We start from the raw sequence: 144,179 nt of genomic DNA, 5'->3' as shown, positions 1-144,179 counted from the left end.
GCGCGGGGAGAGTCCCTATCGGAAAGGTAAGCCGCTATAAGGGGGGGTGGGAGCAATAGAGCGCTTCCCAACTGGGACCTTGTTACATGCCACCAGATACGTATGCAAATGTACCTGCCAATGATTTGGGGTTCTGGGGTGGCTGGTAAAGTAACCCTCATTAGTCCAAGCATTGAGCTGAGTTGAGAGCACAGCATTTGAGTTTGTGCAATTTGTGGTCGAAACTAATGAGAGAAATGAGCAAGGTCAATGGACCCGAAGAAGAGCTCTGTATAAGCTCCAAGTTTCACTCTCTCACCAACAGAAGTTGGTCAATAAAATATATTCCCTCACCCACCTTGCTTCTCCAAGATCAAGGAACATAGTTGCTCTCTAGGCTACATGACCAGCTAATATGACTTTTACCGTATCGCTTATGTTTGTATCATGCAATTCTATGGCAAAGATAATGACCACCATGTAGAATGGTGCAACTGAAATACATGTGTTTTTTGGGGGTGGCTTTGGTAGTTTTTTCTAATAAAACATTGAAAAGAAAATGTAAATTTACAGGCACAGAAAAGAATGGGCTGACATCGAACCAGTACCTCAAAATGATGGGCCAAATCCTGTGGTTCAGATCATCTATAGTGAAAAATGTATGTTTTGTTTGTTTGTTTGTTTGTTTTAAGATGTTAAGTATAATTAAACCTTGGTAAGGTGAGAACATCTGTGTAATATGTCAGTGGCACCACTGAAGCTAGACTTTAGTTTTCAATAATATATTTTTGTGCTGGATGTCACTGCTAGTAACTATAAAAACATGAGTTGTCTTTACGGTTCCTGTAGTCATCTAGAAGTGAATTTTAAATGTTGGGAATTTAATATTAAAAATGGTAAATACACATTTGTTTTTTGAGAATTTATTTGTTGTAAACCAACTTGAGCCTAGAACAAAGCTTAGGTATTTCACTTTGTCATAATTACTGGGTATTGTTGAAACTGAAAAAACTGAAGTGTGGAAATGGCCTTAATCCTGTCCCTGTTTTTTAAAGGAACATTTCCATAAACTTGCATTTTTCTAGAGACTGGAGAATCTTGAGTTTCTCAAAGCTCCAAAGATAATGTTTGCCTGCTTTACAACCTTCCCATCCTGGAGTGCCCACACTTTTAAAAACAAAAACAAAACCCTCCTGTGTCTTTTCAAATTTTCAGAAATGATCTTTTAAAAATTACAGAATGAAGTTTAAAAAGAATAAAGCAAGTATTAAAACTACTTGGTAGGCAGCCACGTTCCAGGTAATGCAATCAATTAGGATGGTGCGGCTAGGCCTAGAGGAAAATGCAATAATGGATCTCAAGAATGTAGAGAAATAGCATGACTCCTAGTGCCCTCATGAGTATTTTGGACAGATCTAGATGATCTGTTGAAAGATGTTTTAGGAGGTTTCTAATCTGAGCGCTGTAAAGCATCCCACCAGAATGATTCTAGTGAATTGTGCTGTTGGATCAGTATGCAGACTGTTAGGACCAAACACCTTTAGGGAATAGTATTTGACACACACAAAGTTGCATCAATGGGTTGCCAGTCGTAAATCCTCTATTCAGGATTTCTTCTAGTTGTTTTGGGTAATCTGCTCTCCTCTATCCAGTCAGAGATGTCTATGATTACTTTCGGGCTGTTCTGCAGCGGGATGAAAGGAGTGAAAGAGCTTTTCAGCTAACGGGGGATGCCATCGAACTGAATGCTGCAAATTACACTGTGTGGTAAGTAATAGTCGTTACCATTATCTGATTAGATTACCGGATTTCTCTTTCAACTGTCCTGGCAGTGTATCATTCAAAGTCTGCCTGGCCTTGCCTTGCTTTCTGGGAGGCTGAGGATTATTGGAAGCTGCAGCAAGCTCTTAAAGTAAGATTTTGATGCAGTATCGCTAATTTCTGGGAAATGCTATCTGATAGTCTAAACTTTCAAACAAGATGAGAACTAGCCATTAAAAACCGCCACTGATTAAGGTGACATGACAAATCCTATTGAAAGTTTCTCTCTGATGACACCTATTCCTAGTGAAAAGATTGGAACCATTTCCTGCTTGTTTCAAAGGAAGTTCTTATCATATCTAAATATATTAGCTGCTAGTTTTTTTTGTAGTAAATATTACTGAAGTAATTCTATAATCCCCTTTGTAATACCTGCCAGTTTAATTTTCAAGTAAATACTAAACTTGTAAGGACTTCTGAATTCACAGAACTAGATTTCTAAACCAATAGGTACTGTCATAGAATATCAGGGTTGGAAGGGACCTCAGGAGGTCATCTAGTCCAACCCCCTGCTCAAAGCAGGGCCAATTCCCAACTAAATCATCCCAGCCAGTGATTTGTCAAGCCTGACCTTAAAAACCTCTAAGGATAGAGATTCCACCACCTCCCTAGGTAACCCATTCCAGTGCTTCACCACCCTCCTAGTGAAAAAGTTTTTCCTAATATGTCAAATACTTCTCTGTGTATTTTTCCTACTAATATGATTGCATTGATTTATACCAGTTATTTTCATATCAGGTAGACGATGTTCAGTGACATTGCAACAGGTGTGGGGTAGACAAGTCTTCAGTAGAAACTTAAAGTTGACAAGATCTTGGATATCAATATGTTTGTTTGTAACCTTACCTATTTTGGTTAATACCAGCTACCCAATAATAAATACATCTTCAGAATTAGTTGTGTTCTTAAAAATTGCTTTAATTCTTAAGGTACTTTTAACTGAATTTACTCCAGCTTTTTAAAAAAAAAAAAAAAAACCTCCTAAATGGTGTGTTTTATTTTTCTTTAGGCATTTCCGGAGAGTCCTCCTGCATTCATTGAAAAAGGACCTTAATGAGGAAATTAACTATATTACAGCTATCATTGAAGATCAGCCAAAGAATTACCAAGTCTGGTAAAATCTTTTTGATTTCTAGAGACAAACTGTCTTACCTTTTACCATCTCAGAAATGGACATGGCTGCCAGTTCTAAAAGTGTGGAGGTGAGGGTTCTCCCTTCCTCCTTGGATGGAGCCCATTTCAGAGGGGGTTAAACAGGACTGCCCCCAGGCAGAGGTCTCCATAACTCTCTACTCCAGTGCTATGAGTATTAAGTAATGTAAGTAGGCGTGTGAAAAGCTATAAAACTACCAAACTTATTCTGACACAACAAAAATTAAGCAATTACAAATGAAGAATTTTAGCTTTCAGCAGCTCTTGGGTGTTGCCTTTTTGTTGTAAAAATCCTCCCAAATGAAATACGTAAAGAGGGATGACTGTGGTGTAGTGTTTTTTTGTTTGTTTGTTTTGTTTTGTTTTGTTTTTTTGGTTTGAGAAATTATCAGTTTATAGGCCATTTTTCTCTGGGAAAGGCCATGGCTATGAATTCTAACAGGGAGTGGATGTATCTAGTAGTAGTGTATACAGAAATATGTCTGTCAAAGATACAGGTGGGTGATGTGATTGGAATAACAGAGACTTGGTGGGATAACTCACATGACTGGAGTACTGTCATGGATGGATATAAACTGTTCAGGAAGGACAGGCAGGGCAGAAAAGGTGGGGGAGTTGCATTGTATGTAAGAGAGGAGTATGACTGGTCAGAGCTCCGGTATGAAACTGCAAAAAAAACCTGAGTCTCTGGATTAAGTTTAGAAGTGTGAGCAACAAGGGTGATATCGTGGTGGGAGTCTGCTATAGACCACCAGACCAGGGGGATAAGGTGGACGAGGCTTTCTTCTGGCAACTAGATCGCAGGCCCTGGTTCTCATGGGAAACTTTAATCACCCTGATATCTGCTGGGAGAGCCATACAGCGGTGCACAGACAATCCAGGAAGTTTTTGGGAAGTGTAGGGGACAATTTCCTGGTGCAAGTGCTGGAGGAACCAACTAGGAGCAGAGCTCTTCTAGACCTGCTGCTCACAAACTGGGAAGAATTAGTAGGGGAAGCAAAAGTGGATGGGAACCTGGGAGGCAGTGACCATGAGATGGTCGAGTTCAGGATCCTGACACAAGGAAGAAAGGAGAGCAGCAGAATATGGACCCCGGACTTCAGAAAAGCAGACTTTGACTCCCTCCGGGAACTGATGGGCAGGATTGCCTGGGAGAAAAACATGAGGGGGAAAGGAGTCCAGGAGAGCTGGCTGTATTTTAAAGAATCCTTATTGAGGTTGCAGGAAAAAAACATCCCGATGTGTAGAAAGAACAGTAAATATGGCAGGCGACCAGCTTGGCTTAACAGTGAAATCCTTGCTGATCTTAAAACGCAAAAAAGAAGCTTACAAGAAGTGGAAGATTGGACAAATGACCAAGGAGGAGTATAAAAATATTGCTCAGGCATGCAGGAGTGAAATCAAGAAGGCCAAATAACACTTGGAGTTGCAGCTAGCAAGAGATGTTAAGAGTAACAAGAAGGGTTTCTTCAGGTATGTTAGCAACAAGAAGAAAGTCAAGGAAAGTGTGGGCCCCTTACTGAATGAGGGAGGCAACCTAGTGACAGAGGATGTGGAAAAAGCTAATATACTCAATGATTTTTTTGCCTCTGTCTTCACAAACAAGGTCAGCTCCCAGACTGCTGCACTGGGCGGCACAGTATGGGAAGAAGGTGACCAGCCCTCTGTGGAGAAAGAAGTGGTTCGGGACTATTTAGAAAAACTGGACGAGCACAAGTCCATGGGGCCGGATGCGCTGCATCCGAGGGTGCTAAAGGAGTTGGCGGATGTGATTGCAGAGCCATTGGCCATTATCTTTGAAAACTCATGGCGATCGGGGGAGGTCCCCGATGACTGGAAAAAGGCTAATGTAGTGCCCATCTTTAAAAAAGGGAAGGAGGAGGATCCGGGGAACTACAGTCCAGTCAGCCTCACCTCCGTCCCTGGAAAAATCATTGAGCAGGTCCTCAAGGAATCAATTCTGAAGCACTTAGAGGAGAGGAAAATGATCAGGAACAGTCAGCATGGATTCACCAAGGGCAAGTCATGCCTGACTAACCTAATTGCCTTCTATGAGGAGATAACTGGCTCTGTGGATGTGGGGAAAGCAGTGGATGTTATTCCTTGACTTTAGCAAAGCTTTAGATACGGTCTCCCACAGTATTCTTGCCAGCAAGTTAAAGAAGTATGGGCTGGATGAATGGACTATATAGGGGATAGAAAGCTGGCTAGATCGTCGGGCTCAACAGGTAGCGATCAACGGCTCCATGTCTAGTTGGCAGCCAGTTTCAAGCGGAGTGCCCCAAGGGTCGGTCCTGGGGCCGGTTTTGTTCAATATCTTCATTAATGATCTGGAGGATGGCGTATTTGCAGATGACACTAAACTGGGAGGAAGTGGTAGATATGCTGGAGGGAAGGGATAGGATACAGAGGTACCTAGACAAATTAGAGGATTGGGCCAAAAGAAACCTGATGAGGTTCAACAAGGACAAGTGCAGAGTCCTGCACTTAGGACGGAAGAATCCCATTCACTGTTACAGACTAGGGACCGAATGGCTAGGAAGCAGTTCTGCAGAAAATGACGTAGGGGTTACAGTGGACGAGAAGCTGCATATGAGTCAACAGTGTGCCCTTGTTGCCAAGAAGGCTAATGGCATTTTGGGCTGTATAAGTAGGGGCCTTGCCAGCAGATCGAGGGACGTGATCATTCCCCTCTATTCGACATTGGTGAGGCCTCATCTGGAGTACTGTGTCCAGTTTTGGGCCCCATGCTACAAGAAGGATGTGGAAAAATTGGAAAGAGTCCAGCGGAGGGCAACAAAAATTATTAGGGGGCTGGAGCACATGACTTACGAGGAGAGGCTGAGGGAACTGGGATTGTTTAGTCTGCAGCAGAGAAGAATGAGGGGGGATTTGATAGCTGCTTTCAACTATCTGAAAGGGGGTTCCAAAGAGGATGGATCTAGACTGTTCTCAGTGGTAGCAGATGACAGAACAAGGAGTAATGGTCTCAAGTTGCAGTGGGGGAGGTTCAGGTTGGATATTAGGAAAAACTTTTTTACTAGGAGGGTTGTGAAGCACTGGAATGGGTTACAGAGGGAGATGGTGGAATCTCCTTCCTTAGAGGTTTTTAAGGTCAGGCTTGACAAAGCCCTGGCTGGGATGATTTAGTTGGGAATTGGTCCTGCTTTGAACAGGGGGTTGGACTAGATGACCTCCTGAGGTCCCTTCCAACCCTGATATTCTATGATTCTAAAGTCTAAAGTTCAGGCAAATCTTGGAAGGGAAGCTTTTTAAATTCTTGTACTTTGTCTTTAGGCACCATAGACGGGTGTTGATCGAGTGGCTGAAGGATCCATCTCAAGAGCTTGAGTTTATAGCTGAAATTCTTAACCAGGATGCCAAGAATTACCACGCTTGGCAGCACAGACAGTGGGTTATTCAGGTATTGTATCCAGGTCTGCTGCTTTCTCTGGAGGGAGAATCCTCCCCAAATTGTAGAGGCTTGTTTCTTAAATTGAACTTTACCCGCTGACTTGTGTAGATGGAGTGAAAACAATTACGTGGGTGTCAACTCAGAATTCAGCTGTAAACTAACCTTTCAGCTGACCAGTTCAAAAATTTGCTGCTGGCTACTTGCCTTTGTGCCTTTTGTTACAGGAAGCACTAGTACAGGGGTCGGCAACCTACAGCACCTTTGGCACGCGAGCCAATTTTTTGATGGCACACAGCGCCGGCTGAGCCGCTCAGCCTGCCACCGCTCTGGGATTCCCACTGCCAGCTCCTGCCAGCAGGGGTTCCACCGTTGGTGCAACTCAGCACCTGCTGCTGGCCTGGGGGAAGGAACTCCAGGCTGGCAGCGGGCTGAGACCCCCGGCTGGCAGGAGCCAGCAACCGAAACCCTGCTGGTCCCACTCAGCACCTGCTGCTGGCCTGGGGGAAGGAACCCCAGGCTGGCAGTGGGCTGAGACCCTGGCTGGCAGGAGCCGGCAGCGGAAACCCCAGATCTGGGGTGGGCTGAGCCGCTCAGCCCGCTGCGGCTCTGGGGTTCCCGCTGCTGGCCTCTTGCCAGCCAGGGTCCAGCCGCCAGTGCAACTCAGCACCTGCTGCCGGCCTGGGGGAAGGAACCCCAGGCTGGCAGCTGGCTGAAATCCCCGGCTGGCAGGAGCCGGCGGCCGAAACCCCAGAGCAGCGGTGGGCTGAGCTGCTCAGTCGCTGCTGTGGGGTTCTGGCTGCTGGCCCTTGCCATCCAGCATCCCCATCTCCGCAGCCCCACTCGCCTTGCTTCCCGTTGGAGTTTCAGCGCAGGCCCCCTGCCAGACAGGGTCCAGGGCCTCCGGCCCTGCTCAGCCCTACCAGCCGCCAGCTCCACCCACCTCAGCTGCTGATCTGGGGTTCCAGCCGCTGACCTGCTGCCAGCCGGGGTCTGGATCTCCAGCCTGGCTCAGCCTGCTTTCCGGCCTGACCCTAACCCTAACAGTAGTTTGGTTCTATATTATAGACTTAGAGACCTTCTAAAAAACGTTACAATGTATGACCGGCATGCGAAGCCTTAAATTAGAGTGTATAGATGAAGACTTGGCACACCGCTTCTGAAAGGTTGCCGACCCCTCCACTAGTAGCACCCTCTATATCCGCGTTTCTCAAAGGCGGCTACTAGCTGCTTTTCTTGTGGCCACAGCCTCCTGGGCTGTGATAAGGGGGAGGAGGGGCCAAGCAGCGGCCCCTCCCACTCCATGTTGCTCCTGGATGCATCGCCTTGGTGTTGTCTGCTGGGGCTGCAAGCAGGGGTGGGGCCCTGCCCCTCTCTGGACAGAGCTAGGGAACGAAGCTGGAGGAGCAGCCAGTGAGTTTCCCAGCTTCCCTGGGGTGGTGGGGCAGCAGGCTGCGGTCACACAGCTTCAGACGCCATCCCCGTCTCCTGGCCATGAGGCTTTGGGCTCTGGCTACGGGGCTTTAGGCTCTGACCCCCCATTGTCTCCCCCCCGGACTGCCCCCAAATCTATTGCCCCTGGCCCCTACTGCCTATCCTGACCCCCCGCCCCCACCTCCTATCCAGAGCTTAATTTGTCCCCAGGCTTGCCGGGGCTGATAGTCTTTTGTGAAAAGTGATACTTTTATGTTTAATATCACTTTTCACAAAAGACTTAGTATCTAGCAATAAATAAATTACACTGATTTGGACATGTATATGTGCATATTTATTTGTTTTTCCTAAAGCTAACTAAATATTTTAGGAAAAAATGTGAGAGCAGCCACCAGCAAGAGTTCATGGCCGCACTCTGAGGCCACAGAAAAATTTGTCCTGAGAACCCCTGCTCTGTATAATGAGGGTTGCCTAACACTTCCCATTATACCTCCTGTTTTTCCCCAAAAATTTACTAATTTCACAATTTGCTACATTGATTTCTTCAACTAGGTCTAATCAGGATGTGAAAAGTTAGGTTGGAATTCTTCAAAAGAAGAAGGAAGTAACTAGAATTTGTTAAAACGTTTAAATGCGCGGGTTTTTATTTTGTTTTTCTCTTCTCACCATTGTAGGAGTTCAAGTTGTGGGATAATGAACTGGAGTATGTAGACCAGCTTCTGAAAGAGGATGTGAGAAACAACTCTGTCTGGAACCAAAGATACTTTGTAATTTCCAACACCACTGGCTACAACGATCCTGCTGTTCTAGAGAGAGAAGTCCAGTTAGTAATACTGTGCACAATTACATTTGGTGCCCTCCATTTCTCATGTTCTTGAATGCTTCAGCTCCCCTTGACCTTTCCCTGTTAGGGTACAGAATAAAAGCTACAGTGCTGGCATTGGTAGAAGATTTAGAACAATAATCAGGAGCTCAAGCATCCATGCTCATGTTAGATCTATCAGATGCCTTTGATACCGTTGATAATGAGGTGATGACTTGTCTGCAAGCTACGTTTGGGTTGGAGAAGCTGATCTTGAGTGGCTCTCTTACTTGCTGAGCATTCTGAAAGGTTGATAGTGGGTAACTTCTTTTCTGCCCCCCGAGCACTCATGAAGGGTTCTATCTTGTGTCCCCGCTTGTTGAATGTATATCTAGGTCCATTGGGACGGTTAGTGTAGAGAAATGGATTGCGGTATCCTAAGTATGTGGATGACACTCCGCTTTGCCTCCATTTCCTCTGACCAGAGTAAAGCAGTCAATGGACGCACCTAGTGCTTGGTTGAGATCAGGGCATGAATGAGAACTAGGTGGCCAAGACTCAGGCGAGGTGATGTTGGTCATGAGAAGAAAGCAGAAAAATGTATGGTGATATCTGTCCTTCTGTGTCTTGTTTGTTCACGTTTGCAACCTAGGGGACTAGTTAGATTCTCAGCTGCCACTGGCTGATCAGAGACCAGCAATTTGTTTTTAAAAAATAAACCAATCAGTTTTTTGTTTTTTAAAACATCCAGGTTTTATCCCAAATATTTCCTTATTGCAGTGTGCTTAGTTTAGGCAGAAACAACATTTTTTTTTATAATTGTTAGCCCAGTCTTCTCCCTTGGGATCTGAAAGTCAAGCTGGTGCTTTCCTTCTTGCACCATCTTCAGTAATAGACACTTCTGAAAACCAAAGCAGGACCTCAGTTACACCAGTGCTATTTCTGAAGAGATTCCAAAGTTGAGGGGCCCTCATATCCAGAAACTCACTGCTTTATACTGGGGGCTCCAGCCCAAGCATCCGTGCTGATCATACTCATGGCAGTACTGCATGGGGAGAGATGGGCTTTCTCAAGGAGATGGGGCCCTAGGTAATAATGCGCTTTATAGGTTAGTACCAATACCTTAAATTCTACCCAGAAATCAATAAGCAGCCAGCACAGATCATGGAGCACTGCCATAATATGCTCACAGCACAGGATATTTAGCTTAAACTAGCAGGCTGCCAAATATTGCACCAACTTCTGTTTCCAGATGGGTTCAATACATAGTTCCATATAAACTGCACAGCAGTAATGTAACCTGGAGGTGACAAAGGCATGGAAAGCAGTAGTAAGGTCTGCATCAAGAAACAGGTGCTACCCATTAGACCCCCACAAAAGCAATATTTGAAATTGACATCCTACGTTAAGGGCTAGATTTAGTATAATCTCTTAAATTCAATTACATCAATTAAACAAAAAATTCAAGTAGAATATGTTTGCTGTTGAAGTTTTAAACAAAGTCAGACCACTGAACTGAGAGAAGTTGCTGACTGAGCACCTGGCACCAGCGTTTGAGTCCTAAAGCAGCCTTTGGTAGAAATAGCTACTTCTGCAAGAGCACGGAGAATGTTTTCTTTTCAGTTTGTTCAGCTAGTTCAGCTCAATGACTAGCTCATTTGGAAAAGTGACTGGGCGTTGAAAAAACAGGAAAGCTCTTCCAATCTATGAATAAAAACTAGGGGTGGGAGGAGGAGATGTACTAGTTCTAAAATCTTGAAGGACACAGTGACTAGAAACAATCAGTTTGATTGACCAACTACAGATAATACTTCCTTTGGTTAATAAATCAGTTCATTTTTAAATGCAAAACAAGTTTTGATAAACTTACTTTTTTATTATGTGTCCAGCACATTTAAGGTAATTACCCTATATATATTCGATCATACGCTGCTTCGTGTTTAAGCCGACCCTCCCCCCCCAAGACGGATAAGTAAAAATGGAAAATTTTTATAACCTGTTCATAAGCCAACCCTATAATTCAGGGGTCAGCAAACTTTTGCTCCCGGGCCATCAGGATAAGCCACTGGAGGGCCGAGATGGTTTGTTTACCTCGAGCGTCTGCCGGCACGGAAGTAAACCTAAGTAAACAAAGTGTCTTGGTGCATCAGCTGCTCACCCTGACGGGCCTGGACAGCAACTGGTGGGGAAATTTTGGTGGGGGGGAGAAGCTGGGAGTCAGGGGAGTAACCCCTGTGACCACCCCTAGCCCTTCTCCCCATCTATCCTTTCCCACCTTATCTGGGGAGGGCCAGGGGAGGATGTCTCTGGCCTTGCTGGAGCTGCTCCGGCAGGCTGGGCAGCGCGGCCACAGTTTGCTCCAGCGGGCCAGGCTGGGCGGCACCACCGCAGCCAGTTCCAGTGGGCTGGGCTGGGCGGCTCGGCCACAGCGTGCTCCAGCGGGCCCGGCGGCTCGGCCACAGCCTGCTCTGGGGGGCGGGGCCAAGCGGCACGGCTGCAGCTGCTTCGGAGGCTGGGGGGGGAGAGCAGCGTGGCTAAAGCGGGGAGACTCTGGCCTTGCCTCTTCCCTTCTCCTCTGCTGGCTGTGCTGCCTCTCCTTGCTCCCTCCGTTGGGGGGAGAGGCTGTGTCCCACCTCCCCCTCTCTATACCTGTTCATAAGCCGACCCTCTTCTCTGGTGCTTCCCTTTTTTACTAAAAAAATTCAGCTTAAGAACGAGTATATACAGTATATTTAATTAGTGGGAAAACCATTTTAAAAGAATTCCTGTTGCCATCCAAATACAGCTTGACACACATCATGAGTAAAAAAATTAGTTTAGTAAATAAGAAGTTAGTCGTTCACCGTTTTCTAACATAAAAAAATAAAAATTTACCATATGAGTAAATGTATGTTAAGTTATACAATAGTGTAGCCTCCTGGTTAGCAAAAATAAATACCAAATTTAGTGCAAAGACTATAGTTAGTTGCAAATCCAATATTTTGTAATGGTTACCAACCAATGAGAATCAAGCCCTCTTTAGGAAAATAAGTAAAAAAGTATAAATGCAAAACAAGATTAAAATTAAGGTTTCCTTCTTTCTGATTTAATTCATAATTAACATTGGTGATTGAAATCAAAATGATTTCTATCCGTGCACTCTGTGTGGAACGACCCAATGCCTCTTCAGAGCACAGCGTAAGCCCTTGAGGCAGTCCAATTAGGTGGTCATCAAGAGGGTTGAAAGACTTTAAATGAAAGCAATAAGAAAACCCCATTCATTTTTGTTTCCTCCCAGTATATAGTTCGTTCTTGAATGTTACGGAATCTGTACCACTTCTATGACTTGTGAGACTAGGCATTTCCAGATTAATTCTCCAGAGCTAGGGATTGGACACCTTCCTAGATCTATTTGTGAAGAATGACCCTGTGTTCAGAACTCAAATTGAGATAGGTTTAACCTGACTCCTACTCCAGTACCAGATTTGAAGGGTTAATCTTTCTAGATTTCAGCATAGACCTTAGCCTACCTGCTGTTGCCAAGACCTCTAATGGCAGCAGTAAGCTCTGTTCCTCTGCTAGTGACTGTAAAAAGGCTGCTCCAGAAGGGCAAGTCGGCTCAAATATTTTGAGATTGAAAATTGGCTGCAAACTGCTCGCTGCTATCACCCGTTTCTGGACATGAGTCACTGCTTGGGGATGTAGTGGAGAGAGAGGAATGTGAAGGCTTTTTGGTAGAGCTAGAAACATGACATTTTCTTTAATACTCTGCTTGGTGGGTGACCCTCCTGACTGTGCGCTTGGAGAAGCTGCCTCTGTGCTCCTTCTCTTCACTTTAACTCTGCCACTAGTCTGAGCTAGGAAGGAACAGCCCATGTCCTCATTGGCACCAGTGCTATATGCCTCCAGTGAATTTGCACAGGTGCAACTGATTGGCCTTGTAAGTGGAGTTTTGCAAACAGGGCTGTGGATGCACACAAAGAAATGGAATCCAGCGTCTGTGGATTCTGCAGTCCTAGCATGTGCACGTGCCAAAACTGAGTAACTCCGTGCTCTTAGTGCTGGAACTTTTTCCTTCCTTCTGCCTTCAGAGCCCATCGTTAGAGCATTTGGAGAGTAAATGTAGCTCCTCTTCCACGTACCATCAAATTGTGTATTATGTTATAGGCTTCTTATGTCGTACTGTGTGGGAGTTAACCTCTCCTGAAATAAACTCCTACAAAATACTTGTAGGAATTCATATATTGTAAATTGAAGGCAAGCGCCTCCGGGCGCATAACCGCTATCCTGCAGTGGCTTGCCGTGTCATAACAACTGCAGTTAAGTTGCATGGCAGTTGTGTTTTATGCCACCACCTCAGGTGAGCAGAAAAATGTCTGCTGTAGTCTGTACACCTCTACCCCGATATAACACGAATTCGAATATAACACGGTAAAGCAGTGCTCCGGGGGGGCGGGGCTGCGCACTCCGGCAGATCAAAGCAAGTTCAATATAACGCGGTTTCACCTATAACGCGGTAAGATTTTTTTGGCTCCCGAGGACAGCGTTCTATCCGGGCAGAGGTGTATTTTAAAAAGCCTGTGCAGAGGAGGGTTGAGAACAGTGAGATGGGGAGGAGGCTGCAAAGGAGATCTGAGTCTAGGTAAAGAAAACATGTTTCTCTTTTTGGCTCCTTGACCTCTGACAGAAGTGTAACCCGTGTTTTCCCTCGCAGGTACACTCTAGAAATGATCAAGACAGTGCCACATAATGAGAGTGCATGGAACTATCTAAAAGGGTAAGTCTTGTATTTCATCTCTGTGGGGTGAGGGCTTCTGATAAGGGGGCTTGTTGCAGATTGGTGTCACTTGCAGGCCATTTCACTTTGCATGTTTCATGCCTAGACGTGTGAACAGCTCTGGGGGAACAACTGGAAAGCGGTGATCTAAATGAGCCTGAGGTTATACCCACATAAAGGGCTAATATAGTAACCTAATCTCCTGGCCCACTTTCCGCATAATTACTGATTGGGTAGCTTCGTCAGGGGGATCGTCAATACTTTTCACATTTGAAAGTGTGCAGCAGGTTGTTTCTATTTACTAGCTCCAAAAATAAGTCTTAAGTCCTTAAAATACCATATAAATGCCTTTATTCATGGAGTGTCGACAGTGTGCTAGCCCCTCTGCAGAAGATGGTGCTTTGTAAAGAAATGAAAAATCTTGGAAAGAGAAATGATAGCTCGTAGTTAGTTGGTTGACTGGAGTCAAGCGTGTCTCTTTTTGGGCCTCCTCTGAATGAGGTGGGTGGCATAGTCAGCTTTCTGATTCTTTTTATTAGAGCATACTGACAGTGTCTCCAGAATCCCTGTTAAAGATGCTGCAAAGAGAAGCTGACTTTCCCCTGACCTTGAAGGGTTAGAGTTCCACATTACATAGTGCCACCCTGCTCCTATCATCACACACCTACTTTCCACTTCTCCTTCCTAGCTGTGCTGACACTGAATTCAGTTTCTCAGATGGGGCTGGCGATAGGAAGGAGATGGGACTTCAGAGTCCCAACAACTTAAAATATGTACATAGTAGGAGAGGAAAGCAGTTTATAACCTTTTTGCTTTATCCTGCTCATCTCTCTGTGAGCCCCACTCAATAATGGAAGGATATGTGGCATAAAACCACCAAAAGTTGACTTTAAAAAGGGGGAGGAAGGGGGCAAAATAATAGTATTGGGCTACACCAGCTATGCGCTAGGAGGTTGTTGGTTAAAGGCACCCTGCCTCTTGTCTCCCTGTGCACTTGAGATGTTCATCATAGCTTACCTCAGCAGTGGTTTTCAACCTGTGGGCCCTGGGGGTCTGCAGACTAAGATTTCCAAAGGGGTCCGCACCTCCATTTGAAATATTTTAGGGGTCCGCAAACGGAAAAAGGTTGAAAACCACTTCTACAGCAATGCTGACTTGGTGCTATATTGAACTACATCTATTACCCTCTGCCTCTTTTCTATTTATAGCTCCTATTAGATTAAAATCTTCAGATACATCTATCAAAGCCAAAACTTGCTTAATTCTTTGTCAAAGGTGCCAGCAGTACTTACTAATCTCTGCTTTAGGATTCTGCAGGATCATGGTCTTTCCAAATATCAAAATCTGTTAGAGCAACTGCTGGATTTACAGCCAAGCCACAGTTCTCCCTATCTGATTGCCTTCCTTGTGGATATATATGAAGACATGCTAGAAAACCAATGTGACAACAAGGAAGAAACACTAAACAAAGCATTAGAGGTGAGTTGTGAGAGCTCACGTTTTCTACCTCAGGGAGTTTGTCTAGCTGAACCTATTGCCACACAAAGCAAAGACTGGGTTATTTTAATGGAAAAGCTCTCTTGTAAAATAGAGTTGTACATTAATTGCCCAGTTATTAGGAGATGATGACGGCATTAAGTAGTTGTTTCCATTACTGTTACTGTGCACCGTGGTTAATAAATTGTTACTGTGCAGTATCCATCTACTACTTCTCATTATACTGAAGAGAAATCCTCTTAGCCACTCAAAAGTTCAGGGATGTTGGTGAGTTGTTTTTTCCCTGCACTCAGAAGGCATTTGACTTCCATTAGCAGTGTCCTGTTCTTAATAATCATACAGTATATGAATCCTCGGCCTCTGACTGTCAACCAGTCTGCATGCAAGAATTTTCATAGTAGCTTGCCAGCAACAGAGGCCACCTGTGCTTCACCGACAGAAGTGAAAAGCAGAAAGATCCCAAACATTACATGCAAGAAAAGGAGGAAATGCCAATAAGTAAAGAAAATAAATGAGCTTTCAAATTGCTGAAAGAGCAGGGTTTTTTTTGTTTTTGTTTTTTAAAAACCTTTGTGTAAGTTCCTAACATGCTCTTACTTCCCTCTACCTAGTTTAGCAGAGGGCTCTTAGCCTCAAAATAACTGATATATGTATAGGGAGAATCCCTTAGCTTCCTGGTCCACAAGACTGGCAGAGCAGAACTCAACATGGCTCTTAAAGAGCTTTTTTTTAAACCTCTGAGGGTAACAGTAATGGAGTTTAGCCTGAGGTAGATTGATGGACCTGTCCTGCACGGTTCTTTTTTGAACCGTTATAGTCTCGGCCTTCACAACATCCTCTGGCTAAGAGTTCCATGGGTTGACTGTGCATTGTGTGAAGAAATACTTCCTTTTGTTTTTAAACTTGCTGCCTATTTTCATTTGGTGACCCCTTGTTCTTGTGTTATGAGAAGGAGTAAATAACACTTCCTTATTTACTTTCCCCACACCTGTCATGATTTTATAGACCTCTATCATATCCCCCCTTAGTCGTCTCTTTTCCAAGCTGAAAAGTCCCAGTCTTATTAATTTCTTCTCATATGGAAGCCGTTCCATACCACTAATAATTTTTGTTGCCTTTTTCTAACCCTTTTCCAATTCTAATGTATCTTTTTTGAGATGGGGCAACCAGATCTGCACGTAGTATTCAAGATGTGGGCATACCATGGATTTATACCATTCATCCTTCACAGTCCACCAGCACCACAATTTGCCTTGATGCCTTAAAATGTCATCCCTCTTAAGTGTCAGCACTGTTCTGCTCAGCATTGGCTCTTTAATATGTTGGGGGCCTAAAGTTGGTGGTACCGAGCTCTGGCTCACCAAATAAGGCACAGTGTTCTGCTTAACAAAAGGAACTGAATGGAACATTTGAAGGGCAATATTTATACCCAGGGGATGGAGCAAAATATCCAGATGTCCTGTAAGGTGGTGAGGGGAAGATAGCAGGGTGCAAAGAAAGCTATTTAGAGTTAGCCTAGAACTGGAGAGTCACAGGAGACAAACTTCTAGGCAAGCAGCATTCAGGGAATCTCTTTGTGCTGCCCCCAGCGCCAGCTCCGCAGCTCCCATTGGCTGGGAGCTGCAGGGGCAGCACCTACAGGCATGTGCAATGTGCACTGCGCAGAGCGGCCTGGCCCCTCTGCCTAGGTGCTGGACATGCCGGCCACCTTGGGGAGCAGAGCACAGAGCCAGGGCAGGCAGGGATCCTGCCTTAGCTCCGCTGCGCTGCTGACCAGGAGCTGTCCGAGATAAGCGCCTCTGGGCTGGAGCCTGCACCCTACCCCAGCCTGGAGCCCCCTCCTGCACCCAAACTCCCTCCCAGACCCTGCATCCCCTGTCCCAGCCCAGAGCCCCCTCCTGCACCCAAACTCCCTCCTAGACCCTGCACCCCCTGTCCCAGCCCAGAGCCCCCTCCTGCACCCAAACTCCCACCCAGAGCCTGCACCCCGAACCTCCTGCCGCACCCCAACCTCCTGTCCCACCCCCAGCTAGAGCTGCACCCCAATCCCCTTCCCCAGCCCTGAGCCCCCTCCCATACTCCAACCCCCCAAGCGCCCCACAAAATCTAATAGCCCCGGGCCCACAGGAGAGTTAATCTGGCCCTGTTGGCATCAACTATAGGGATAATTGATTTCCTTTTAGGAAGATGCATTTATCAGAAGTCTCTGGATACTAGTGCAAAACTTGTGGCTGAAAAGCCATGCTTTGCTCGCTGAAGAGAAGGCCGTGCTTAATGTGTGTTTGTTTAAGGGTTGTTAAGCTTTTGATTTAATATATTACAACTTTGTAACTTTTCCTTCTTAGTTATGTGACATTCTGGCTAACGAAAAAGACACAATCCGAAAGGAATATTGGAAGTATATTGGAAGGTCCCTTCAGAACAAGCATAGCACAGGCACTGAACCAGACTTGCCGACAGATCAGCAGCAATAACTGCAAGTGGCAGAAGATGGTGTCCAGCTCTAAGATACTTCTAAAGGAACTCCAAGTAGGGGGGACAAGCCAGTATAAACGTAGATGTACTGTTCCCCTCTGCCTGAGTGTGATGTAACTATATGTGCACTGCACGGGTGTTGCTTTTAACAGGAACTGAGTGCGAAGTGTTCAGTATAACACAATCCCCTTTGGTTACCGCTGCTACTGACAATAGCTATAGGTAGATCAAGTAATTAAGTCTTAAATTCATTTTAGAAGTATGCCAAATAAAGGACTTATTTCTTAATAGGAAATACATAATGCTCGGTTTGCTATTTTTAAGGCACTGAATAAATTTCTCACACTCTAGCCTAATCCACTCCACGCCCTCCCCCCTTCCTAATGCAGAACTTATAAGATTCATTGCAGATAACTTGTATGTAATGGTTATAAAGCAACTTAATTTTAGTTGCTTTAAGCGGGGAATGCAATTGTTGCCATAGGCCAGAACAGCTCTGCAGCAGCAACACAATTGTGCTATTATTGTACCCAACTAATGCCAACAACCTGGTTTTGTAATAAAAGTGTAGAGATATTTCAAGTACTCGTATGTGTTTTTAGAACGTTTCTCTCTTCTATACACAATGTCTTGTAGCACCAAGCTATTGCTTCCCGTCGTTAACCATCTCTTACCATAAATTAAAAGACAGGCCTAGGAGGTGTACACACTCCAGCACACGCATGCTTTTTAGGTGTCAGTCCCTGGGTTAGGCGTTTTCAACTCCCATGTTGCTTTAATGTATCTTGTGCCTTGGAATATTCTGATCAGGACAGAACCGGGGAGCTTTCATCATACTTGACGTAAAAAGCAGCCTTGAGTTATTTGTATGGGATGGCGACAGTGGTGAGTACCTTGAACTTCTCAGAGAGCCAACCAAACCCTCTCAGTAGAACATTCAGACCCGTCTTTATTTCAAAATCAAAATGTCTGGGGGGTTTTTCCCCTCCAGCTTCACCCAACCTCAGCTTTGTGGCAAACGGAGGAGCAATTTTGCATCACATAGATCAAAACAAATGTAATCAACAGTGTAGCTCTTACCTTAACTAAATCTGGATGGGCTGAAGAAATGTTCTTGTTGGTGGCCTTCCTGCAGAAAAATAGCCAGACCTGTTCCTCCTTTACCCTTCCTTCACACTTACATTTCACCCCTTTAAAACAACCATTCCCCTACCAGCTGAAAAAATACAGTGCAACTAGAGTGCAGAACAGCTAAAGATTTGTGTATTTGTTTAGAGGGATCTAAAATCTGTCTTACTTTTCACTAATTGTCTGTTTGCAATAGTAAAACAATGAGTTAACACCAGATGTATATCCGATGGAGGCCTTGTGTGGCATGAAATCAGTGAAACACATACTTACTGTACCTCACAGATAGGCACAAGTATCCAAATAACGATTGCTATTTCTCCTGTAACTTAAACATGTTACATGCTAAAAATTGTTTACTTTATCTATATTATAGGTGTGTTGGAGTTGCTGCCAGAGTTAGACTGCATTGAAATTTACATTTGTGAGACAAAATTTGTTCTATGATTTTATTAAATTTATAGTCTCCAAATTTGAGAGTTCTTTAGGGGGCAATAAACTTACTTTTAAATTTTATTTTAAGAAATGCTTTTTAATGTATTTTTCAACAGAGGGGAAAATAATTTTCATAGGAATCTGATAGGGTCCCTGAAATCAAATTATGAAAAATGATATCATCAGAGAGACTTTTATATGCAAGTATTTCCATCAAGCTTGATGTTCCATCAGAGATTTAAAACTTTTACCTTCTCCTGGCAGTTAAACCATTTCCAACGATAACTAAACTACAGCCTAAATGTGGAAAGTTACCTGGACATGAGTAAGTCCAGGGTCTTCAGGGCAAGTAGTATATTTGTCTTTATGAATTCAGGAAAACAAATATTTGCATACACATACATGAGCTATTGTCTAATGCAATCCTTGGCTGTATGAACAGCTGCATAGCACGTATGAGCACAGAAGTGATATTATTTCTCTATGGTACTGATGAGCACTCTCCTGGACTATTGTGTCCAGTTTTGATCACACTTCAAAGAGTGTTTTGAACAATTGGGGGGAGCTCAGAAAAAGGTACAAGAATGATTAAAGGTCTGGAAAACCTGCCTTAAAGTAAATAGACTGAAGTGCCTATCAAGGAGGAGGTAAGAGGTGACTGGATCAGCCAAGAACACTATCTATACAGAGTGTTCCCATTTGGCCTGTTGACACAGACACACCCAGTGTTCATGAAGGTGCTCTCAGTGATGGCATCCTACCTGAGACAGCGGGGAGTCAGTCAGTCTTTCCCTTCCTCGATGACTGGCTCCTTTGAATTTCATAAGGTAGACCGCAATAAACAAAGCTCTGCACTTGTTCAAGGGACTGAGACTAACGCATCTTGAACTCCAGTTACTTCTTTTAAACTGGGTAAAACAATGTATTTTTCCCCTAATCTTGTTCTCATAAACAGCTTAACAATTTTAACTGAAACTTAAAAAATCAGCCTGAAACAGATACCTGCCCTAGGTACACCTCTACCCCGATATAATGCTGTCCTCGGGAGCAAAAAATCGTACCGCGTTATATTGAACTTGCCTTGATCTGCCGGAGTGCGCAGCCCCCCCCCCCCCCCCCCCCCCCCCGAGCACTGCTTTACCGTGTTATATCAGGGTAGAGGTATAATTTCAACCCCAACAATTAGTTTGACGAAGTGATAAGCAACTAAAATAGGATCTTATCATGTGTGGGGTAACCTTTGCTATATATATTGCTACCCCCTCTGCCTATAATCAAATGAAACAGGAAACTGATCAGCCACTCAGGGCTTTTCTACAGCAAGAAGTTTACCAGGAGCCTAATTATACTGGTATAACTTCCCATATGGTCACTCTTAGGCCTTGTCTATACTTGCAAGTTAGAGCGCATTAAGTCAGCCCTGGGCACCCTAACTCCTGAGGTGTCCACACTGGCAAGGCATGTAGAGCACCCAGACTCCGTGGCTGGAGCGCCCCTGGTAATCCACCTCCATGAGAGGCATAACGCTTGGTGCACCCTGGCTGGAGCACAGTGGTGCCAGTGTGGACGCCCTGGTCTATTAATGCGCTCTGATCAGCCTCCAGAAATGTCCCACAATGCCTGTTCTAGCCACTCTGGTCATCACTTTGAACTCTTCTGCCCGGCCCTCAAGTGACCAACTGTCAGACCCGCCCTTTAAATTCTCTGGGAATTTTGAAATTCCCCTTCCTGTTTGCTCAGCCAGGCGTGGAGTGCTCTCAGCGCATCTTTCCAGGTGACCATGCCTCCACGCGCCTGGTGATCCCCAGTATGGAGCAATGGCGAGGTGCTGGACCTCATCAGTGTTTGGGGGAGGAAGCTGTCCAGTCCCAGCTGCGCTGCAGCCGTAGGAATTACGATACCTTCGGGCAGGTATCAAGGGCCATGATGGAAAGGGGCCATGACCGGGATGCACAGCAGTGCAGGATTAAAGTGAAGGAGCTGCGGAATGCCTACCGCAAAGCACGGGAGGCAAACCTCCGCTCCGGTTTCTACAAAGAGCTGGATACAATACTTGGGGGTGACCCCACCTCCACTCCGAAGAGCACCATGGACACTTCAGAGGCAGTGGCAGCCCAGAGTGCAACAAGGCAGGAGGAGGAAAGTGGGAGCAAGGGTGCTGAGGAGGAGGGGGGGCCCAGAGCCAGAGGACGGCCTGCCATCCCTAGACACATACAGCCAGAAGCTGTTTTCAAGCCAGGAGGAAGGTAGCCAGTTGCAGCGGATGGTGCTTTGGGAAGAACAAACAGCAGAGGAGGTGCCCGGTAAGTGGCTTTTATTTTGGGCAGGTAGTTGTTCAGTGCGGGCTGTTGGAACGAGGAAGATTGCAGAAAGAAAGGTTAGGGCTGCATGCATGCCTAGATGTGGAATAGGGCGTTGATGTGCTCTCTCACATCGCGGTAATCGGCCTCAGTGATCTCATTGAAGGTCTCATGCAGAAGCTGGGCAATGCACTTGCGCAGGTTCCTTGGGAGAGCCACTGTGCTCCTTGTCCCAGTCAGGCTAACGTGTCCGCGCCACTGTGCCGCGAGGGGTGGGGGGACCATTGCTGCACACAGGCAAGCGGCATATGGGCCAGGGCGGAAGCTGCATTGTAGTAGAAGACCCTCCCTTGCTTCCCAGGTCACCCTCAGCTGCAAGATATCTTCCAGGACGAACTCATCCTGTGGAAAATGTGGGGACAGTATTCAGAATAGGGGCCCCCTGCAGCTGTTGCTCTTCCCAAGGCACAGAACCCCAGAGGTCAGTACGGCTGGGAAACAATCAGTCCTCCTTGCCCCTGTGTTTACTCACCATTTTGGGGCTCCGGTGGGTTATGTGCACTCGTTTTGGGACCGGCACCTTCTGCTATTGTGTAGACTGTGCTTGTCTTTTAGTACAGCTGAATCATTGCTCTGTCTGGTGTGAACAATGCTGCCTCTGTTAAGTGTTGCATTTTGGCTTTACAGATGCAACCTTGAAATCCCAGCCGTCCTTGTTATCAACGGCCAAAAGGCTGCAAAGAATCGGGAAGCGTCCGCGAAGAACCAAAGAGGACCTCCTGCATGAAGTCATACAGCAGTCCCTTACTGAAAATCAAAAAGTACAGGAGTGGCGGGAGACTGAAAGGAGGCCAAAGCACGGAGCAGCTCATAAGCATTATGGAGCGCCAAGCAGACCCGATACAGGCGCTCATAGCACTGCAGATGGAGCAGATGGTCTCTGGCTATTCAAATTCAGTCTCCAGGTTTTGAACCTTTGTGGTCCAGGCCTGAGTGAAGCGTTCACCCTTCCATTCACAAATGTTATGGAGGGTACAGCACGTGGCTATAACCATGGGGATGTTGTCATCGGCCAGGTCCAGCTTCCCATACACACAGCGCCAGCAACCCTTTAAACGGCCAAAAGCACACTCAACTGTCATTCTGCACCAACTCAGCCTGTTGTTGAACCACTCCTTGCTGCTGTCAAGGCTCCCTGTGTAGGGTTTCATGAGCCACGGCATTAAAGGGTAAGCTGGGTCTCCAAGGATCACAATGGACATTTCAACTTCCCCTCCGGGATCTTCTGGTCTGGGAAGAAAGTCCCAGCTTGCAGCTTCCTGAACAGGCCAGTGTTCCGAAAGATGCGTGTGTCATGCACCTTTCCAGGCCAGCCTGCGATATTGTCAATGAAACGCCCACGGTGATCCACAAGCACCTGAAGAACCATAGAGAAATACCCCTTCCGATTTATGTATTCGGAGGCTAGATGGTCTGTTGCCAGAATTGGAATATGCATCCCATCTATCGCCCCTCCGCAGTTAGGGAAACCCATTTGTGCAAAGCCAGCCACAATGTCACGTACATTACCCAGAGTCACGGTTCTTCTGAGCAGGATGCGATTAATGGCCCTGTAGACTTGCATTGACACGAGTCCAACAGTTGACTTTCCCACTCCAAACTGGTTAGCGACCTGATTGTCAGCTTCCAGATTGCAATAGTCACCCGCTTCTCCACTGGCAGGGCAGCTCTCAATCTTGTGTCCTTGCGTCGCAGGGTGGGGGCGAGCTCAGCACATAGTCCCATGAAAGTGGCTTTTCTCATCCGAAAGATCTGCAGCCACTGCTTGTCATCCCAGACTTGCATGACGATGTGATCCCACCACTCGGTGCTTGTTTCCCGAGCCCAAAAGCGGCATTCCACAGTGGTGAGCATGTCCGTGAATGCCACAAGCAATCTCGCGTCGTCTGCGTTATGTGAGTTGACATCATCGTCGGACTCATCGCTGTCACTTTTGTAGCATAAGGAATAACTCGACTGCAATTCGTGACGTGCTGGTGAGACCCATCAGCATATTCCTCAGCACTTCGGGATCCATTCCCGCAGACCGAAAGGGAAGACAGAGCACGCAGTACAAAAAACGTTGAAAGATGGCAACAAATGTGGATGGAAGCACAGGGATTGCTGGGATGTGAAGCGATACATCATGGTGCATTGGGACAGGACCCAGAATGCCTCGCACCTCCTGTCCCCTTCCCACAAGCCACAGCACCAGAATGGGAAGAGGTGCTCTGTGGGATAGCTGCCCATAATGCACCGCTCCCAATGCCGCTGCAAATCCACGCCACTGCGCTTGCAGCTGACAGTGTGAACACACGGCAGTGCTTTCCGTGCTGCATTGTCCGAGGGCTGGTTTAACTCACAGCGCTCTACATCTGCAAGTGTAGCCATGCCCTTATTCTAGAAAGAGTATCTTTTTCCAGTTTAGCTTATATTGGAATCAGTGTCTACACTGGGAATTATACCAGTATAAACTATAGAGGTATAATTATACTGGTAAAGTTCCCCTATAGACAAGCAATGAGTGTTTGAGTGGGAAAAATCAATATAACATCTTCCTTTACTAGACCTGTTTTTCCCAAGGCAGGGGAGGACGAACAGGCAGTGCAAAGGTGCAGTGGTGACTACATATAGATGAGGATGAGTGTCCAACCAAGTTAGTTGCTTTGCAGCAATGTGCAGAAAAAATGGGGTTAAAGAGATGTAGAATTTATTCTTTCTCGTGACAGTGGTGATAAAGTGGATTAGCAAATCATTTGTCCATTGTTAATGAACTGGTCAGATTCAAAATAGAGCATGGGAGCAGTCTTGTCATGCAACTGTTGTTAGTCTACATACAAAAGTCTGTTATCAGCCTGAGGTAAACCCTCAAAATCCTGGATTGCTGGCGGGGCGGGGGACAGGGGAAGAAGGGGCAGGGAACGAACTGAAACATATGCCATGGAAATGCTGCTTTTCAGCAAAGATTAATGGGAGTTCTGAGCACCCATCAACTTAAAGTCAACAGGGGCTGATGGCCACGTGTGAAAATCAGGTCACTTATTTAGGAACCTAACAAGATCTTAAGGTCTCTTGTCATATGTTTAGATTAGGGTTACCATACGTCCGGATTTTCCCAGACATGTCCGGCTTTTTGGGCCTCAAATCCCCGTCCGGGAGGAAATCCCAAAAAGCCAGACATGTCCGGGAAAATAGGGAGGGAGGGCCCGGCGGTGCGGGGCCGGGGCCAGCGGTGCTCGGGCGGGGGCCGGGGGCCGGGCCAGGGGTGCTCGGGCGGGGCCGATGGTGCGGGACCAGGGGCTGGGCTGGGGCTGGCGGTGCTCGGCCAGGAGCTAGGGGCTGGGCCGGGGGTGCTTGGGTGGGGCCGATGGTGCGGGGCCGGGGACCGGCGGTGCTCGGCCAGGGGCCGGCGCCCCAGGGCCCGAGCTGAGCCGCGCGGGAGACACCGGGGCCAGAGCCTCTTGGCTTGGGCTGGCCGCCGGAGGAAGCCGCTCAGCCGGACTGGGCCGCCCCAGCCCCAGCGTATCTGCTGCCTCCTGTTTCAGGCTTCCCGCGAATATTTGATTCGCGGGAAGCAGGGGAGGGGGAGGAACAGGGGCGGAGCGTTCAGGGGAGGGGGCAGAGTTGGGGTGGGGACTTTGGGGAAGGGGCGGGGAAGGGGCGGAGTTGGGGCAGGGCCGGGTCCCCGTGGAGTGTCCTCCTTCTTTAAAATTAAAATATGGTAACCCTAGTTTAGATGTAAGCTCTGTGGGGCAGGGACTGTCCTCTTCTTGTCTCCCTGATTGGGGCCTCCAGCTGCTACCGTAATACAAATCAAAACCATGCTGTTAAACTCCCATTCTTTAATCTTTGCCTCAGTCCCAGATTTGTAAAGGTGATTAGGTGTTACTGCACTCAGCATTGCGACACCAGACTGATTTAGGAGCCATATTGCACTTTTAAAAGGGATTTAGGAGTTTAAATTTCATCATAAATTGTAGGATTTAGACTCCCAAGTGCTTAAATCTCTTCTGACAATGAGATTAGGCTCCAAAGTTTCAACTATGACTGCAGCAGATTTTAAAATCTGGCCCATAGTGTTTAATTGCAATTTTCCTTGCTGAAAAATCTTTGGTATCATCTCTGCATTAATGAAACCAGAGTGTGTGTGTGTGGGGGGAGAGAGCGGGGATTCATTGTTTAAAGTTCCCTGCCATATATTACAAAAACACTAGATAGCAGTGTGAAAAATCATCATTCCTTAATTCATGCCTGGGCAAATCCAATATACGAAAGGCATTAGTTCATCTGGTCCCCATTCTAACCAACTGGTTTCACGCTTGCTAGCTAAATTGCAAAGAGCAGCTGCCTGTGAGTCAGTGCATACCTCAACATAACCTATATGCAAACTCCCTGGCAGGGTTTTTATGTGTAGTAATCTTAGTTAGAAATTCACAGTGTTAAGCAGAAGTGCAGTTTTTAATTAATTTATTAAAACTTTGATGCATATCCTGGCACTTCTGAAAATCCCAAAACCCCAAGCACTTCCAAAAATTCCAAAACCACAAGTCCCTGACACTTCAGAAGATCCCCAAAGCCCCGGCACTTCTGAAAATTGCAAAAGCCCCAGCATCTCCAAAAATCTGATATATCTGGCACCTCCAAAAAAAGACCTGGTTCCTCTGAAAAATTGTGAACACCTCTGAAAATCCAGAAGCATTGGCACTTCCAAAACTTCCAGTACCTCCAAAAATCCCAAAAGCCCCTGTACCTCTGAAAAAGCCAAAAGTCCCAGCACCTCCAAAAATCCTGAAACCTCAAAAGCCATGTTTCAGAGTAGCAGCCGTGTTAGTCTGTATCCGCAAAAAGAAGAACAGGAGTACTTGTGGCACCTTAGAGACTAACAAATTTATTAGAGCATAAGCTTTCGTGGACTACAGCCCACTTCTTCGGATGCATATAGAATGGAACATATATTGAGGAGATATATATACACACATACAGAGAGCATAAACAGGTGGGAGTTGTCTTACCAACTCTGAGAGGCCAATTAATTAAGAGAAAAAAAAAAAACTTTTGAAGTGATAATCAAGCTAGCCGAGTACAGACAGTTTGATAAGAAGTGTGAGAATACTTACAAGGGGAGATAGATTCAATGTTTGTAATGGCTCAGCCATTCCCAGTCCTTATTCAAACCGGAGTTGATTGTGTCTAGTTTGCATATCAATTCTAGCTCAGCAGTCTCTCGTTGGAGTCTGTTTTTGAAGTTTTTCTGTTGTAATATAGCCACCCGCAGGTCTGTCACTGAATGACCAGATAGGTTAAAGTGTTCTCCCACTGGTTTTTTAGTATTTTGATTCCTGATGTCAGATTTGTGTCCATTAATTCTTTTGCGTAGAGACTGTCCGGTTTGGCCAATGTACATGGCAGAGGGGCATTGCTGGCACATGATGGCATATATCACATTGGTAGATGTGCAGGTGAACGAGCCCCTGATGGTATGGCTGATGTGATTAGGTCCTATGATGATGTCACTTGAATAGATATGTGGACAGAGTTGGCATCGGGGTTTGTTACAAGGATAGGTTCCTGGATAGGGGTGGACATCACTGAGACCTCGTTTACACTAGAAAATTAATTTGGTTTAAATACATCTGTTAGGGGTGTGAAAAATCCACACCCTTGAGCAGAGTAGTTAAATTGACCTAAGTCCCTGCGTAGAAAACGTTAGGTGTGGTTGCAGCATTTTAAGCATACACGAGCCCTGAGTTCTGATGCAGGTGGTGAGAGGGAACTGAATGGTGGATGGGGCTTCACTTTCCTTATGCCCCTGGGTGGGGTGTGAGGACAGCTCCACTGGACACTGCTGGCCAAAAGGTTCTCTGGACCCACACACGAGGTTCCTGGGTTAGTGGTTTTGTTCAGTGATGTGTGGTTGCTGGTGAGTATTTGTTTTAGGTTGGGGGGTTGTCTGTAAGCGAGGACAGGTCTGTCTCCTCAAAAGCCATGGCACCTCTGAAAATCCTCAAACCCCCCAAAACCCCAGCACCTCCAAAAATCCCCAAACCACAAAAGCACCTGCTCCTCTGAAAATCAAAAAAGCCCTCGCTCCTCTGAAAATACCAAATTCCAAGGCGCCTCCCAAATTCCTGAAAATCCCCAAAGCCCTGGCAATTCTGAAAATCCCAAAAGCTCCAGCACCACCCAAAATCCCAAATCCTCAAAACGCACGAAACCTCTGAAAACCCCCAAAGTCCCAGCACCACTAAAAATCCCAAGTATCTCTGGAAATCCCAAAACACAAAAATCCCTGACACCGGTGAAAATTCTGAAAATCCCCACAAAACCAGCACCTTCAAAAATCCTTACAAATCCCAAAATACCCAATGTCTCTGAAAACCCCAAAATCTCCAACACATCTGAAAACCCCCAAATCCCCAGCACCTCCAAAAACACCCTAAACCCCAACACTTCAAAAAACCCCTAAAGCCCGAGCATATCCAAAAAAACTCAAAAGCCCCACACCCCCAAAAAACCCGAAAGCCCCGGAATCTGAGCAAATCCTGAAAATCCCAAAAGGCCCGGCACCTTAGGAAATCCCAAAAGCCTCATGTGATGGGGTGTTCACCCCACACAAGAGTGGAAGGGACTAATGGAGGTCTTGTGGACCTGCTACACCCCATCACAGAAAGGAGCAGTGGAGTGGAGGTGAGTCCTCCGAGCAGCCTAGTGAGTCTGTGCAGGAAGCAGCCAATTGGGGAAGAGGCTGCACGGAGCAGCCAATCAGGGCCCAGCAGGCTAATACAAAAGAAGCTGCAGGGTTAGTAGCTGTGTATTTGGTAACTTGGTGGGTAAACCTCTTAGAAAAAGACAGTCATCTCACAATCAGAAGAAGCTCAGAAATATTAGGAAAGGATAAAGGCCTTAAAATTCCAAATAAAGAATTTGTGGTGTATTATTTGGTGGTTCTTTCTAGAATTTCTGTATTTTAATAGTAGACCTATAATCGATGATACAGAATGGATAGAAAACCCTAGGATCCTGTTTCTCTAGTGCCTTTCCCACCTGGGTCGCTCACAAACAGCCTTCCAGCATGCCAGCCACACCCTGAGTGTCTGTGTGTAACTGCAGCCTGCCACCCACACACAGGTTACACTCTGGCTCTCACCAGCCTTGGTTATCAGTACAGGGTGACCCAACACACCCCCAGTCTTAGATTTTTCCATCCAGAAATGTATGTCCTGTACTGCCCAGCCCTCTCCCAGACAATACAAATTATATTGTCTGTTATTCCTTTAAGAGAATAATATGCACACAACTTGTCACCCCAAATGGAGTTACCCAGACACTTCAGTTTAAAAACACTGGATTAGATGAAACAAGCTTACTAACTACAAAGAAAGATTTTAAGTGAGTAGAAGTAATGAGGCATAAAAGTCAGAAATGGTTACAAGAAAAATAAAGATAAAACATTTACTAATACCTAACTTAACAAACTATATCAGATTCAAGCAAATTTTCTCCCCATATGTTCTCAGCAGTCTTACTGACCAAACCCTGTAGGCCAAGACCCCTTCCCCAGAGTCCAACAAATGCTTCCTTTGTCCCATCAGATGAAATGAATGCGATAGGCAGGAGATACAGAGGGGGGATCCTTGGGGTGTTTGCCCCTCCTTTTTATCGTTGCAATCCCCCTCTTGAAAACTTTTCCAGATGGGAACCTTCCTCCATGGCAGAGATTGAGCTGCCGCCGAAGACAGTGGCGGGACTTCGGCAGCAGCTCCTTCAGGACATTGCGGGGCCCTCTTAGGGGCGCGGGGCCTGATTCCGGGGAATCGGCTGAATCGCCCTAAAGCCGACCCTGGTTTTGGAACATTTACTAACACCATACAGGGGAAGTTGCCACACTGACTAACAAATTATGAGTTTTCCAATGATGCCTTAAAATACATGCCTTGTACAAAAATGAATACAATCATCTGTGGGGTGTGAACACAGGGGTCATTCTGTTACACCCTCAAAGCCCAGACACCTCCAAAAATCCAGAAACCCCAAACATCTGAGAAAATCATGAAACCTGAAATCCCCGGCACCTCTGAATTTTGAAACAACAAAAGCTTGTTGACATTTCAGCTTTGGCGTACCTCTGGGCAGAGATGGGGGGAGGGAATGTAGGGTGGTGCCCCCAAACTCTATACCAGAGGTTTCAGAGGGGTCGGGGGTAAGCGGCAACACCAGGCAGCTCGAGCCAGTCCTGCATGGAGGGGCTGCTTGGGCCGGCCAACCCCATGCAGCAGGGCTTGGGGAGGAAGCACCACCTCCATCCCCTGGCTCACTCATTGAGTGCACAGTAATTTAAGTACCACTAACCATCGGTAAATCCAGAAGTTAGACTTATACCGATGATTAATAATATTAAACTCCCCCCGCCCCCCAAATAGAGAAATCAAACTATGCCTATGTTGGAGGGAGCCCTTTGGCACAGCGCCGCTCTCCAGCCCCAACCATGGTGAGTATGGCCTGCCAGGGCCAAGTGGGGGATTTCAATCCCTATGCCATGTGCATGTGTATAGGGCAATGCAGTACTGGCACTGTTTTCCACAGGTGGTGGTGATTTTAGCTATCTCACTCCTGAGGGTTACAAAGGCATAAAGAAGTCAGTTGCTACTGGCATCCCAAAGCTGCCCCGGCCTCTAGGCCACTAGCCTATTTACTGCAATGGTTCCTGCTGAACTCGCAGCAGAGTGGTGTGGGGAAATGTCCTACCATGGAGGACAAAATAAGGCAGCCATCCCTAGAAACCTTTGGGAGAGGATTACAGAGCATCTCCATGAAAGTTTCATCGAGATCTCTCAGCCCTCTGGACATAAACTGCTTTGCATGCCCCACTTCCCACCTAACCCAACAGGGGAATGAAAAGCAGATGCCAACTCTGTCTGTGTTTGTACCTCTACCTCTTCTTGAACGAGTAAAACAATGAAAAGTTGATATCTTTGTCTTGTTAGCTTGGGGTTGGGCTGGGTGCCATCTTTACATGTAAACATTGTAAGGAAAAATGCATTTACACACTTACCAGAGTGCCTTTCCCGTTCATCAGGTTTATCCGTGCCCACCTGGCAGGACTGGCTAGACTGGCAGAGTCTCAAACAGATCCTGGTTCTCAGCATAACTGGAGTCCCCTGCCACGTCTCCCTACTCCTCCTCCTCCACTTCTCATTATTCATGGCGGGATCTCTGTCTTGGGCTCCTCCAGGATATGCACAATGGTCTGCGAGGTGCTGCCAAGTATGGCACGCGGCTTGTTATAGAAGCAGCATGTCTGCAGGACAGCCCCAGATCTATTGTGCTCCCTGGCCTTGTGGTATCCCCGGCGAAGTTCCTTCACTTTCATGTGTCACTACTGCTGATCCCTGTTGTACCACTTTGCCTATGGCCCCTGTGTAAACTGCTTATAGATGCCCTCGTTTCTACACTGTGTAACTGTGCTTACCAGTCTCTTCTCCCTCACAGGCCCAGAAGATCCAATACCTCCCATCTACTCCAGGCAGGAGCGCATCTAGTATGAGTACCTCTGTGTGCGTGGAGCCACCATGTTTTGTTGGGAAGTTGCACATAACAAGGGAGAACTGCTAGGTTTGCTCACTAATGAAAAAAAGACATTTCAAAAACACGCAGTGGGCTTAAGGGGGTGGACTTCTCTGGCCTGTGGGCAGTGTGAAATTTAAAATTGTGACCAGAGCAGTCACTGTTGCAGGGAATGCAGCATTGTAGGACAGCGTCTGGAGAACTGTTAGGGTTGACACAGGTCATGAATTGTCTACGCTCAGACTGCATTGACCTTGGTAGGTTGGCTGTAAATCTACACTGTTCGGGGAGGTGGAACCAGGCACTTACAGCGGCTGGAGACAAATTTGAGTGCAGATACACACACAGGTTGACACAAGACTCTACCTAACTTTGTAGTATAGATCAGGCCTTGGTGATTTAGGAGCACTGCAAACCCAAATTGAATAGTGTAGCCCGGTCGAAGCATTTCGGCTTTCTTGACTTGTGGATGTTCAATATAGCCAACGGTGGTGTTGGTTGCAAATATAGCACAGGTTAATTGCTGATCAGTTTTGGTTTTGTGCCGTTCTCATAGCAAGGCTGTTAATGAACCCCTGAACCTGTCTTTGGGGATCTTATGCTCCAAATGGGAAACCTCTTAGTACAGAAAGTCTCTGTGTAAAAGTTGACGTTCTACTGACAGTTAGAGCTGGCTCCCCTTTGATTTAGGAGAGGAGGTTGTAGTAGAGCATTCTGTGTGGGGCCCTCAGCTCTGGAACAGTCTTCCCCTCCTGGTTCAACATAGTTCAAGTCTATTGACGGTCAGAGCAAGATACTTTTCTATGTGATTTGCTGCTGGGGCCACTTTGTGCGGTATCAGAGGTGCAGGTCAGAAAGAAATGTGGAGTTCTGTGAGCAACTTAATTTTGTTTTCATAATTTATGGCAGGGGCCTCTAGAGCCTTGTGCGGGCGCCTCTTTATTTGTTCTTCTTCATAGATTTATACAACTAGAAAACTAAAGGGGCTGTTTTGTACTTCTTTCCTTTAGCAATTTAAGAAACTAATGAACTAGCAACATGCAAATAATCAATTTAAATAAAACTATTGTAATATAAATGAAATTGTTTCAAATAATATTTAGCACTCTGCCTAAAATAGCCAAGATACTGCCATGAGGGCAGGAAAATGTTTTAACGGTATCTAACAACACTAAACCGAACTACTGGGATTAGAGAGTTTAAATTTCAGAATCTTCACCAGGGAGTGGGGTGGACATCACTGAGACCTCGTTTACACTAGAAAATTAATTTGGTTTAAATACATCTGTTAGGGGTGTGAAAAATCCACACCCTTGAGCAGAGTAGTTAAATTGACCTAAGTCCCTGCATAGAAAACGTTAGGTGTGGTTGCAGCATTTTAAGCATAGACGAGCCCTGAGTTCTGATGCAGGTGGTGAGAGGGAACTGAATGGTGGATGGGGCTTCACTTTCCTTATGCCCCTGGGTGGGGTGTGAGGACAGCTCCACTGGACACTGCTGGCCAAAAGGTTCTCTGGACCCACACACGAGGTGGGTGTGTATGTATGTATATATGTATGTGTGTGTGTGTATATATATATATGTGTGTGTGTGTGTGTGTGTATGTATGTGTGTATATATATACACACCATGAGTGAGATCCACATGACTAGTACTCAAAGAGGCAGGAAGGATTATTAACCCCCATTTTACAGATGAGGAATTGAGGCATAGAGAGATTAAATGATTTGCCTAAGGTCACCTAGTGAACCCGTGGCAGAGTCAAGAACTGAACCCAAATCTCCTGAGACTCAATGCAATGTCTCGGCCACAAGACTATGTAAGAGATACATAGAGAGCAGCTTCTTCAGGTGGCCGATGGTTTACAAAATGTAGGACAAAACACCATTTGATGTAAAATTAACAGAAATGGGTCCTGGAATCCTGGTTTTGAAGGGACGTCCTCTTAGCCCTGAGCCATGAACTCTCATTAGTGTGTGTGTGTGTTAAGTTCTCACAATTTTCTGCAGGGTTCTGGCAAATTTTTGCCTTTGACAGGGGCCATCGTCTCCCATCATTTCAAAGAGCACTGAAGCCTGAGGCTGCCCTCAGTCAAAATGGCCACCATTTCCCTTCAGCTTCTGCATGTGACAGTGAGGCTGCCCCTAATAAAGATGGCCACCATTCTGTCCCTCTCTTCCTCCCCCAACCCCCCTTGTTTTCAGTGAGACTGAAGCTAAGCTACCTTTAGGGAGGATGGCCAGTAGGGTGACTGAGAATACAGAAGGGAGCCCAGGAGAATGAATAGGAGGAAGGGGGCGGAGGGGATAGGGCAGATTGATGGGCATTACTGGATGATGTGGGGTGTAGGGGAAAAACTGAGGGGAGTTGTAGGGATATTCAGGGCAGGAAGTAAACAGAAGGAACAGGAGAATATGAGGAGGTTGACTGGGGTGCCAGGAAATGTAGGATACAGGAGGGTGACTGACCAAAAGTACAGGGGGACAGGAGCAAAGAAGGAGACTTTGAGGGAACATTTTGGGGCAGATGGCTATAGGTGTAGTGGGGGAGAATGTAGATGGTGGGAGATAATCAGGGAAGGGCCAGAAGAGAGAGAGAGAGAGAGGACAGTGCTAAAATGGGGAGGCTTGCATTTCTGGTTGTATTTTTAAAAGTTGAATTGTATGTCAAAGTTTGAACATGAAATGATCATGCAAATTAAGGGTAAGTGCCTCCTTCTAAAAATAAAGTGATTATTATAGTTTAATTATTTGCAAGCCAATTATTTTTGGGGGTCTGAATCGTGACTTTTTAATGTTTGGGGTTGGCAATATATATTTAATTTAGAAACATTTGAGATATTCAGATTAATGCATAGTGATCCATGACCATGGAGGACAAGAAACAATTAAAAAATGGTTTTGTTTTTGGAGATGGCTGACAGAAAGATGTTGTGAGCAAAATGTGTCACAGTTCTGGCCCCCCTTTCGCCTCGCCCCCGCCCCCAACACCACTATGGCTGGCCCTGTGTCCTTGACCAAGCGTAATTAAAAATTGGTTGGAATGAGTAATACAATTAATAACTGATTTTAAAAAAATCAACGTTGAGCATGCTCAGTAGTATTTGCTTTTTTTTTTTTTAAAGCTAAGATGAATGATTCCCCATCCTCTTTGTGCCATCACCGCATATTTCACTGCTCGAGAGTCAAGAAAGAAGACTGGCAGAGTAGGCACAAGGACACAGCTACTATCAGGCTGTTGCTTTACTGAGGTGGATTGTTTTGTGTGGATCAATGAGATGCACCATTATCCAAAAATAATGCCTTACTAGCAGGGAAAGAAGGACGTCAGATGTGAAAAAAACTGTGGGTCTCACAATTTGGGGGGTTTATTTTTAACTTCTCCAGCATTCTGCAAATTCTAACTTTTTTTTTTTTATTTAAAAAACAAAACAAAACTTTTCCGTTCCCGAGATTGGAAACCACCTCAGGGTAAAGGGATGTGTTGCTGCCCTGTTTAGTTTTCTGCAAAGCTGAGTTGTCTCCAAATCTGAACCCATCCACCCTCCCCTTAACCAAAGGTCACTTTACTAAAAGTTCCAATGCCCAGTTTGACTGGTTGATGCCAGTATTAATCCCAGGCGTTTTCCTTTTCTCTGTCAAATGAAAGGCAAAAGCGCCGTTAATGTAACATGAAAGCTGCTCGGCGGCATTATTGTACAACAAAATATCACAACAGGCCCCCGTTAAGGTTGCGGCGGCAACAGCCGATGTACTGGACCATGTCCAGCTGAGACACACAACTGCTGCGAGCCCCATAGCTGAGAAACCCCCAGAGAATGGGCTTTTCCTAGGGGCAGCAGAGCCCAGGTAACAGGAGCCTCAACTCTCCCCCCGCCGCCACCTTCTGGCTTTTTAAAGGTTAACTTCACATTGCATCAGCCCCGTGGCGGGCTGGAAGACAGAGCCCAGTTCCAGGCCGGGAGCCATGTGGGTCGGGGGGCTCCACCTGCACTTCCGGGGGTGCCACGGGGCGCCTCGGCCTTCCCGCGGGCCGGGGCTCTCCCATGGCGGGGCCGAACCATAATGGAAAGTACAAGGAGACCCCCGACCCTGTCCCGACCCCTCTCGCTCGGCTTCTCCGCCAGCGCCCGGCCTCACGCTGGGCTTCGCGGGGCTTTCTTCCCAGCCCCCGCCGGGCAGGGGCGGCTCTGCAGCGGGCGGGGACCGTCTCCAGCCCGTGCCCGGCTCCCTCTGTGCCCCGGGGGGTCTCGGGCGAGGCGGCTGCACCCCGGCCGCCGGCCTGGGGCAGGGGCGGGAGCTGGAGCTGGAGCTGGCCCCGGGCGGGGAGCTCGGGCCGGGCCCCCTCCCCTCCCCGGCGGGGCGGTGCCGCGCTCCCGGCCCCCCTCGCTGCCGTGTATTTCCTCTTCCTCCCTGCATGCAGCAGCGGCGGCCGCCGGGCGGGGGGAGGGAGGGAGGGAGGGACGGGGCTGGGCGGAGGAGGCGGCGGCGGAGCTGTGGCCGGGAGCGGGAGCGGGAGGCGCCCAGACCCAGCCCCAGCCCCAGACCCAGCCCGGGGACTTCAGCGGCCGCAGCGGAAGCGGGGGCCAGGGGAAGGAGGCGGGGGGCGGCGCTAGGAGCCGGCGGGGCCCGACGAGAGTCACCGTGTCACGGCGCCCGGGAAGCTGCTGGATCCGCCCCCTGGAGAGGCCGGGGCCGCCGCCACCGACCCCCCTCCCCGCGCCCGCCGCCCCCTGCCCGCGCCGGGCTTAGCGCGCGGGGCCCCGGCCGAGCGGCGCCGAGCAGCCAGGGGAGCCCGGGACGGGCCTGGGCCGCCGCCTCTGAACTAGGATGTCCCGACATGAAGGTGAGGGCCGGGCCGGGGCCTGCCGGCGGAGGGCACCCGCCGGCCAGCGGGCTCGTCATGGCGGCGCCGTCCAGAGCGGGGGGGCCGGGGCCGGCGGCGGAGGAGGCCCCGGGGCCGGGGCGGCGGCCGGGCAGCTTTGCAGTGTCATGGGGGAGGGGGCCGTGTCCGTTACGGGCAGGCCCCGGCCCCGCGGCCGCCGGCGGCTCCTGGCCCAGCCCAGGGCAGGCGGAGGGGCCTGCCGCGGCCTAGCGCGGTCCGGCCCAGGCACGGGGCTGGGGCCGGGTCCCCCCGCCCCTAAGCGGAGCGGCCTAAGGCCTGATGGGGCGAAACCTCCTTGGCTGGGGTTTGATCCTGCCTCGCTGTGCTGGGACGGAGCGGGGCACAGGCTGGGCAGGGAGACGGGGCATTATTATGGGTGGGGGTGGCTGGCTGGGGGTGGGGAACCCGGGGGTGGGGGAGTGGGAGGGCGCAGATGGGGCTTGGGGGGGGGAGGTAGGGGGTGGAGATGTGGGGGTGGGGGGGGGGGGCGGGGGGGCCCTGGGGGGGGGGTGAATGTGGGTGCAAGGTGTGTTGGGCTGTCAGAGGAATTGTGGGACGGTGTATATGGTGTGGGGGTTTGTATGTAAAGGCAGGGGAAGGAGTCACACATGGCGTGTGGTGGGGAGGCCGAGCTGTTCATGGCTATGTCACAGGGGGAAGGGTCCAGGAGGAGGAGAGGGCATGTGCTGCATGTGGCTCAGAGGAGGGGAGCAATGTGTCAGGGCCGGGACTGTGTGGCGGCTTCTGTGAGGAGGCTGTAGGTGTGTTTTGGAGATGTTCGGAGAGTGTTTTCTTGTGAATGTGAGGGGTGGAAGATCAAGAATAGGTTCATGCATCTGTTTGGTGCAGGGAGAGGTCTTCATGTATTGTTCTGCATTGGGACCAGTGTTTGGGGGGATTGTTAGTAGTCGTGGTCTTGCTTTGGGATGAGTGGACATTTTGGCAACTTTGGAAGGTTGTGAACTTTTAATGTTTTAATCTTTAATGTAGAAAAGGAGATGAATGCAAATGTGTTAACAAATCACTGCTAACATTTTGAAAGGTTAAGAAAAGTTATGTACGTAAGTAGAGAAAATGCTTTAGATAACATACTCTTGTTGCGCTGTATTCTTTATTGCTATAAGTGAAGTAAGAGGATAGTTAAGGATTAATCAAAAGCAGCAATGAGAAGGAAGGAGACAACACAGAAGGCAAAGCAGGGAATGTATCTGGGAAGAAAAGAAAAATGTAATAGCGTGGATGTCTCTATGGAGAGGTTTTTTCTCACTTTGGCAAGTGAGAAAGTTGAGTTAGAATGTAAGATCTCCTTGTAATAAGAGATTTCATCCAGGTTATTGTTTCTTGAGGGGATAACCTCAGCACCTAACATGGCAAAAAGTTATCTCCTATCTCCCTTTGCTTAAAGAAGGATGATCTTTGTTTTCCCAGTGATATAGAAGTAATCTTTTTAAATTAGGCTGATCTCTGAAGATATACTGGAATAGAGGTGTCTACATCTAGTCTTGACAGACACAGGCAACATGGTAGGAAAGTTCACAATTTGGGAAGTAATGTTATAGGCTTCCAGCCAGAGGGTAGGTAACTTTGATGCAGGACTAGATTATGTGGGATGGAGATTGGTGTCCACACCCCTCACTATGCCTTAAGGTTTGCTAATTTAGCTGAGTAGTCTTACAGGAGTCCATTAGTACTGAAGAAGTGAGGTTCTTACCCATGAAAGCTTATGCTCCCAATACTTCTGTTAGTCTTAAAGGTGCTACAGGACCCTCTGTTACTTTTTTCATTAGTACTGAGTTTTTTTATTTTATTTTAAGAGGATGGATTGTTAAGCACTGGAACAAATTGCCTAGGGAGGTTGTGGAATCTCTGTCTTTTGAGGTTTTTAAGAACAAGTCAAACACCTGTCAGGAATGGTCTAGTTATTTTGTGGTCCTGCAGGCAGGACTAGATGACCTCTGGAGGTCCCTTCCAATCCTACACTTCCATGATTCTATTATTGTTGCTGAACTTTTAGTCTGTCACACCAGACCCTAGCTCAGTCTCCTCCTGTGATAGAATAAATTCCTCTTATATTTCTCTGGATTTGGGTGGGTTTGTATAGAAGTAATTAAGCAAACAGCAAAATGAGGGTTAATCTCAGAGTTGCTTTGTGTATTGTATTTGTTGGAGGATATCTTCTGTAAATTGGTTCTCAAACTGTGGTGCATGCACTACATGGTTGTATGCAGGTTTAAAGTATAGTATCAGGATAAGAACTCATAATTGCACTGAATAAAATTGCAAAGGTGGTATGCCAACTGCTATTGAATTTTATTTGTTACACACTAGGTCTTAAAGTGAGAAATGTTGTAAATGTTTGTAATATTTGATAAAAAGGTATTTCACTCTTGGAGTTAGTATTTTACTGGGGGTCAGGAATTTTAGAAACAGAATTTTTATAAGCATGTCTCTTGTTGCGTATATTATGAATTTCCTAAGCTGGAAAGAACATGTATGGAAGAACATGTTATTTTCAACGTGGGATTTTGGTGATGAGTATGGAGAATTATTTTAACTAAACAAGGTTAATATTTGGTTTGTACGGTTTTAAGAAAATCATAATGTTCCTTCTTTCAAGTTATACTGTGTTAGTTTTGAAAATGGAAACTCACCTTTTCCTATTAGGTTGCAGAGTGATGTGAGGTTTGGTAACTTCACATTGTGGATGTATTCTTTCCAAAGTAAAACCAACAAGGTAAAACAGGGGTTCTCAACCTTTTTCTTTCTGAGGCCCCCCCCAACATGCTATTAAAAACTTCACGGCCCACCAGTGTCACAACTGTTTTTCTGCATACAAAAGCCAGGGCCAGCATTAGGGCGTAGCAAGCCCGGCAATTGCCCAGGGTCCCATGCCACAGGGGTCCCTATACCACAGGGGTCCCCACAAAGCTAAGTTGCTCAGGCTTCGGCTTCAGCCCCAGGTGGCAGGGCTGGGAGCTCTGGGCTTCAGCCCTACACTGCAAGGCTTCAGCTTTCTTGCCCTGAGGCCCAGCAAGTCTAACACTGGCCCTGCTTTGCGGCCCCCCTGAAACCTGCTTGCGGGCCCCTAGAGGACCCTGGACTCCTGGTTGAGAACCGCTGAGATAGAAAATGCTGCTGCTGCAACTTGGTATGATACATTTTATAGGAACCTGGTTAGTCTTTTAGTCTTTCTATTGGTTGTCCCTTTATCCAGGACTTCACACAATGTATTCAAATTGTTTTATTATATGTATTATATAATATATATATTATATATATTGATAGTCCAAATTAGAAATTAGTTGTAGGATTGAAAATAGTGGATTTCTTTTTACTATATTACAGATTGAGACTTGGTTTCCATCGTAAGCCTGATGTGACAGTACCACCCCCTCCAAAAGCCTCAAAAAATGTCATTCCCATTTCAGATCTTGCATGTGTGGTCTGTGGTCAGCAAACATTTTTGGTCCAAATTTGCATTGAGTGAAAGAAGCTGTTTTTGAGTTATAAGACTCAGGATAAAACAACAACCCAGGCTTTAATCATGTTTCGAAAATTATATCTTTGCTGTTTTCTTTTCAGAATCATTTTGTACTAGAAATTTCAAATGAGATTTACTTGAGAGATCTTGGTGAAATCTAGAACACTAATTCTGAAACGGGGAAGGGCATGTTAGGGAACTAGATGCTGTAGAACATAGAATGTCAGAATGGTTCGCAGTACATTCATAAACAATGTAAATACATAAATCCCAGACACACCAACTTTGTTAAGGTTAAGGACATACCAGTAACTTAAAGGTAAACAAATACATTAAAAAAACCACACTGTATAGCTATTTTTTTTTAAAAAAAACCACACTATTAGAAATTGAAGAAGTGTTAAGATTAAACATATACACCTGTACCCCGATATAACGCGACCCGATATAACACGAATTCGGATATAACGAGGTAAAGCAGTGCTCTGGAGGGGTGGGGCTGCGCACTCCGGCGGATCAAAGCAAGTTCAATATAACACGGTTTCACCTATAACGCAGTAAGATTTTTTTGGCTCCCGAGGACAGCATTAGATCTGTTATATCTACAGCGTAAAGGTGTATTTGAAAATGTCATAAGGCGTAGGTGAATCATGACCAGAACAATCTTAACTGGTTTGGGACAACCAGAAACGTTGAGACAATTAGGTGCTCAGTTTGGTCAGTGTGGTATAAAAGCATAAATAGATTTGATCTCTTCTGTTGGAGATAACAAGAACTAGAATGGTTTCCCTTTATTTGTACAATGGCTATGCCATACACAATCCACAAAAAGACTTTACAATTCCTGACTAGACAAATAGCACATTGGAGGCAAGAAATCTCAAGACGGAGCAGAGAATGACATGTGCCATCAATTATACAAATGTCATTAAACACAGAATTAATGTACCTTTGTATGCAAATCTCTGAGACCCATATAAGGAAAATATAGCAATTTATATAAATAAGGCAAAGCTAGTGTGTTGAAGCATCAGTTTGCTAACAGAGACATGTATGCATGAAACCAATTGTAAAATCAGTACTTTGTGGTGCACATGTTCAATTCTTCACTTACCTCTTCCTCAAATATAAGATTGTTATTCCACAAGTACATCTTCCCCAAATTTGCCATATAGCCTGCAAATTTCTTAAAACCTTTTTGTAGGAAAATTTAAGAGATGAGGAGTAGTTATAAAGCTACTGTATTGGTACAGTGACTTTTCCAAATTTAATGGTAATATTTAGCTCTTAATTAGTGTTTTGATTTGTATATCTCAAAACACTTGATATTGGTGGGTTAATGTTACTCAGTGAGAACAGGTTTAGGCCTATAATCAAAGTTAAGTGCAGTATCTAAAAATGGGTCAGCATTGTAGTTCAGGTAATGAGAATTGTGGTGGGGGCAGAGATAAGGTAGTGCTAAACCTAAATAATTAAAAATATGGGAAACAAAATAAGTTGCTGTATAATAAAAATGTTTGCGTTCAGTGGGAAAACCGAATCAGCTTTGGAAATACACGTTTGACAAATGCACTTGTCAATAATATTTTCATTGGCAGGTGGGCCTTACCTTTACCCTTACAGAATTTAAGCGTTTTTTAAAAAATCTACATTTCTGGCCCTTTTGGTGGCACAGAAAACTTCTCAATGTGAACCAGTGCAGTGTGGTCTTCCTGAATCTGCAGAAAGGGACTTAAAATAACAGAGGGCTGTGAGAAGACTTTCTTTCAGATCTGGGGTGAGAAACAAAGTATTGTCATGGATCAGAAGCTGGCGAGGAGACTTTTGTACTGGTGACCCCTTTCACAGAGCAAACCTCTGAGTGCGACCCACCCTTTATAAATTAAAGCCACTTTTTAATATATTTAACGCCATTATAAATGCTGAAAGCAAAGCAGGGTTTGGGGTGGAGGCTGACAGCTTGTGACCCCCCCATATAATAACCTTGTGACCCCTGAGGGGTCCCAACCCCCAGTTTAAGAACCCCTGGATTAAATGGTCAAATTTCATGCTAGCGAAAGGTTAACAGCAGAGTGCCTCAATGTTTCCTACTAGGTCCAGTGCTGTTTAATGTACTTACGAATGATCAGGGAAGGAATGAGTAGTGAGGAAGCAAAATTTTCAGGGGAGACAACATTATTTAGATGAGTTAAGAATGGAGCTGTCCCAGAAGAACTTCAGTGAGACCTAAAGAAGCTGATTGAATGCATCGCGTTATGGCAAATGAATTCAGTACCAATACATGAAAAGTAATGCACAATGAAGGGGGAAAGTTAAGCTACTAACGCACCTTCCAAGGTTCTAAATTAGTTGTATCAACTCCGGAAAGGGACCTGGGCTTCATTGTAGATAGCTCAGGGAAGATGTTTGCTGTGTGGCTGTGGTCAAAAAAGCAAACGATGCACAATGAATGGGATGGAGAATAATATGGAAAATATTACACACAAACACACACAAATCATTACGGTAGCAAAGTCAGCACTCGGAAGTTAGGAACTGCCAGATTTCAAGTTGACTGTGCAAGCTTGTCATCTTCTTTGTGTGAATTAATTAAGATAGTCTTTAATTACATGATGACATCCTACTTTTTCCCCAGGACTCCTGCCTCATTGAATGCACTGGATAGATGGTACTCACTGAATGAGTGGCTAGCTAGTATTTTATCCTCGTTCAGTGTGTGAAACCATACTTTATTTAGTGCACACCATCCAAACCCTGCTCTGAATGCAGATTCGTTTCCTCATTGGCTTTCTCTATGGCACTCATTACTAAAGTATCTGAGTTCTTCACGAACATTAATGAATTTATTTTCACAGCACCCATATGAGACGAGGTGGTGGTATTATCCCCATTTTACAGATAGTGTCTGAGGCACAAAAGTTGTTATGTGAAGAGCAGTTGAAACGATTGGGATTGTTTACCTTAGGAGTGAGATAAATAAGAGGGGGCATGAAAAAGTATGTAAAATGAATGGAATAGAGAAGGTAAATCAGGAGCTTTTGTTTTTCCTCTCTCATAAGATAAGAACAAGGGAAACATTCAATGAAATTAAAAAGTGGCCAATTCACAACTGATAAAAGGAAATACTTTATTCACACAACATGTTCTGAAACTATGGAACTCATTGCCCCTGGAGGTCACTGATGCCAAGAATTTAGCAAGATTCAGAAAGGGATTGGGCATTCTATATGGATAACAAAAGTATCCAGAATTATTATAATTATTTTTGAAGGGATATTAAGCCTCATGTTTCAGGGCTTAAGCCAATCTCTAACTGTTAGAGACCAAGATGAGTCCTAAGGTGGCAGCAGACTATCCCACCTCTGCCTACTGTGGAGTTCTTATGCCTTCCTCTGAAACATGGGGTGCTAGTCACTCTGGGACAGGATGCTGGATTGGGTGGACCTCTGGTCTGATGCAGCAATTTCTATGCTCTTGTGTAGATGTGGAGCTTGCTTATAGTTATCTGTGCCTATGGCACCTGTGGATGGGATTACAACAGTGCCCTCCATTTGACAGTGCTATGGAAGACTGCTTAGAAATTTCAGTTGATGCAGAGCATGATGGCCTGCTCAATACTCTTATTGGCTTCAAACTTATTTTTAGGTGCAAATCAAGGTTTTGGTTTTGACCTGCTGTAGAAAGCTTTAAATCACTTGGTTTCTAGCTACTTCCTCAGTTGACTTCAGCTAGTGGTGATGTTCAGGCTGACAGCCTCCTAGTTTAAATGGCAAGGCATTATCACTGAAGTGCCTTTGAGTCCAGTAATATTTTGTATCACTTATATAGTACATCTGTAGATCTCAAAATTGCTTTTTAAGGGTGAGTACACATTATTGTCCTCAATGGATAGATGAGAAGCTGAGGCCCAGAGAATGTGTTCATTTTGTTTATGCTCAATAGTGAGCCAAAAATTCTTGGGCCTTTCAGGGCACTCTGCAAAGCTCATCTAGTTTCTCAGGCTTTCTCTGAGGGATGTAGATAGAGTTGTTCTGGGGAAGAGTTCAGGTTGGGTGTATGGAGGGGTTTATGTTGATATGTCTTCCAGTTAAATTCTTTAGTTTGTATATTTTAAAAATTAAATTGTGCCTAGACTGTATCTTGGCTAGGCATGTCGTAGAAACTCTCATTCGTCTCAATGTAGTATTTTTATGCCTTGTTCATCTCAATGTGGTGGTTTTTACTTCCTTATTCATCTTATTGGGATGGTTTTATGTGTCTGAATTGTTTCTCTCAAAACTGCTTTGTTTAGAACTTCCAGGAGACTTTGGACCTTTTCCTCTTCTCCATAAAACTGTCTCCCACTTCCTGAGCGCTGGTGGACAGCAGGGTAAATCTTTTATTATTTGCATTGTGGTGGTGCCTAGAGGTTGTAACAGATATTTGGGCCCCCGTTACGGTAATCACTGTACATATGCATAGTAAGACACATTCCCTGTCCAAAACAGCTTGCAGTGTAACCGGACAAGACAGACCAAGGATTGGAGAAAGGAAGTACTATTATTCCCACACCGTTTTATTTTTGTTTTAACAAATGGAGAATTGAGGCACAGAGAAATTAAGTCACTTGCCTGAAGTCACACAAGGGAGTTGGTGACAGAGCTAGGAATTGAACCCAGATCTCTCAAGTCCCGGTGCAGTGCATTATAATCACTAGTCCGTGCTTCCAATCTCCTTTTTCTAATTTCAGTTGTTACTTCATGCAAACTTACTTTACTATTAAGTATTTTAGATTTGGAATCTACTTTTAGTAATAACTTGGAGCTTCAAATTTTGGTCAAAATAGTGTTATGCGATTACGGTGATCAAAACTGAATGCATTCACCATCCAAAAAAACCCACCCCAATAAAGAAGAGGGCGGGGACATGTAATTTCAGTAATTTGTCAGAGTGAGTGCATCCTACCAGTAATAAAGTAGATGACAATACTTGGTCTGGGTTGTCATTCCATTTTTTTTTTCTTACCTCACGTCAGATTTGGTCCTCCCCCATTATTTTCACCATTTCCTGATGCTTGAATTGTCTTTTGGGAAGGCAACATTCCTTGTCTTGAGTGACAAGAGGTGCTGTCTCTGGTCTGATAAATTGTCATCTTTTTCTTTGATCTCTTCTCTTGCCTCTTGTTTTCCCCAAATTGCCTTTGCCACTATCCCTTTTTCCCTTCCTCTCCTTTGCTGTGCTCCCACTCCCGCTCTTTCATCCCCACAAGTTCTTCTAAGATGGGGTTTTCAAAGGAGCCTAAGGGTTTTAGGCTCCTAAGTCCCATTGAAATTCAATTGGGCCCCTTTGAATAGCTCTGCTAGAAGCACAACTAAACCTGGTGTACATTAGGAAATGTCACACAAAATGTTCCTAAGGTTCCCCTGTTTATAAAATGGTTTAAGTACTAGTATGGCCTAGAGAAAATGGTGTTAGTGTTGAAAAATGTCTTCTAGTTTGTGGGAATTATTTTGATGAAAACTATTTTCAGCAATAGATACACTTCCTAGCATAGACAAGGCTCCTGGGCCTCACCAGTGTTAGCCTAATGAGAGTAACACAAATAACATTTTTGGCTAAGCCTCTGTTGGCCAACTAGCTTAGACTTTTTGCGTTTGAAAATTGAACGGGTGAGATAAAAACTGTCTAGGCACAAAAACAGGTTTCAGAGTAGCAGCCGTGTTAGTCTGTATCCGCAAAAAGAACAGGAGTACTTGTGGCACCTTAGAGACTAACAAATTTATTAGAGCATAAGCTTTCGTGGACTACAGCCCACTTCTTCGGATGCATACAGAGTGGAATAAATATTGAGGAGATATATATACACACACATACAGAGATCATAAACAGGTGGGAGTTGTCTTACCAACTCTGAGAGGCCAATTAAGTAAGAGAAAAAAAAAAAAACTTTTGAAGTGATAATCAAGATAGCCCAGTACTGGTTGGGTGCATGGAGGGGTTTCTGGTACTGGGCTATCTTGATTATCACTTCAAAAGTTTTTTTTTTCCTCTTACTTAATTGGCCTCTCAGAGTTGGTAAGACAACTCCCACCTGTTTATGCTCTCTCTATGCGTGTATATATATCTCCTCCATATTTATTCCACTCTATATGCATCCGAAGAAGTGGGCTGTAGTCCACGAAAGCTTATGCTCTAATAAATTTGTTAGTCTCTAAGGTGCCACAAGTACTCCTGTTCTTTTTAGGCACAAAAAGTTCAGTATGCCTGAGTAGTGTCCTGAACCATTTTAGTTTTGTCCCACATCTAGACTAGTGCTCTTCTAAAGAGATTCAATTATAACCTTCTGTGGGTGCCTATCCCATATTTACCAGTACAGCTTCCAGAAGCAATGGGTTCTTGGAGATTTCAAAATCCATAGATGTATTGAGAGATAAAAGTGGGAGGATTGTTGAACTGTTTGTGCTATTATGCCAGTAACTTCTGTCTGCAGTAGCAAAGAAATGGCTCTGATAGAAACAGAATTCAGATTTGCTGGCTATTTTTGGGAAACTTAAAAAAAAAAAAAAAAAAAAAACACCTCCCACTGGTTTTAACACCTGTTCATCTGAATTGGAATTGAAACTGCTGGGAGCCCTAGTGTAGGCAAGGCATCAGTGGTTGGATCTGTTTCTGTCACCTTTCTAGTGAAATCTGCTGCAAAGCAATTCAGATTACTGCTATGGTTAACAACAGGCCTGGCTGCTTGAGCCAGTCTACACTAGGGTTTCCAGCAGTTTTACCTCCAACTCAACAAAGCTGGTGTTAGAATTGTTGAGACTCTTTAATAAACTTTCCCAGTGTAGACAAGCCAGGCTAATCCAAACCCTATTTGGCACATGTCTACATTGTTTGAAGAACTTGTAGGTGGATGCATGTGGTGTTTTACCAGCATGTTGGAGTAACAGTTGGTTTTTCAAGTGATAAATATCTCTAGTGTATGCAAGACTTTAAGGGGGGGGGGGGGGACAGACTTCCTCCTTATTGGAGGCTGGCAGAAATCAGGCCTATAATTCACCAGTAGAGTTCTTCCAGTGGTACCTGTGGTGGAATCTACTGTAAACAGGGCACAGGTGTGTTATCGTCATGATGTAAAACCCTCTCTCCCCCATCTCCCACACGCTTATAAACAGGGTCAGTGAGCATTTATGTTGTTGTTTCCTATACCCCCAGTGCCATTCCCCTCCCTAAATGTAACTATGGATTGATTAGGGTAGGTATGGGATTCAGTATGCAGAGATATATGGAAAGAAATTTTAAAGGAATTGTTAGAGGGTATAATTCAAGACCAAAAATAAACTTTAAGATGTAAATGGGTATTGATGACTTAAGGACACTGAGGCTTTATAAAAGAAAACTTGAGAGCAGTAGCTATCAACCTTTCCACACTACTGTATCTTTTGCAGGAGTCTAATTTGTCTTGTGTACCCCAAGTGTCACCTCACTTAAAACTACTTGCTTACAAATCAGACATAAAAATACAAAAATGTCAGTCACACTATTAGTGAAAAATAGCTTACTTTCTCATTTTACCATGTAATTATTAAAATTAATCGATTGGAATATAAATAGCCTACTTATAGGCCTGATCTACAGTCTGGGGGGGGGGAAGGGAAACCGATCTAAGATACGCAACTTCAGCTACGAGAATAGCGTAGCTGAAGTTGACGTATTTTAGACTTAGAATCACTTACTTCGCGTCCTTGCGGTGCGGGATCGACGGCCGCCGCTCCCCCGTCGACTTTGCTTCCGCCTCTTGCCGAGCTGGAGTTCAGCAGTCAACGGGAGAGCAATTGGGGATTGATTTATTGCGTCTATACTACACACGATAAATTGATCCCCGCTAGATCGATTGTTACCCGCCGATCTGGCGGGTAGTGTAGACGTACCCTTAGTGTATAGTGTATCTAGAGCAGTATAAACAAGTCACTGGATGAAATTTTAGTTTGTACTGACTTCGCTAGTGCTTTTTATGTAGCCTGTTGTAAAATTAGACAAATATCTAGATGAGTTGATGTACCCCCTGGAAGACCTCTGCATACCCCCAGGGGTACATGTGCCCCTGGTTGAGAACCACTGCTTTAGAGAGCCATGAAATTCTCTGTTACATCTTAAATTTTTTGAAAAGTATGGAAATGCAATTATGATACCTCAAACAATCCTAACTTGGTCCCTGTCCACTGCCATTGTGGGCATTGTCTGTGCAAGATGAAAATACCTATGCTAATTTGATATCTCAAGCACTATATATCTGGGTGATTTCAGTCACAAACTATCGCTTCTGGTATTGACTGTAACTATCTCTTCCTCTGTTTTAAGAAGTTTGTAGTTGTAAACATCTTCAGTTAGTTCCCTTGTGGATTTAAGTTGCATGATGTATGTAGTTGAATTGCAAGCTGACTGGTCCCTGGTATAGGTCACTCACCAAGGCTTTGAGTATATTTTCCAGCATCCTGCTCTAAGTTCTTTGGTATCTGCAGCTTTAGAACAATCTGAGTGAAAACGCTTCTTGGTCTGCACCAGTGGATAGAGAAAGCAGAAGAATCCGTGCTCTGGGCTGCAAAATATACTCTTCCAGGTCTCTTGAGATGCGGGTAGCAAATTACCAAATTGTTATGGCACAGTATCAATATGCCCTGTAGGATGCTGTTTCCCCCATCCTAGATGCCTTGCATGAGTAGCCGGAAAAGGCCACTCAGGACTTTGTTATATAGAGGATTGTTTGTAGCAAAGGATGCCCTTAGAGCATCTGATACTTCTGATTCCTGGGCCAGGCCAATAAGGATAGGCATTGTTATAAAACACCATTCCTGCATTCTAGACTGTCATCTGAAACTCTGTCAGAAGTAGAGGATTTGCCTTTTGAGGGACGCCTCTTTTCTTGAAGACTCAGTGAAACTGAAAGTTACCAGTGCCACTGTTTGCTCCTGGGGACTTACAGAGTCTGCTACAACACAAGAGAGTTTGCCTGTCCTGCTTTTAGGTATTATAGGTAGTTACCAAATACATCAGAGGTTCTCTTTCTATTATAGACCTCAAAACCAGCCTTGTTGTCCGTATCCCTCCAATAAGCAGGGATAATCCAAGCAGGGCCACTGGAGTTTTAGCTCAGGAGCTCATCAGTTTCTAGAGCTCAGATCTGATGGGATTATTGAGAATCCTGGGCCATGAGTCTTGTTAATATTGCACCTCTTCTACTACTGTGTCCCTTCCCTTTTCAAGTTTCATTTCTCAGCATTAAGGTGCCTGGTATCCAATTACTTAAGATCAATGAGTGTTGAATATTGTTTGCAGTGGTTACATTCAATTTCACACCAAATCTCCTTCAAAACCCACTTCTTCATCCCTCTTCATGGATCCTTCTCACAAGATAGAGATTTTGGAGAAAGCTGAATCTCTCCTTAACAAAGGAGCTATATGGGATGGTGCCACAGGACCACCAGATCGTTCCTAAAAGATTTTGAAACCTGTTGGATGCCACCTGAGTTAACCTCATGTCACTTAACACTTAGAGACTATGGCTATAAGGGAGGTGTGGACCCTCACAGCTGCCTCAGTTTCTTCCAGCAAACTCAGGAGTCTTAGGAGAATTGCCAGGACTGTGAGGAAGTGGGGAAGGTGAGTGTGAATGTGCAGAAGCAGCACCCTAGCAGGGCCAAATATATATATTCTGTGCCAAAGTAGAAGTTAAAATCATGGGAGGCTAGAAGAGCCAAGTATGAGAAATGGGGTTTGGAAACCTTTTGTTGTGCTGTGTGTAGATAGTGCTAAAAGTGCTGCACCATGACCTAGGCCACATTTGTACCCCATTTTTCTTGACCATTTAAGGCAGGATTACAACTGTTTGGGTAATCTATTGACACAGTTAGGATGCTGGTATGAGCTGCTGGGCTGTTTACTGTTGCGTTGCTCTGTGAAGAAATACTGGCAGCACAATAAGGTGACAGGCCACCCTAGCACATGCATGGAGGATCCTGGGAAGAGAAGAATTTGGCTGTACCATTTCCTGCAGATACCAACTATTTGGAATGCCTGTTGGCATATGCAGGTTGGCGGTATGAGCTGATCAAATGTAGTCACATTGCCCACCAATTGTTGTTGTTCTGTCAAAAAGGATATTTTGTCTGACAAAATCTGATCCCATACACCAGTACTGCTTATTTTATAAACGTAGCTAAATTTCTTGTCAAACCATCTGTGTGGATGTTGACTTTTTTCTTAGAAATGCAACTGTACCTGTTAATACGAGTATAATGATCCCATGCAGTATTGATGGAAGTACTTCATGATTGTTGCCCCCCCCCTTTTTTTTTCTTTAAACAAGCCAGTGTCTTGCTTGCTTTGCGCCAAGGTCAGTCCCATTATCAAGTGTTACTTAATTAAACTAACCCAACATTTTATTTTGGGCTCTCAGTCCATGTTGTCAATATATATTTCTTTGCTAATGTTATTAGGAGATCAGCGTTGGCTCTTCTCTTTTGCACTGTTTGCTTGTATGATGGGATGTACAAATCCCACACTGGACACTAAGGGATTAAGGAATTGCTCTGAGCCCAGGCAGCCCCACCCCACCACACCTGCAGCAAATGCACCAACTGAAAGAGGAGTTAAAAGGCAGGGGAGCAGGTCATTTGATGTTTGCTCAGGGAAGAGAGCAGACCTGCAACCTGCAGCGCCAGGAGCAAAGAGCTGAGGAAAGGCAGAATCCCTCCCTAAACAACTGCCTAGTGGTCCCTCCCTGAGGTGAAGGGAGGACCTGCTGCAGAGACAGCCTGAGAGGGAAGCATTCTCCTCTCCCTTTCATACGAACTCTGGACGTGGTTAATCCCCCTTTATTTTTGTTCAAACTACCTGAGCAGGGGAAAGCCCTTGGCCTAAACTGGCCCAGGAGGCTGGGCCATACCGCCAGAGGAGGCAGTTCCTCCCCGAGAGAGAAAAGAGAGCGACCTCACTACACTCAGGTGCCAGAAGGTGCCTTTTGCTGAGCAGACATCCCTCACACTGCCTGAACCCAGACAGTGACTTTCAGACAATTGCCGGGAGGTGGTAGGAAATGGCCCAGGGAGAGTGGGCAGTCCTGGCTGTCAGAGCACTGATGGCTCTCAAAGGGCCCTGGGTGAGAGCCCAGTGGAGGGGCGGAGCCCGGGCTCCCCTACAACACCGCTTGCATGTCAGGGGCCTAAGCCCCGACCACTAGGCCATGCTCCCCTAACAACTACCCTGAGTGAGGACTGTCACAGCTTGCTTGTAAGATGTATAGATATGATAGTATTTCTATATACCAGTGGTGCGCAAACTTTTCCAGTCGCCATTACCCTCTTCCCCCAAAAGGAATCTGTCTCCCCCCCCCCCCCCCCCCAATTACTGCACAGTCATGGCTTCCTCAGCAGTAGAGCTTGGGTTGAAGGCAGAGCTGGGAATGGAATTGAGGATGAGGAAGAGCTGGGGCTAGAGGCGGAGCTGGACTGTGGGGGAGAGGGAATGAGGGCAGAGCTGGGCTGGGGACTGAATGGGGTTGGGGGAAGAGCGAGGCTGGGGGTGGAGCAGGGCTGAAAGCATCGTGCTCCCTTCTCACCCCCTATGGGGGCTGGTATGGGCCCTATAGTGACCCCCTCCGACAGTGGGGCGCACCTCCTGAGGGTGTGTGGAGGAACAGTTTGGGGACCATAGCTATATATGTTCCAGAGAGCTTTGTGAGTAAATGGCTCTTTTCCCCTAATGTGAATTACAGTTAATATCTTTCTCAATAAATAAAAGAAAAAATTCAGATTAAAGGATCCCATGAGTAGAAAAAGGGGAGTCCTGTTAGAAAATGTGTTTTGAGTGTCACGCTAATTTCCGCAGCTGTTCTGTCATCTTATTCAGATTAGTAGTTTGAATGGTATTGCACAAGACTCCTTCAGGTGTGCTGCTAAAATCCTCTGCTCCTCCAAACTTGCTCATTGAACTTCCTGGATTTGCCAATGAGGGTGTGATATTTTGTCTGATAGCTTTTCTCTTCAAAATGGATGTAGTATTTTTACTTTAGTTTTTTTCAATACAGTTGAATGTGGGATTCTCAATCTGATTTGTCAGGAAATGTAGTTATGTCGGATTATAGGCCATATAACGATCCTTGATCAAATGCAGAGGTTTATTTCAGTAAAGAGAGACTCAGTACTTTTTGGCTTATTAACTGTCTAAGAAGCATTTTAGAAGCTGTAAACTTCCTGACTGAGATAATTGAATAAGGCCAAAATTATCAGAAATGTTCATTAATTTTGTGTGCCTTGTTTTTTGAGAGCCCAACTGGAGGATCTTCTGCCTGATTTTCAGCTACAGACCCACAGCTACAGTTAAGGAGCTGAACATTTTGGAATATTTGGCTGTAAATCGATAATAAAGAATCCTAGAATATCAGGGTTGGAAGGGACCTCAGAAGGTCACCTAGTCCAACCCCCTGCTCAGAGCAGGGCCAATCCCTAGACAGATTTTTGCCCCAGATCCCTAAATGGCCCCCTCAAGGATTGAACTCACAACCCTGGGTTTAGCAGGCCGATGCTCAAACCACTGAGCTATCCCTCCCCCCACAAGTGATTGTGCATCCCCTTCCTGGCACACCATAGGAAAATATAAATTAAATGTTGATAAATATTAATCAGAATTAGACTCCTGTAGTGTGTGAATGTAGAACATTCATATGAATTCACTTGGGAGTAAACAGATAAAATATTAAATACTTCTATAGGTGACAGTTAAGTAATATGGTGACATGGGTTGGTTCTTATGATAATGAGCAGCACAACATCAGCAGTTTAGCATCTAGATCTTTGGATCGGGCTCAATTAAACTGAAACGAGCCTTGGTTTTTCTTTTTTTCTTTTAAATGTCACCTGCTTTGTCACATAAAATAAGAACTGTATTTCCTGTAAATTACAAGTGGACACTGTATATCATTCAGCTGGAGTTCCTGTTGCGTAGTACCAATAAAATGCCATCTGCCTCAGCTGACAAACCATTCATAATTAGGGAGCTAGTGAAACGGTGGTGTGTTTCTAAGAACATTTAAAAAAAAAAAAAGTATTAAATCTTGGTGATTTTCATTAATGGTTGTGGAGAGGCCCAGAGTGTGCTTTAGCCTGTTTAAAAGGAGGACTTTGTGCTTGGGATGTCATGCCCCTTGCTGGTCAGTCTGACAGGTGCTATATTATGCACAGGTTCTGCGTCTTACACTGGCTAAATCCCTGAAACATGGCTGCTTTGAGATCCTTGGATGACAACTGCTGTAGAAGTGCAGAGTTACTATGTTTTTATGATTGTTTTTGTTGTTACTGGATTCTGAGTTGCTTGCTGCTCCAGAGAAGAATGGTCGGGCCAGCTATTCAACTCTTCTCACTTCTGCTGCCCCAGTAGAAAGTCTTGAGTTAGAAGAATATGTAAGATTCAAGTGAGCCGTTAAAGAGGTTCACTTGTTATGCTACATTACTCTGTCAGGTGGTTCTAGGGAGAGCAGCTACCATTGCTTTTGCCGTGTTGAGGCCTACTGCAGGAGTAAATTCGATGAGTATCTTCAGGCTGTGTTGTGGGGGGGAAAGAGAGAAAAAAGAGGAAACAGACTGAAAACAACTCAAGAAAAGAGACCCCATGATCTGCATTAGGAAAGAAAATCAGAGTTAAGCTGGGAAGATACCAAAATGAGAGGCGTCATAAGTAGGATTGGTTAAAAAGTACACAGTGAATGCATTATTGGGTTTTATTTGACAAATACTGTTTTTGTATTATTTAACCAACTCTGGAGCCAGTCATGGCTTTTGGCAAACACATTGTTGGATAAAATACATACGTAATTAATCTAATGGGTTTTAATATTTTTCTGCTGTTTGGCCAGCCCTAGTAGGTACACTGTCAGACGGCTTCCATTTAATTACACACAAAAATTCTGTTAAAAACATTAAGGTTGCAGAGCCAAGCACTCCAAAGTTAGGAAATGCCGGTATTAAGGTTGCCTGTACAAGCTTAATTTGTTTTCCTTCAGTGTCTGCATTATGCTACTGTCTTTAATTACATGATGACAGGTTTCAGAGTAGCAGCCGTGTCTGTATGTGTATATATATCTCCTCAATATATGTTCCACTCTATATGCATCCGAAGAAGTGGGCTGTAGTCCACGAAAGCTTATGCTCTAATAAATGTGTTAGTCTCTAAGGTGCCACAAGTACTCCTGTTCTTTTAATTACATGATCACAGATAATTTTTTCCAAAGGACCCAAGTTTCTTTTATTGCACAGGATGGATAGTGCTCACCTAGTGAGCAGCTATTCAATATTTTTATTTTCTCATTGTTGAGTGTGTGGCCCCAGGCCACAGCGCACTATTCAAAACCTGCTCTGAAGACAGAATTATGAATTTCCTCATGGGCTTTTCTGTGGTGCTCATCACTATAGCATTTGATTGCTTCACAACAATAATGCATTTATTTTCACAACACCCCGTGAGGTGAGGGGGATGATGATATCTTCATTTTAGAGATGGAGAACTGGGGCACAGAGATTATGGCCAAAAGTACCCACTAATTTTGGATGCTCAATTTGAGACAACCAGGAGCTGATTTTCAGAGTATTTAACATCATACAGCACTTCATTATACGTTCAAAGCACCGCTCCCATTGACTCCATTTGCAGCTGAGAGTACTCAGCACTTCTGCAAGTCAGACCCCAAGGTTGCAAGTCAGGCACCCAGAAAATGAGGAACATGAGTGACCGTTATGAAAAGTTTGGTTTTAAGTGACCTAGCAACACTGGCACTGATAAAATCCAAGAGCCTCCTTTCTCTTCCTGCAGTCCCAGGCCTCATTCCAACTTCTGCAACAAATGAAGCATGCGTTCTCCAAACACTCTCCTGTTCTCTGAAAATATCTTCTCAGTGTGCAGTGGCAGTCAAAAAAAGCTAACGATGGTAGGAACCATTAGGAAAGGGATAGATAATAAGACGGTAAATGTAATGCCACTGTGTAAATCCATGGTATTGAATACTGCATGCAGTTCTTGTTGCCCCATCTCAAAAAAGATATATTAGAATCGGAAAAGATACAGAGAAGGGCTACAACAAGGATTAGGGGTCTAGAAGAGCTTCCATATGAGGAGAGATTAAAAAGACAGGGACTTTTCTGCTTGGAAAAGAGACAACTAAGGGGGGGATATGATAGAAGTCTGTAAAATCCATGAATGATATGGAGAAAGTGAATGGGGAAATGTTATTTACCTCTTCACATCACACGAACTAGGAGTCACCCGATTTAAATTAATAGGTAGCAGGTTTGAAACAAACAAAAGGAAGTACTTCTTCACACAGCACAGTGTCAGCTCTGTGGAACTCGTTTCCAGGAGATGTTTTGAACGCCAAAAGTATAACTGGGTTCAAAAAAGAACTAGTTAAGTTCTTGGAGGATAGATTCATTAATGGCTATTCGCCAAAATAATCAAGGATGCAACCCCATGCTCTGGTTGTTCCTAAGCCTCTTTCTGTCAGCTGCTGGGACTGTATGACAGGAAATGGATCACTCAATAATTGCCCCCTGTTCCGTTTGTTCCCTCTAAACGGTCTAGCATTGGCCATTGTTGGAAGACCGTATACTGGGCTAGATGACAATACTGGGTCAGACCAATGGTCTGTCCTTATGTTCTCCTTTCTACACAGCCCTGATTCATCCTCAGAGTGGGTCCATCCTGTGCTGTGGGGAGAGTCCTGTGTAAAAAATAGTCTTTAATTACATTGTCCTATTCTATCACATATGCATAAGGGGGCCGAATTAAGGTTGCACGGACGACCTTAATTCTGTTTTCTAACTTTGGAGTGCTTGATTTTGCTAGAGCTTTTCAAAGAAAAGGTTACCAGAATTTTTTTTAACACTGTAAACCTATTTTTCTCTAGCCTAGTTCTTTGACATGGCTGAATTGCTTTGGCTACAATTAAAAAAACAAAACAAAAACCACACCCTTCAGCCTGAGGCAGACATCCAGCATGGGAAATTTCAGCCCAGTGGTTAACATTTGGTGATGTTATAAGCAAATAAAAACAGGGTCTTTTAAAGGGAAGTATCAGGGTAAATAGGTGCTACCAGCCATGCCTACAATATTCTCCAGAATGTAACATTTAAATGCAATACAGACTGGTGTTTTTTGCAGGGTTGTGGCTTTGAGGGGGCAAGCCCAGCACAGCTATTTTTTTCGAATTCTGGTTTGTAGGCTTACTCTGGGATAGTCAAAGGGGCCTGAGGGAGTTTGGTGGCCAACTCCTATTGAATTTCAAAGGGATTTGGCCAACCAACTTGCCTTTTGAAGCGCTCAGTCTTAGTTCTTAGGTTAGTAGATGTCAAGTAAACTTGTCCAGCACCACATATAACTCATGAAGTAAAGCTGGTGTAAATGACCATGTTCATTCTAAAGAAGGGAATGCTGAGAGAGAGAAAGGTGGTTCTACTCGTATGTAAAGGGATAGTAGGAGGACAAGGATTCAATTACCCTCATAAGTTGATACAGACAGAGGAAGGGATTTAAGTGGTGCTTCAGTTTTGTCCAGAAGACTAGCTCTTATAGCATTGTCAGTTATCAAACATGAAAATAGTGAGGGTACCCACAATCATCACTGCTGCAATGTGCTATTAAAATTAAGGGGCTTGCTCACCCTGGACTCTGCCAAGAAAGCAGTATGTTAGTTTTTCCATAACCAGATCTTGCCTTCATTACACCTGACAGGCAAGGAAAGCTTTCTAGCTAAGTACTTCAGCCGCAGGAGTCATGTCCATTATAAATGGTTTACAGGGATCAGTAGAAGATCTTTCCTTTGGTGGTTTTTATAAGTGGGCTCTTTGCATCCCCTAACATTGCTGAGTATCTACTGTTTAATACCAGTTGAGACCGAGAGCAAGAAGCCCTACTGCAGTGGTCCCCAAACTGTGGGGCCTGCCCCCTAGGCAAGTGTGGAGGAATGTCCACGTGGGGGGAGGGCAGGGCAGGAGCGCCACCCAGCCCTGCTCTCCCCCCAGCTCCACTCTGGCCCTCACTCCTGGCTGCAGCTTGGCTGCCAGTCCCCACTCTTGGCCCCTGGCTGCGGCTCTGCTCCCAAGTCCCAGCCTGGGGGAGCACGGACACATTCCATTACTGGTAAGGGAGGACATGAGAGGAAAAGTTTGGATATCACTGCCCTACTGAATCCATTCCATTTCCATTGTGAAGCTGTATGCGTTTTCCCCTTTATTTCACATTGTATATGATATGACAAGTAGCTCGTATGAGTTTTACAGTCCTGCCTTATTCTCATTCAGTATGATGTTTACACCATCACACTGAGAGGGATCTTTCAGAGTAGCAGCCGTGTTAGTCTGTATCCGCAAAAAGAACAGGAGTACTCGTGGCACCTTAGAGACTAACATTGATTTGAGCATAAAGCTTATGCTCAAATAAATTTGTTAGTCTCTAAGGTGCCACAAGTACTCCTGCTCCTTTTTAGGTGTGACCCCCAAACTTTGCTACTTCACCCAGATACAGAATTGCTGCATCTGGCTACTTGGAATCCTACCTAGGTTTTTAACTTTAGATAACATAATTTGCTTCATGTAAGTCTGGAAGGTGCTGTTGGAGTCCTGGTAGCTTCTTTTTGGTTTTGTTTTTTTGGGAGTCATGTCCATTGAAACATGCATGTCTTTTAATTTGGTTTTGTCGGGATGGATTACCTTGAGTATGCTATCTGCCTTCTCTTTTGAAACTGTTACTTTCCCTAATAAAATCGGTTAACTATCCCTAGTATTATAGTGTACTTGGGGCTAATTGTGGTTTACCACACTTGTGTGATTGAAAAATCTGTCTTTACTCATTTACTGAAGAAGCATTTACTTAAAGGGATTTTGTATGTATCCCTCAGATTAGACATCTCACTGCTTCATGGGATTTGAAAGTGACTTCTGGTTACTCCTATTTTGGCCAGACAAGTAGGTGAAATTCAGACTCCCTTTGTCCTGCTTTGCAGTATTTCACAAAAATAAGACACTCCTGTTTAATCTAAGAACTTGTTACCCAAATTGGCCTACAAATTTCATCTCCCATAGACTGTTGCCCTTCCAATCTTACACTTTGAGATCTCATAATTTGTTTGTTTGAGGCTTGGCTACAGAAGTTGAATGTGAAATAGGTCACATTTATCTGGGCAGGACTAAGCTTTTTCATAGATCATCCTGGTTGCTCATTGCATTTGGAGAGAACTCAAAGGGGGAGTCTGTTCCTTCAGAGACAGGCCAAGTGGCTATTTCTGTGTATCCAGAGTAGTTCTTTATTCTCAGAGAGAACTTCAGGTCATTCTACAAGATGTGTGACCGCCTCAGCAGCTTGTCTCTTTTTTTTTTTTTTTTTTTTTTTAAAAACAATCAAAACCCAAATTTGGTAGGTAGTCAGGTGGCATTTGAGCCATACTTTTATCCGGCATTTTCTTCCTCTGTTGAAATCAGTTCAGATGCGCACTTCAGTCTCATCAATTAAATACTGCTTAGCTCTCCTGTTATGAGTGTTGCTTGTGTAGGTTAATTCCTAGTAGAAAGAATTCCATAAAAGAGGAAGGAATCTTACTTATGACTCATTTGATTTGGAGGAGAGTAACCTACAGTCACAAATGTGAAAGCGGCATTTTAAAAATACTTTAAGCCTCAGCATAGTTTTTCATCTAAAATATCTATGCTAAAATATTTGTGTAGTAATTTCTTGTGTAAAGTGTTTTCATGCATCAATAAGCAAAAACTTAATGTGAAAATACCTCGTTCTTTATACTGAAGGAGAGAACAATTTTTTTTTGTCCATAGATGCTAGTATGTATGTTCTGATTTGTCTCATTAAAAAAATCTGTTTTACGTTAGTAGTATTAATAGATATCAAGAAACCTTAACCTCTTATGAACTGAGAGGATTGCTAGTGTGGTAAAATATTACCAAAAAAAAAAAAGGTTTAGGACTGCTGTTTAATCAATTAAAAGTACTATCTTAGCTTTTAGCACACTGCTGCCCTCTAGTGGAGCTATATTGTATTAAAAAAGACAGTCCTATTTTCACTGGATTGTCAAAAGGGCAGGGGTGGGAAATAAAGCAGAAAGGAGAGATGAGAGATAAGAATAGACTAGAGCAAATTCTGATTCTGAAAACAGTAACAAGAAGTTGAGACTAGAGTCTCAGAAGTTAAAAGAATCCAATTCAAAGATCCCAGCCGTAAGACTAAGAGGGTAATTGAGTTGAATTGTTTTCCTTTGCCTTTAAGCAGTGAGAATTGACTAGGAGGGTAGAGGTATGTGCTCATGAAGTGTCAGTATCGTTCCAAACTGGAATGTAACTCTCTTTGGACCTGCTCTCATTGCACGTTCATATTTTAGTAATAATTTAGTAGGACATAGTGATTTAAAAAAAACTTCATTCATTTTGCTCATCCCACCCAGTTGAAAGTGAAAAACATCTACAAATGCTCTCCTGTTAATATAAATTTATAATATGCGTTGAAAATACAGTTTTAAAATTGCTGTTTCAGCACTTTTCAGTTGCCTCACTGAAAGAGGCATACTGTAACGCTATCAGGGGAATACAGTGGAGGAGTCTGGAGGACAATTTTCTGTTCAGGTGAAGATTCCTAAATGTATATTTAAAAAACACTGACATTAATGTTAGAGGGCCTGCTTTGCATTTACATCAAGCGCCCTTTGACACTGAGGCACCTGCCAAAAGCAGCGTAATCAGAATTGCTTTCAGAGTGTCTAGATTCTTGCCATACATGGTCTAGTGGTTCTCAACCTTTCCAGAGTACTGTACTCCTTTCAGGAGTCTGATTTGTCTTGTGTACCTGCAAGTTTCACCTCACTTAAAAACTACTTGCTTACAAAATCAGAAATAAAAATACAGAAGTGTCACAGCACACTATCGCTGAAAAATAGCTGACTTGCTCATTTTTACCATATAATTATAAATCAACTCGAATATAAATATTGCACTTACATTTCAGTGCATAGTATATAGAGCAGTATAAACTAGTCACTCTATGAAATTTTAGTTTGTACTGACTTCACTAGTGCTTATTATGTAGCCTCTTGCAAAACTAGGCAAATATCTAGATGAGTTGACGAACCCCCGGGAAGACCTCTGCGTGTACCCCGGTTGAGAACCACTGGTCTACAGAATTGTCCCTCTTATCCTCTTTTATATTGGGGCCCTTCCCGATGCTCATTTTCTCTGTAAATGTCAAACTTGTATTCTGAGAATTTGGTTGCAATGTTTAAAGTAAATGGGGAAAAGGATTGGACACAGGAGATAAGCTGACAGACCTTCTGTGCTCACTCTCCTGTCACGTTATCATTAAGATTTTTTAGATAGAGTGGTCTGGATGTAGTGTTGATTTCAGTATGCAGTGTAAAAATCTGTTACTAGATTGTGGGGATTAAAAATTGAAAAAATCCAAGAAATTAAGCTGCTAGCACAACCAGGTTTTTGATCTCCAAAGGTTGACAAACTTTTCTTAAAACTTGAAAGGGAATGTGGTTGCTGTGAGGGGGATAATAGTTTGCGGGCGGATCTGAGCAATATCGGTGGGTTGGGGGGGTGAGATTTTGGGTTGCTCTGTGGTAGGCTTTGACCAAGAATGGGAATAATCATAGAAGAGCCAAATCCAGGGCAAAGAGTTTTAAAAAATGGGAGCATAAAATGAGTCTCTAATTCAATATTTTGGAGCCTAAATAACCTGCTTATCAAAAGTGCTGAGCACCTAGCAGGTTCTGCTGGTTTTAATGGGAGCTCTGGGTATTCAGCACTTATTTAGGTGATTAAATATTGGCTTAGGCTTCCAACTTTAGGTTCTCATTTGAAAAATATTGGCTCAGGGTTCTTGTATTGAACTAAGAGATATAAAAGTAGGGGGCTGGAGCACATGAGTTATGAGGAGAGGCTGAGGGAACTGGGATTGTTTAGTCTGCAGAAGAGAAGAATGAGGGGGGATTTGATAGCTGCTTTCAACTACCTGAAAGGGGGTTCCAAAGAGGATGGATCTAGACTGTTCTCAGTGGTACCAGATGACAGAACAAGGAGTAATGGTCTCAAGTTGCAGTGGGGGAGGTTTAGGTTGGATATTAGGAAAAACTTTTTCACTAGGAGGGTGGTGAAGCACTGGAATGGGTTACCTAGGGAGGTGGTGGAATCTCCTTTTTTAGAAGTTGTTAAGGTCAGGCGTGACAAAGCCCTGGGATGATTTAGTTGGGATTAGGTCCTACTTTGAGCAGGGGGTTGGACTAGATGACCTCCTGAGGTCCCTTCCAACCCTGATATTCGATGATTCTATGATAATGTTATACCATCGGTTGCAATGTGTTAGAACAGGGATCGGCAACCTTTGGCATGTGGCCCACCAGGGTAAGCACCCTGGCAGGCCGGGCTGGTTTGTTTACCTGCCATGTCCACAGCTTCGGCCGATCATGGCGCCCACTGGCTGCCGTTCACTGCTCCAGGCCAGTGGGGGCGGCGGGAAGTGGTGGCCAGCACATCCCTCAGCCCGCGCTGCTTCCCGCCGCCCCCATTGGCCTGGAGCGGCGAACCACAGCCAGTAGGAGCTGTGATCGGCTGAACCTGTGGACGCGGCAGGTAAACAAACCGGCTCGGCCTGCCAGGGTGTTTACCCTGGCGGGCCGCATGCCAAAGGTTGCCAATCCCTGTGTTAGAAAAATGAGGAGATACTGACCTGGAGTGAAGTGAAGAAATGCTGGCATGCAGAGTTGTGGAGAGACCTGTGTTTTGGATGATGTAATATTTACATAAGAATGGCCATATTGGGTCAGACCAAAGCTCCATCTAGCCTAGTATCCTGTCTACCGACAGTGACCAGTGCCAGGTGCTTCAGAGGGGATGAACTGAACAGGTGATCCATCCCCTGTCGTCCATGTTGTGTTCTGGACCTAGAATTGCAAGTAGTAGTGATGTGATAGAAGTCTTTAGAATTATTATTATTATTATTATTTAATTTTTTGCAGCTTTAGTGTATACATTTGTAGTTGTTGAAATTTATGAACGGATCATAAAAAGCTTTCGGACATGCTATTGGAAAATGTTGTGGTATATAAACATTTTTGAGTGCATACATGTGTATTTATTTAATATTTTAACAAAGCTTTAAAAAAAACAGAAGCTGTGTTTTCATTTATATTCTCAATTAAGGCTTGTGCCATTATTTTCCCAGAAAGAATACCCAGTGGGTTTTCTCTTTTTTTTTTTTTTTTTTTATTTGAACTTCTGTGTCATTCTGAAATGTTTGTGAAGAAAACAGTTTTTGACACTAGAAAGTTTATTTTCCCACTTAAATCTGTGAATGAGGACTCTAAAGAGTTAAAAAAGCTGTGATAACTTAAAGGTTCTTATTATGACCTAAGAAAGTGACAGAACTGTCTAAAAGCCTACAAGGGAAGGGTAATGGGTGGAATCATTTGGTGATTGGAGAGAGGTGCATGTCTGGTGGGTGGAATAAACTGTCATTGAATGTTGCAGAAAGAGGAGCGAATGAAATTATGAACTGTTGGAGGGACTGGGCTTAAAATTTAGAGGCATGGGCCAGAGCAATTGATGATGTGGTTCTCTCTAAAGTTGGCTATCTTCTATATTTTTCACTCTTCACTGTATTGAACTCGGAAGGTGGTGGCTTATCTTTCTAACTGTACTAAGGGCTGGTCTACACTAGGAAGGGGGAATCGATCTAAGATACGCAACTTCAGCTACGAGAATAGCGTAGTTGAAGTCGATGTATCTTAGATCGACTTACCTCTTGTCCTCGCGGCGTGGGATCGATGGTCGCGGCTCTCCCGTCGATTCCGCTTCCACCTTTCGCGCTGGTAGAGTTCTGGAGTTGACGGGGAGTGTGTTCAGGGATCGATTTATCGCGTCTAGACGAGACGCAATAAATCAATCCCCGATAGATTGATTGCTACCCGCCAATTCGTGCTACCCACCTTATTGTTAAAGGTACTGATAGTAATGCCAGAGGTTGGTTAGTGTTCAGTGATCATCAAACATCAGGATGTGAATTTATCTGACTGCATGTACCTGAAGTTGAAGGAAGTGGTAGGAAGCAAGCAATTGAGTGAACTGAAGTAATGAAAACAGATGATTCTTCACAATCATTATGTAAACATTATCAAAAGTTAAATAGCAATAGTGAAGGGATTCTTGCTTGTCTCAAAAAGTGCAGGAAATAAGTTTCTTCAGCTCCTTCAAGATCAAATGTACTACTGAATGGGATTTCCTCTATTGAAGGGGAAAATCAAAATATTCATGAGTTTGATACTGTAAGTGAGACATTGATACCATCATCTTCATTGAAATATAGATATGATGAAACGCTTAAACACTGTTCCAGGCCATGAGCAATTTAAAGAAATGATTGAAGCACTTTCCCATGGATATACTCTTCCAGGCAGATTTAAATTCACAAGTCCACTAGTAGAATGTGGCAAGTGAAGAAATGAAGGAAAGGTTAAAGGAAGAACTAAAAGAATCACTATTCATGCTATTGCACAATGTCAAACAAATGACCAGATAATGGCCACAAGTATCCATACAGGGGGAAATCCATTCCTATTCAGTCCTATTGATTCTGAGTCTAAAAAGAAAACCACAGAATGCTGTTTAAGTTGTTGAAGACATCACTTGAGAGAAAAGTCTGACAACGAGATCTTTGCCATTTGCTTAGACAATGAAAATAAAATAAGAGCTTTTGAAGTGCTGTTGCACTAAAATTCCGATGTATGGATGTTGAGTATGCTATTGAAACCTGATTGAGCATGGAGTAACACCTAACAGAGCTCTAAAACAGACTGGAAATTCAACCATTCTTCAGCAGGCACCATCATTGTTATGGATAATATGAATGGTTGTCCCAGCTTTCCCAATGACTCCTGGTAGAATTCCCGGGAAGTTGGCGTCTGCACTTGCAGCCAACTATGAAAAGCATGTACAAATTTGCACTGAGCATGAAAAGGACTTTGATCAACATATGGCACACATTTACACTAGTTCCTTTCTATAGAATCCTGTAATTTACAAAAGCAATTGAAGGAAATTTAGAGATTTGACAGATTATAAGCAGATGACACTCCTTTTGCAGTCTGTGACTTTATCTAATTAACAACAAAGAATTGAAACCATATGGACAACATCACAAAATGCTTGGGAGAAGCTATGAAACCTTTCCATGACATAGCCAGCATGACTAATCCTAAATACATAGAGCTCAGAATAAGGAAGAAACTGAAAAGTGGCTGATGAAACATAATCCTGTTTTTTTTTCCCCTTCTTTCCTAGTATTTTGAAATAGGAGATCTAGATGGCTACTGCAGATATGTTTTGTGAGGATGATTTTGTCAAACTGTTGCATCAAAAAATGAAAAATTGTGGAAGTAAAATCACAGAAGACAGAGTGATTTAATTCAGGATTTTGTCAAATTTTAAAAGACCTACATTCTGGACTAGCTACATCATCACTTGACTGTAATTTTTAGCATCTTCAGATTGTTTTAGTCAAAGCTTCATTACAGGCAGTGTTCTGAGAAAAAACAACAAATTACTAAAATTGTGTCTATTTAAAAGCACATACAAAAGATTGTACAGTATAACCTCAGTTACAAACACCTCAGGAATGGAGGTTGTTCGTAACTCTGAAATGTTCATAGCTGAACAAAACGTTATGGTGGTTCTCGCAAGTTAACAACTGAACATTGACTTAATACAGCTTTGAAACTTTACTATGCAGAAGAGAAATGCTGCTTTCCCTTTATTTTTTAGTAGTCTACGTTTAACACAGTACAGTACTATACAGTAACTCCTCACTTAACGTTGCAGTTATGTTCCTGAAAAATGCATCTTTAAGCGAAATGATGTTAAGCGAATCCAATTTCCCCGTAAGAATTAATGTAAATGAGGGAGTTAGGGTCACCAGACAAGACATTATATATATGTACTGCTCGGGGAGCAGCCCCAAGCCAGAGGGGCAGGAGCAGCACATGGCAGTGGGGGGAGGGACAGCTGAACTGCTGGCAATTGGTAGCCTGCTGGGCAGCTGCTGCACAGGGAACTTAAGGGAGCGGGGAGCTGATATGGGGGCTGCCGGTCCACCCCTGGTTCCAAGCCCCCAACAGCTAGCTGCAACGGGCTGCTCTTCCTGCAAGCAGTGGACAAAGCAGGCAGCTGCCAAGTGACGTTAGAAGGGAGCATTGCACAACTTTGAACGAGCATGTTCCCTAATTGATCAGCAACGTAACAACGTTAACCGGGACGACTTTAAGTGAGGAGTTACTGTATTTGCTTTTTTTATCTCTCTGCTACTGCCTGGTTGTGTACGAGCGGTTCCAGATAAGGTGTGTGGTTGACTGGTCAGTTCGTAACTCTGAGGTTCTACTGCTGGGGTCGGCAACCTCTGGCACGCGGCTTGCCAGGGTAAGCACTCTGGCGGCCAGGCCTGTTTGTTTACCTGCCATGTCAGCAGGTTTGGCCGATCGCAGCTCTCACTGGCTGCAGTTCGCTGTCCCAGGCCAATGGGGGCTGCGGGAAGTGGCATGTGCTGGCTGTGGCTTCCCGCCACCCCACATTGGCCTGGGACAGCGAACTGTGGCCAGTGGGAGCTGTGATCAGCTGAACCTGCCGACGTGGCAGGTAAACAAACTGGCCCGGCCCACTCGGGTGCTTATGCTGGCGAGCTGCGTGCCAGAGGTTGCCGACCCCTGTTCTACTATAATCTTAACTAGTTAGTAAACTCGTGATTTGATTGTGTTCTTGTGCTTCACTTGCAGAATTCAGGCTTTTCATTTTGGACAGTATGTGCCTTTTTATTTTGAGGAGTAAATATGCTTAGTCTTATAATACGTTTTACTTGCATAAAACCTTCCTAGTTTTGTTTTGTTTTCTTGTGTGCCTTCTTCAGGTGGAGGACAAATAGCGACAAGCCTGCTTTCCTTCAAAACAAAGTGCAGTTACCACTGTTTATGAGCAATTTTTTTTGTTTACAGGTGTCAGCTGCGATGCATGTTTAAAAGGAAATTTTCGAGGTCGCAGATACAAGTGTTTAATTTGCTACGATTACGATCTGTGCGCATCTTGTTATGAAAGTGGTGCAACGACAACAAGGCATACAACTGACCATCCAATGCAGTGCATACTAACAAGGGTAGATTTTGGTAAGTGATATCTCATTGAAATTGTGGTTTTTATTTAGAAGTATATCTAAGCATAGTATGTATTGTCATTTTCTGATTTATCAACATGGTGTTTTGAGTAGCATCATTGAAAAACGAGTCTACAGAATTTAGCTTTTTCTTTTAAAAACATTCTATCGAGGCTTGTTTTTGGTGGCAGCATGTGAAACTTATTTCTTTAGAAAGTCTTTATTTCTGCTTTCTCTTCATTTGACTCTTAGGTTATCTGATCAGATATTTGAATACATCTGTTAAGGACATCTATCAGTATAAAACAAACTTAATTTTATGACAAGTTATACTAAATGGAAAAGTTAATACTCTGCTGTAAAGTGTCACTGGCTAGAAGTAATGTAGTGACAAAGATGAGATGGGGAGGGCTGTCATATTTGGTTGTTGCTCTGAGGTTGTTAACACATAAGTGGCAATGCTAGGTTGTTGCCGAATCCTGGAAAATTAGCAGCAAGTCCTTTTGCTTGGAATACAGTTGAGTACAACCATTCTAATTAAGAACAAAACCATTAAATCTAAAGATTGTGAAACAAAGGAACAGAAGCCAATTGGGATTCCATAGCACCGTATTTGTAATGCTACAGGTATGGCTAAGGAGGTCCTTTCATGTTCTTTGGATTAACTTCTTCAGGCTTCTTCTAAACCTTCAGTGTAAACTTTGTATAATTTGATGAAATTCCACTTGGCTGTTATCCATTATCTAAACATGAAAAGTGCTTTTCAAGCTTTACATGAATTTTCAGCTGCTTTTCTTGAGCCTGGAAAACTCAAATGGATTGGAAGTAAAACTCCCGAGTAGTGTGATGTTTGAAAAATTACAATTGGATAATAAAGTTTATGCATGAGTCGAGTTGTATTGCACGTGTGCAGTACGCTACTTTCCTTATAGATGCAGTGCTCACAGAGAACAGATAGCTATGCTGTGTATACAAATATAAATTTGCTTCTTCAGGACTTGGCCAGAAGTAATGTGGTGAGGCTAGAAGTAATTCCACTCCCATCACAACATCAGTTCTCTATGTAGCTTGAAGATTCCATTACAGTGGTCCAAGAAAGTGACATCCCTTAGCAGCCGAAGTTTGAAATTAAAGTGTTTAACAATGAACATGCTCTCAAATCCAGTGGCATCTTATAACTTCCATATTTTTCTTTTTTCCCTAATTGTGTTATTATTTAGTTTCCATTTTCTAATGGAAGGGAAAATTAAATACACAACAATATGTTAATTCAATGGTATGGTTGACCTTTTATAAACATAATTTAGATATAACTAAATATTTCTATATTATATATATTACATATACTATATATATATATATTACATATAAAAACAGAATTTCAGCAGCAGCCAGTACTCTGGTACGCTTCACATATAGATTAAAATATTAATGTGAGCCTGATGTAAATTTTGGTCTGACTGTATTTGTGCAACAAGGCTGAGTTACAGTTAGCGTGGGTCCCCCAAGTTCAAATTTCATGATCATTATAGCTGAGGTTTTAGCAATTTATGCAAACTATTTTTTTGTATGAACTTTATTTTAAATAAATAAATAGATCTGGACTTTTTTTTAATGTAAGCCTTTAAAGTACATTTTGCCCCCCTAAAATTGGAATGGCTTCTTTGGAAGTCCCTCTGATAAGCATCCACATTTCTAGGTTAGTGTACTCTGTTAGTTTATTTAACCCTCTACCAGGAATCCAGGTAGGAGGAGGGCTGGAATCTGTTGTAGGCAGAAACTCTACAGTGAAGCAGAGAAAGGCACAGATCAGAGTAGCTTTAGGGATATCTCCGTTTTCTTTTTTCTTAGTTTCTTGTTCACAATTAACAAAAAGCAAGTTTCTGTGATTATTTACCATTGTCGTATGATTTGATGTCAGAAGATGACTCTTTTAGAACCAATATGAATAAGAAAAGAACATACTAATGTTCAGCCTGTGGCAAGGCTTTTGATTCGATTAAACCCACGGAACAGCCTGAATGGAAGAAGCACATCACTGGATTTTGAATCACGACAAAGCTTATTGTCAGACAATACAAGTACAGGTCATCTCGTTAATTTGTGGATTAGAGAGTGAAACAAAGTATTTAAAAGTCCTTTGCTTTCACTTAGGAGGGATTGAGGAAGAACAATGATGACATGTTTAAAATGTTTAAGCCTGACATTCCAAAAAGCAACGTTATGTGTGAAAACATGATTTTTACCGAAGTGCAGACGCTTAGAGTGTGGAAACCTTTATAAGGCTTCCTATATAACCAAGGAAAGCATATCACTTTGGTATCAGGAAAGACCCTAGGAGATCATCTAGTTTTGGGGATTTTAAACAAGGAACTTTGAGAAGAATTACAGTTCATGGAACTGGAACATGATGAACATAACTCTGGAACAGGTGATGCAGCTGGCACAACAATCTGAACTAACTAATCACCCAGCAAGAAGGTAGCGGAAGCATGGTGAAAGTAGGAAAGAAAACACTCCCATGGGGAGAAAGTTCAGCAACGTTAAAAAAAAAAAAAAAAAAAAAAAAGGCGCCTTAGGGGCACTGAGTTCTGCCACTCTTCTGTCTGCGAATGCAGCAACATCGAAAACATGAGAAGTGAATGTCTTTGTAGCCCGTGGAAGAACGTGCAGGAAATGGAAGAATAAAGGATGCTGGGGAAAATGTCTGTTGAAGTAAAGGTTACAGGGTGGTAGCCCAGCAATAGACTGATGCCTGTTTCCTGGGATCTGTGTGCAGGGATATTTGAACACAGTTGTTTTAAAAAATAAAAAAATCATCACTTATTGTGACCAGGGTCCTAGTGGGGGCCAGCTATTGTCACTCAATTAGGGTGAACTGCAAAGAATGGGGCAGACAAAAAGCTGGTAGATATTCCAATACTTCGATTTCCCAAGCCAACACAAAACAGCTTCTTTATTACCTTACTGGTTTCTCAGAAGTCCAGACAACACAGTTCCCTGAAAGTGATCCAGCTTCCGGCCTCCATCCAGGTACCTAAGTCAAATATGATGATTTCTGAAAATCTTACTTCATCATCATCCTCATATAAAAGAAAAGGTTCTACCAATCCCAGAGGATAGGACACATTACCTACTAGCATAACTGGGACCTCAGTCTTGTGACTCAAACTTCCCCTGATGAAGCCTAAGCAGATCTGAGATGACAGAATCAGGGCCCAAGGATCTTTTATACAATTCATGTCTTTTGTTAAGGTGGAGTTCAAAAGGTTATTAGGATGACTTTGAAGGAGGTCCATCACCGGTACTTAGCTATAGAATTAACATAAGGGAATTTGCTTGTTCCTCCACCATTCACAGATTATTTGCTGTACATTTCAAAGAGATAAATAAATAATAATAAATAAATAATGGAGATATCCCATCTCCTAGAACTGGAAGGGACCTTGAAAGGTCATCGAGTCCAGCCCCCTGCCTTCACTAGCAGGACCAAGTACTGATTTTGCCCAGATCCCCAAGTGGCTCCCTCAAGGATTGAACTCACAACCCTGGGTTTAGCAGGCCAATACTCAAACCACTGAGCTATCCCTCCCCCCCAATACAGCGATATCCCGTGTTTACAATTCATTTAAATGCTAGGATGTTCTTTTGACCTCTGAATTATCAGAATACAGCATAGACAGAGACTGTTGATTACATTGTCGACCCTACTCATACATATGTAAATAAACAAAAACATTATCTCCCCATGTGTCATTTCAGGGTTATTTATTTTGCAGGGTGTTTAACCCTTTCTAGCCATGCTTCACACCCCCAACATGAGACTGGTGTGGAAGGGAGAAATTAAAGCTCCTGGATTAAAGCTGCTTAAGGACCTTCCAACACTGATATGAGCTGTGTTTACATTGAATTCTTTGTAAGGCCAAATTATTAAGGCATGCTTTGGCCCCAGCCAAAAACTTAGGGTATTCACCCATGAAAGCTCATGTTCCAATACGTCTATAAGGTGCCACAGGACTCTTTGCTGCTTTTACATACTTTGTGAAACACTTTAGTGATTCCAGGGTTTGGTCTGTGTGTTAACTTAACATAGCCATTCATTTTTTTTCAAAGACCACTTACTCTGGCATTCAGCCATGAAGGCTGTGAGGTGTTGTACCTCAGTTTCCCTTTTCTCCACAGCAGTCAAGCTTGTAGTGGTTTTTCTGCTGTGTACAGTTTCAAAGTTAGATACAGGCACTAACTGTGAAATATCAGTATTGCCAGGCCTTTTAACATAAAGTGTGTTGTCCTGTAATGAAACAGTATAACCATGAAGGCTTTTACAACATAATGAGTTCTTATATCTGACTCCCAACATGTTCAAGGTTTTTTCCAAAAAAACATGCACATCGTTCATTTTTACAGTTCTTGGTATCAGCACCATAGTCACAACAGTTAACATTAGCATTAATATTGACATCACATTTTATTACAAGTGTACATTCACAATCATTTTTGTTATGCCATGCCTTTGGCTCAATACCATTGGGGGTTTTGGCATTTTAGGGTTAACCTGTGGCTTTCGTTAGGGTGATGAACTTTTTCCCTTTCTCCCTGTTCCGGAGGGTCAAAATCTGAGCTCTTTTGCTTAACAGAATTCATTGGCTGGCTGGGTATTTCCTTTTTGCAAACAGCTACAGACAAGTCCCCCCCCCCCTCTCTCCCCCCCCCCCCCCCAGTCAGTCAGGTAATTTGCATCAACGCAGACACTAACTTGTTGACTAGTTTTCAGATCCTCCAGCTTTACCAATTCCAAGGCTGGACTTTGTCTTAAAGAGATACCGTCCATTTTCACTAGCATGTTAGACACAAGGTTATTTTGTCCTTCCCTTACCAACCTCTGCTTCCACATGGAATCCAATGTCAAGTCCACTAAGACTATAAGACCTATCCAAAATATCTAGAGATGAGAGTTTGTCTGCTCTCTCCTGCATCCTTGTGGGTTCAGTCATAAGGCTGTTCTGCTCTGTGAAACCAGTAACCCGATCTTTCCTCAGTACCTGAGTCACAGACTGCTTATTTAAAGAATCAACATGGAGACATTCGTGTTCCAACAACATTGTCTCCCCAACAAGCTGGTTAAGCTTATAGCGCTGTTTAAGCTCCCGAACAAGTTTTATTTTATCTGAAATCTTTTCAAAGCTCTCCACACTGGCTCTTTCTGAAGCAAGGCCAGTGGATTCATAGACATTTTAAAGACTTTGCTCATTAGGCACCAACACACTTTCCTCAGATGAGAGACTGTTTACTGTCACCAATGGCCCATTTAAGAGTCAATGGAAACAATTCCTTTTCACAGACTTTAAAGACTTCAAGAAATTCCATTTCTTTTGCAATATTATGCACTGCAGCAGATTTTTTTTCTGAGCTTTATTCATGTCCAGAACTGGCTTTGGCACAACAGACAAATCACCAAACTCCTTCTGAGTTTCACTTACATCCAGAATCACCTCTGGCCCATCAGGAGGATTTTTACACAACCCCCTTTCAGGTAAACTGCTAGACTTCATAGTCTATAGATTAGAAGCATTTTCTTCCTTGTTACAAGTTTCCACAGTCATCAGGTAACATAGTCAAATCACCTTCATGCTTTCCTTGTGGCCTGGCTATATCACCCTGATCAGACAGGGTTGTCATATCTTTACCCATCAACACACTAGCAACAGGCAAAATAGAACCACCAGAATCGCTTGGTCTCTGGGAGCTATTTATGACATCAACTGGATGCAACCTGATTACGTCATTATTCCTAGTAGATACAAATTTAGGACCACTTCCTTCCTGAGCTTCAGTTGTATCCAGAGCCAATTCTGGGTCAGTAGATGCATTTTCAACCATCATAGGCTGACAGGCTTCTTCTTTCTGCTCTACAGACAGAAAAGAGCTGGAGAAACATTCCCCGTTAACAGACCAACAGCTTGGGTTATCATTTCCCTTGTCCCAGCACACACGGCTGTTCATGGAGTATTGCTTGGAAAGTGGTACGGCTTCCTTAACAGGCAAGTTGCCACTCCCAATAGATAAGCTGCTATTCTGCCAGATAGTGTCATTACACTGAGCTGCTTTAAACAAATAACTTCTACCTTTTTCAGGCTTACTTTCACAAACGTTACTTGCCCTCAGTTCATCCCACCAAGGCTATACCCCTTCCTTCCTCAGGGCTTTAACCTGATCACCAACTTTAATTTGCTCTAGAGAAACATCTTCCTGAGCCTTATCTAATGCCAGATTCACTTCTGAGATACCAGATAGACTCTCCAAAATTTCTTCCACATATGCACAGTTTCTTTGCACGGATAAACAACTATCTTCCTCACAGAAACATTTGGAGAAACCCTCCATAGGCAAATCCTTGCCCCTAATAGATACAGGTTCAGGATTACTACTTTCCTGTGACTGGATAACCTGACAGAACATTGCTTTAATATCATCCCCAATCAAAAGATCCTTAGGCAATAACTTTCTTACACCAGCTATGACTTCGTGTTTAACACGATTCTGTTCAAGGTGGATTCTGGCTAAAGGCACACGCACAGTAAACTCATAGAGGATTACAATATTCACTCTTATTTGGTAAGTAATCTTCCTCTTTGACAAGATCTGCTTTAACAAGAGTGATGTTAGAAGCTGTAATTTGCTCTAAACTGCTTTTACCATTGATTTTTACATTCTCTGCACAAGTTATGGGGTTAACTTCACCTGAACTCACAGTAAAAGCATTTACGTAAAAGGTGGCAGTGTTGGGGTATATTTGGTTACACACAGACAACTGCTTACAGTCAAACAACATACCAACATTGTTACAAACTGGATAGATTCTATCCCCATCTTTGCAGTTGAGAGGAGCTGGCTTTTCAGGATGATACAGTTCCTGTTGTTCCTTTATTCTTTTGAGTTGAAGCTTAAGTCTGTCCACTTTTGCCTTAGCTTCTAGTTCCTGCAATCGAATATATGCCATTCTTTGTTCATGTTCAAAACACAGGCGTTCTCTTTCCATATCAGTTATTTTTGGCTTTTCCTGCAATCAAAGATATGCCATTCTTTGTTCATGTTCAAACTGCTGCTGGTTTCTCACTGCAAGCATTTTCACTGGGTCTGCTTCCTTATCACTGGCCATTAACAGATTTTTTTTTTCAGTTCCTGCTCTGGGACCTTTTGCTTAAAAAAACAACCCCCTCTGTGAGCACAATTCTTCTGGGCTTTTTCTGTCAGGGATCCACTCACTGTAACCGATTTTTAACCCTTAAACTCTCCAATATCAAAATTATTTTTTTGACAAGCCTGTGGTTCTGATCCAAAAACCCAATTGACCTGTGGTAATGTGTATCCAAGCACGACTACGCCACTGTGACCGGGGTCCTAGTGGAGGCCAGCTGTGGTCACTCAATTAGGGTGAACTGCAAAGAATGGGGCAGACAATCCCAGAAAAGGTGGTGGATATTCCAATATTCAGATTTCCCAAGCCAACACAAAACAGCTTCTTTCTTACCTTACTGGTGACTCTGAAGTCCAAACAACACAGTTCCCTGAAAGTGATCCAGCCTCAGACCTCCATCCAGGTACCTAAGTCAAATATGATGATTTCGGAAAATCTTATTTCATCATATAAAAGAAAAGATTCTACCAATCCCAAAGGATAGGACACGTTACCTAGCAGGTTAATGAATGTTTTAGATCTTACCCAAATACACACTACAGCCAATTCTTATTAACTAAACTAAAATGTATTGAAAAACAAAACGGAGTATGGTTAAAAGATCAATATACATACAGACATTAATCAGTTCAATTCATTGAGTTGCATATTAGTAGCAGAGATGGTGAGCTTTGTAGTTGCAAAGAGTTCTTTCAGAAATAGTTCATAGGTTATAGTCCAATGTCCAAATATCCTATGTCTTTTGACAAGGTGGAGTTCAAAAGGTAATTGGGATGGCTTTGATGGAGTTCCATCACCGGTACTTAGATATAAAATTAACATAAGGGAATTTGCTTGTTCCTCCACCATTCACAGATTATTTGCTATACATTTCAAAGAGAGATTAATACAGTGATATCCCGTGTTTACAATTCATTTAAATGCTAGGATGTTCTTTTGACCTCTGAATTATCAGAATACAGCATAGACAGACTGATTACATTATCGACCCTACTCATACATATGTAAATAAACAAAAACACAAACAGAACAGGAGTACTTGTGGCACCTTAGAGACTAACAAATTTATTAGAGCATAAGCTTTCGTGGACTACAGCCCACTTCTTCGGCTGTAGTCCACAAAAGCTTATGCTCTAATAAATTTGTTAGCCTCTAAGGTGCCACAAGTACTCCTGTTCTTTTTGCGGATACAGACTAACACGGCTGCTACTCAAAAACACAAACATTATCTCCCCATGTGTCATTTGAGGGTTATTTATTTTGCAGGATGTATGCATCACACTTATGTCTTAGAATCAATTTTGAATTTAAAGGCAGGAATTCCAGCCCGTAGTTGGAAGGCCCAAGCTGATTCTCATAAGCCCATGGAGGCAGATAAGGTGTCTGGGTCAGCACAAAGCTCTGTACTACCTACAGGGCAAGTAGTATTTGACAGCTTTTGTCTTGAATGGAGCCAACCCAGGTAACTTCGTAGACTCAGTCACAGCCATCGAGATAGGACTCAAAACACCGACACAAAATTGGGATGGTGTTGACCAGAAATGGCCAGCTTTAAAGTAGAACCACTGCAGATTCTGTAGGAAAAAGATAGTTCTGCATTATATGCTCATCATTAGAGCCGTGCAAATCCACTGATACCCGCTTTATATCCGTGGATCATTTCTGGGTTACCAGTGCGGAAACAAAAAATTTCTGTGAGGAACCACGGTGTGGATCCTCCATCTGCCCTGGGTGGAGGACCTGGGGGACAGGGACTGGGGGTTGCTTGGGCCCCCATCCAGGGCAGATGGAGGGTCTGCCACGGCTCCCCACAGCTGCCAACACAGTTCTCCCCAACAAGGCTCCAGAGGGGACAGGGTACCTCGGAGCCTCAGTCCAGCCACTTGTGTAGAGCCCTTCAAATCCGCAGATATCCACAGATAATTTTTGCAGATCGCGGATTGGATGCGGATACACATTTGTATATCCAAGCAGGGCTCTACTCATCGTAGCCTGGAGGATGCCCAACCCAGTGCTTCTCAAAGTGAAGGAAGAAATGGGTGGGATTGAGAAAAGTAGCAGAATGGTGTATTGTGCTTGTTCGGAAAAAATGGCTAGGTCCATATCTGATAAGCCTAAAGTTGCTCAATGAAGCAGTTATGAGAGAGTTTTATTCCTTCCTTCATGGAGGGTAGTCTCCAAATGAACTAGTTCAGCAATGTTATTTCTTTAGATGAAGTTAATGGTTCGGGCAAGTCTCACTACACCCCGACAGTGTCAAGTTGACAAACCATTCAGCATCACAAGTGAACCTTAAATTCTTCGAAGGAAAAAGAATAAGGTTCTGCCATTCTTTGAGGGGCACCATTTTAGTTTAACTAGGTTAAACCAAGATTTTAAGGTAGTTGAGGCTGCTGGGCTAAATAAAGTGCATATCACAACAAACCAAACTCTAATTCTTTGGGATATGAGATTAATAAAGAGGGGTAAAGGCAGATCCTGAAAAAGTCAGAGCCAGAGTTAAAGTGCTACTACATATAAATCTTGATGTGATTCTTCAGTCTGATAACATTTTGGAGCAAATTCATGCCTAACCTGACCTCAAAAGACCAACTTAAAACACACTCTGTGGATTTGGAAAAAAAGCATAGGAACCCATTTTTATGGATTAAAGAATCTACTGCCCACATTCCCTGGAGTGGCATTTCATTATGTTTCAAATCTATAGCCATTTTAGCAGATGCCAGGAGCAGTGGTCTGAGTAGGGTAATACCTGGATTACATGGTTATGACTTGTATACTGTTCAGATGACTTTCAGACAGACAAGTTACACCCAAACAGAGCTTATATAGTAGTAATACCTCATTTGGTGAGCATATAGTAGTAATACCTCGCTCTTATAGAGCACTTTTCATCCATAGATCTGAAAGCGCTTTACAAAGGAGAAAAGTACTATACCTATTTTACAGACGGGGAAACCGAAGCTCAGATTTAAAGTGATTTGACCAAGATCTCCCAACCACCAGTGGCAGAGCTGGAAAATAAAACCCAAGTCTACTGAGTTCCCATCCAGTGCTCTAGTCTTAGGCCACACTGCCAAGTGAGACATTCACAAGGTCTTGCACAACTTCAAACTTTTGCCAGGCAAGCTATACATATCATTAATGAAAAATAAAGACATGGATACAGTGCTCTTGGAGGTCAGGGATTGCTCATACATAAGAGATTAATGTATTGCAGAATATGCACCTGATACCTTTATGGAGGAGCCCTATTGATCATCCAGATTCTCCAGAGACTCAGGATGATATAGAAGCCCACATGAGAGGCATCAGAACTGAATAAGATATGCACTAGTGCTGATTCACTATGTTCAAGTTGATAAGGTCTGGTTGTCCCTTCTACTGTTCAGAGGTCCCACAGGCAACCTGGAACTTCTTTTCAGTGAGAGGGGAACTCTCTGAAGCAGAAGATCTGATCACCTATGGCAATTGTATTTCCTATCCTATCTCCTAGAACTGGAAGGGACCTTGAAAGATCATCAAGTCCAGCCCCCTGCCTTCACTAGCAGGACCAAGTACTGATTTTGCCCCAGATCCCTAAGTGGCCCCCTCAAGGATTGAACTCACAACCCTGAGTTAGGCAGGCCAATGCTCAAACCACTGAGCTATCCCTCCCCCCCTATTATTGTATTGTAGTTCTTCAGTTCTTACAGGATGACACTGGTAAGGAAGCTTGATGGACGCCAGAGCCTTAAAATGCCGAGAGTGAGTCCAGCCATCTATGTGCTAGCCCAGCATAGGGCAAGGACTTGAAACAGAAGGTGGAATCACATAGATCTTGAAAAAAGACCAGAAAGATACAGTTGAAAGAATCTCTTATTTCCTGAGAGGTCTCGGAAGAGAATAACACTAGACCTGGGTAAAGGAGGAGGATGTGTATGTCTGGTAGTCATTAGCTATTTTTTAGATGGTAGAAATTCTGCTTACTAGATCTTACAGGTCATAGAGTAAGTTACAAGTCAGATTTCCTCATTTTGGCATTCCAGAAGAGAGAATCGTTGACCATCAAGGGCTTGTCTACGCTTGAAATGCTTCAACAGCACAGCTGTAGTGTTTCAGTGTAGACACGGTCTGTGCCAAGGGAGGGGTATTCCATCGACCTAGCTGCGAGCTCTTGGGGAGATGGAAGAATTCTTCTGTCAACTTAGCTCTATCTACACTGGGGTTTAGGTCAGCTTAACTATGTTGCTCAGGAGTGTGAATTTTTCACACCCCTGAGTGACGTAGCTGGGTTGACCTAACTTTTTAGCCACCATTTACTAGCTCTGAATTCCAGGCCTTCAGGCTGCATTGTGATTTCAAGCATGTTAATTCCACCCAGCCCCCACCCCATCTAAATCCAAGGGAGTGGACTTGCGGAGAGAGAGGTATAAATTCTTAATAGAATTCTACAACAAGAAGCTCCCTCATTAACTGTGGTGAGCTGTAGGTTAACTGTCACATCAATCACCAGAGTAAGCTCAGCTCGGATGCTTATGGGGCAACAGATCCAAACAATCCTGCCAACCTTTGAGACAAACGTTTCTGCTAAGTGTCTCTGCTTAAAGAATGTGATGCTTAGGCCATGTCTATATGTGCAGCGCTGCAGCTATACCGATACAGCTATGCCCATGCAACGCGTCTAGTGCTGCTGGCATAATAAAACCACCTCCGGGAGCAGCAGAAGTTATGGCAGCGGGAGAAGGTATCCTGCCGACATAGCACTGTGCACATTTGTTTTTTCACACCCTTGAGTGACATAAATTATGCCAACGTAGGCTGTAGTGTAGACAAAGCCTTAGAGATACAAAACTCTAAGAAGTCTCAGGCTTCAGTGACTGGATTTCCGCCTGAAGCTTACCAAACTAAAACCAGAAGGACAGAAATTGATACAAATACTGAACAATACTGGCTGTTGCTAGTGGACATAACTGTACCCAGAGATCCTCCTACATGAATGAAATTGATAGGTGATCGGTATAGAAGAAAGTGGCAACATTTTCAACTGGTTCCAAATCTAGTTGTTGGCATATGACTCTAGTAGCAGTGGTACTTGTACCAGAGCTTTAGTAACAGGATTATCTCCTTTCAAGAACAGTCCTAAACAAGTTGAATAAGAGTTTGTTCCTTTTGGGATTTGATTATTCATATTAATCAACTGGACAAGTCCTTCTCAAGCCACAAGATTAGATTTGGATGTGTGGTGAATCTTTATTGCTAAATATTTTTTTTTACAGCTGGTTCTCACACACAAATATAGTGAGGAGTAAAGATCTAAGGGCATGTATGTTTCTTTGTTAGGTCTGTAAGAGGAAGCCAGGCAGAAGGGCTGGGAAGGTTTTAGCCAAAAACTCTGCAGTGAAGTAGGAAGTGTGTCTTTAGGGATAACACTGCCTTATTCTAATAAAGCTCCTTAATATAAGTGTTAGAAGAAAGTTACTTTTTGATCTTTTGGGTCAAATGTCAATGTAATAATCTGACAACCAACCTCATACTGTTATCTGTTCAGTGGCAGAATTTTAATTTACATGCACATTTCTTTGCAACACTCAGAAAAATAACTAAGTAAAAAGAAAATAAAATGTAAATTTCCCCTATGTCCTTTGGGTCAGTCCAGACAAAGCATTATGTTGTCTTACCGGTAGATGAAGGCAAGAAAATGTCACACAGTTTGGGTTTTTTTTTTTTTACATTCGTCCATTATAGCAAGACTGGTTTTGTCTGAGCAATCCTAGGGTGTGTCTATATAGCAACTAGACACGGTTGGTCTGAGTTGGCCCATGCCAGCCAACTCGGGCTCAGGGCTTGGGCTGCGGGGCTGTTTCACTGCAGTGTAGACGTCTGGCCTTGGGCTGGGGCCTGGGCTCTGGGACCCTCCCACCTCCCAGGGGAGCGCTGAGATTCATGTAGGGGCTGCATTAGACAGTCTTGAAGAAGAGGATTGGAAGCTTGGATTTGATGGCATTTGTGCTGAATCTCCTCTTTTATCTCAATACTGTCCCGTCCCGTCCCTCCCCAACCCCTCCACCCCCCGTTTATGTCAGAACATGGGATACTATTGCTGGAGTTTTCACTCTGTGGACACAGCTGTGGCATGTAGAGGAGATTTTGATTTTTCCTAACCTCAGATAGGTCCAGATACCCAGGTCTGAGTTAGCTCAACTGAAAAGCTGGGAATTGTCACCCAGTTCCATCCCTCTTGTTTTTAAATACTTTGATTTTGAAATTTGTTTTATAGATGGCAGCTGTAACAAGCAAGAATTTCTTATATACTTATTTTTTCACTTACATCTTGCTACTTGTGGGAGGAGTTTTGTGTGGACTTCCTTTTTTCTACTACTTTGTCCTTCTGATTAATTTACTGTTCATGTTTTTGTGTAATTATTTGTAGCAAGATCTGTGTACGCAGTGTTACTATTTGGGAAGTTTCTGGAACTGGATTGATAAACTGGAAACAGCCCTTCTAGATGGGTCTGACATAAAATTTGTTTGTGTGGGAGGGAGGAAAGGGATTCAGTTAGATGGATATTTATCCACTGTCTGGGAAGACCTATCAAAAATTAGAAGTAATCAAACTAGCATGTAAGGAAACAATTGTTAATGCCGTTGATTTGAGCTTGTTTGATGGCATTTCACAGTTCCTGTAGGACTCCACAATATTTTGCATGTGTCCGTGCTGAAGCGCTGAACTTTAAATGACATCACAGTACTCTGTGAACCCATGAACTCAGTACAGTGAAAGCAATAGGACTAGTTAAGGAGGAAGAAGATTACATTTGGATTTTTCTGAAATTTTTTTGAAAATTTGGAATCTGTCCCTTTGTTTACCTCTCATGTCTAAAATCTTTATGTAGTTTCCTAGATGTGCAAAATTATTAGGACCAAAAAGGAGAACTCTGGTTTACTCTTTTACATCACTGCTCTGCAGAATCCTGTTGTTGGAGGAGTTTCATGTCTAACTGTAAAGCCACTAACCATTTATAAGCAGTAGTCCGGATCCCTTGGGCTCCACATTCTGAACACTAAGACTATAATTACCCCCTCTGCAGCCTGAATTCCTCTTTAGTCACCTAGTTGAGTAGTCATAGAGCCAAGCTAACCATACATAGTTAGCAAAAATAATTGTAAATAATGTACACATAATAGAGGTAGCTTTAGTATTAACTCAAAACATTTAGTTTAATTTTTGTAGTTTTTCCACTATTTATGTCAACTTTTTGCTATTTATGGAGTCACCTTGAACTTTACTCAAAATGGTGGCGATATTTCTCTAGTCCTGCAAAGTTCCACAATGCAGATGAGCATGCAGAGTCCTGCCCTTAGGATGGAAGAATCCCATGCACTGCAACAGACTAGGGACCAAGTGGCTAGGCAGCAGTTCTGCAGAAAAGGACCTAGGGGTTACTGTGGACGAGAAGCTGGATATGAGTCGACAGTATGCCCTTGTTGCCAAGAAGGCTAACAGCATTTTGAGCTGTATAAGTAGAACCATTGCCAGCAGATCAAGGGACATGATCATTCCCCTCTATTTGGCATTGGTGAGGCCTCATCTGGAGTACTGTGTCCAGTTTTGGGTCCCACACTACAAGAAGGATGTGGAAAAATTGGAAAGAGTCCAGCGGAGGGCAACAAAAATTATTAGGGGGCTGGAGGACATGACTTATGAGGGAACTGGGATTATTTAGTCTGCAGAAGAGAAGAATGAGGAGGGATTTGATAGCTGCTTTCAACTACCTGAAAACGGGTTCCAAAGAGGATGGAGCTCGACTGTTCTCAGTGGTAGCAGATGACAGAACAAGGAGTAATGGTCTCAAATTGCAGTGGAGGAGGTTTAGGTTGGATATTAGGAAAAACTTTTTCACTAGGAGGGTGGTGAAGCACTGGAATGTGTTCCCTAGGGAGGTGGTGGAATCTCCTTCCTTAAAGGTTTTTATCAGGCTTGACAAAGCCCTGGGTGGGATGATTTAGTTGGGGTTGGTCCTGCTTTGAGCAGGGGGTTGGACTAGATGACCTCCTGAGGTCCCTTCCAACCCTGATATTCTGATTCTCTAAAAACTTTCAAATGTTTTCAGAGTGCCCAGAGCCTTAAGAAAGGCTCAGGGCTTTCATTCCTTAGTGTTTTCTTATTCCAAAAGGAAACTTTGTGGCCTGTTCTGCCTCTCTGAATATTGAACAGATTACTTCTGTTTCTGGGCACCATAATCCCAGCTTTCCTCTCTCACAATGGATATGGTGAACTTAACCTTCAAAACGCCTACTTTCACATCTCAGAAAGGTTAAAGCACACATACCTCAGGTTTGTGGAAGGCAGCAGCCGCTACCAGACAGAGGTACTAACTTTTGGGTTAGAAGCAGCCATGTACTTCGCTGTGGTTGTGTCTCATCAGCATTATCAGGGCCTGCAGGTGGAGAGAGATCCTATGATGGTTCCCCTTGTTCCCCATTCTAACCTTCATAGGCGTCACCTTAGATTTCACCAGGCTCTAGCTTGGTTGCTGAGAGACAGGTTCCAAGATCTCTTCTAGTCGATGGGTTTAGCCAGATGCAGGGTAGAAGTGAAGTTTTATTTGACACCTAGGCCTGATGGCAGTCTGCATCTTTGTGACTCTTTCAGAGATGGTTGAATCTGGTGGACCAACCAAATAGTCACAGTTTGGATGTGACAGCATTTCCTCTCCAGCAAGGATAAGTCCCTGTAGTGTATGCTAGAGTGAATGTTCTGAAAAGGATCTCTTTCTCTTAGCCTCCTACTTAGAGCCCTATGGGAACAGTGTCATGAATTAGAAAAAGACTTTTTGGCAAACAGTCCGACTCTTGTTCTGCAATATGTTGCTTCCACAGAGCAACACTGACCCTCCGTCTTTACCTCTCCTTAGTAACTCTCTGCAAATAAGACTTCATGAAGCAGTCTTGAAATATTGGGCTCTAGGGTATGCAAACACCCTATAGCTGCTAATTATTGTTCAAAAATGGTTCAGTGGCTGTGGGGTTAGGTGTGTGATTCCTGCAGTGAGGCTCTGTGAATGTGCTAATTTGGAGAACAAGAGTTCCTATTGATAACATCTTTTGAATTATTCTAAACCAGCGCTCTGACTAGCCCCATATCCTGTCTGACAGAGGCCACTACAGGAAGTTTCAGAAGATGCAAGAAACTCTGTATGTGCCCACAGGGAAGTTCCTTCCTAACCCCCATCATTTTGAGGTTGGCTTATGTCCTGGAGCATGAAGATTTATATTTTTTCCAAAACTTGTTCAGTTTTTCAATCCTTTATTATTTAGAACTGTATATTCTTTATCCATATAAATGTCCAATCATTTTTGACTATCAGCAAGCCCAAGGAGGAAGAATGGTGGAAAAGAGTTGAATCTCCGTGCTCAGAAAAAATACCTCTTTTAAGCCTGCAAGTAAATAACAAGTTTTATTTGTTTTGTAGTCATCGTAGTGAAGAAGGGGCGAGTTGATTTTTTTTTTTTAGTAGAGGTGGTTAAATTTTCATGGCAGGTTTGCAGGGGTGCATTTTAACGTAGCTGTTTGTTCAGGAGTCGAACTATATAAATTCTACAGGTGTAGGTGCTTGAAAAGGAAACTAGAACATAGCAGCTTTCAAGTGTTATTTGCTTTGGTAAATAGACCAAGTGTGAGCTTTGTCTGGACTAGGCTTTTTCTCTCTACGATTTCCCATTGTTGCTAATGTTGGTTTATTCCCAACAGTGGTAGAAGGAGTGCCATTGTAGACAACACACATTTAAATACTGTTTTGTGTAGATTTGCAGTGACCAAGGTAACCTCCTGGAGATCTGCCTACCCCAACATTTCTACTATAATGAACTTATATCAGGGGAAATGATTTGGGTGTGAAGTTGGGGGGGACAGATTAGGGTAGAAAGTGGCACATGAGGCACTTGCAGTTAGTGGATGCTAAAGTTGTATTTGATAGCATGAAATTTGCATAATCCATTTATTTCTTTGAGTGTTTAATTCGTTGAACATCTTTATAAATGTCAATGTCTCCTTATGTTTTCAGACATATAACCAAATGCCTGAGTTAAAATGTCACTTGACCAAAGGACTAGTTTAAGGGAGTTGACTGTACCATACATATTTTAACTCCAGTGTATCTAATAATGCTTCTTCATGAGTGAAGTCTACCCACTGCTTTTCTTTTCCAGATTTGTACTATGGTGGAGAAGCTTTCTCTGTAGAGCAGCCACAATCTTTTACTTGTCCTTATTGTGGAAAAATGGGTTATACGGAAACATCTCTTCAAGAACATGTTACTTCCGAGCATGCAGAAACATCAACAGAAGTGGTAAGCAGAATCACTATTGCTTTTGAATTATGGTGAAAACATGAGAAATTAAAGTTCTACTATGTCATTCATTTTAGTTTGTGTATGTGTTCTAAAAATGATGAGTGGGTGGGTACACAAACACTTGAGAGATTAGAATGTTTGTCATATTTTAAAAACAATTGGAGTGAAGTGTTCTTGTAAGTGATTTTACTAAGTCACATATATGCAACATGATCAAGTCACCATTGCTGTTGGAGCCTTACCGGTTGCATTACCTGACTTTATTTTATTTTAACCAGCCAGCTTTAATGTTGCATTAACATAGTTTTGAGTGTTTAATTTCTACATCGATTATTTCTTTCTAAATATGAAAGGGGCAGAGAAAAAGTCTTTTAAAAATAATGTTAATATTTGTATTATTTTAGTTAAAGTTCTAAAGTTGAAGAGAATTGGGTAATTGAGCAGTGAGCAACTTTTGCTGATGTTGTATTGGTTGGATACAGTTTTCTATCAAATTTACATTATGCCACCTGTATCTTCGCAATAGAAAAGATGAACTTAACTCTTTAAAATGAAAGCTTAGAAATTGCTGAGTATTGTACAATGCAGAAGAACTCAGGAGAGAGCCTAATATCATGGAATTCACTTTTTGTGCCCACAATTCTCATTCCTAATGTTGACTGTTTTGGGGGGGAAGCAGGAGGGAGTTCTTGATGCGTATTATGGGACATTTAGAACCTGCTGCATGCTAATTGTCCCAACAGCACTTCTCTCAGCCCAGCCACCAAATCACCACACTGTCCATATTCTGTAGACTGGAGTAACTGTATGGTTTTTATTCTGTGGAAGTGGGCAAGGGTTTGCACCCGACTTGTAACAGCCTATTTTAAACTACTTTTTCTCTTTTCAATGAATCTGGCATTGTTTGTAGAAATACTTCAAAAAGTTGTTCAGTTAATACTTATTAAAAGTTATCCAACACGTTCTTCTGGCTGTTAAAATGGATAGCACAATTCCATGGAAGGGACCTCAGTGCAATCCCTGCACTCAAGACCATTCCTGACAGGTATTTGTCTAACCTGTTATTTTCCAGTGTCAAGTCAGTATGGCACATTTTGGATTTCTAACTCCAGAATCATCTAGGGCATTATCACAACATCCTTTCTTTTCTGAAAGTCCAGGCATTACCAGAAAAAGGTTATACCACCTAATGTCTGCTCTTGAGATTGCTATATATATGCACAGAGTCTTAAAGTGCTTCATTCGTACAAAGATAGGGCTAATGGGTAACCCACTACACTGTTTTAAAAAAACAAACCTGCAGCAGCGAGTCTCGAAACCCAGGTCACCTGACGCAAACTCGTGCTAGGGGACTGAAAATAACAGTGTAGATGTTTCTATGCAAGCTGGAGCCCAGACTCTGAGACCCACCCTCCTTGTTGGTTTTCAGAGCCAAGACTTCAGCCCAAGCGGGAACATCTACACTGATAATTTTAGCCCTGTAGTGTGAGCCATGTGAGCCTAGGTCAGTTGACTTGGGCTCTGAGACTTGTTGCTGAGGTTGTGTGGGGCTGGTTTTTCCCCCTTCCCAGTGTAGATGTAGCCAGTGTGGCCTTCCCATCAAGGAAGGGTAGCTGGGTCCTGCTGAGGAACTTAGGATTTGACTATCACTTGTTCAGTGGTCCATAACATTAAAATGCTATGGTATCTTGGTCCTGTAAGGTGGGTTTTGCTTTCTCTCTATTATTGATCACTTGATTTCCTTGTGATTTCAGTAGTAGTAATCAGTTCACAGCAGCTAGGGGCTGGTCTGTACTACAGAGTTAGGTCGGCTTAACTACGTTGCTCAGGACTGTGAAGCCCTGGTGTATACACTGCTAGGTCAAGGGAAGAATTCTATGATCAACCTAGCTACCTCTCAGAGAGGTGGATTTACTACTAACCGCTGCAACTGTGCCAGTCTAGCATTTCTAGTGTAGGCCTACTCTGTGGTATTCAACTGCGCATTATACAATAAGAGTTGTAGATATTTCTGTCTCTGAAACTTTTTCTGAACATGGGAAATAGCCCTCTTTACTATGTCTAGGAAGGCTTGGATCTGTTCAAGAACAGTTTGCAATCTGTCTTTGATGCCTTATAAATGCTTTGTTCTTGACCTTTATTGTGATGGTCTGAAACTAATGACTATACACCTCAGCTACTTAGGAACGGATGAGCTCTAGATTACTTTTGTCTTAGAAAAGTCCACAGCTCTTCACTGCCTGATTTAAACAAAAATACCTACTAGACAATTTCTGCAACACAGTTCTTAAGCTATTCTAGATTCTCCCAGGAATCAAACAGTTCATGTATGGATGATTTTTATGCTTCAGGAATATGTGGGACATTGAGTGAATGTATTTGTTGCTCAGTTTTATCTTTGTATGCTATTGGTTGATATGAAAGCTTGAAACGGATTGCATCAGACCTAATGTATGATAGGGAAATGACTCATCATTTCAGATTTCTTCCTCTCTTCTGACTCCTTTATTTTATTTTTTCATATTTCAAAGAAGAATGTAACACATGGATTTGAGAGTTAGAATGAGGGTGTTGATTCTGTTTAGACCTAGGCCTGGTCTACACTATGAGTTTAGGTTGAATTTAGCAGCATTAAATCGAATTAACCCGCACCCGTCCACACAATGAAGCCATTTACTTGGACATAAAGGGCTCTTAAAATCGATTTCTGTACTCCTCCCCGACGAATTAGGCTTAGTGTGGCCGCAATTCAACGGTATTGGCCTCCAGGAGCTATCCCACAGTGCACCATTGTGACCGCTCTGGACAGCAATCTGAACTTGGATGCACTGGCCAGGTAGACAGGAAAAGCCCCGCGAACTTTTGAATTTCATTTCCTGTTTGCCCAGCGTGGAGCGCTGATCAGCACAGGTGACCATGCAGAGCTCATCAGCACAGCCAGAATCAAAAAAGAGCTCCAGCATGGACCGTACGGAAGATACTGAATCTGATCTCTGTATGGGGAGATGAATCTGTTCTATCAGAACTCCGTTCCAAAAGACGAAATGCCAAAACATTTGAAAAAATCTCCAAGGCCATGATGGACAGAGGCCACAACAGGAACTCAACACAGTGCTGCATGAAACTTAAGGAGCTGAGACAAGCGTACCAGAAAGCCAAAGAATCAAATGGACGCTCACGGAGGGACTGACGACTGTAGCTATCCCACAGTTCCCGCACTCTCTGAAAACCATTTGAATTCTGGGTTGAGCTCCCAATGCCTGAAGGATCAAAAACATTGTCGCGGGTGGTTCAGGGTATATGTCATCAGCCCCTCCACCACGAAACCTCGGTGAGGTCGGTCGGGGTGCCTGGGCAGACATGGGTGCTCCTGGCTGGCCTTGGTGAGGTTGGTCGGGGGCGCCTGGACAAAAATGGGAATGACTCCAGGTCATTCTCTTCTTTAAGTTTTGTGTAATGGAGATTCAGTCCTGCCTGGAATATCATGCCAGCTGGAGGCTTCTGCCTCAGGCTGCTCTCCCAGTCGGCAGCACCACGCGGTCGCACCTACCCCTTGCTCCCAGGGCTCACAATCAGATACTTAAACCTCTACATTTTGCTGCAAATAAAAAAGTAAAGCTGCCGTTTAGAACTGTCCCCCAACATGCATATCCTGGGACATTTTGTATTTTACCAGTGTCAACCAAAGGCCCACACACACATGGAGATTCAGTCCTGCCTGTGTGTCTATCCTAGTGCTTATCACAGATTCCCATTTTCAGCTATAGGCTGAGCAAGTGCAGAATGGTGGTTCGCTCTACTTCGCTGTAAGCCAACCGCCCTCCCCTCCCCCCTTTGATCTCTGCTTGCAGAGGCAATAAAGTCAGTGTTGTTTCAAATTCATGCATTCTTTATTACTTCATCACACAAAAGGGGGGATAACTGCCAAGGTAGCCCGGGAGGGGTGGGGGAGGAGGGAAGCAACGGGTGAGGTGGTTGTAGGGGCACCCCCTAGAATGGCATGCAGCTCATCATTTCTGCGGGATGTCTGGGGCTCTGACCCGGAGCCTCCATTTGCCTCTCTGGTTCTTTAGTAGGCTTGCCTGATATCCATTAGACAAAACTTAAAGAAGAGAATGACCTGGGGAGTCATTCCCATTTTTGTCCAGGCGCCCCCGACCGACCTCACCGAGGCCGGCCAGGAGCACCCATGACAGCAGCAGACGGTACAGTATGGCTGGTAAGCATCTTCGCCAACTTGCAAAGCAGCAGACGGTACAGTATGGCTGGTAACCGTCTTTGCCAACTTGCAAAGGCAAGGGGATGCTGCTGTGTAGCGCTGCAGTACCGCGTCTGTCAGCAGCATCCAATAGACATACGGTGACAGTGGAAAAAAGGCTGAATGGGCTCCGTGGTTGCCGTGCTATGGCGTCTGCCCGGGCAATCCAGGGAAAAGGGCGTGAATGATTGTCTGCCGTTGCTTTCACAAAGGGAGGATTGACTGACGACATTTACCCATAACCAGCCGTGACAAATTTTTGGCCCCATCAGGCATTGGGAGCTCAACCCATAATTCCAATGGGCGGGGGAGACTGCGGGAACTATGGAATAGCTCTGGGATAGCTACCCACAGTGCAACACTCCAGAAGTAGACGGTAGCCTCGGTACATGGATGCACACCGCCAAATGAATGTGCTTAGTGTGGCCGCATGCACTCGACTTTATACAATCTGCCAAAAATCGAATTCTGTAAAATCGGAGTAATCCCACAGTGTAGACATACCCATAGACACTGGTATCAAGTGCGGGTGCACATCACTTTCTTCTTCCTGCTTCTCCCTCACCCCCCCACCCCCCCCCGGGCTGGTCTCTTTTAGATAATTCAAGGTTTTACTTTAATTGCTACATTTAAATAAAGTGATTGCAATAAAACCCCTAAATTTAGATGCGTTTTTGTCATTGGTGTGGTGATGTAATTCTGATTCATGCCACTTGATGTCAGTGAAACTTTGCAGATACAGACTGTTGTGTGATTCTGAGTTTCTCCAGTTGGCACATTTTGGTCTGCAGCTGTGTTTAAAAATGTCTTTTTTCATTTGCACTTGAGGCCAAAGTTCGTAGTATTGAGCACCTGCCTCTCTGTTAATTTTCGTGGGAGTTGTGGTGCTCCACCTGTCTGAAAAGGGAACCCTGGTTCTTTATTTGCAGATCAGTCTCCAGTATTTTTATATCCATATCTTTGTTCCTACCTTGTGGTGCTGAAGGATATTTTCCTCCATAGTACTTTATTCATAGCACCCATGCACATTTGCATGATGTGTTAGTAAAGAGCTGAATTTAGCTTTGGTTATAAAGTCTCTTAATTGTAGGTACATATAAAACTGTTTGTTTCAATATTGTAGTGTTGCTGAAGTTAAGCAAAGAATATAAGCACATGACTGAGGATTATAAAATCATTCAGGTTTATAAGGGCTTTGAGCCCATGTTTTGAAACCATTGTCCTTGCTTAGATACTGACATTAAGCAAGTACTTACAGTAGGAGTGGTAATCAAAATATGCTTGTGTATATATAAAAGCTTTCTGACTTTCAGCCAGATTTGCAGGGCTAATTGGATTGTTTCTACCTGTATCTGGTAATTCTTCTTTTAGGCAGCAGGTTAAAGAACTCAGTTCAACAGAATAAATCTGATCCTATTCAAACATTGCCATGTTAATGTATATGACTGGCTAGAATTGAAATTTTTGCCTTTCCTTATATGTAATGATTACATAGTTGGAAGATTCCAGTTCAGAAAGGCAACCCCCCACCCCCAATTTCTTTGGACATTTGTAGTATTGTAATAATTGGTTGTATTACCCCTTGATATTTAAACTTAGTAGCGAGGCTGGCTGGAAAACAAGAATTCTGTTTCATGAAAAATGTTCAGAGTTTCAGAATTTGTTTTCATTCCAACGTGGAACAAAACCAACATCTTTCAAGTTGTTTCCTTTCTTGTCCCTCCCTCCCCTTCCCCCGAAAAAAAAATGACCCGCCTGCCCCAACTGGAATAGCCAATGGTCAAAGTGCTCACCAGGGATGTGAGAGACCTAGGTTCAAGTCCCCTTCTCTGCCTGATTCAGAGCAAGGACATGAACCTGGATCTCCCACATCCCAGGTGAGTGCCCAAAGCACCAGGCTATTAGCTATTCCGGGCTCTCTCTCTCACCAAAAATTCCACCCTGGATCTTCCCAACAAGACTTTGGCAAAGCTGATGCATTTTGATGAATCAGCATTTTCTGACCCCCAACCCCCAAAAAAAATTATTGAAAAATTCTTGACCTGTTCTGTTTGTTATGTGCTCAGTGTATTTGAAAAATTGCTGTCCAAAGCGGTCACAATGGTGCACTGTGGGATAGCTCCCAGAGGTCAATACCATCGAATTGCGGCCACACTACCCTAATTCGAAATGGCAATATCGATTTTTGGCGCTACTCCGCTCGTCGGGGAGGAGTACAGAAATCGATTTTAAGAGCCCTTTATTTCAAAATAAATGGCTTCGTTGTGTGGACGGGTGCAGGATTAATTCGATTTAACGCTGCTAAATTCGAATTAAACTCATAGTGTAGACCAGGCCCAAGGCACAAAAGGAGATCAAACTAGCTAGAGACATAAAGGGTAACAAGAAAACATTCTATGAATACATTAGAAGCAAGAGGAAGACCAAGGACAGGATAGGCCCATTACTCAATGAGGTGGGGGAAGACATTAACAGAAAATGTGGAAATGGCAGAGGTGCTTAATGACTTCTTTGTTTCGGTTTTCACCAAGAAGGTTGGTGCTGATTGGACATCTAACATAGTGAATGCCAGTGAAAATGAGGTAGGATCAGAGGCTAAAATAGGGAAAGAACAAGTTAAAAATTACTTGAACAAATTAGATGTCTTCAAGTCACCAGTGCCAGATGAAATGCATCCTAGAATACTCAAGGAGCTGACTGAGGAGATATCTGAGCCATATCTTTGAAAAGTCATGGAAGACTGGAGAGATTCCAGAAGACTGGAAAATGGCACTATATTTGCCCATCTATAAAAAGAGAAATAAGGACAACCCAGGGAATTACAGACTAGTCAGCTTAACTTCTGTACGCGGAAAGATAATGGAGTAAATAATCAATTTGCAAACATCTAGAAGATAATGAGGTGATAAGTAACAATCAACATGGATTTGTCAAGAATAAATTGTCAGATCAACCTGATAGCTCTCTTTGACAGGGTAACAAGCCTTGTGGAAGGGGGGAAGCGGTAGACGTGGTATATCTGGACTTTAGTAAGGCTTTTGATACTGTCTCACATGACCTTCTCATAAACAAACTAGGGAAATGCAACCTAAATGGAGCTACTATAAGGTGGGTGCAAAACTGGTTGGAAAAACGTTCCCAGAGAGTAGTTATCAGTGCTTCACAGTCACGTTGGAAGGGCATAACGAGTGGGGTCCAGTAGGGATCAGTTCTGGGTCCGGTTCTATTCAATATCTTCATCAATGATTTCGGGGTTGCAAGTGCTTTGGAGGATAGGATTAAAGTCAAAATATCTGGACAAACGGGAGAAACGGTCTGAAGTAAATAGGATGAAATTCAATAAGGACAAATGCAGAGTACTCCTCCACTTAGGAAGGAACAATCAGTTGCACACATACAAAATGGGAAATGACTGCCTAAGAAGGAGTACTGCGGAAAGGGATCTCGGGGTCATAGTGGATCACAAGTTAAGTATGAGTCAACAGTGTAACACGTTACCAAACGTGTGCCTCTGGCTTTCAAGAGCAAACATACATTCTGGGATGTATTAGCGAGAGTGTTGTAAGCAAGATGTGAGAAAAAAAACAGTTGGGGATGTGGTCCTGCTTTGAGCAGGGGGTTGGACTAGATGACCTCCTGAGGTCCCTTCCAACCCTGATATTCTATGATTCTAAGTAATTCTTCCACTCTACTCCACGCTGATTAGGTCTCAACTGGAGTATTGTGTCCAGTTCTGGGCGCCACATTTCAGGAAAGAGGTGGACAAATTGGAGAAAGTGCAGAGAAGAGCAACAAAAATTATAAAAGGTCTAGAAAACATGATCTATGAGGGAAGATTGAAAAAATTGGGTTTGTTTAGTCTGGAGAAGAGAAGACTGAGAGGGGACATAAGTTTTCAAATACATAAAAGGTTGTTACAAGGAGGAGGGAGAAAAATTATTATTATTAACTTCTGAGGATAGGACAAGAAGCAATGGGCTTAAATTGCAGCAAGGGAGGTTTAGGATGGACATTAAGAAAAACGTCCTAATTGTCAGGGTGGTTAAGCACTGGAATAAAGTGCCTAGGGAGGTTGTGGAATCGCCATCATTGGAGATTTTTAAGAGCAGGTTAGACAAACACCTGTCAGGGATGGTTTAGTTATTACTTAGTCCTGCCATGAGTGCAGGGGACTGGACTAGATGACCTCTCGAGGTCCCTTCCAGTCCTATGATTCATATTGAGAGCTATAAACCACGTGTCTTTCTCCAGGGATGGGATTATTGAAGTGTGACCATGCAAAATCTCATCTTGCAAATAAAGTGGTTGAGATTGTGGAGATCAAGGATAGGTCTCTACCTTCCCATCTTCTTGAGGACTAGCACGTATGTAGAGTAAAAACCTTTCCCTTGGGGTTGAAGATGTACGTGCTCCATTGTGCATTGCTGGAAGAGTTCCAGGGGATTCCTGCTCTTTAGCTATCCTGTTATCCTGCTGTCCACCCCACCTTCATTATTTCACTGCTACGGTGGAAAAAAATTTGGGACGGGGTGGGGGGGGAGTCTAGAGTAGATAGTTTGAAGATCCTTGGACTCTCTAAATGTTGTTATGGGAGGCAGCCTGTTCAGATGCTATCCAACAGTGATATGTTAAATACTCCCTTTTGGAGTAGTTTTATTCTCACTCTTCCTCTAGAATGAATGGGAGAGAATGCCTCTGGCTTTCAAGAGCAAAGAATGAACAAGATGATGTCGCCATGTTTGGTGCATGTCAGCTGTTAGCAACGTGTAAACAAACCCTCTCTATCTGCATAGAAATTAGCATATGAAAACAAATTGTAAAACCAGAGAGTTACAAATCTGATTTGAAAATAAATTTCACGTTGGGTTTCTAGGGTGTTACTAAAAACATGACTTAGGGCTAGTCTACGCTGGCAACGCTAAAGTGCTGCCGCAGCAGTGCTTTAACGTGGCTTGTTAGTCGCGGCAGAGCTCTGGGAGAGAACTCTCCCAGGGCTCTAAAAAACCCACCTCCGCGAGGGGCGTCGCTCCCAGCGCTGGGGCACTGTTTACACTGGTGCTTTACAGCACTGAAACTTGCTGCGCTCAGGGGGGTGTTTTTTCACACCCCTGAGTGAGAAAGTTGCAGTGCTTTAAAGTACCAGTGTAGACAAGCCCTAAGAGGGGAACACAATGTTGTTGGGTTTTTTATTTATTTATTTTATTTATTTTTAAACTAGTTAAGCTTATAGTGCTTCTTGAACACTTTTTTTTTTTTTTTTTTTTTAAACTACTTTTTACCTGTGGCTACATATATGCAGCATTAGAATTTGTTTATTAAAGCATAATAGTTTCTTATTGTTAAGAGATCAGCCAAGAATGATGAATGCATGTTGCTGTTTTGTGAAGTTGTTAAACTCGTTTTTCTGACTTTGTCATTTCAGATTTGTCCAATATGTGCAGCGTTACCTGGAGGGGATCCTAATCATGTCACAGATGACTTTGCAGCACATCTTACACTGGAACACAGAGCTCCTAGAGACTTGATATCCTTTCTCAAGTCAAGTAAAAAGGCGGGCTTGTATTGCATATAATATTAACTACTTGTTTTGATTTTACAAGCAAGTTGTGGCATTTTAATTCCACTAGCCTCTCAGAACTGCCACTTAGTTTAGTTGTTGGAAAACCAGGATATGAAAGAGCTACAGTAGAATTAAATGTACTACCAATAAAAATACGAAGTTGCTAGTGTTTTTGAAAACCAACAAATAGATGCAAATAAAATTGCCTGCTGACAGTATCTGTCTAAAGCAGCGGTTTTCAACCTTTTTTCATTTGCGGACCCCTAAAAAATTTCAAATGGAGGTGCAGACCCTTTTGGAAATCTTAGACATAGTCAGCGGACCCCATGTTGAGAACCACTGGTCTAAAGCAGTAATATAAATGCACCAGTACATTGCAAATAATTACACACCAAACATGATGAATCAGTTTATACCATAAACAATTTTTTGAGGGGTTGAGAGGTGGCTGTGGGTTGATTTTGATGAGTGACTTTTTTTAAAATTTTACTTCAGCTATATATTGCCATTTTTAATGGGATACTTTCATGCTTTTTGATGGCATTTTTATGATAATTAGAGAAGTTAACAGGAGATTCCTTGTAACTTTGGGCTGATTTTTCATTAGCTTGGGTATAGATTGTAGGGATTTATCCTGTTTTTCTGCTGACTGAAGAGCTGAAGCAGCTCTCATAGAATATCAGGGTTGGAAGGGACCTCAGCAGGTCATCTAGTCCAACCCCCTGCTCAAAGCAGGACCAATCCCCAGACAGATTTTTACCCCAGTTCCCTTAATGGCCCCCTCAAGGATTGAACTCACAATCCTGGGTTTAGCAGGCCAATGTTCAAACCACTGAGCTATCCCTCTCCGCCCTCTCAATACGTACTGCTCTGTAGAAACATATTTCTGTTTATTTTCTTTTGCGTCAATTAAGGTGATAATTTTGTTCTAATTTAATTTTTTTGCTGGGCAACTTCCTACAGCATATTGAGAGTTCATTATAATTACTCTATACAGTGAAATACACATAGAATAGTTGCTGATAATAGGATTAAAGCATTTATAATTGTCATAAAATGTTTCTATATCTCTAAAAGAAATTTTAATAATCGTGTTTTAATTGAAAAAGTGAATTTATGTCACTTATCCATTTTTTCAGGTTAGGTATTCTTTCAAAAAACCATCAAAAGTTTCTCATTCTGGAGGAGAGTAGATAGTGTTTGAGGTAATAGTTGCAATTCTATTGTGATTTTATTTGATTGCCTATAGTGTTAGCATTTAAATGGTCCCAATTACACATTGAAGTTAACTTCTTATTGTGGTGAATGAGGTGTTGAATTAGAATGTACACCTTTGGTATTCTTCTTGCCCTCCCCCCAGGTGTCTTCCCCCCAAGCTGTTCTAAGGAGTATTCGAGGCTGCCTCACATATTGATGAAACTGGTCGCTAATTTTCAATTAAAGAGCATTTATTACCAGCAGTGAAGAAGAGCCAGAAAAATCAGAGCTAGCTTTTAAGATAGTAAGTTAAGGTTGCAGTGCTAACCTTTACAAAACGAATATTTTGGTTTCTAAACTAGGCATAGTCCATATCTGATATGGAAGGCGTTAGACGTTAAGAAAATTAAAGATGGAAGCTCACACTGCCTTATGATGCACTTACAAACACAACAGCTTGGGGAGCATTGTGCAGGCTTACTGGAGCCATTGGGTTCCCTTTCCTTATTGCTCAGTAATTAAGGGCTGGGGGGAGAGGGTCACTGAGAAGAAACATCTATTTCTTCAAGCAGTCAGCAGTGGAAAAGAGGGAGGAGAACTATCAAAGTCAAGGAGCTATTAAAACACTGCTGTGTGATGTCCTGATATTATTTTGCTGCACTTGTATCTAAGCATGAGCTCTTAACACCTGTGGACTCTGGGAGAGTTAAGATCCAGATCTGAGCTTTAGAGTATTATCAGTTTACATCTAAGACTAATTCCCAAAATATTGTGCCTTTTGTCACCAAAAAGCAAGCGTGTGAAATCGATGGCTCCTGTTTGCACTCGGACTCCCTTAGTGGGACACCTACATCATTTGGAAGATCTTTAGTATAGGGCTGTGATTAAAATAGACTAGGAAGCCTTTGTATGTAGTGGTGTTGTAGCTGTGTTGGTCCCAGGATATTAGAGAGACAAGGTGGGTGAGGTAATATCTTTTATTGGACTAACTTCTGTTGGTGAGGGAGACAAACTTTCAAGCTTACACTGAGTGTCTACGCTAGAAACTTAAGTCGACCTAATATAGGTAATTACTGCCGTGGTTCATGTCCACACTACCCTCCTGTTAGTGGTTTGCATCCTCACCAGGAGCACTTCCACCTACTTAAGAGGGGTAGTGTGGGGGGTGAGTGCACGGGCTCTCCACTCCAAACGCAGCTCCGTGCCAGGAGCCCGATTGCCTCCACCCCACAGGCTCTTGGCTCACCACTCCCTGCCGCAGCCAGGAAGTTTCTTGGATCAATGTTCGGTACTCAGTATTCAGAACTTGGGGATTGTAACTACCCACGCATCTGTTGAGTACTGAATACAGCCAAACAAGCAACAGAGGTTCTTAAATTATCTAGAAAACACCTTTATGATATAGCAAACAAGAAGTCTCAGGGAGGATTCTCTGCAGACAAGGAGGAACCGATAATGAATATGAGAATAATAGTGACGCTTGATGCAAATAACTCTAGAAGTCTTGACTTCCATGTACTATGGCACTACAGGCTCTGGTTGCATAATTAAGATTGAGTTGTTTTATACTTGACAAAGAAGTTGAATACCTGTATGAAGAATACAGTGTGTTGTCCCCAAGCCCATTCTGCTGGTAAAGCTCTCGCGTTTAACACTCTATCAAACAATTTGATATTTTCTTAACTGTTTGGTTACGATGAGTCCAGCGGTGTTCGGCATGTGCGTAGAATGTTTCACCCAGGCCGGGGTTTGGGAGGCCCTCGCGCACGTAGATCAAACATGCACTTTACTAGCAGTTCCACTGGTGGGCTTTCATCTTCGCAGAGTTCATATTCTCCAAGCAATAGGGAAGCTATGGATCCTATAGCTGGTAAGAGTCATAATTCCTTATTTTCCCTTTAGAGTTTCTCTCCACATGTAGTGACAAAATCCAAGAGAATGGTTGCTCTGCTAGTCCATATTTAGTGTGTGTGTGTGTGTGTGTGTGCGCGCACACACTAGGACCTTCTCTCCCTTCCCCCAAATGAGAAGATTTTATTGATAGCAATGTGCCTTCTTCCAAGGTAACGTTGAAAGTTAAAAACAGATTGTCATGTGAGGTGATGCTTCCAAATCTATGAGTCTTAAAAAGTAGTTTACTAAAAGTTCAGTAACAAGCCCCTGGTTGAGTTGTATAGAAGGATTGAACCCAGGAACTCTGAATCTAAAAACTCTGGTCCTTTAAATTCCAAAGGTCTCTGTTACATATTTTAAAAGTGAACAGTGTTTTCAAAATCCATTATCTACCTCAATGCTTCTAATTTGTATTTGTCACGTGTATAGAATTACTCATGGGGAAGATTAGGTACTGTATCTGAATCCTTACTCCACACAAAAATGCTATACTTCAGCGTTAATCAAGATTAAATGAGCTACATTTTGATATTATTGATAAACATTACGAAATGTCGTCTGTTTGCATTCAGACTGAATGGCAGACTTGCTAATTTTAAAATACATTTTCAAAGATTACTAAGATAGCCTGTTGTAATTGTAAGCATTTGGGGCAGCTTCTGGTCAAGTTCAGAAGAGTTTGGGGAGAGGAAAATTTCTTATTTTCAAATTCCAAATAGACGTTTGTGGATTTTTAGAATGTACATGGATACCCTTTAAGTATTATTGTTCCACTTTTATGATTCTGGGGGGGGGGGAACTTGTCTATAATGAGATTGTGACATACCAGGGTACAATCCAGACTAATGAGCAGCTGTGTCACCCCTGCCCTGCAGCCTTGGGTGCCTTACAATGCCTTGCTGATGGAGCTCCCACCTGGGCCACTAACAAACAGTCGTCCAGCATGCAAGCCACACCCTGAGTGTCTGTGTGTAACTGCAGCCTGCCAGCCACACAGCGGTTACACTCTGACTCTTACCAGCCTTGGTTATCATTACGGGGTGACCCCAACACACCCCAGTCTTACATTTCCCCTCCAGAAATGTACGTCCTGTACTGCCCAGCCTTCTCCTGGACAATACAGTAAAGTAAGATGGAAGAAAATTATGACCCGTAATATGAAAGGGCAGTAGAAGTTACTTAAAAAAAAAAAAAAAAAAACCTGTAATGCAATTATTCTGTCTCAAGAATTAAGGGCTTTGTTTATTTTTGTAACCCACATTTCCATAGCAAAATGGGTACATTTAAAAATAGCAATGTTAAAATTACGTGAATCGAGTCCAGGTTTTAATTACTTGGAGCCACCCTCATGAGTTTGGAGAGTCCCCTTGTTTCAGTCAGTGCAAAGTGGCGAGCATGCCACTTGCTTCCAACTTCCAAAACCTTTCTGGGACTAATACAAAGGTATAAACATTTCAGAGGGATAATTGTTTGCAAAAGACAAAATTTCCCTCCTCCCTCCCCAAACAAAACACAACAAACTAACGCTTCCTACAAGCTTTTTGAATGCACATAGGTTCTATCATAACATATGGGCAGTATTTTTTTTTTACACTGTTTATTTTTGAAAATACCTTTTTGTACAGACAAAACTCACCAGAGTTCCCACTCGGATCCCCCTGAAAAAACTGAACAATTCCACATTAGCCCTGTCCAAAGCCAGACATGTCTTTATCTAGGCAGGTCTTTACTACCCTTGTAGCAGTAGGCATCTTTATTAGGCCAGTATGAGGGAAGTCATACTAACACCTGCCAGGCAAATGTAAGTATATTATTTATCTGAATTCAGGGAAAACGAGTTTACTGTCTATCTTGTGACCCCAACAGAACTTACACAATGTATGGTATGGTAGAAATCTATGTTCTGAATTGAATCTTCCCCAAAACTAACTCACAGAAGTGTCAGAAGTGTCATTTTTCTTTTCTACAGCACAGCTTCCCTCGTGTATAGCGGGTGGGAGAGGGGGAGTGAGGGGGGAGAGCACCTATGAACTTAAGCCAAAATTGAAATGGTTGCTGAGGCAACAGCCATTTTGCCTAGAAGATAACACTTTAGGGAACTGGCAACTGAAGATACCACCTTGTAGTCAGGGCATTTCCTAGAGATTATGGACTTTCTTTTTATTGTTCAAACGATTTCAGACTGAGCATTTCTTCATCTTAGTAAAGAAATGAATAGTCTAAATGATGCTTTGAGCTTGGGGAATGGAATGTGTCTTAAGTGTTTTGTAAAGCACTGTGCGCCCATATGGCAGTCTGTGAGATAAGTAATGAAAAAGTATTTTAGAAAGAAATAAGAGATGGGGATATTGATGCACAGGAAATACTTGTGCTCTCATTTGTTAGTATTAATTTAAGCAAATTTCACAGTAGTACGTTTCTCCTCTTTGCAGAGCTTTTATCTCAGTTATCAGGCGTGAGGCGTTCTGCAGGAGGACAACTCAATTCCTCTGGCCCTTCCGCTTCTCAGTTACAGCAGTTGCAGATGCAACTGCAGTTAGAACGACAACACGCACAGGCAGCACGACAACAACTGGAGACAGCACGCAATGCAACCAGACGCACCAATACAAGCAGTGTCACCACCACTATTACACAATCTACAGCAACAACCAACACATCTAACACAGAAAATAGTCAGCAGGCTATCCAGAACTCCCAGTTTCTTCTTACAAGGTAACTCATTCTAAAAACGTAATCCGATTACTTTTATTACATGCACTATCCCTATTCTTGACCCTGATTTGACAAGGTGATTAAGCATGAAGCTAACTTTAAGCCCATAAATTGTCACATTACGTTCAGTGGGACTACTCATATGCTTAAAGTTAAACACATGCTTAAGTGCCATGCCTAGTCGGGGTACTTAATTGCAGCTTAATATCCCATATCCCCTCAATCTCCAATGCCCAACATAATTTGTTTAGCCAATAGGTGATCATGCAAAATGCTTACAGTAGTATTCAGCAGATCTGCAGATGCCACAGAGTTCTGAATTGTAGACACTCGAAATCTTGGCAAAATGATTTTGCACTTTGACTTAGTGCTAGTAATGGATGATCATCAGTAGGGCAGTAGTTATATTTATTCTATTAAACATGCAAGTGCCTGTAAAACTGCACTGCATTATACACCATCTGTTCCACCCAAAAAGTTAGAACGAGGTTAAATGTAATATATATATATATATATGGTATAAGAGTAATTAATTTAGTTCAGTTTGTTTGTAATTGAGATCAGCTGTTTTCCATGGTAGTTAATCACTTAGTACAAAATGAGAACACTGGTTGCAGAAACGCAAGCCATAATGAATGGCTTTTAACTGCTGTTGCTGCATCCATGTTGTCCGGAGTAAAGATGAGACTAAAATGAAAAGCCAACCTAGGAACTAAAGTCAAACAGATGTTGCTTGCAATCCGCTTCCAGCTTTTGCAGACTGCCCTGGAGAGAGCCCTCCTGCAGCTCCTGGAAGCTATTGTCCCAAGAAGTTGCCAGCAAGAGTATCCAGTTAGCTTCCTTGCTGGGTGTAGGTGAGAGGCATTCTCTCACATAACCTTGTTGCCTTTTCCCCACACAATTGTGGGGTAGTTAAAGGTTTGTGTAGTCATAAGGTTTACAACCATTTTTACCACTTACAAATTCATTTTCTGCTGACTTTGTAGAGGAATTGATTCTGACAGTTGTCCTAGACACCGCAGTGCTCAAAGCATAGCTGTGGAATTTTTGACTGGATCCCCACATAAATGCAAACAGAAAATTTTTGTTTCATCTCATTTTAAACACCAGTGTTTGTCCACTTGCTGTATCCATGTTAACACTGTTCACTGCTTCTCGAGTTCTCTAGCATCAGTTTGAGAGGCATAAAGGGATGTTACTTTATAGATAATTTCCTGTTGCTTGTGCTTGTTTACATTACTCCTTCCAGGAAAATAAGAGCATTTCCAATTATATCAGCCTATTTGTTTTGAACTCTAATGTAGAGAAAGAGAACCTGGAAGTTAACATTAAATGGTATTTAACAGGAAATGAATGTTTCATCCTAAACTGGAGGTTGAATAGAGTTTCTTCTTCGAATGCTTGCTCATGTCAATTCCATTCTAGGTGTGTGCGTGCCCACATGCGTGACCGTTGGAGATTTTTGCAGTAGCGGTATCCATAGGGTCAGCTGTGATGCCCTCTTGAGTGCTGCGTCCATGCGTCAGTATATTAGGCACCTAAACCCTCTCAGTTCCTTCTGACCACCCGTGGTGGTGAATTAGAACACCTCTTCCCCTTGCCTCGCGAGGGCTAGTGGTTCTTCTACTTCAGTCTTCGAGCCTTAAGGGTTTTAAGCCCTGCTCTGACTGTAACAGATCTATGCCTGTTAGTGACCTCCATAGCAGCTGCCTCAAATGCTTGGGGGAATGACCTGTGAAGAAGTGTCACATCTGTAAGAACTTTCGTCCCAGAACTTGGAAAGAGCGAGACATCCGTTTGAGGGCCCTCCTCATGGAGGCTGCTCTCTGCCTGGCATCCGAGCCTTCCCAGCCAGACTCTGCCCCGAGCACCTCGGCCTCAGTGTGCAGCGCACCCCCGGCACCAGGCTCTGCCTGTCACTGCTCCCTGGTACCGCCTAAGAAGAGGTCGAAGAAGAGTGACTCCCCTGCACCAAGAAGAAGGGCAAAGGACCCAGTTCATGCCAACAGCCCACACTGGAGCCACATAGGACCTCTCCACCCCCCCCCCCCAGTGGGGCCTCCTAGCCCCCTAAGGGATCCTCCACTGACTCCAGGGAGCAGTAAGGGACCCAGACTGGTGGCAGTGCCAAAGCCTTTCCAGGCTCTCCCGGCGCGCAGAGAGCAGAGGCCTCTACCAGCACTGCCGGCATCGTGTGTGCTGCAGGTCATGGCAAAGCTCCTGGTGAGGGCACGCCAGTCGTAAAGACCCCCCCAGAGGGCGGGTGAATGATGCTGGTCTCTGGAGATGAGACAGTGATCCCCGTCTCCACTCCCAAGATCTCTGTGTTCTGCGGGACGTCCTACATCACCAGCACCACGCTCACAGTCTCAGCCCTCTCCATGCAGGTTGTCTAGAGGAAGGCACCGGTCATCCTCTTGCTGGCTGTCTCTTCGGTGCAGATCCCCGCTGTGGGAGTGGTCTCTGTCGTGGTACTGATCCCTCCGGCCCTGGAACCGATCCTACTACTCGAGGCACTGGTCTCCTTTGGCGACGGTTAACCATGAGACAGAAGTTCGACAGCCCCTCCGTGGTCACCAGAAGGTGTTTCCTCTGGTTCGGAAAGGAATTCAGCCCTTCACCGTGACAGCACCAACGTGAGTGGGCACCTGAGGCTGCAAAGCCAGTGGCTGGTGCAATGGCCCTACTGGAGCCTGTGATGCCGATGCCTCAGTCAGTCCATTCCTCAGCCGCCACCTCAGAATAGCAACCGGCGGCACTGAGCTTGGTAAGTGTGGCACACTTGGAGGCCGGGGTAGAGGAGCATGTGCCCACCCCGAAAACCCTCTTCCCACGTGGAGGATGATCCATCGGGGCCTCCCCCGATGACTCAGTTGTCATCTTCATTCCCAGATAAGGTGGTGGCTGGCCCCTCCTGCACGAGCCCGCCAGACGATTTCAAAGAACATCAGGCCCTGCTTCATATGGTGGCTACGAATTTGGGATTGGAAGTGGAGGAGATGGCCGAACAGGCAGACACCTTTCAGTTCCGGCTCTCTTGGGGAGGTACAACTTCAATTTATGGGACTCCCTCCGTAAGTTCAAGGACTCACTGCCCCAGAAATCGGCCCAGGAATTTGGGGCCCTGGTGGAGAAGGATACGACGGTTGCATGGTGCTCCTTCCAGAGGGTGTGGGACGCGGCTGATTTGGTAGCTAGTGTGGTCGCGGTGGCCATGAGGCATAGTTCCTCAACTGTATTCTTCCCTACCGTTCGGCCTGATTGCGAGTCACCTCGGACCGTTGAGTGCTAGAGATTGTATCTAAGGGCTACACCCTGCAATTCTCGGACACACACACACACACACACGGACACGCACCCCTTCAGGGACCCTTCTGACAATCAGCTCCTTATTCAGGAGGTCGAGAACCTCATGCAGCTGGGGGCAGTGAAGGAGGTACCCTGGGACATGAGGGGAAAAGGGTTCCACGCCCATTATTTCCTAATCCTGAAAGTGAAAGGGGGTCTAAGACCCATTCTGGACCTGAAGCACCTCAACAAGTCTCTCAAAAAGTTGAAGTTCCACATGGTCTCCCTGGCCTCCATCATCCCCTCCCTGGATCCGGGAGACTGGTACGCCACCCTCGATCTGAGGAATGCTTATTTCCATATCTCCATCTTCCAAGGTAGCAGACAATTCCTCTGATTTGTGGTGGGCGGACACCATTTCCAGTCACGGCGTTGTCCTTTGGTCTCTCATCTGCCCCCAGGGTGTTTACAAAAGGTATGGCACCAGTGGCCGCTTACCTCAGGCGTGGAGAACTTCAGGTCTATCTATATCTCGATGATTGGCGCATCAAAGGCAGATCTTGGGATCCGGTGCAAAGAAGCCTTGATCTTGTATTCCACCTGTCGCGACCTGGGCCTGTTGATAAACAAAAAGAAATCTACCTTCAGGCCGATGCAACGAATAGAACCAATGAACTCATTGGAGCGGTTCTCAACTCCACACGAGCCAGAGCCTTTTTTCTGGTGGCGCGTTTCCAGGCCATATCAGACCTGATCTCCCATGTGAAAAACTGCCTGCTCACCATTGCTTACACCTGCCTGCAGTTGTTAGGTCACATGGTCGCATATACATAATCTAGACTGGGTGATCAGGGTACTGGCTCACATCCAATCATCTTTAGATTGGTGGCTGAGCCCCAAATTGGTGTTGGAGGGAGTTCCCTTCGCAGCCCTGTCCACATCGCAGACCCTGGTTTCTGATGCGTTGGACCTGGGCTGGGGAGTCCACCTGGGCGAACTCAGCATGTAAGGCCGCTGGTCGTGGGATGATCTGTCCCTCCACATAAACGTCAGGGAGCTCAAAGCGTTTCGCCTGGTCTGCCAGGCTTTCCTGCCCCACATGAAGGGCAATGTGGTGCAGGTCCCGACAGACAATACCACAGCGATGTATTACATCAACAGGCAGGGCTAGGGCCAGGTCATCAGCCCTTTGCCACGATGCTCTCTGCCTCTAGGACTTCTGTGTGCGACATACTGTCCATCTGGTGGCTGCATATCTGCCTGGGGCCAAGAACATGGTAGCAGATCACCTCAGTAGGACCTTCTCATCTTGCCACGAGTGGTCGCTCCACCCGGAGTGGTCGGTGTGATCTTCTGGAGGTCGGGGACTCCCCAGGTGGACCTGTTCATGCCTTTCTGCTCCCGAGGTTGTGGGGGGTGGGGAGTCTGAGGTACGCCTTCCCACCGGTGCTGCTAATTCACAAGGTCCTTATGAAGATCAAACAGGACAAGGCGAAGGTGATCCTGATAGCTCCTGCGTTGCCTCAGCAGCACTAGTTCGGCACGCTGACGGACCTTTTGCTAGCCACCCCGCTGCAGCTGCCTCTCTGGCCGCATCTGCTGTCCCAGAACCACGGCCATCTTCTACATCCGAACCTGATGGTGCTGCACTTGACAGCGTGGCTTCTGCATGGCTAAATGTGGAAGAACTGGAATACTTGGTCCAGGTCCAACAGGTCCTGTGGGTAGCAGAAAGCCATCCACCAGAGCGACCTACCTAGCCAAGTGGAAGAGGTTCACCTGCTGGACGTTGGACTGGGGTATCCAGGCTGAGCAGGGCTCGCTGCAGGCTATCCTGGATTATCTTCTGCATTTCAAGCTCCAGGGGTTGTTCCTATCATCGATCAAAGTCCATTTGGCCGCTATTTTGGCCTTCCACCCTCCACTCCAGGGCAGGTCGGTCTTCGCTCACGACATGTCAGTCCATTTTTTGAAAGGTCTGGAGCATCTCTACCCGCATGTCAGGGATCCCATCCCACCCTGGGACTTGAATCTTGTGCTGTTGCAGCTCATGGGTCCTCCCTTTGAGCCTCTAGCTTCCTGCTCCCTTCTCCTCCTCTTCTGAAAAGTTTCTTTCCTGGTTGCAATAATGTCCGCCCGTAGGGTCTCTGAGATCAGGGCGCTTACTTCAGAGCTATCCTATATGGTGTTCTAAAAGGACAAAGTCCAGCAGTGGCCTCATTCAGCGTTCCTGCCCAAGGTAGTTTCACAGTTTCATACTGGCTAAGACGTATACTTACCTGTCTTCTTTCCAAAGCCTCATAAATCAGAAGAGGAGCGCAAATTGCACGCCCTGGACGTCAGGAGAGCGCTTGCCTTCTACATCGACGGACCAAGACATTTTGTAAGTCAACGCAGTTGTTCATTGCAGTGGCAGACAGGATGAAAGGTCACCCAGTGTCTGCGCAGAAGTTTTCGTCCTGGATCGCAGCCTGCATCTGTTACTGCTATGACCTGGCAAAGGTGCCTCCACCAGCAACTGAGACTGCTGACTTGACTAGAGTGCAGGCTTCGTTGGCAGCCTTCCTGGCCCAGGTGCCAATTCAGGATATCTGCAGGGCTGCTACCTGGTCGTCTGTCCACATGTTTACGTCTCATTATGCGCTCACCCAGCAAGCCTGAGACAATGCTCGCTTTGTGAACTCTGAGCCCGTGACCAAGGATACTGCTTGTGAGTCTCCTAGAATGGAATCGACATGAGCAAGCACTCGAAGAAAAAACGGTTACCTACCTTTCATAACTGTTGTTCTTCGAGATGTGTTGCTCCATTACCCGCCCTCCCACCCCTCTGGCGTTGTCGGTAAGAAGGAACTGAGAGGGCATAGGGTCGGCGGCGCTGGATATACCGCAGCATGAGTGCGGCACTCTGACAACGACGCATGTGGGCGCGCGTGCACCTAGAATGGAATGGACATGAGCAACACATCTCGAGGAACAACAGTTACGAAAGTAGGTAACCGGGTTTTCATGTACATTAGATATTTTATTACATTTTAGGTGAGAATAGAAGAAAAATGCAGTAAACAAAGTTGTCATTAATAAATACTACTGCTTTAGAAAACATTAAACTCCGGGGTGGTTCTGTAAAAAAGGCCCATCATCTTTGTGTGATTCCAGCTCTCTTGGGATGCTCGAGGCATTGTAATATACAGGCCTTCTGGATTTTAAAGTTCCTGTTACTTTTTTCATCTTTTGGCTTCCAAATTGATACATTCTCTTCTGCAGCATTTCCTCAGCTTCTGTATGGCAGAAACTTGAAGTTTATATCAAATAATGTATTGCTGTCGTGCTGAGTTTTACCTAAGTTACCAAAAAATCTGACCTCTAGAGATCAAATGTATGTGACATAAATTAAAATATTTTTGATTATTTCTAAGGGCTGGTATTTACAGACTTTGCAGTTAGACTTTCAGAGAGTATGTAGAATAGAATTTTTTACATTTAGTAGTGCAAGTTGTCATGTTGTTTGCATTCAGAATTTAATTTCTCCACTTTATCAATCCAATCTGTGCAGACTGTTGTGACTTGAAACAGAAGGTTTTTGAAATGTCTATTTTAGTTGGATCAGATATGTCAGTCATTGTCAGATCTGTCCGCCTCCAAAGCAGGATAGCAATACACATGCTGGTTCCCAAGGTGTGGTCACGAACACCTTCCAGTGTGTGTCAGTCCAGCAGATGAGAGCATTCTTGCTGTGTAATAAAGTCTTCAGCCCAGTGGTTTTTATCAACTGCCTGTCTTGTCTCTCCCTTCACTGTTGTGCAGGTTGAATGATCCTAAGATGTCAGAAGCAGAGCGTCAGTCAATGGAAAGCGAACGGGCAGACCGTAGCCTATTTGTTCAAGAGCTTCTACTGTCCACTTTGATGCGGGAAGAAAGTTCCTCCTCAGATGAGGATGAGAGGGGGGAAATTGCCGATTTTGGTGCTATGGGCTGTGTAGATATTATGCCTTTAGATGTTGCTTTAGAAAACCTAAATTTAAAAGAGAGTAATAAAGGAAACGAGCCTCCTCCACCTCCTCTTTGATGACATCCCACTTCGCAGACAATGTCCTCTGTGCTGTATTTGCCAATGAAAGTGGACAACTACTATCTTGGGTTTGTTTTGGTGATTGTAATTTCAGGTCTGTCACTCTTGTTACATTGTGTACATTCAAAAGGAAGAGAGAAAAGATATATATGATAATCATTTCCACTTAACTAATTTTTACTTCTAGCAGGTAAATGTAGGTTGCAGTGCAGAGGAGAAACCTCTGTGTTCTGTACCTTGACATGCAAAAGGCTCTCCTAATACTCCACGTTCAAACTGAAGAGGAAAAAATGAAAAATCTCTAATGAAGCTGCTGTGTGTATTTATGAATATTAATGAATAAAAACTGCTTGGATGGTTTACCTTAACTACTGCATGAGGTTTTTTGCAGCGTGCATGAGTTTTAGTGACCTTGTCATTTAAAAAATTAAATACAAGGAGTGAAACTATAAAAACCCAAAGCTTTTCCCATTATTCAAAGGTTACATGACAAAAAGGTTGTGTTCACTAGCAGTTTGTAGCCATGAAGTAGCTTTTGAATAATATGTGACTGAATCACCTATTTCTATGTGCTTCAGCACATAAAGCAAGCTCTGCAGTGGGACAGATTGTTGTTTCCAGGGTTTGGCATTTTGCTATATGTGACTATTATGTTGTCATATTAGTCATCACGTCCATGTGGAGTTCAGCTTCTCTTTTATGCATCTGTAGGAGACACAACAGTAATGCCACTGCTGGAATCTACTGCAAAGGGCTTTTGTGTGCCCTCAAATCAAATCTTGTTCATCTTTGTTTAAAGTTTTTCTTTTTTGTGGTTGTTAAAATTTTTCAACTGTTAAACATGTTTTATTCAGGTGTAGATGATTCATTTATTCACTGTCTTTAAAAAAAAAAAAAAAAAAAAAAGTTAACCTGGATTATGTTGTCTTAGTTTTAAAAGCCTTCACGGTCTCAATCATATTTTTGAGTTATTTATGTATTTGCTTCATAGTTTGCAGAGACTTGTCAGTATCAGGAGAGCTTGAGGATTTGACTTCCCAGACTTTGTCAATATATTACAACTGAATTCTTAATGCTAACTTTAGCACCTTTTATTTATTATTTCTCTTTGATTATTTTTTTCTGGCATAAAAAAAAAAGTAAAGAGCCTTTTAATTGAATCATGCCACCTACATGCCTATACTATTAATCCTATATGTAAAAAAATGTACAGTGTTTTTTGTGCATAGACTTTCATAATAGCCCCAATGCAAAGACAGCAGGGGTTTGGTTTTTTTGGAATGTAAAGTTAGACTATAAAGACAAAAGTGCACACAGCTTCTGATAAATTTAAAATAGGCTTATACTATAATCATGTCTCTTTCCAGTTCTCTAACCTCGCCCGCTTTCTCTTTCTCTTCCATTCCTGCAGCATTACAAGCATTTTAGAATAAAATTACAGACTTGAACACCAGCTGGTGTTCTCAACAGAACTGTGACGTGTATACTAATCTAAAATAACAAAAAAACCACCCCACAGTTTGAAGTTTCAGTTTCATTCTCATTTTCTTAATCCTCAGATTCCAAGTATTTCCAGCCAGTACAGTACAACTTTGTTTTCGTTCAGTCTCTGCAACAGAAAATGTTTTAAGGGAAATTTTACACCGGTCCTCTGGTTCTACTAGGAGTTACCCCGGGAGGGATTTTTTTTATTGATTGTTGAGGATTTTCAGAACCAATTTTCAAGCTGTAGTCTTTTCAAACACATCTTCTGCACATTACAATAAGACACACCGTTCAATAAAGCATTTTCAAGACTGTTGTTCAGTTGATTTTCTTTGGTGTTGGTGCATTATCCTGACAGTTTGACTCTGATTCATAGAATATCAGGGTTGGAAGGGACCTCAGGAGGTCATCTAGTCCAACCCCCTGCTCAAAGCAGGACCAACCCCAACTAAATCATCCCAGCCAGGGCTTTGTCAAGCCGGGCCTTAAAAACCTCTAAGGAAGGAGATTCCACCACCTCCCTAGGTAACCCATTCCAGTGCTTCACCACCCTCCTAGTGAAATAGTGTTTCCTAATATCCAATCTAAACCTCCCGCACTGCAACTTGAGACCATTATTCCTTGTTCTGTCATCTGCCACCACTGAGAACAGTCTAGATCCATCCTCTTCGGACTGGACCAAAAAATAGCTGCAAACTGTCTACAAGGTCAGTTCAACTATCCAACACGGCTTATATAAGACAAAAAAAAACACTTTAAAACTGTGCAATTGTTTCCACAGTGCATGTATAAGTGAAATTCTTAAGGATGTAATTTTGCTTCACTTACCAGAAAAGCCAGTGTATAAAACCAAATAGGCATTTCTTCATGAATACTGAACATTATTTAAAATCTGTATAAGGCTGGTTTGTTAAGGACACTTACGTTACATGATTTGCAAACTTCACTCCACTTCTCCTGCAAGGGCTGGTGCCACAAGTGTCTGTTTCATATGAAAGTCTGATACCTTCTGGTTTATATTTAACATTAAACTTTGTAGACGTTATATATTTAAACTCTTCAATGTCCCAGCTATTTCAGATTTTTTAGCTATATGTAACATAAGCAAACACACTGTTTCCTAATGAAGCTTAAAAGAAATCCTGCCTAAAGAGTACTTGTAAGATGGATGAAGAGTATCCTATAAATACTAGTTAAAATATTTTTTTCCCTATAAATGGTGATTGTGCAGGAGTGGCCGCTTTTAGGGGGGGGAAAAGGTCAGTGTCCGGGTTTAAAACAGTTATAAAAGTTGTATTCATAAGAAAATGTTCTTCTTATTAAAACTAAAAGCTTTCCAGAGTTTTGTATTCTGGGATATTTAAAAAATATTTATGATTAAATCAGGGCTTTATGTTAAAGATGCCCCAGCATGGAATGAAAACAGCCCTTGAAGATTTTCTGAGGGAAAGGGGTGAGGTCAGAGGAAAAGACAGACATCTCAGCAATCACACCTTAGGGAATCTCTTCAGCTAGTGGGAAGGGTTGGGTCACCTAAAGTTGAACATTCAATTTGTATATAAGGAGTCCCATGGAAGTCAGTGGGCAGCTTGTATGTGTAAAGTAAATGCACGCTTCCTGGGGAAAAAAAAACCCTAATAGTTGGGTGACTTGTGGGCATCTGGAAGAGGGGGAGTATAAAGGGGGTTATCTTATGGCCAGAATGGTGAGCTGGCAGAATGACTGGCCGGCCCCCTGGCAGTAGCCTCGTCCTGTTTTCTCTCAAGGTCAGAGCAGAATATCAGTGCTGTGCGTATGGGGTGTGGAGGTCTGGCTCCATTGTCCTTTTGTGGAAGTGAACAGGCACAGGTCCTTGCATGTGCCCTCTCTTCTGGGAAGAGTCTCCCTATAAGGCCAGAGTCCTCTGTGTGTGGAGTTAAAAGTGAGGCTGACTGAAGCGTGTAAAACACTCGGTGATCAGTAAGATACACAAGTGATCACATCGGGGGGCGGGGGCAGTAGGGCTTACCACTAGGCCTATTTTATATTATATACAGGAGACAAAGGGATATGCAAACTCTTGTTCACTAGGGACAGGGGACAAGTCCCACAGAGTGTTCTAGGTGGATGCATTTCCCTTAATACAAATGTGACTCGAACTACCTTTGAAACTAACTAGATTCAATCAAGCTTTTTCGTCTGTTTTTCTCAGAAATACACCATAATGAAAACATTTTAATTTAATCTGTTGGCCATCACTAAATTGACTTTCTGGTCCTATCACTTTTTTCACCAAGCCCTTGGGATGTTTCAGTTGTATTAACCTTTAAAACAGTGACATTTTACCAGGAGCTGAGGGAGAATCTCCTTGCATAAAATGGCGAGTGTATTTCCTGGGGTTTATACAGCCATGGCTTTAGTATATTGAGGACAGCAGGGATGACCTTTTAGCCCCCTTCCTGAATTTAGCAGTGGCTTCTCATTATGACATCTTGTCACCCTTCCATCAATTAATGCTGCAAATATTACAGCCTAAGAGCTAAAGCTGGCTGAAAGGATGGAGGTTTGTATCAACCTTGACAGGGACCAAGCTCCAGACTGCCACACAAGTGCGATCTTGCATAACTTCAGAGGGTGGCCGAGATTGGCCCGTATGGCTACGCTATCAAGTTCTCTTTATCCTCCCGGCAGGGCTTTCATCACTTCCCTGCTCTAAGCGGCCCATTAAAAAAAAAAAAATAATAATGGAGATATCCCATCTCCTAGAACTGGAAGGGACCTTGAAAGGTCATCGAGTCCAGCCCCCTGCCTTCACTAGCAGGACCAAGTACTGATTTTGCCCCAGATTCCCAAGTGGCCCCCTCAAGGATTGAACTCACAACCCTGGGTTTAGCAGGCCAATGCTCAAACCACTGAGCTATCCCTCCCCCCCCAAAGAGTAGGCCATGAAACGGTAGAGTAAGTTCCTACCCACAAATGACCAGCTCAGAAAAACACCAATGATCCTAACATGACCTAAAACATGTTAACTCATTTCCCTGAGGACTTTTTCTGAAAGGAGGTTTTGCTCATAGCCATCCTACAGGAGTTTCTGACTTGGTTCCCAGCTATTGTAATGCATATTACTATACATCTGATCCACCCCCGGAAAGTTTCTTTACTACTTTTCTCTGGACCCTTATTGACAAGTCAGAGCATTGCCTTTTGGTCTGGCCATAGTTCCTGTTGTTTTTGCCAAGGCAAGGTGTCTCAGGCCCTACCGAGGAAGGACCAGTTTATCTATACGTATCTCAGCAACTGGGTAAATGGAGGAAACTGCTGACTTTGGATGAGGTTTGGTCCTTCTTGGAATCACATGGCTGGGTCGTAAACCAACCCAACATTCATTCTCCTGCTCTTGGGAACTAATCAACGCAGTGATTTCTGCATCAAGACCATAATTTCTATCTCAGTCCCACCCCTTTCTGAGTTGTGCCTGAGCAGTAACTTTTCTATCACAGTTAGGATTTCTAAAGGTTTATTGAGCAGGCCAAATACGTATGGGTCCTGTCACACTATGGTTGTAGCATGGGAGATATGGGTTGTAGACTCAGAAACAGTGAAGGGAGGAAGCCCGGAAAGAAGACAAGAGGGGCTTGTAAGTTTAAAAAAGACTTTAAATTTACAAGATACTGGAATAGTCACACATAGAATTACAGAGATTTGTTTATTGGGACACTGCAACTATCTACTCCAGTAGACACAGGCAGGACTGAAGGTTCTGCTAACCCCCAACAATATCCAAAACAACACTGAGAGAAGGATATAGCACCATCTATTGGTGGAGGTGCTCGCTACCTGAATCATTACAACTTTTCTCCCCTCTAATTAAATTAGCATTTAAAACAGTAACTCCTAGGAACCCAGGCAGTCTGCCACCCACTTAGGTTTGTGTGTGCATCTGCCTGCCCAAATCTATAGTCAGTCATGAACCCCATGCTCATAGTTGGATCCAGATTATCAGAGCACAGAAATTGTATCCTTAAGGTCAAGCCTCTGTGTTGCGGACAGACTGATGAAGACAGCAGTGTGTTGAGGTCCCGAGAACACCCTGGCAATTCCTCCTCTACAACTGGTCTCCCATGATGAAACACAAGTCCCTCGTGAGGTACCTCCCGATCGTCTTCTGCTGCATCCCTCTGGAATAGCTGTTGAGCATCCTCAGTGGCTGCCCTCCCCTTTCTTTCCATGAGTCTGTCCACCAATTCTTGATGCACTGCAATGGGGAGAGCGCTTACCATTTGTAGCAACAAGGATACGTTGTTTAATCGCTGAATGAGATCCCACCAAAAAGAAGTAAGTTTGGGATTTCCCCCTCCCCCCGCTTTTTCTCATCGCAGAGCCACACCAGTTCTCCTTTCTGGATTTCCTTTCTTCTTCCTCTGATTGCACAGGTGCGTTCCGCTCTCCGGGTCCGTGTGCCCCATTGCACAGCCATCAAAAACAGTCTTGCCTCAGCAGCACCCATCCAGGTGGCTCACGCACCCTCCACTGTTGCATTACACTGCAGGTATAAAGGACAAAGCTGCCCTTGTACCCCCCCCCCTTATTCCTTTTTACCACCCAGGCTGGCCATTGGCACTACTTTGGCAGTATGTCTCAGCCTTCGGATTAATAGTTTTGTGTCTCATTGTAATTAGGAAGTTTCTAGTTAAAAATAAATAAATCAATCTGTTTTTCTGTTCCCCGTTTGGGGCGCTTGTGCCAGGGTCTGCCCCAGTCTCTGGGCTTCAGGTCCTCTGCATCTGCCACAAAACACAGGCCTGTCAGCAACCTGCATGACTCTTGTCTTAAGTGCCTGGGGGAGACACACTTAAAGGACTGGTGCCAAGTTTGTTAGGACTTTAAGCCTAGAACAAAGGACAGGGGAGCTAGGCCGAAGTTCCTGCTCAGGGAAGTGGCACAGAGCCTACCCTAGGCAACAGCCCAGTCTGAGTCAATACCGCATGCTGCAGCTTCAGTCAGAAGCTCACCTCTGAGACTGTCTGAGTCCCAGCACTCGTCTCCTTCATCTGTGCCCAGGAAGTGGCATGAGGCTTCCAAAGGGGCACCAAGCCCAGGAAGATCTCCACCCCCCAAGCTGGCTAAGCAGGGAGGAAAGGAGCCGGGTAGAGGGCGTTCCGGTTTGAAGCATGGCGCCTTCTCCAAGTTTGTGGCACTAGCGGCAGTGTTGACTCCGGTGCTGCTACCGTCTCTGTCAAATCCAGAGCCAGAAACAGCATTCTCAACGGCAGCAGCACTGCGGCAACCGGAGATGATCTCAGTGCCAACTACACCAGAGGTGTTTGCTGTGGTGAGAGACCTTCTAAGCCTGTTGGTACCGGTGTCTCCAGGGATACAGGAAATAGCTCTTCCGGTGCCATCAGATTGCCCAGCACTGACTCTATTGGTGCAGCCTCCTGTCCTGTACCACTCTTACAAGTCAGCCTACCACTCTTACAAGTCAGCCTTGGGGGCTAGCGGGGAGCTAGCAACGATAGCATTTCTTCAGCCGTCAGGATCTCGGCACCAGTCTCTGGCACCGACAGGATCGGCTCCTCCATGGTCGGTGGAAGGAGAGGCCTCTTCAGTTTCTGAGGTGGGATCAGACATCTCCCAGCCTCAGAGCAAAACTCGTCACGCCCTAGACCCTACCACCCTGGGTACCCTCAGGCCTCTGCCTCAGGGCTTGCGGTAGGAATGGGGCCAAGAGGCCCTTGGGGCCTGGTCCTTTATTGGTGGCCTTTTTGGAACCCCTGTGGATTCCCCTAACTGCTAGGTCATCCCCACATCCTTCTTACTCAGTCTCAGGCGGCGAACAGCAGAGGCTAACAGCGGGAGTTTGCCTGGGAGCTGTCCGAGAGGAGGTACGCTAAGTGCTGCATTAGGGGGGCTGTGTTGGTGAGTATCTGAGTGTCTGCTGCTGGGACAGTTGGTCAGTTTGACCGTGTGCTTGATTGCTTGCTTGTTTGTTTGAAAAGTGTGAATTGGGAGTGCTTTGTTCCAGCTGGGCCTTGAGTGGGCCTGACTGGTATATAAGGGCAGTCAGCAGCGAACCAGCTGAGCGGCGAACAGCAGAGGCTAACAGCGGGAGTTTGCCTGGGAGTTCGCGTGGGGAGAGCGCACTGAGGCTTTCATCTGCAGGTTTCTCCGAGTAGTTCCTGCAACAGTTGAGGAAGCTCCTAAGAGGACGGTGATATGGAAGGTGAGCGATCAGCTGTTGTAACCTGCACAGGTTGTGCCATGTTTGTCTTTCTTCCGCAGGACAGAAGCGACTTTGTCTGTACAAAGTGCAAGCTGGTCTCCATACTGGAGGAGAAGGTTCGAGGGCTGGAGAAACAAGTATCGACTCTGCGTTGCATAAGGGAAAATGAAGATTTCCTGGACAGACGTCAGGAGATGCTTCTACGGCCACAATGTTCTGAAGATTCAGAGCAGGCGGAGCAGGGACAGAAGGATTGTGAGGAGGTTTGGCAGCATGTGACCTCCAGAAGAAGAAAGAGGAGCGTCCATGCACCAGCAATGGAGATACAGGTGAGGAATCGTTTCCATGTTCTCTCTACAGGTGCTAATGCGGAGAGTGGACTAGATGGCCCATCTGAGGGAAGGGAGCAGAAGGAGACTCCACCGATTGGAAGGCAAAAGATGCACTGTCCTAGGGATGGGGGTTCCACGACCACCACTCCCAAGAGGAGGAGGAGGGTGGTGGTGGTCGGGGACTCCCTCCTCAGGGGGACTGAGTCATCTATCTGCCGCCCTGACCGGGAAAACCGAGAGGTCTGCTGCTTGCCAGGAGCTAGGATACACGATGTGACGGAGAGACTGCCGAGACTCATCAAGCCCTCGGATCGCTACCCCTTCCTGCTTCTCCACGTGGGCACCAATGATACTGCCAAGAATGACCTTGAGCGGATCACTGCAGACTACGTGGCTCTGGGAAGAAGGATAAAGGAGTTTGAGGCGCAAGTGGTGTTCTCGTCCATCCTCCCTGTGCAAGGAAAAGGCCGGGGTAGAGACCGTCGAATCGTGGAAGTCAACGAATGGCTACGCAGGTGGTGTCGGAGAGAAGGCTTTGGATTCTTCGACCATGGGATGGTGTTCCAAGAAGAAGGAGTGCTAGGCAGAGATGGGCTCCACCTAACGAAGAGAGGGAAGAGCATCTTCGCCAGCAGGCTGGCTAACCTAGTGAGGAGGGCTTTAAACTAGGTTCACCGGGGGAAGGAGACCAAAGCCCTGAGGTAAGTGGGGAAATGGGATCCTGGGAGGAAGCACAAGCAGGAGAGCGCAAGAGGGGAGGACTCCTGTCTCATGCTGAGAAAGAGGGACGATCATTGAGTTATCTTAAGTGCCTATACACAAATGCAAGAAGCCTGGGAAACAAGCAGGGAGAACTGGAAGTCCTGGCACAGTCAAGGAACTATGATGTGATTGGAATAACAGAGACTTGGTGGGATAACTCACATGACTGGAGTACTGTCATGGATGGATATAAACTGTTCAGGAAGGACAGGCAGGGCAGAAAAGGTGGGGGAGTTGCGTTGTATGTAAGAGAGGAGTATGACTGCTCAGAGCTCCGGTATGATACTGCAGAAAAACCTCAGAGTCTCTGGATAAAGTTGAGAAGTGGGAGCAACAAGGGTGATGTCGTGGTTGGAGTCTGCTATAGACCACCAGACCAGGGGGATGAGGTGGACGAGGCTTTCTTCTGGCAACTAGCAGAAATTGCTAGATCACAGGCCCTGGTTCTCATGGGAGACTTTAATCACCCTGATATCTGCTGGGAGAGCAATACAGCGGTGCACAGGCAATCCAGGAAATTTTTGGAAAGTGTAGGGGACAATTTCCTGGTGCAAGTGCTGGAGGAACCAACTAGGGGCAAAGCTTTTCTTGACCTGCTGCTCACAAACAGGGAAGAACTAGTAGGGGAAGCAAAAGTGGATGGGAACCTGGGAGGCAGTGACCATGAGATGGTCGAGTTCAGGATCCTGACACAAGGAAGAAAGGAGAGCAGCAGAATACGGACCCTGGACTTCAGAAAAGCAGACTTTGACTCCCTCAGGGAACAGATGGGCAGGATCCCCTGGGAAAACAACATGAAGGGCAAAGGGGTCCAGGAGAGCTGGCTGTATTTTAAAGAATCCTTATTGAGGTTGCAGGAACAAACCATCCCGATGTGTAGAAAGAATAGTAAATATGGCAGGCGACCAGCTTGGCTAAACAGTGAAATCCTTGCTGATCTTAAATGCAAAAAAGAGGCTTATAAGAAGTGGAAGATTGGACAAATGACCAGGGAGGAGTATAAAAATATTGCTCAGGCGTGCAGGAGTGAAATCAGGAAGGCCAAATCACACTTGGAGTTGCAGTTAGCAAGAGATGTTAAGAGTAACAAGAAGGGTTTCTTCAGGTATGTTAGCAACAAGAAGAAAATCAAGGAAAGTGTGGGCCCCTTACTGAATGAGGGAGGCAACCTAGTGACAGAGGATGTGGAAAAAGCTAATGTACTCAATGATTTTTTTGCCTCTGTCTTCACGCACAAGGTCAGCTCCCAGATTGCTGCACTGGGCAGTACAGCATGGGGAGAAGGTGACCAACCCTCTGTGGAGAAAGAAGTGGTTCGGGACTATTTAGAAAAACTGGACGTGCACAAGTCCATGGGGCCGGATGCGCTGCATCCGAGGGTGCTAAAAGAGTTGGCGGGTGAGATTGCAGAGCCATTAGCCATTATTTTTGAAAACTCATGGCGATCGGGGGAGGTCCCAGATGACTGGAAAAAGGCTAATGTAGTGCCCATCTTTAAAAAAGGGAAGAAGGAGGATCCGGGGAACTACAGGCCAGTCAGCCTCACCTCAGTCCCTGGAAAAATCATGGAGCAGGTCCTCAAGGAATCAATTATGAAACATTTAGAGGAGAGGAAAGTGATCAGGAACAGTCAGCATGGATTCACGAAGGGGAAGTCGTGCCTGACTAACCTAATTGCCTTCTATGATGAGATAACTGGCTCTGTGGATGAGGGGAAAGCAGTGGATGTGTTATTTCTTGACTTTAGCAAAGCTTTTGATACGGTCTCCCACAGTATTCTTGCCACCAAGTTAAAGAAGTATGGGCTGGATGAATGGACTGTAAGGTGGATAGAAAGCTGGCTAGATCGTCGGGCTCAACGGGTAGTGATCAATGGCTCCATGTCTAGTTGGCAGCCGGTTTCAAGTGGAGTGCCCCAAGGGTCGGTCCTGGGGCCGGTTTTGTTTAATATCTTTATTAATGATCTGGAGGATGGTGTGGACTGCACTCTCAGCAAGTTTGCAGATGACACTAAACTAGGAGGCGTGGTAGATACACTAGAGGGTAGGGATCGGATACAGAGGGACCTAGACAAATTAGAGGATTGGGCAGAAAAAAACCTGATGAGGTTCAACAAGGACAAGTGCAGAGTCTTGCGCTTAGGACGGAAGAATCCCATGCACTGCTACAGACTAGGGACCGAATGGCTAGGTAGCAGTTCTGCTGAAAAGGACCTAGGGGTCACAGTGGACGAGAAGCTGGATATGAGTCAACAGTGTGCTCTTGTTGCCAAGAAGGCTAACGGCATTTTGGGCTGTATAAGTAGGGGCATTGCCAGCAGATCGAGGAACGTGATCGTTCCCCTTTATTCGACATTGGTGAGGCCTCATCTGGAATACTGTGTCCAGTTTTGGTCCCCACACTACAAGAAGGATGTGGAAAAATTGGAAAGAGTCCAGCGGAGGGCAACAAAAATGATTAGGGGTCTGGAGCACATGACTTATGAGGAGAGGCTGAGAGAACTGGGATTGTTTAGTCTCCAGAAGAGAAGAATGAGGGGGGATTTGATAGCAGCCTTCAACTACCTGAAGGGGGGTTCCAAAGAGGATGGAGCTCGGCTGTTCTCAGTGGTGGCAGATGACAGAACAAGGAGCAATGGTCTCAAGTTGCAGTGGGGGAGGTCCAGGTTGGATATCAGGAAAAACTATTTCACTAGGAGGGTGGTGAAACACTGGAATGTGTTACCTAGGGAGGTGGTAGAGTCTCCTTCCTTGGAGGTTTTTAAGGCCCGGCTTGACAAAGCCCTGGCTGGGATGATTTAGCTGGGAATTGGTCCTGCTTTGAGCAGGGGGTTGGACTAGATGACCTCTTGAGGTCCCTTCCAACTCTGATATTCTATGATTCTATGATTCTATGATTCCTCATCCAGATGAGGTGAAAGGTAGCACTGAGTCAAACCTGCTTCTGTGGTGGGTACTGGGCCCAGTCCCGAGACATTGGCAATGGTTCCCGAAGAGCCTGCATAGCAGCCTGAGGAAGAGACATCCTGAGTTTTCATCCTCATCCTCTCCAGGTAAGGCAGTGTCTTCTGGGATAACATCATCCCCAGCTGATGGCTATAAGGCATAGCAGGAGCTACTGAAGAGTGTGGCTTTGGACCTGGGCATTCAGGTTTGAGGAGGTGAGGGAGCCCTCTCATCTCATTAATATTTTACCTACAGCAGATTCATCTAGACAGGCTCTGCCAATCAGTGAGGCGATTTTGGAGCCTATAACATCCCTTTGGCAGACCCCATCATTGTGGCCTCCCACATCAAAGCTTGCAGAGCGCAAATATTATGCGCCCTCACAGGGGTTTGGCTACCTGTACTCCCATCCTCATCCAGCGTCACTAGTGCTTGCGGAGGCTAATGAGAGTTAGGGGGCCTCAAGCTACCACCCCGCGAATCCAAAGGTGAAAAGAAGCTGGATTTATTTGGTAGAAACCTTTAGTTGACTGGACGGTTGCAACTTAGAATTGCCAACCAACAGGCCTTGTTGGGGTGCTATGGTTTTAACTGGTGGGTTTCTATGGGGAAAGTTGAGGATCTGATGCCTGAGAATGCGAGGCAGAAGTTCTCACTAGTGATTGAGGGCAGGTTAGCGGGGAGGACTTCAGGTGCAGGTGGAGCTAGCCGCTGCAGATGCACATTTAGTCTCTATGGGAAGGTGCTCTTGGCCACAGTCTTCTGGTTTACCCCATGAAGTCCAGCAAACTACTCTGGATTTGCCCTTTGAAGGTGCTTCGCTGCTCGCAGAGGAAACAGATACCAAACTCCATGGCCTCAAGGACTCAGGGGCAAACTTTGAAGTCTTTGGGCTTGTATCCCAGTATAAGGCTACAGCTCCTCATCAGGACCTGTCCGGAAAGAAGAGCAGGGGGTTTAGGAATCCGTCTGCCCCTCCTTCAACTTCTGCATCAGCTCCTGGCCCTTCTAGACACTCAGTGGCAGGCAGCACTAAGCAGACATTTTGACGGCTCAGTCGAGGATGTCATGACGGTTTTCACACTTCCAGATCCCATTTCACCTATTTTTGCAAATTCTCTCCCCCACTTCCCCAGTGGGGAATTCCACTGGAATTACTTCAGACCAACGGGTCTTCAGCACTGTGGAAGCAGGCTACAGCCTCTGCTCCTACTTCCCACCCTCCCCATCCCTCTTCAGTGACCGTCTCATGAGAAGCTCCTCCTCGAGGAGGTTCAATCTCTCCTTCTGATGGGTGCCACTCAAGAGGTTCCACAAGGTCTCAGAGGGATGGGGGTTTTATTCCCAGTCCTGAAAATGAAGGGTGGGAGCAGGTCTCAGCCCACTCTTGGGATTGCATCTTCTCAACAAGCATTTAAAAAAGACAGTTTTGCATGGTCACCCTAGCTTCTATTATCCCCTCCCTTTATCCTGGAGATTGGTCTGCCAGTTTATAGGGGCACTACTGGACTGGTCTCAAGCGAGACTTGAGGTTTCAGACAGTTTGTGCCATTATTACAGATCTCAAGTCTCACCCCATCACAAAACTGTTTGAGGCTGCTGGGGCATATGCTCTTGTGCACATAACATGGTCCAAATATGCCAAACTGTGCTTCAAAAGTCTTCAGAGTTGGCTAGCCGCAGTTTACTCACTGAGCCGTCATCTCAACTTGGTAATGAGGATGCTCTCTCGGGTCCTTGCCTCCCTCCAGACAGTGTGTGCAGGGGTGTCCCTGTTGACTGTCCTCAGCTGACCCTCACGTTAGTGATGGATGCATCTGCTTTCAGCTGTGGGGGGCCAACTCAGTGCTCTTCCGACTCAGGGACGATGTTCTTCAGGAAACCTGTCTTTACGTATCGATGTCGGAGAACTGAAAGCTATCAGGCTAGCATGTCAGGTGTTTCTTCTGCAGGTGCAGGGGAAGAGCCTGTTCTCACAATACAGTGGCAATGTTTTACCTCAACAGGCAGGGAGGAGCCCAATCTTCCCTGCTCTGCCAAATGGCAACTCAACTTTGGGAGTTCTGCATTGCCAGCTTGGTAGCCCTCAAGCATCTCGCCTCCTGGGGATGCAGAATGATCTTGCAGATCACCTCAGCAGGTAATTTATGAATCACCACAAGTGGTCTCTTTGCTCAGATGTGGCCAGACTCATCGTCCAAGGGTGGGGGTCTCCCCAAATTGACCTGTTTGGCACAAGAACCAACAAAAAATGTCAGCAATTCTGTTCCCTGCAAGGTTGCAGCCCAGACTCCCTGACAGACGCAGTCTTGCTTCCCTGGTCGAACAGGCTCCTCTATGCTTTCCCAGCAATCCGACTTAGTCACAGAGTATTGCTGAAGATCAGGTGGAAACAGGATAGAGTCACATTCGTAGCCCAGGGTGGGCCCGCCAACACTGGTTCTCCAGTCTCCTAGCTTGGTTAATGAAACCTCCAATTTTGCTTCCATTGGACCCGGACCTAATTGCCCAAGACCATGGTCACCTGCACCACCCACAAGCTCTTCATTTAACTATACTTCATGGCTAGACAATAGAGACGAGTCTTGTTCGAAAGAGGTGCAGAATGTCCTGCTAAATGGTAGCAAGTCATGTACTAGAGCTACTCACCTTGCTCAGTGAAGAGATTTTTCTATCTGGTCGCTCCATTCTAGGGTTTTGCCATCCTGTTCCTTGATCCAACACGTTCTAGAATCACTCTTGCACGTGAAATGCCAAGGGTTGACCATGAGTCCAGTCGAGATGCACAGAGTGGCTATTTCTGCCTTTCACCCGAAGGTGGATGATTGGTCTGTTTTGCTAAGGTTTCTCAAAGGCCTGAACAAATTGTATCCTCAGGTGCATGATCCTTTTCCCTTGTGGGACCTGACCTCAGTGCTATCAAGCCCAGCCCACGCAGCTGTGACTGCCTTGTCATCCCGTGACCTGGGCTGGGCGAGGCCGTGGCTTGGATTAGGACGGCTTCCTCAGGCAGGTGCTGGGGAGCTGCCAAGCAGGCACTGCTCATTAGCTGACACACTGAGCCCCATTCCTGCCTCCCCACAGTCCTTTCCTGCTGCAGCCTTTGCCCCCATCTCCCTCCAGCTTGCACCGGCTGCTCTGCTCTTGTGCAGAGGGTGAAGGAGCGCCGAGTGCCGGCCTGGCCCCCTCCCGCAGCACGCCCACCCCTGCCGGCTGGGGGTGAGAATGAAGCGACCATGCCCCTCCCACCCCCCAAGCGTGTCTCCTCACTGGGAGAAGGGAGTGAAGGATCCTCCCCCTGCCCCCCCAGGAAGAGGTGAATGTGCCCCAGCTCCCTATAGCTCCCTGCCCCATTATCTGGAACAGGGCAGGGCAGACTTTGCCCCCATCCCTGTCCAGCTTGACCCCCTCCCCCCTGTTTCCTAGGGGGAAAGGCAGCCTCAGCACCTCACCTCAGTACCTGAGGGGAGCGACCATCCCTCCAGGGCCCTCCTGACTCCATTCCCAACTCTCTGGGGACAATCGCTTCCCTGCCCACTGCCTGGGACAAGGACGGGATGTTTCCCCTGCCCCACTTTATTTGTCTCCTAAGATGAAGGCTAAAGACGGGGTCTCTCTCTGTTCCTTACAGCCCCAAAGGCACATCTTTGTCTTACACGTCAGGCTCAGGGGGGCAGTGCCATGTTAATTTTCTGTCGCTGCATCAGGACAGCCACCCCCCCCCACCCTCAGTTTAGCTCAATGGCTTTGCTTACTGCTGAGGTAAACTGAGGTAACCCCACTTTCTTCTTCGAGTGATTGTTCACGTCCATAACACATTAGGTGTGTGCGCGCCGCGTGCACGGACGTTGGAAACTTTTTCTCTCAGCGGCTCCCGTCGGGCCGGCAGGGACCCCACCTCCCGCCAGAGCGGCGCCCCGCTCTAGCATGTATATATATCCCTGCGGGCCCAACCCTCTCTCAGTTCCTTCTTACCGTCTGTGACGGCGTTGGAACAACTCTGTCTCTCACTTGAGATTGTCCCTTAGTGTTAGTGTTACTCTTAGCAGTTCTCAGTTCTCAGTAGCTAGTGTTAATCTTAGCAGTTATCAGTTCTTTTAGTAGTAGTTAAGCTCCTTTGTGTTAAGTGTTTGGTCAATCCCGACACCGGCCCTGGGTGGCGGGGCATGCCGCATGCCCAAGGCTTCAAGGCTTGTGCCACGTGCCGCAAGCCTATGCCGATAAGCGATCCCCACGACTCGTGTCTCCGTTGCCTGGGGGAAGCACACCAAAAAGAGCGCTGCAAGATCTGTAAGGCCTTCAACCCCAGGACTAAGAAAGAGAGAGACTTTTGCCTTAAGCAGCTGCTCATGGAGGCTGCATTACAGCCCTCCTCTTTGGCACAGCAGGCCACGGCACCGTCAACTTTGGTGCAGAGGGCCTCGGCATCGGTTCGTGATCCGGCACCGATGGGGCACCCTAAGCCTACGGCACCGACACAGCAGGACCGCCCCCGGCACCGGTCATCTTCACTGGCAAAATTGAAGGGCCAACCCAAGGCCCGAGGACACTCCCCACATAAGAGGGCAGCGCCTGCGAAGACCTCGAGTGCGCCTAAGGGCGTGGCGGCCCCAGGACAGATCCCGGTGCCAGTGGCTCCGGCGCTGAGAGGCCAGTCGAGCCCCGGGATAGGCGCATCGAGTGAGGAGGAAGGGATGGAGGAGCTTTTGGAACAGCCCTCCATCCCGGACATGTTTGAGGCAGCAAAGGACCTCATCGTATTGTCTGCTGAGGGCCCCCTCCAAGCCAAGGACAATCTGCCAAGACTGTCATCCAGAGGCAAGCCGGCAATGGTGCGCCCATCACGGTCACCATCTTGGCACCATTCACGGCGCCGATCCCGGTCGAGCTCCGCCTCGGTGGACTCCCGGCTACCCTCGGCGCAGAGGGCCACACAGCCGTCGGGCCCGAATAAGCGCCCAGCACCGACCCAGCAGTCCTACTCAAGTAGGCACCGGGACGTGTCAGCCACGCGATCCCCGAGACAGACCACTCGTAGTTGTTCCTGGTCCCGAGGTCACCGGTACCGGTCCACGTCCAGGTCGGCAAGACACTACTCCTAGTCACGGAGGCACTACTCTCCGACCCCAGAATGGCACTGTCCCACAGCACCACCGTGGCCATCCAGGTCACCATCCGTGGTTTCGGACGCGGACTCGGGCCAGTCCAGCAGATTTACCCACAAGGCACCATCCGGTAGGGAACACGAAGCCGCTTGGCACCTACAGTGGGGCCAGCCAGGACAATGGCCATTCTGGACCCCTTGGGCCTACCACCAGCAAGGCCCCCCGCCCAGGACCTCGAGATCTGGCCCCTTGGGACACCGGTCCCGCTCCCCACAGGGGCACCCCTCCTCTCCCCACAGGGGCACCCCTCCTCTCACAAGGAGGCCATGGTCTCCAGACCGCCGGAGTGAGAGAGAACCTATTCGGCACCGAGCCCGGCACCGTCTCAGATACGACAGACCCCAGAGGAGCGCCCAGTCGGTGAGGAGTTGCAGGAAGAGGAGGACGCTCAGAAGGCCCTAACCTCTTCCTCCTCACAAGATGAAGCCGTGGCAGGCACGACGGTGTCCGGCCCTCCTCCGATTGACCATCGGGCGCACCAGGAACTGCTCCGCCGAGTAGCCATCAATCTGGGATTGCAGATGGAGGAGAGGGTAGAGCAGGAGGACCCTCTGGTTGATATCCTAAGCCCGGAAGGCCCCTCCAGGATCGCGCTCCCACTCATAAAAACTGTACAATCTAACTATAAGACAGTATGGCAAACACCGGCCTCCAGTGCACCAACCGTGAAAGGAGTAGAGAGGAAGTACTTCGCCCCCTCCAAAGGGTTCTACTTCCTCTTTTCACACCCAACACCCTGTTCGCTGGTCATCTCGGCGGTCAACGAACGAGAGCGGCATGGCCAGCAAGCCCCGGCCCCCAAGGCCAAGGAGGCAAGGCGCTTAGACTTATTTGGTAGGAAGGTCTACTCGCCCGGGGGTCTCCAGTTGAGGATCGCTAACCAACAAGCGATTCTGAACAGACATAATTTCAATTCTTGGGCATCAGTCTCCAAGTTTAAGGACTCCCTGCCCCAGGGTTCACAACCCGAGTTCGCTGCCTTAGTGGACGAAGGGAAGGCAGTAGCCAAGACCTCTCTGCAGGCCTCGCTTGACTCCGCGGACGCAGCTGCTAGGACAATTGCGTCAGGAGTGGTGATGAGGCACTCGGCGTGGCTACAGGCTTCCGGCCTTCCCCCAGAGGTGCAAAACACCCTTTAAGACCTCCCGTTCGAAGGGTCAGGCTTGTTCTCAGACCAGACGGATGCCAGATTACATAGCCTCAAAGACTCTCGAGCAACCCTCAAGTCGTTGGGAATGCACACCCCAGTGACTCAGAGGAAACCCTTTAAGCCCCAACCACCGCAGAGGCAGTACCATCCTCGTCCTAGACAGGAACCGTACCGCAGAAGGGGCCGGGACAACAGGCGTAGATGGAACAACATGCCTAACCAGGGCCAAAGCCAAGGCCAAGGCAAGCCGCAGCTGGGAAATAAGCAAGGGTTTTGAAGCTGCGATCGAGGACAAGGTACCGACCCTTATACCGGATCCTCCCCTATGTTTCAGGGACCGCTTGTCCCATTTCTACCGTGCTTGGTTCCATATAACATCGGACCGCTGGTGGAGGCGGGATACAACCTTCAGTTCTCCTCGCCCCATCCCCGTCCCTCACACGATCAACTCCTTATGCAGGAGGTGTGGGCCCTCCTCGAAGTAGGAGCGGTGGAAGAGGTCCCTCTGGACCTAAGAGGGAAAGGGTTTTACTCCAGATATTTCCTTATTCCCAAAGCAAAAGGGGGCCTCCGTCCTATTTTGGACCTACACAAACTAAACAAATTTTTGGTCAAGGCATGTTTTCGTATGGTCTCCCTTGGCGCTATTATCCCATCCCTGGATCCGGGGGATTGGTATGCTGCCCTCAATATGAAAGATGCGTACTTTCACATCGCCATCCACCCGGCCCACCGGCAGTTCCTGCGCTTCACCATCAACCAACACCATTTCCAGTTCGCGGTCTTACCCTTCGGCCTAGCAACGGCCCCGCGAGTGTTCACGAAATGCATGTCAGTGGTGGCAGCCTTTCTTCGAAAAAGGAAGATGCGGGTATACCCGTACTTGGACGACTGGCTCCTCGCGGGCAGGTCGGAGGACGAGGTCCGCTCCAATGTGGCGCTGGCATTACAGGTGTTCCGCAAGCTCGGCCTACTGGTCAATGTACCCAAGTCCTCACTGATTCCCCACGCAGAGACTGGATTTCATAGGAGCAGTCCTGGACTTGGTGGTGGCACGGGCAAGTCTTCCAGTTTCTAGGCCATTCAAAAGGTCGTAAGCTCCATCCAAGAGTTTCCCACGACCACAGCCAGATGCTGTATGCAACTCCTGGGGCACATAGTGGCTTGCACACACGTAGTCAGACATGCCCCCTGAGACTCAGACCCCGTTACAACTGTGGCTAGCCCAAACGTATCGCCCCAACAGAGACCCCTTGGACCTAGTAGTGACAATCCCAGCTCGGGTATCAAACTCCCTCCGCTGGTGGCTCGATCAGCAGCAAGTTTGTGAAGGGGTCCCTTTCGCCACACCACAACCCACTCTGACGTTAGTAACAGATACGTCGGATCTGGGCTGGGGGGCGCACCTAGGGGACCTGCGGACCCAGGGCTTATGGTCCAGGGAAGAAAGGTTGCTCCACATCAATCTGAAGGAGTTAAGGGCAGTTCGCCTCGCCTGCCAGACCTTTCACACTACCATAGAAGGCCACAGCATGTCAGTTCTGAGGGACAACACTACCGACATGTTCTACATAAACAAGCAGGGCGGGTCCCGATCCTCTCCCCTCTGTCACGAGACGCTCCTCCTATGGGACTTCTGTATAGCCCATTCAGTCCAACTACTGGCAGCGTATCTTCCAGGGGTCCAAAACGGGTTAGCAGACCGCCTCAGCAGGTCGTACCGCATGCACGAATGGATGCTGAGAGGGGATGTCCTGCATTCAGTCTTCCAGAGGTGGGGGTTTCCCCAGGTGGATCTCTTCGCCACCAAGGACAACAGCCAATGCCCTCAGTTTTGTTCATTCCAGAACCTCAGCCCAGGCTCATTGGCAGATGCCTTCGCGATTCCCTGGGGCGGGAGCCTGAGGTATGCCTTCTCTCCATTCCCGCTCATCCACAGGGTCCTGCTCAAGTCCTGCAGGGACAAGGCGACAGTCATCCTCATCGCATCGGCATGGCCACGCCAGCATTGGTTCACGACCCTGCTGGAACTGTCATTGACTGTGCCAATTACCCTACCCCTCCATCACGACCTCATCACGCAGGACCGGGGTCGCCTACTCCACCCGAATCTACCATCACTACATCTCACAGCGTGGTATCTCTCTGGCTAAACGATACGGAGCACAGGTGCTCCCACCAGGTCCAGCAAATTCTTCTTGGTAGTAGGAAGCCCTCCACAAGAGCGACCTACCTTGCCAAATGGAAGAGATTCTCCCTCTGGTGCGAGCATAATCTCATACAGCCTCTCCGGGCCTCCATCCCATCAATACTGGACTACTTGCTGCACCTCAAGCATCAAGGGCTCGCCCCCGCCTCAATTAAAGTGCATCTGGCCGCCATATCGGCATTCCACCCGGGAGAGTTGGGGGGTTCGGTATTCTCCAACCCCACAGTAGTCCAATTCCTCAAGGGGCTGGAAAGGGTGTTTCCCTACTTGCGCCCGCCGGTCCCCGCATGGAATCTTAACCTGGTCCTAACTAAACTCATGGGACCGCCCTTTGAACCCCTAGCCTCTTGCTCCCTCATGCACCTCTCATGGAAGGTAGCGTTTCTAGTGGCCATCACATCGGCTAGGAGGGTATCAGAGTTGAGAGCCCTCACTTCGGAACCCCCATATACAGTTTTTTATAAGGATAAGGTGCAACTGAGGCCGCACCCCATGTTCCTTCCTAAGGTGGTCACGCAATTTCATATGGGGCAGGACGTTTGTTTACCCGTGTTCTTCCCTAAGCCCCATACGGCCCCAAGCCACCGCAGCCTGCATACCCTCGATGTCCGTAGAGCCTTGGCATTCTATCTGGAACAGACCAGGCCATTCCGCAAGTCGACACAACTGTTCATTGTCATTGCCGAGAGGATGAAAGGCCAGCCTATCTCGGCTCAACGCTTGTCAGCATGGATTGTGCTTTGCATTCGCACATGCTATGAGCTCGCCAGCGTACCAGCCCCGGCGATCAGGGCTCACTCGACTAGGGCCCAAGCGTCCTCGGTGGCTTTCTTGGCGCAGGTTCCACTCCAGGAAATCTGTAAAGCGGCCACCTGGTCGTCGGTGCACCCGTTCACAGCCCACTACGCAATCCATCACCAGACCAGAGAGGATGCGGTGGTCGGCAGGGCTGTGCTTCAATCAATTGTTCCTTGACTCCTACCCTCCTCCAACGGTAAGCTCGTCAGTCACCTAATGTGTAATGGACATGAACAATCACTCGAAGAAGAAAAAACGGTCACCTACCTTCTGTAACTGTTGTTCTTCGAGATGCGTTGTTCACGTGCATTACACTCCCCACCCTCCTTCCCCTCTGTCGGAGTCTCCAGCAAGAAGGAACCAAGGGAGGGTCGGGCCCGCAGGGATATATATATACGCTAGAGCAGGGTGCTGCTCTGGAGGGAGCGGGGGTCCCTGCCGGCCCAACGGGAACCAAGGGAAAAAGTTTCCGACGTCCATGCACACGGCGCACGCACACCTAATGTGTAATGGACGTAAACAACACATCTCGAAGAACAACGGTTACAGAAGGTAGGTAACCGTTTTTTCCTTTGTCTAGGACACACTGGTTTATTACCTTTGCCTGGGCGTACAGAGGGAATTCAGACCCTTGCATATAATGCTAACATGTATTTTACACTGATATTAATAACCAGCATGTTAATTAGCTTTCATATGGTACCTGATGGAGGTATCTTTTGAATAAATATTTTTGCAGTAGTGTATGAGGTGTGAATACAAGGGTGGCTAGGGTCACACCTCCTCCCATACAAAACTGCAGGATTAGCCACTGGCTAGTCAGAACCTTCCTTACTGCACAGGGCATTGGCCACAATATTTTCTTTCCCTTTAATATGTACAGTCACCATGTCCTGTTCTTGGAGTATGATGCTCAAGTGAAGCGGTTTAGAATTAGTACCCTTGGTTTTGTGTAACCGGACTTTAATAGAGAACATTGTTTACAGTGGTGGTGTTGCCATGTGGGTCCTAGGATATTAGAGAGACAAGGTGGGTGAGGGGATTCTCTTATTGGACCCACTTTGGTTGGGGAAAGAGCTCGAAATCTTGTCTCTTTCCCCAACAGAAGTTGGGCCAATGAAGGATATTACCTCACCCACCTTGTCTCTCTAATGGAGAGGGGTCAGTCAGTACCTGGAATTTTCTATTAAAAAGATGGGGCCTCCGTTGCTTGATAGTCCAAGTTATAGCATAAAACTTACTATGGCCGAGTTATTCTGTGCAGCGGGTGTCAGGTTCTCGCTCAGGAACAGAACAGGGTGCTGCTTCTTGCATTCCCCTGCTTGCATCAATACTTGCTCCTAAGCCAGTGTCTGATGCATCAGAACAAAGTTCCGACATTTTGTTAAAGGTGGAGTAGGTAACTCACCACATCAGTGTGATACGTAACTTGGTTGTATCTAGGGTGACCATCTGTCCTGTTTTTAAAGCCCTTTTGCAGGTGTCCAGCTTTTTTCTTCTGTATCTTCTGCCTCCCCCCCGATTAGTACTGGGGGGTCCCCGTGGAGGCTGGCTGGATCCCTGCTCGCCAGCTGCTTACCCACCAGCAGTGATCGGGGGGCCTGTGGCCAACAATGGGGGTAGGTGCGCAAGGCTCATGGTGAGAAGGAAGCCACAGCGTGCGGGGCCATGTCGCTCCCCGGTCAGCGCAGCCCCAAGCGCTTGCTGGCTCTCGGCTAGCAGGGCCCAGCCCCCTGTCCTGTTTGTGGCCAGCAGCTGGTGAGCTACCCCCTGCCCACACACAACCTTTTGCTACCCCCTTCCTGCAGCCCGAGCTACCTCCTGTCTGCCCACAGAACCTGGCTACCCCCTCCCTGCACCCCGAGCTACACCCTGGCTGCACCCTGAGCTACCCCCTGCCCACACACAGCCTTTTGCTACCCCCTCCCTGCACCCCGAGCTACCCCCTGCCCACACACAGAACCTAACTACTCCCTCCCTGCACCCAGAGCTGCACACAGCCCCTCCCTGCCCCCTGAGCTAGCCCCTGCCAGCACCCCCCCAACTACCCCCTGCCTGCACCCTGAGCTACCCCCTGCCTGCACACAGCCCAAAGCTAGCTCACATTGTTCGTAACTGTCTGCAAACAGCAGCTGACGGTCTTCTGATTGACTTGGAGTCCTTTGGGGTGAAAGTTTATAAATACTGTCACACTGACACCGTTTGTGTCGAAGAACAGAAAAACTTCTGCCGATTTGTTGACCTTGAGCATTTGAAATGGCCAGAGTGCAGCAGCAGCACATGATTCCTTTCTCTTGGAGCAGCGCTCGACAGACCGTTGTTGATTTTTGATGGGCTCGAGGCATATTTTCTCTCTCAAGACAAATGCTCAACACTGTTGAAGAAAGTCTTCAATGACCCTTGCACGAAACTGGGGCTTGCTTTTGCTAGTAAATAAACAGCCACCTTTCAGAAGACGGTAGACACAAAAGAGAAAAACGACTCATCGGTGACAGAATTTGTGCTGCATGTTTGTACCTTTCAAGGGAATTGAGCAGAAAGGCTCAGAGGAAGATTTGTCACATCACACACAAAGCTCCTGTTGCAGGCTTTGGTTGAGGGTGGGGAAATGAAGGAACAGGAATTTTACAACGCAGTTGAGAATTTTTACTCAACATCTCTGAAGTACTTGGAGCACTGGAAACCTGCCCGGAAAAGCTTGAGTGGGCCCTGTTGAGAAGCATGCCAGTGGAGAATAATATACAAAGCAGCTTTCCCACACGAGAATTCCCACCCAAAGTTTGATAGACGAAAATCATCTTTTTGATGAATGGGCAAATGCAAAACCAATGATATCCCGTCACATGTCTGACTGGAACACTCAGAAAGCCCCTGTTTCGGAAAGGCGGCGGAACGTTTTTCAAGAGATGGCCAATAAGGCGGGAGCATACTCAGATCTGGCATAGGCAGTTGAGTTCGTTTTGTGTTAGCCAAGCACCACAGCCCCTGTTGAACGGGTCTTTTCAGTAACGAACACAGTTTGGTCACCTGAAAAATCATGTCTGTGTTTCTACCACGAAGGCTAGTTTGTTTATGCGAGTGAATTTTGACCTGGACTGAATTGCGTTCTGTGACAAGCTGCTGAAAAACAAGCGGCCCCTTCGAAAAATTGCTTCAAGCGACAAATAGTCCACAAGAAGCATTGCACAGTGGAGGACAAGAAGATGAGGACAGGGCAGGCACTTCTGAAGAGCAGTAACCACTTAATTGTAAGCACGTACATAGCATTTTTACTTATTATTAATGCTATAATAACCCAGTATTTCTTTTTAACGAGGGCTCAGTCAACTTGATGTTAATTTGAACGTTTGTACTACATAGTTCTGAGCAATTGCCATTGAACTCGCTTGAATATGAGTAGTTCAGCCTAGGGAAATATGGTCGCCCTATTTGTTTTGTTGTATAAAAGAGAAATCTGAGGCAGGGCACCTTTGTCCAGCCGAGGAGCAGCAGAAAGTCCTGCTGCTAACTGAGCTGGGCCTTGCCCCGGGGCATGAATGTGTTCGTAGACCCGTAGCTCCTGTGGGATGCTGCTGTTGGCAGTTGGCTTGTGTGTGGATGCTTCAGTCTCGTTCGCTCCACTACAGCTGGTACTGGGTCTTGAGGGCAATAAACTTGGCCGAGTGCCTTTGCCACTGAACCGAGCCTCTGGTCTTTCTGGGTAGTGCTATCGAGGGCCGTTGCACCAGCCATCGGCGCAGGGCTGAGACAGCACACAAAGAGAACACACAAGCATGCTGACTGACCACGGCATTTTGTAAAGGCTGGGAATGGAGAACTCAAAAGGGGCGATGTAATGGAATGCTAAACTAGTATATTGTTCAGCCACTACATGGTGCTGTGGGTGACATACCTTACTCGCGCTCACCAGAGCCGTGCCTGGCAGTGCATTCAGAGTCCCTGATGAAATCCAGGGGTCTCCTCACCTTTCTTCCATTCCCGTACAGGAAATCAAATGGGGCAAATTTGTGGATTCTTAGGGAAGCTTCCTATAAGCAAATAATAGATAGGGTAACATTTCACACCGGTGACATGCCCTCTAGTTTGTATAAATTCCCAGCATAGATTTCAGTGTCCCATTGAACTTATCAACCAAAGTGGTTGTCTCTGAGTGATATGGGGCAGCCGTCAGCTGTTTTACATCCCACGTCCTCTACAGGACCCTGAGTAACTGGGACAGGAAATGTGACCTATGATCTGACAGAAGCTTCTTATGAAAACCTACTCAGCTGAAAATAGTGAAAAGGGCTTTTGACACTGTATCAGTTTCTCTGTTAGAGCAACTGCTTCTGGATAGCTAGTGGCATAATCCACCACCACTAAAATATAGGTCTTTCGCCTCTGGGTTGGCTGGGTCATAGTGCCCACACTAGTCATTGCCACCCTAATAAACACCTCCTTGATTACAGGTAAGGGGCGTAGGGAAGCTTTGTGACACCCTACTGGCCTCTTCTGCGTCTGAGGAAGTTGCAAGAGCTGCATTCTGACTATCTGGCCAATTAAGAGTCCTTTTTAATCTTTCCTAAGTCCTCTGCGTCCCCAGGTCACCTGCAAAAGGACAGTCATGGGCTGACATCATTACAATGCTTACCAGCACAACCAGCAGCTTGTAAGGCTGTCTAGGACTTTTATTTTTCCCCATAGGAGCTTCTCTTTTCATCCTTCTCCCCTCTTCAAAAACAAAAAACCTTCTCCCGTTTCCTCTCTCTGGTGTCCACCGAAGCTATGGCCCCTTATGCTTCCTAGGGTAGGGGGTGCTCTCTGTTCTTCTGCAAATTCCTGCCTGCTCTCAGCTCGGATAGTTGCTTCCTCCACTGAGTGTTGCCCCCTCCCCTTTCATCCCTGGAGAGGCACCGTCTCCCTCTGCTAAGCACAGCCAGGGATGTCCCCTTCTCTCTCCCCTCACGATTCCCTCCTGGGACCATAGAGTACTATTCCCTTTGACTACGTCACATTCCGGGCTGCAATCCAGACCAGCGAGGGACTCTGTCACCATCTTCCCTGCAACCTTGAGAGCCTCACAATGACTTGGTGCTGTAGCTCCCAACCTACCTGCCAGTGTGCAGGTTACACCCGGAGCGTCTGTATGGTGGGCAGCAGCTCTGACTCCACCAGTCTGACTACAGCCCCACTCTGGCTTCCGCCAGCCTTGGTTACTATGTGCAGGGTGACGCCAGCACACTCCCAGTCCCTAAAACCATTTGCCCTACAATGTCCAGCTCTCTCCAGGATAGTTCAGAGAAATAATGTGTTTTGTTTGTTCCTTTAAAGACACAAAACCACATCAAAGCCTAACTTAACTGGGGGCAAATACACCCTGCCCTTTAAACAGCACAGAGTTGGTTTGTGGTAAAAATGAAACAAATGTATTAACAAAATAGATGTAGGATTAAAGGTGAGTTCAAGTACAAGGAATGAAGGAAATAGCTACAAGTAAAACAAAATATGCTTCTAAAAGTAAATCTAGCAAGATACGGGTTTTGTTCAAGATGGTTTTTCTCACCAGTTCTTCTCAGCCTGGCTGACTTTCCCTCAGTCAGCACTTTCCACAGAAGTACAAGGTGCTGGCTTCCCTTGTCGTCTTAGGTGGAAGATCTTTGCCGAAGAAGGTTTCTTACCCATAATTAGATTTCAGTCTCTGGTCTCAGGTGCCTGGAGCGCATATGCACCCCTCAGTGAAATTCTCATATAGCCCCGGGCTCAAAGAACTCTCAGTTTTGTACTGTCCAGGAAAGGGCTGGGCAGTGGATTTAGCATTGAGGTGACATTCTCAAGTGCAGACAATGTCAGGAGGGACAGAATAGGCTGCAGTACTTATTGTCATAGTCGATCCCTCAAGGCCGAGGATGGTTTTCACAGGTTTTATTTTTCATGGGTCCTTTGGTGACTGAAGAGTCTGATCCTTGAGCCACAGGCTTGTTGGCAGACAATGCAGGTGGTGTTGGAAGACAGGGTTGGGCCGTGATTGCTGCGTGACCGTCCTCTTTCCTTTCTTTTCTGGTGTTTTTCTGCGACCAGGGCAGAGCGATTTTCCTCAGAAGTGGAGGTTCCCTCTGACAAGTCTTCTCCAGTTACCCCTATCCTGGGCTGCTGTCTCCCAGTGCGCGGTGTCATAGGATCATAGAATCATAGAAGATCAGGGTTAAGAGACCTCAGGAGGTCATTTAGTCCAATCCCGATGCCACATCTCTTGATGTTTATCTTGAGGGTGTCTTTAAAGTGTTTCTTTTGGCCTCCTTGTTTCCTTTCTCCTTTGGTGAGTTTGGCAGACAGCAGTTGTTTTGGTAAGCCCACATCAGGTGTGTGCACACAATGCCCGCTCCACCTCAGCTGGGGCTGATAATCAGGGCCTCAGCACTGAAGATGTTGAGGACACTGACATTAGTGTGATGATCCTCCCACTTTACGTTGATGATCTGAAGAAAGTGCTGGTGCTGGAGTTCCAGGTTTTTCAGGTGTTTTCTGTAGTTCACCCAAGTCTCACAGCCATAGAGGAGAGTGGGATTACCACCGCTTTGTAAACTAAAAGTTTAGTAGGTATTCTTATGTTGTGATTGTTGAACACCTGGCGAGACAGTCAGCCAAAGACAAAACTAGCACAGCAAATTCTGTGCTGAATCTTGACGTCTATGTCTGCCCCCTGTAAGACATGGCTGCCAAGATAGGCAAAGAATTCTACATTTTCCAGTTCTTCTTTGTCGATATAGATCGTCCTTGCTGAGTCTGATGATTGACCAGGGACTGGCTGGTGGAGAACTTGTGTTTTGCCGATGTGCAGTGTTAGCCCTAGGCTTTTGTAAGCTTTAGAGAAACAATTAAGGGTTGTTTGAAGATCCTCCTTTGAATCATAGAAGCATAGATTATCAGGGTTGGAAGAGACCTCAGGAGGTCATCTAGTCCAACCCCCTGCTCAAAGCAGGACCAATCCCAACTAAATCAACCCAGCCAAGGCTTTGTCAAGCCTGACCTTAAAAACATCTAAGGAAGGAGATTCCACCGCCTCCCTAGATAACCCATTCCAGTGCTTCACCACCCTCCCAGTGAAAATTTTTTCCTAATATCCAATCTAGACCTCCCACACTGCAACTTGAGACCATTACTCCTTGTTCTGTCATCTGGTACCACTGAGAACAGCCGAGCTCCATTCTCTTTGGAACCTCCTTTCAGGTAGTTGAAAGCAGCTATCAAATCCCCCCTCATTTGTCTCTTCTGCAGACTAAACAATCCCAGTTCCCTCAGCCTCTCCTCATAAATCATGTGCTCCAGCCCCCTGATCATTTTTGTTGCCCTCCGCTGGACTCTTTCCAATTTTTCCACATCCTTCTTGTAGTGTGGGGCCCAAAACTGGACACAGTACTCCAGATGAGGCCTCACCAATGCCAAATAGAGGGGAATGATCACGTCCCTCGATCTGCTGGCAATGCTCCTACTTATACAGCCCAAAATGCCGTTAGCCTTCTTGGCAACAAGGGCACACTGTTGACTAATATCCAGCTTCTCGTCCACTGTAACCCCTAGGTCCTTTTCTGCAGAACTGCTTCCTAGCCACTTGGACCCTAGTCTGTAGCAGTGAATGGGATTCTTCCGTCCTAAGTGCGGAACTCTGCACTTGTCCTTGTTGAACCTAATCTGATTTCTTTTGACCCAATCCTCTTATTTGTCTTGGTCCCACTGTATCCTATCCCTACCCTCCAGCACATCTACCACTCCTCCCAGTTTAGTGTCATCTAAACTTGCTGAGGGTGCAATCCACGCCATCCTCTAGATCATTAATGAAAATATTGAACAGAACCGGCCCCAGGACCGACCCTTGGGGCACTCCGCTTGATACCGGCTGTCAACTAGACATGGAGCCATTGATCACTACCCATTGAGCCCGACGAGCTAGCCAGCTTTCTATCCACCTTATTGTGTTATAGTTGGCCATTATCTTTGAAAACTCATGGTGATTCATCCAGCCCATACTTCTTTAACTTGCTGGCAAGAATACTGTGGGAGACCATATCAAAAGCTTTGCTAAAGTCAAGGAATAACATATCCACTGCTTTCCCCTCATCCACAGACCCAGTTATCTTGTCATAGAAGGCAATTAGGTTAGTCAGGCATGACTTGCCCTTGGTGAATCCATGATGACTGTTCCTGATCACTTTCCTCTCCTCTAAGTGCTTCAAAATTGATTCCTTGAGGACCTGCTCTATGATTTTTCCAGGGACTGAGGTGAGGCTGACTGGCCTGTAGTTCCCGGATCCTCCTCCTTCCCTTTTTTTAAAGATGGGCACTACATTAGCCTTTTTCCAGTCATCGGGGACCTCCCCCGATCACCATGAGTTTTCAAAGATAATGGTCAACTATAACACAATCATCTGCATACTGTCGTTCGGTTATTGTGCCAATATTACATTAGTTCTGGCATGGAGTGCATGAGTGGGGTACTTACAGAATTCCACAGAACCTCTAGTGCCATTCGTGTGACTTCCGGAATGCATGTGTATTGGAGCTAGGCCCTGCAAGTCCCAAGCAACTTTATCGCCATTTAGGCCCCATTGTGAAACCCTGTTGCCAGTATAATTATGAATCAAGCAATGAATACCTCCCAATTGAATTCCAGGTGAGCTGCATTTATGCCTCTGGGCTAACGGGTGAGTCAGATGAACAGGCAAAGGTCTGGAAGAGTGACAGACAGAAGGACTTAAGGGCACATTTCTACCTTCACGTAAGTGCTAATTTGCACTTGAAACATGTTTGATAGCAGCCAGCCCATTGCCTAGTGGGAGCGGTGCTGCTCTGCATTGTAGTGTGAGACACCCAGGTTCAAGTCTCCTTTGCGGTCTGTAGTTCTCTGAGCTGGAAGGAGCGGAGAGGGCCATGGAAGCAATGCAGCTTCAGGTACTGTTGGGTAGTTCTTAGTCTTAGGCTACGAGTGGGGGAAATGAATACCTCCCCCACTACTGGCAGCCACTCTGCGTCCCTCTGGTCTGTGGGGATTTAGCTCCTCACACAACTCTTCCTGGTTACAAAATGGAAGTGTAGTGTTGTGTCTAACCTGGGCCAATAGCTACACAACAGCAATGCAACAGTACTAATACAGAGCACAGTATTCTTACCTCAGCCATGGGTAGCCGCAGCCAGAGGGAGGCTCGGATTGTCAGCACGGCGTACCCTTCTGGTGCCTTCAGCCTCACAGAGCCTCTCATCCCAGCCTGGCGCCTTCAAAACTCAACTGCAGCAGATGCTGCTGTTTCCGAGCGGCGATTCTGATGTGACTCAAGGCCAGTTCTGAGGTCATCGCATGACACAGCCTGTTGCTATAACAACCTCTCACCCACACTTGCTAATGCTCACAGCACACAACTACTTACAGAAGTGCCTCCAGCTTGAAACTAACTTTCAATGGAGTATTTTCAAACTGTCACGCGTGTGCAATACATTTGGGGGGGGGGGATATTTTTAGAAACTATTTTGGTGGAAAATAGTTGTCAACAAACACGTTTAAAAAAAATTAGATGTATGAAAACACAAGGAAAATACTTTTAACTGGGAGAAATTTAGCTCCTTTAAAAATAATTTTCTTGCTGGAACATAATTCATATTTAGTATAAGCACATTTCCTAAAGCCTCTTTGTAGCAAGCTTTGAAATGCTGTGAGCAGCTTTAGAGCTTTTTGGGGGCAGAGACTTGCTACCATTCATCTATTACACACGTCCTGTGCTGTATAAATAATACTGTTTCTCGTGTGTGTGTCTTGTGGGACCCACCTGTTTCCAGGGATTCCTTTCACTGCAGCTTTCTTCTGCTTGGGGCGAGGCACGCCTGAGCTAGGCTTGTTTTGTGGTAGTGACTTGTACTTGATGGAGCTGGGGTGGGGCGGAAAGGGGTTTGAGGCTGGAGCACAAGGCATTGTGGGAAATGTAGCATTTTGCTGAAACAAGGCTTAGAGGGGGCCAGATTCAGGTCTCAGTTACCCCACTGTAAAACGGCTGTAAGTCCATTGACAGCAGTAGCATTACTACTATTACAGCAGCACCAGTGCAGAACTTGGAACTAGAACTTTAGAGAGGACGTTCCCCAGAACTAGAGATGTGCTTTTCCCCTCGTGTTTGCTGATGGACAATACACTGCGACAGCCAGGAGTGATCATGCTGTCACTTACCGTCTGATTTCATTGGTTTGTGAGTCGTTCTATTCCTGAAAACTAGAGATTAGCTTAAGAACCCTGAAGCATGAGGCTTAATATCCCTTCCACAACTTTATCGTTAATAATAATAGATATGCTTGTTATCCATATAACGGTCCAATTGCTTTTTTGTAACTTGCTAAGTTCTTGGGTTCAATGCACTCCTGTGGCAATGAGTTCCACAGTCTAATTACACACTATGTAAAACAATCCTTTTATTGGTTTTGAATTTCCCCATCTTGGAATTTCAGTGTTCTTGTGTTATGAGACAGGGAGCAAAGACATTCCCGATCTATATTCTCTAGAGAGCACCCAGCACTACCGCATCTGAGCACCTCCCACTCATTGACGGGGTTTAGCCTCACAACAACCTGGGACTATCCCCCTGGTACAGACAGGGAATTTCAGCACTGAGTAGATTAAGCGACTTGCCCGAGGTCACACAGGATGTCTGTGGCTGAACCAAGTCTCAATCCTGTGCCCTACCATCTTTCCTCCCTTAATGAAAAGGACCTAGGGGTTACAGTGGACGAGAAGCTGGATACGAGTCAGCAGTGTGCCCTTGTTGCCAAGAAGGCTAATGGCATATTGGGCTGCATTAGTAGGAGCATTGCCAGCAGATCGAGGGAAGTGATTATTCCCCTCTATTTGGCACTGGTGAGGCCACACCTGGAGTATTGAGTTCAGTTTTGGGTCCCCCACTACACACGGGATGTGGACAAATTGGAGAGAGTCCAGCGGAGGGCAACAAAAATGATCAGGGGGCTGGGGCACATGACTTACGAGTAGACGCTGAAGGAACTGGGCTTATTTAGTCTGCAGAAGAGAAGAGTGAGGGGGGATTTGACAGCTGCTTTCAACTACCTGAAAGGGGGTTCCAAAGAGGATGGAGGTAGGCTGTGCTCAGTGGTGGCAGAAGACAGAACAAGGAGTAATGGTTTCAAGTAGCAGTTGGATATTAGGAAATACTATTTCATTAGAAGGGTGGTGAAGCACTGGAAGGGGTTACCTAGGGAGGTGGTGGATTCTCCATCCTTAGAGGTTTTTAAGGCTCCGCTGGGATGATTTAGTTGGGGTTGGACTAGATCACCTCCTGAGGTCTCTTCCAACCCTAATCTTTATGATTCTATGAATTCAGAGGACTTCAATTGCTTGACTGGGCAGCTACCTAAAGCATTTGCAGATTTCAAGTGCATGCTTGCTGATGTGGTTAAAAAAAGATGTGGCCGCCCTTTATACCTGAAGCTCAACAGGAGGGTGAAAGTCCACCAGCTTGTGCATGTGTGTTAGAATAGAGATATTCAGGCCTGCCTGTAAAGGCCTATACTTTAAGAACTTAAGTGTATTTTTATCACTTGGCTAGTTACAGGGGTATAAGAACAAAGAATCAGAATCACAGTCTGCCTGTGTCTGGGCCTTGTTTCACTAGGAGAGTCTGAGGCCTTGTTCTTAGGCTAAGGCCTTTGGCGGGGCAGCCATAAACTGGGAAGCGACCGGTCACATCCTCACATCCCAAACCCGTCACACTGGAATAAGGTGGTGTCGGGCTGTTAGGAAGCCAATCCTGTCCTGATAGTGCCCATCACCAGCAGATAAACAGATCTTAAGATAGTTGAAGAAAACGTAGTTTGATAGCATCTGTCTGGCAAGAAATCACTTATCAATGGTTGTGAAACCCTCATTTCTGTATGTTTTATCTTTATGGCCCCCACTTTTCTAGTGTCAATCTGTCTGGTTCTCTAATTGTTTCTGTCTGCTGCATAATTAATTTTGCTAGGTGTAAGTTAATTAGGGTAGTGGGATATAATTGGTTAGATAATTATGTTAGGATTGGTTAGTTAAATTTCTGTAAAATGATTGGTTAAGGTATAGCTGAGACTATTACTATATAAACGGGGGTCAAACAGGAAGTGGGGGGGAAAGAAATTGGAATCATGCTTACTAAGGGGGGGTGAACGGGGACCAGGGACACGGGGTAAATGCTCTGCGGCATCAGAGCCGGGAAGGGGGACGCGGGGTAAACGCTCGGCGGCGTCAGAGCCGGGAAGGGGGATGTGGGGTAAATGCTCTGCGGCGTCAGAGCCGGGAAGGGGGACACGGGGTAAACGCTCTGTGGTGTCGGAGCCGGGAAGGGAACAGACTATCGGCGCATAGAGATAAGCCCGACTGGTGTGAAGAACTTCGGAATATGCTTGCTTGGAAACTAACCCCAATAAATATTGCATTGTTTGCGCTTCAGACTTTTGGTGCCTGTGTGACAAGAACCAGGGAAAGCCCTCTAACATCTTGGTGCTGTGACTCAGATGCATCACGCTGGACAGGTAAGTAGCAGCTAGGTAGGGTGACCAGACAGCAAATGTGAAAAATCAGGATGGGTGTAGGGGGTAATAGGAGCCTATATAAGAAAAAGACCCAAAAATCGGGACTGTCCCTACAACATCGGGTCATCTGGTCACTCTACAGCCAGGTAAGTCCCCCTCCCCAACTGTCCACGCAGCTGCTTGGAGGGAGTATGGTAGGCTCTCATGATGGTAGTTGCGGGCCCTTGCAAGCTGGGGTAATGGGCGTTTTGGATAAGTGCATATGGAAGAACCAGGGCCCATTCCAGGTACGGGGGTGCAGTGTTAGGGGACCCAGAGGGATGGGGGCTGGGTGAGGAGCCCACCCTCCTTGGTAAATGGGTAGTGGAAGGAGATCTGTGCCCATGGGAACAGGATGCCTTCCAGGGCAGGAGGCACTCAAGTCCACTGGTAAGAGGTTTGAAGTAAAGGCAGCATTATGGGAAGCTGCCAGTAATCTTTCAAGATTGGTGCTACTCCAGCAAAGGCTACCGGAGGATTGTAAATTAAAGTTAGGGGTGGTTAAAAATGATTTGGCACAACAGGGTTTGGAGTCAAAAGCAGAGTTAAGAGACCAGCTTAAGAGACAGGAGCTGGGACTTGATCCTAGGGGAGTGGAGGAAAAAAAGTTTCAAAGTGTAAAACAGCAGGTTTGTGGGAGTGGGTACCAACCCCCATTTCTCCCAGAGCCAGAATACAACCTGGGGGGAAGGGTTCCCAACTGATTACACTTAGGGAGCCCTACCCTTTGCTCAGAGCTAACGATATCCTTTTTTCCTCCTCCTAACAGACTAACACGGCTACCCCTCGGAAAAGGGTCACTTCAGGGGATTTTTCAATGTACATTTGGGAATTGTTTTGAATATTTTTTTAACTTTACTGGGACATTTTCCCCCCATCCCTCCCCGCCCACGTTATGGTTCTCAGATTTTTCCAAGCTACCTTCATCCTTTTGTTGGTGACACTTTCAAAAACAGATGCTCATCGGTGATAGTGTTAATGTTTTAATAGAAGGGAGGTGGTTGAAAGGTTAAAGTGACGGACTTGGTGGTCTTTGGATAGTTTGCATTTACAAATTAAGCTTCCGTAATGTAAATGAGTGACACACATCTCACCAGATAATGGAGGTGTATGCTAGGAGGAGAATGCACCATAGAGCGCTGCAGGCCCTGAGTCTCTAGGAACAGGCTGATTTATGAAGATGTTTGTGCTGCAATTATTAATAGGAGACAAGAAACAGAAGCCTTGCAGTTCCACTTGTCTTGGTTTGATTGTTGTCACCTGAACTCCGAGGCGAATTGTTGGATCTTCACGCAAACCAGTAGGATGAACTTTCTAGGCTAGTTTGGTGATGGTGCTGGAATATTTTTCACCTTTAAGGGAAACTTTTAAGGAATATTTCTAGTTTTCTTTTTAATTTAAAAAAAATTGTTGGGCTACTGTAGACCACTGACAGTCCTTTCTCAATCTTGGGAACTTTCTTGGGATGGTCACTTTTCAGATACATTTTGGACATTTCTGGTAGAATTTTACGACTGTTTCTAGATAACGGAATATTTTTGGAGGTGCTTCAGGGGACATTTTTTAGTTCTTTCTAAAATGCTTTGAAAAGGATCCCAAAACCAATCACGAAAGAAATGGCCAGAGAAGGTTCCAGTCCTGTTGGACCATTTCAGAATGTTCTTCCATTTTGCAGGTGCAATTTCAGTCATAAATCTGGAAATACACAGGACCCATACCAGATCACAGTTATGCACCCAAGTAACAAGCTGTTCAATTAAATTAAATGATAACATTATCACAAGTGTTCGGAGGAGAGACTTAATATTTTTGAGACAAGGACCAGGTCGTCTTACGTTCTCTGGGAAGGGTTTAGCACATTTTCAGGTAATAATATTCAGATCTTTTCAAACACTTTGATTGGGGGATATGTCAAGACTTTTTTTGGACACTACTGGGACTTCTCTCAGGGTTCGTTTGAGGCCAACATCCAGACCTTTTGGAACAACTCTGAGCTAGGGTTTCGTCTTGTGTCAGAGTCCATTTCTAATGTAAGTTTGGATATTTGTGATTTTTGAGGACCTTTTTGACCTTGTCTTGAGCACATAGGGAACATTCAGACATTTTTCATACATAGCTGCACAAATTTGGAACTATTTCCTGGCCTTTCTAGGACATCTTAACAGCCAAATTGACATTTCTGGAGTACACTAAGGACATTTTTAGAACTTTATTTTATGGGCCTTTGCTTGGAAATTTGTCACTTTGGAACTTTTTGTGCCTTCCCTGGAAACACTGGCTATTAGCCAATCTTCTTTGATTCTTCAGCGACATCAAAATACATCATTTCTTCCATTATATTGTTGCCCAGAATTTGTTTGTTACTCCAATCCCTGTTGCAGTCTAAATTTTGGTAATTTCTTCACTACCTCAACTTTCTCTTCTGGCCTCTTCCTCAACCATCCCAACCCCTCATCTCTCTCTCGAGCATCTGCACTGACATCTACTTTCCACGTTACTTTCAATTCATTCCATACATACTTAGACTTTTGACCTCATCTCCAGGCCTCTCCCTGCCTCCTTTAGCTCGCTCCTGACTTTGTGCTTTCTTCCATAAGCCCCATTTGGTTAAGCCATATTAATGTACACTAAGCCCCCTTTCTTTTCCTCCTAGCCAATGTTTCTGAAAATCTACCTGTTGAGTGAAGCATTCGAGCTATGACTAATGACCCTGACCTCACTGTTCTGTAATTTTACTGTGCAGTCTTTATGGCGTGGACTTCTTACCCAAAGTTCACCTTTTGTACAGAACTCAGACACACTGTGCAAATATGGTATGTGCTTCTGGAGGGTGGCAAGTACTGGAGGGGGGCGAGGAAGGTCCCTGTGTGGTGGGATGTAGGGCCAGCTCTGAGACCCTGTAATGAGTAGGCCTTAAAGTTTTAATTGAATTGTATTTAATAATCTCAATCAAAAATATATGGCACTACTAGCTTCTTGTTACAAAGGACAGTTGCAGACTTAACAAATCCACAATTTTAACAGAAACCTCACTCTGTGCACTTTCTCTAATACAGTAACAGACGAGAAAAACAAGATATTCCATTTTATATAAGCCTTTATTTACAACTTGTTTAACAACTGTACACTTTTTTGTAGCCTTGGAAGCATTATTGTATTTGACTGGGAAAAACATTATTAAAATGTTTGAATTCTTCTGGCCATTATCTTGTATTTTTGTCTATATACAAATATGTATATTAATGCCACTACCATAACAATCTGGTAGTTACAGGATAAGAATTCATAGGTGAACTGAAAAGGAAAATTAATGCTTTGACACTCTAGAAATCCATTCTCTGACAGAAAATATATTATTGGCAATTTCACAAACAGTTATTTTGATAACTTGTCAACACAAATTAGGACAGTCAAACAAGCTGCCACTGAGAAAATAAGAGTCTCTTATGCAGCACACATCAAGTTAGTACATTAGAAACATGCTTGGGATCACCCTCTGGGAGAGAGATGCTAGGATAACTTAGTTAAAAGAAAGACAGCACATTTACTTGAGGTTACTAGCTATCTGACATTTCTCTACTGCACTGAGTAGACTCAAACAGTTATGTCAAGCGAAAAACTTTTCAGGAAGATACAAATGCCTTGGCTTCAGAACAGCTTGAATAGTAAACTACTAATCTACACAGCCAGGCTGGGGGTGTGGAGAACAAATCCAATACACCCAGAGCCACCACTCCAGAAGTCTCAATGTCTAATCCCTCAACAGTCAAATGGCATTGCCAGCCCAAAACTACCAACTCTGGAGACATGGATATCCAGCATGGGTTGGGGAAGACATCACCAGCTGCACTACAGAGTTGGAAAACGCAGCTCAAAGCCACTCATCCAGTTCCCAACAAGGAGAGAAGGCATGTTTATACAGTACCTCCTAGCAAGGGATCGATGGTTATTAAGGCTGAAATGTCACATACCAAGCCCAAGGGGCTCTTCGCTGTGCATTGTTCAAGAATTGCCTGGCCCACCCCAATCAGATCCTAAGGCCTGAACATTTCTCTGTGTGGGACAGCTGAGACACACTGCTGATGCCACCCACATCCTGAGCTCCCCTGGGTGGTGAAATCTGTAACTGCGCTGCCCCAGCAGGCTGGGGGGCTGTTAGTGATGAGGGCCCTTCCTGGTAGAGGACTGGGATCCCATAAGGCTGAAGAACCTCCTGCACGGCCCTCAAGAGAGGGAACGTGGAGGGATGAGTCAGCCTGCCCTGCCCTCCCGCAGAGAGAGAGAATAAGGAACACAGTTTGGGATTCCATCCCAGTCCTTATTTTCTCCCCTACCTCCTGCAGAGACCCCAGTCCTCATCTCCCTTTGACCCCCGCAGAAGAGTCAGTGATTCAGAAAGAGGGACAGTGGCAGTGAGCTACATGTTCCCTTCAGATCAGGTACAGATTCCCTCCAGGCTGATCAAACCCAGTGTGTATCTGACTGGGCGGGCTGCCTGGGACTTGCACATGACAATTAGGGGCAAGGTGAGAGCCCAGGACCTGGTGCTGAACAGAATGCTCCTTCCAGGTGCTGAGGAGGCTAGTGGGCCCCAATACTCCTCCAGCCCTGCCCCACCAATCCCTGTACACTGATGTGAAAGGAGGGTGCCCAGAGCAGGCCTCTTTACCAAGCAAGGG

The 144,179-nt window shown here is 45.2% G+C and overlaps 2 protein-coding genes across 3 annotated transcripts; both read left to right on the top strand.

Moving 5' to 3' along the window:
• Nucleotides 1-552: 552 nt before the first annotated feature.
• Nucleotides 553-17,913, top strand: FNTA (farnesyltransferase, CAAX box, alpha; the record flags this gene model as incomplete). Its single annotated transcript, XM_034774053.1, is given in 8 exon segments — nt 553-638; nt 1,632-1,746; nt 2,810-2,914; nt 6,250-6,376; nt 8,473-8,621; nt 13,294-13,356; nt 14,664-14,835; nt 17,199-17,913. Coding segments are annotated over 8 exon segments (946 nt in total), but the record flags the coding sequence as incomplete, so codon positions are not given.
• Nucleotides 17,914-34,824: 16,911 nt separating this feature from the next.
• Nucleotides 34,825-107,680, top strand: KCMF1 (potassium channel modulatory factor 1). Of its 2 annotated transcripts, none has more exons than XM_034773813.1 (7): nt 34,825-34,861; nt 65,213-65,380; nt 82,757-82,896; nt 92,580-92,681; nt 95,610-95,784; nt 98,240-98,522; nt 105,615-107,680. In XM_034773813.1, exons 1-7 carry the CDS (start codon nt 34,840-34,842, stop codon nt 105,874-105,876), a joined length of 1,152 nt encoding a protein of 383 aa, XP_034629704.1. In that variant the 5' UTR covers nt 34,825-34,839; the 3' UTR covers nt 105,877-107,680. The 2 variants fall into 2 exon arrangements, with proteins under 2 accessions (XP_034629704.1, XP_034629705.1); XM_034773814.1 differs by lacking the exon at nt 34,825-34,861 and adding an exon at nt 35,358-35,639.
• The last annotated feature ends 36,499 nt before the right edge of the window (nt 107,681-144,179 follow it).

This window comes from Trachemys scripta, chromosome 6 (genome assembly GCF_013100865.1).
Source record: "Trachemys scripta elegans isolate TJP31775 chromosome 6, CAS_Tse_1.0, whole genome shotgun sequence".
NCBI classification, from domain to species: Eukaryota; Metazoa; Chordata; order Testudines; family Emydidae; genus Trachemys; species Trachemys scripta.
Note: the sequence above shows the minus strand (reverse complement) of the source record. Positions and strands in the feature narration are given on the sequence as shown.

What these genes read in the sequence shown, in the direction of transcription:
- KCMF1 (XM_034773813.1), top strand. Translation starts at nt 34,840, where the DNA reads ATGGCGGGGCCGAACCATAATG. An exon ending in ACAGAGCTCCTAGAGACTTG is followed by an intron (nt 92,682 to 95,609) that starts ATATCCTTTCTC and finishes CTGTTTGGTTAC; the next exon opens with GATGAGTCCAGCGGTGTTCG. An exon ending in AGCTATGGATCCTATAGCTG is followed by an intron (nt 95,785 to 98,239) that starts GTAAGAGTCATA and finishes TCCTCTTTGCAG; the next exon opens with AGCTTTTATCTCAGTTATCA.